The sequence below is a fragment of the Somniosus microcephalus genome, chromosome 8, assembly GCF_052327205.1.
Source record: "Somniosus microcephalus isolate GS21.2 chromosome 8, FLI_Smic_1.0, whole genome shotgun sequence".
Classification (NCBI taxonomy): domain Eukaryota; kingdom Metazoa; phylum Chordata; class Chondrichthyes; order Squaliformes; family Somniosidae; genus Somniosus; species Somniosus microcephalus.
In genome coordinates, this window is record NC_140994.1 from 71,754,155 (window position 1) to 71,898,333 (window position 144,179).

Here is a 144,179-nt window from a genome sequence, read left to right on the forward strand (position 1 = left end):
CTTGAGGGTAAATAAATGAAAGTAAATCTGTGAGCTTTTGAAGTTAATCTTGCGCAGAATCCATAGACAAAATGACCCAGCTTGCTGCATAAATGGACTGAGATTCCAACCTGTACAATAGCACATACGGATTAGATTTTTAAAAAAAAACCTTTTCAGCAGTGGATGTGTGGCATCAGCTCCTGCACAGTAAATAACAGACAAAAAGCAACATCCGCATCATGTCACCACAGGTGGAAAGTTGTGTCCACGGTTTGGGGGAGCAGAACTGACACTCGGTGCACAGCACCAGTTGTGTGCTTTCGGGTAGATGGGCCATTAGCAAAAGCAGACGTAATCACTAAGCAAAAGCTACTAAACATGCATTAAAATGTATTCATCAGGGAGAGTAGTGATTTTCAGCTCCCAGATCTTGCTTCAGCCCAGTCATCAGCTCAGCCTTGACTAACTGCACCAAGGCGAAGCATAAGTGAGTGCAGAAAACTCCTTGCCTGCTCAACCTCCCTTCCCAATCCAACCTGTAGCTCCTTCCCTCCCTGCTTCTGTCGAGTTGCCCTTGAGTCTGAGGAAGTCAAGGAAAAGAAAGGAACAGGAGTCTAGATTCCAAGGGTCACTTCTTGTAACTTGAAGATGTTGCTAAATTTAAGTGATGCTAGCTCCTTTCTTTTCCTTGACTTCCACAGTTTCAGGGACAGCTTTGCAGATAGAAGCAGGGAGGCCAGAGGGGAGATCGGTTAGGTTGGACAGAGAGACCGGGACTGATAGAGAAACTGAGTGGACCAGGAGCTGGCTGTGCTTGGAGGGGTTTCACCGTGGAGGTAAAAAAAATAGAAATTAAAGTGTTAAAAATTGCAACACTGGAAAATTGATGACTTTTCAGAAATCTTCCAGTGATACACAATTTAAGATATCAATGTAGATGTCATCTTGTCTGAAAATGAACTGTGATTTAAATGCTTCCCCCCCCATTTCCTACATTTATACAGCGCCTGCCACGACCTTAGGATGTCCCAAAGTACTTTACAGCCAATGAGGTACTTTTGAAGTGTAGTCACTGTCGCAATGTAGGAAACGAGGTAGCCAATTTACGCACAGCAAGCTCCCACAAACAGCAATGAGATAATGGCCAGATAATTTGATTCAGCAATTTAGTCGGTTGAGGGATAAATATTGGCCAGGACACCAGGGAGCAATCCCTTGCTCTTCTTTGAATATGGTCATGGGATCTTTTACTCCCCTTGGTTTAACTCAGTTTAACGTCTCATATGAAAGATGGCACCTCCGACAATGCAGCACTCTCACAGTACTGCACTGGACTGTCAGCCTAGATTTTGTGCTCAAGTTCTAGGAGTGGGGCTGGGCCTGAAAACAGGTGCGCGGATCGTGATGCACAATCGGCCCGCGCCTATTGAAAGGAATGCAGGCAGCACATAAAATTTGTAAGAACATAAGAAATAAGAGCAGGAGTCAGCCTTCTGGCCCTTCGAGCCTGCTCCGCCATTCAATATGATGATGGCTGATCTTCTACCTCATCTTCACTTTCCTGCACTATCCCCATATCCCTTGATTCCCTACAATATTCAAAAACCTATCGATCTCTGTCTTGAATATACTCAACGACTGAGCCTCCACAACCCTCTGGAGTAGAGAATTCCAAAGATTCACCACCCTCTGAGTGAAGAAATAACTCCTCATCTCAGTCCTATATAGCCGACAGCTTATTCTGAGACTGTGACCCCTAGTTCTAGACTCCCCAGCCAGGGGAAACATCCTCCCTGCATCTACCCTGTCAAGCCCTGTAAGAATTTTGTATGTTTCAATGAGATCACCTCTCATTCTTCTAAACTCTAGAGAATATAGGCCTAGTCGACTCAATCTCTCCTCATAGGACAATCCCCCCATTCCAAGAGTCAGTCCGGTGAACCTTCGTTGCACTCCCTCTGTGGCAAGTGTATCCTTCCTTAGGTAAGGAGACCAAAACTGTACACAATACTCCAGGTGTGGTCTCACCAGGGCCCTATATAATTGCAGTAAGATGTCTTTACTCTTATACTCAAATTCTCTTGTAATAAAGGCCAACATACCATTTGCTTTCCTAATTGCTTGCTGTACCTGCATGTTAACTTTCAGTGATTTGTGCACAAGGACATCCAGGTCCCTCTAAACACCAACATTCCCAATCTCTCTCCATTTTAAAAAATACTCTGCTTTTCTATTTTTCCTACCAAAGTGGATAACTTCAAATTTCTCCATATTATATTCCATTTGCCAAGTTCTTGCCCACTCACTTAACCTGCCTATATTCCCTTGAAGCCTCCTTGCATCCTCCTCACAACTTACATTCCCACCCAGCTTTGTATCATCAGCAAATTTGGATATATTGGGCCAGAAATTCGCGGCCAAAGGCGTGAGTGCGCTTGGGGTACTCACGCATCTGGCCGTTGGAAATGCCGGCGTTCAGCATGAACAGCGCATGCGGGGAACGCCGGCATTTCCAGACCTCGAGCGCGTGCGACTGCACAGGCAGCGCTTGCGCAGTGAACTTCGTAGATTTCATTCATGAAATCCGTGAGGGTAAGTCCTCAGAAGTTACACTTGAAAAAAGCAAGTGTAAAGTGGTTCATTGGTTGCGGAGGAAGAAACATTTTATCGTGGAGCTTCTGAAATGCAATATTTTTGTTTGGGAAAGGGAGGGAAGTTATTTTAAGAAATTTTAAGTAAGTTTTAAAGTTAACATTTTTTTAAAAATTTTTTAAAAGGTTTTTCAGAACGGTAGGTAGAAGGAGCAATTGTGGCTGTGTGAATGGAATGTGAGAATGAGTTATGTATGTATGTCCACATATATTCCTTTACGTATATGTATGTATGTTTTATATTCCTTTACTAATGTGTATGAATGTATGTTTTTAATTATGATTTTCAAATAAGTTACTTTCTCTGAAAGTCATAATTAAATAATACATTCATACACATAAGTAAAGGAATATATACATAACACGCAAAGGAATATATACAGACATACATACTTTCAGAAGCTCCACGATAAGAAATATCTTCCTCCGCAGCCTCTGGAGCAACTGTACCCATGCTTTTTTCATGTGTTAGTTGTAAGGACTTGACCTCACTGAAAGCAGTAATGAAAGCGGCGAATTATACTGCGCACGCGCTGCCTGTGCAGTCGCACGCGTTCTGCCTCTGAACCCCTTCGTTCAGAGGACAGGAAATGCCGGTTTTCCCCAAAAGCACTGTGCATGCTGAAAACCGGCATTTCATCCGGCCAGATGCGTAAGTACCCTGACCGTACTCGCGCAGTTGGAAGGGAATTACTGGGCCAACATTTTACATGTCAATAAAATGAAAAATTTAACAATTGCACGACTTGCCCCCTCGCATCTGCGACTGAGGGTCCAAGGAGGTGCATTGCGCAAGAGGTCATCATCGTACGTATCCTCACACTGTTCCCTTTGGGGAACTGTATGAAGTGGTGGAAGGATTTATGGCCGTGATTAACGCTCATTCCGTGACCGTAACCATCTTTGAACCAGCCATTAGGGCGGTTAGTCCTATGGCGGGAGGGTTTTACGGGCTCCCACAACCCATCTGAGGTGGGGGGGGGCCACCCACACCCACGGACGCAAGTATCCCGCTGGATGTCCACCCAGAATTTAAAGTTGGAACTCCGACTCCACTTGCCGGGACTGTCTGGAGTGGGATTCAAAACCCTACTCCTTCTGGCCCAGCGGCGGGGATGCTTACTGCTACGCAAAAGGCCCACTCCGCACAAAAGGTGACACCCATACGTTTCCTGCGCCTTTTCCCTCCCCGTGACTGGAGCCCTATGCTGCCATTTCACGTTGCTAATCGGATTGGGCCTTTGTCATAGCGGTAGGATCCCCGCCGCTGGGCCAGATCAGGGTAGGGTTTCGAACCCCGCTCCAGACAGTCCCGGCAAGTGGAGTCGGAGCTCCGGCTCTAAATTCTGGGTTGACATCCAGTGGGATATTTGCGTCCGTGGGTGTGGGTGGCCCCCCCTCCTTGTATAGCTTGTGGGAGCCCGTAAAACCCTCCCGCCATAGGACTAACCGCCCTAATGGTTGGTTCAAAGATGGTTACGGTCACGGAATGAGCGTTAATCACGGCCATAAATCCTTCCACCACTTCATACAGTTCCCCAAAGGGAACAGTGTGAAGACACGTATGACGACGACATTGCGAAATAAATAATTGGAATTAAAAAAATTCTTTTAGGGCTTTTAAAAGTCTTTAAATTGCTTTAATTCTCTTTAAAACTACTTCAGATTACTCAAAAAAAGTAAACATTTTAAAAAGTTTATAAAAGTTACCAAAATCTTAAAAAAACTTCCAAAAACCTATTTAAACTGCTGCTTTGCATGTAAAAATGATTAGCAGCTTGACAGAAACATTGGGGGCGTGTCCAGTGAAACTGAGACCTCAAGGGGCGTGTCTCACTTACACTGCACACTCCTGGCTTCGCGCTGGCTGCACTCCTGGGCGGCGTGACGTCATACGCTGCCCGGGATTCTTCTTTTTCATTCACCAAGTCCAGGCGTCCCTGGAGCTGATCGTCAGTAGCGCGGGGTAAGTGTAAATACGGGGCTTGCACGCGCTGCAAGCCCCGTTCTGGAATTTCTGGGCCATTACATTTGGTCCCCTCATTCAAATCATTGATGTAGATTGTGAATAGCTGAGGCCAAAGCACTGATCCTTGCGGTACCTCACTAGTTATAGCCTGCCAACCCGAAAATGACCCATTTATTCCTACTCTTTGTTTTCTGTCCGTTAACCAATCCTCAATCCATGTGAATATATTACCCCCAATCCCATGAGCCCTAATTTTGTTTAATAACCTCTTGTGTGGCATCTTATCGCATGCCTTCTGAAAATCCAAATACACCACATCCACTAGTTCCCCTTATCTATTCTGCTAGTTACACCCTCAAAAAACGCTAACAGATTTGTCAAACACGATTTCCCTTTCATAAATCCGTGTTGACTCTGCCCAATCCTAATATTATTTTCTAAGTGCCCTGTTACCACGTCCTTAATAATAGATTCTAGCATTTTCCTGACTATTGATGTCAAGTTAACTGGTCTGTAGTTCCCCGTTTTCTCTCTCCCTCCTTTCTTAAATAGTGGGGTTACATTTGCTACCTTCCAATCCACGGGAACCGTACTAGAATCTATAGAATTTTGGAAAATGACAACCAGTGCATCCACTATCTCTATAGCCACCTCTTTCAAAACCCTAGGATGTAGGCCATCAGGTCCAGGGGATTTATCGGCTTTCAGTCCCATTAATTTCTCCAGTACTTTTTTTTTACTAATCTGAATTTCTTTCCGTTCCTCATTCTCGCTAGACCCTTGATTCTCCACTATTTCCAGGAGGTTTTTTGCGTCTTCTTCCGCGAAGTCAGACACAAAGGGCAGGATTTTCATTGGGCCGTGGAGGCGGGATTGGAGGCGTGTGGGGTGTTAAAATCCTGAAATCGGGGGGCACGAACCCATCCCGCCTCCATGCCAGTTTCAAAGGAGGCGGGTACCCGACACGCACTGGGAGCCGCCTCCCCGAGATGGGAAGGGGATTAGTGCCAATTAACTACCTGTTAGCAGCCTTTGTGCAGGAGGTGAACACTCAAAGAGAGGTTCTCCACCCACAGGGGCTAGGAGGCCCTCCAGAAACACCGTAAGAAGGATGTGAGACCAGATTGCCGAGGTGGTCACTGCCAGCTGTAGCCCCCAGGATGTGGCTCCAGTGCCAACAAAGTTTAATGACCTCAGACGAGTGGTCAAGGTCAGTGAATGCATCTTCAAAAGCCATCTCCTACCAACTGCACAACTAGCCTCACACAATGCCCAATGCATCACACCCCTATCACTCACCGACCAACAATCTCTACCAAACACGACTCATACTTCACATTCATAGCTTCACCTCACCCGCACACACTTACCACTGCTGCAAGCCTCACACCCACATCTCGCAGTTTGAACACACTGTCAGTTACTTAACCATGACAGGCACATCACCCAAACACGTTACACCACACTCACTGACACAATTCCCCTTCTCTTGTGGGGAAAAGATGGCGCATAACCGGCGCAAGCAGAGCTTAACCAGTGGGGGACAGGCTCACCTGCATGACCTCACCCCCATGGAAGAGACGGTGCCTGCCATTCTTGGCTGGGGCATGGTTGAGCCAGTGGACAACGGCAGGGCTGAAAGAATGCAAGGTGCCGGTATCCTCATATGTTATCCTCCTTCTCACATCTCACTCCCCTTCATCTCACACTCTCTTCTGATTTATAAGCTGCACATGGTGTAAGAAGCACCTCTTGCTTTCCCCCGCTCCTCTCATCACAGCCTTACCTTTGTGTCTTTCTCATTTGAGACACCCAAGAAATCCAGCCTGCCCGGCCAGTGATTGATCTAGAAGAGGGAGAGTGAAGAAGAAGAAGAAACACCATCGCTCAATTTCACACTCCCAGCCACCAGCTCAGATACTGACACTCCATGTACATCAGAGGATAGGTTAGACACTGGACCTGCACGTAGTGAGACACTGGGCATAAATGGGCTGCCGTTTCCCGAAGAGTGAGGTCGCACACGAGTTCTATTGCACAGGGCTCGGATGAAGACTGCGATGGGGCGGCCTACAGAAGAACGCTGATGGGTATGCTCAGTAAAATAATTGGTGTATTGGCAGGCCTGCCAGAAAGCCTGAATGCAATGTCAAGGCGCATGGAGGAGTCCAGCTCCAGCCTTGCACAGGTATCTGGGCAGAGCTTGAAGCCCATCCTTTCCAGCGTGGAAGGGGTGGGCAGATCTATTAACGCACTTGTGGACCCAACCACCATGCAGCGTCTGATGACTGAAGTCTCCGCTACCATTGCATCACGAACAAAAGCCACCCAATAGCTGAGTGATGCAATGGAAGCTTGGACTGAAGCCATGCAAGCTCAGCTTGCTGCCACGCAAGCACAGACTGTTGCCATCATGGCTGGGTTTACCAGTGTTGAAAGGGGCTTGCAAGATGTCACAGCAGTCTGTACGCCATCAGATTACTAGGATTGCTGAGGCGCTGCCCCGAGAGCATGGCAATGGATCCATGGAGTACGAATGCTGTCCTCTCTCAGCCATGCTGCAGCCACTGGGGTAGCACTGCATAGCAGCACTAGGATAGGCAAAGGCACACGCAAGACAGACAACTAAGGAAATGCACAAGGGTGATTAGTTGTTTTTTGGCGTAATATTGGATGGATAGATGTGTAAAGTTGGACTGGAAAGTTTGCTTTATGATGGCTTTTATTTCAGCATTGTGGCCAAGAGGATGCTGTGATGGTCAGTAACAGAGGGAAGTGAAGGTGTGCGACTAAATTAAATGGGAATCAAGGTTGCGTTCACTGGTACTGCAGGTGCATTACACACTGATTGACGTCACAATCTGCCTCACTTGCCTTCTTCTGCTGCACGCAGGCAACGGCCGCGCTATCAATCTGTCCAAAATGGCGTCTGCCGCGGCCTGTGCCAGAAGTCAGTGGAAGCAAGGCGGCCGCTATTTTTTTGCTGTAACCAGCCTCCAATGCCGGCGCGAAGGTGCCGAATTTCGTGGCCATGAAGTTTCTCATATACCAGAATGAATCTTGTTTAAAACCAAAGGGAATTAATAGGTCAGCAAGGCTCAAGAAATGCAAGTATATAGAAACATAGAAACATAGAAGATAGGAGCAGAAGTAGGCCATTCGGCCCCTTGCGCCTGCTCCGCCATTCAATGAGATCATGGCTGATCATCCAAATTCAGTACCTTGTCCCTGCCTTCTCTCCATATCCCTTGATCCCTTTAGCCTTAAAAAATATATCTAACTCCTTCTTGAACATATTTAATGAATTGGCCTCTACTGCCTTCTGTGGTAGAGAATTCCACAGGTTTACCACTCTCTGGGTGAAGAAATTCCTCCTCATCTCTGTCCCAAATGGCTTACCCCTTATCTTTAGATTGTGGCCCCTGGTTCTGGACTCCCCAGCCATCGGGATCATCCTTCCTGCATTTAGTCTGTCTAGTCCTGTTAGAACTTTATAAGTTTCAATGAGATCCCCTCTCATTCTTCTAAACTCCAGCGAGTATAAGCCCAATCGACCCAATCTCTCCTCATACGTCATTCCTGCCATCCCAGGTATCAGCCTGGTGAATCTTCGCTGCACTCCCTCCATGGCAAGAACATCCTTCCTCAGATAAGGCGACCAAAACTGCACACAATACTCAAGGTGTGGTCTCACCAAGGCCCTGTACAACTGCAGCAAGACATCCTTGTTCCTGTACTTGAACCCTCTCGCTACGAAGGCCAACATACCATTTGCCTTCTTAACCGCCTGCTGCACCTGCATGCTTACCTTCAGCGACTGGTGCACAAGGACACCCAGGTCTCATTGCACTTCCCCTTCTCCCAATCTATTGCCATTCAGATAATAATCTGCCTTCCTGTTTTTGACACCAAAGCGGATAACCTCGCATTTATCCACGTTATATTGCATCTGCCATGCTTCTGCCCAATCACCCAACCTGTCCAAATCATACTGGAGTTTCTCGGCATCATCCTCCTCACAGCACACACGCCCACCCAGCTTTGTGTCGTCTGCAAACTTGGAGATATTACATCGAGTTCCCTCGTCTAAATCATTAATATATATTGTGAATAGCTGGGGTCCTAGGACCGATCCCTGCGGTACCCCACTAGTTACTGCCTGCCACCCGGAAAAAGACCCATTTATTCCAACTCTTTGCTTTCTGTCTGCAAACCAGTTCTCTATCCAAGTCAATACCTTGCCCCCAATCCCATGTGCCTTAACTTTACACGCTAATCTCTTTTGCGGGACCTTATCGAAAGCCTTCTGAAAGTCCAAATACACCACATCCACTGGTTCTCCCTTATCTATTTTATATAACCTTCCTTCATGTGTAATTATTACGGCAGATGGCAACCAGGCTGTGAGTGGCATTTGAATGTTCATGAGTACCTCCAATAATAACATAAAAGTCAAAGAATTGGGTTTTCACTTAAACAGAAGGTCTTCTTGCAAATGGTTTAATTTTGTAGTGTATGTACCTTGAAGAAGGAACTATATTCTGCAGCCCCTGTATACTGCAGTACCAGTAATGACCACCCCTGTATATAAGCCTGTGTAGTAACTTTGTATAGTAGTTCCAGTTTTGTCTCCATTCAGTAAACACCTGTTATAACCAACTTCTACAATCCGTGTCTCAATTACACATGGACGTTACATTGGCGACGAACAGATCCGAACTTACCTACAGTTCTGCACCACCTCACGGGGATCCATCCCTGAAGCGAAGTTATTGGAGGTTGAAGCCAGAAGGAAGGAATCCAAAAAGAAAGGAAAAAAAGAGGAAACGGGCGTCGACCGTGGGCAACCGCCCTCTGATTCATCGAATTCGAAGATTTGCAGGAGAGGCTGTCGAGAGCTGGGCTTGGTTCTACAGTCTATGGTGTTCCAGCTAATCGGGCTGGTGGCAGGTAGTAAACTGATCCTTCCTGGGCTGCGGCAGGCTAGAGCTCGATCGGGTGGCTTTTCAACGGGGCCGAGCAGCGTTGTCGGGAAAGAGGAGAGAGGGTGGAGCACACAGGGCGCGGCCGGTGCTACGAAACCGGGCAGCGTACAGACCCGAGAAGAGGGAGGAACGTGTCCCATAGGGTCTGCTCTGAAAACGGGAACAGTAATTAAAATAAAAGAAATTAGAAGCGCAGAAAGCCGCGGGGAGCTGCAGTTTGCCACGGGGACCGCGGAGAGCCGCGTTGGCAGCAGCGCGGGGGGGAAGTGCACAAAGACCATAGGGCGTCACCATCAAGGCATAAAAACGCCAGCAACAGCGCTGGCAGCAGCGGAAAAGACAGAAAGCGCGGGAGGCGCCATCTTAATCCAGTGGGGAAGAAGGCAAAGCGCGGGAGGCGCCATTTTGTTCAATCGGGGAAGAAGGCAAAGTGCGGGAGGTGCCATCTTAGATCTCCAAGATGCCGAAGACTGGCAATATCACTGCCTTCGATAATGCAATAGAAGACTGGACCACGTATGTGGAAAGATTCGAAGTATATTGCAAGGCAAATGAAGTAGCCGATGAGAAAAAGGCATCGGTACTACTAAACTTAATGGGCGCAAGAACGTACGGCCTCTTGCGGAACCTGATCACTCCAGTCAAACCGATGGAGAAGAGTTTTAACGAAATTGTTGATATCCTACAGGAACACCTAAATCCTACACCGCTGCTGATAGCAGAAAGATTTAAATTCCACAAGAGAAATCAACATAAAGATGAGAGCAATGCTGATTACCTTACGGAACTACGCAAGCTATCAAAGCACTGCCAGTTCGGAGCAGGACTGGCAGATACCCTACGGGACAAATTTGTCTGTGGACTCCTGAGTGAAGGAACCCAGAAGAGGTTACTCTCAGAGAAAGAGCTGACGCTAGATAAGGCTTTCAGCGTGGCAGTATCGTACGAAACAGCAGCAAGGGGAGCTGCGGAAATACAGCAAAAGCCACAGGAATACGGCACCCAGGAAATGACACGGGGATTTGAAAAATGTTATCGCTGCAGCAGAACAACCCATGGCCAGAAGGACTGCTGGTTCAAAGACAAAACATGCAGGCAATGCGGAAAGATGGGGCACATTGCACGAGTTTGCAGGTCCGGGAAGAAGACTAACGACAACAAAAAGACGACTAAGGAAAAGTACAGGAAAGTACAAAAGATGACGGACAGTAGTTCCAAAGACCAGAAGAGCGATAGTGAATCCGGGAACAAGAGACTAAGCTGTCTCAAACTACACAACGTAATCACAAAAGAGGATCACCGAACCATTTGGGTCACCCTCACGATAGCAGGGTCCCAAGTCAAAATGGAATTGGATACAGGATCAGCCCTGACCGTCATGAATCAACGAGACTACGAGCGGCTATTCTCACACATACCCTTGAAAGACACATCCATTGTCTTGAAGACATATACGGGGCAGAAAGTATACCCCAGAGGGAAAATAAGGGTGCCTGTCGAATACAACGGCAAGGAAATACAGAAATTGTATCTGTACATACTGCAAGATGGTGGACCACTGTTATTGGGACGTGAATGGATCAGAAAGATAAGTTTAGACTGGCACTCCATTCAGGCACTGACTGTGGCTGGTAAAAAGGATGACGACGTCACACCTGAACAATTGTCAAAAATCTTGGCTAACGCTAAAGAGGTATTTCAACAAGAACTGGGAACTCTTAAAGGTGTAACCGCCTCGATAAAAATAGAAGAGAATGCAATTCCCAAGTTTTTCAAAGCAAGACCGGTACCGTATGCAATTTGCCCAGCCGTCGAGGCAGAGCTGGAGAATGCAGGCGTGTTAACTAAGGTAGACTGGAGTGAGTGGGCGACACCCATCGTTCCTGTCATGAAGAAAACGTTAAACAATAAGTCTGAGGAGCCATGGAAGGTTCGCATCTGTGGGGACTTCAAGGTGACTGTGAACCCAGTCCTTCACACAGTACAGTATCCTCTTCCGAGGATAGAAGATATTTTTGCCTCACTATCTGGAGGGAAACGTTTTACAAAAATTGACCTAGCGCAAGCATATTTGCAGATGGAGGTTGAAGAATCCTCTAGGAAATATCTCACGATAAACACTCACAAAGGTCTTTACCAGTATAATCGACTGGTATTCGGAGTTGCATCAGCTCCGGCTATATGGCAAAGAGCGATGAAACAAGTCCTGCAAGGGATTCCGGGGACTCAGTGTTACTTGGACGACATCCTAGTGACAGGTGAAAATGACAGTGAACACCTTGCCAACCTAGAGCAGGTGCTCACTAGACGAAGAGAACATGGGCTACGAGCCAATCGCCCCAAGTGCGAGTTTTTTAAGAAACAAATATCGTATTGTGGCCACGTGATTGATGAAGAGGGGTTACATAAGTCCCCTGACAAAACTGAAGTGGTAGTTAAGGCTCCAGCGCCTGAAAATGTGTCGCAACTGAGGTCATTCCTCAGATTGGTGAATTACTACCATAAGTTTTTGCCGAATTTGTCCACAATTCTGCACCCACTGAACGCCCTGCTACAAACTGGAGTAGCATGAAAATGGAGTGATGAATGTAAGCGGGCCTTTCAGAAGTGTAAAGGCCTGATCACTTCAAGAGAAGTATTGGCTCACTACAACCCATCACTACCGATAAGACTGGCGTGTGATGCGTCTCCCTACGGCGTTGGAGTGGTACTGTCACATAAATCCCTTGATGGTTCAGAGAGGCCGATAGCTTTTGCGTCACGCTCGTTATCTGCAGCCGAGCGTAACTACGCCCAGATTGACAGAGAGGCCCTCAGCCTGGTGTAGGGGGTGAAGAAGTTCAATCACTACCTGCACGGACAGAAATTTACTCTACTAACTGATCATCAACCTCTTGTCTCCATTTTCACCCCTAAGAAGGGCGTCCCGATAATGACAGCACAACGGCTACAGAGGTGGTCCCTTTTCCTAGGGGCACACCAATATGACATCGAGTACAAAGGAACTAAACAGCATGGGAATGCTGATGGATTGTCGCGCCTACCGTTCCCGATGGTAGAAGAAGCACCTGCAGTGGATCCTGTGGAGATATTCCACTCGACCATAGTCGAATGTCTACCTGTGACGAATGCAAACATAGAAAAGGAAACACGAAATGACGCGACACTCTCCAGGGTCTATGATTTAACGGTGAAGGGATGGCCAGCACATGGCGAACCACTGTTGCCAGCATTCTCGCTGAGAAGAGAACAGCTGTCAGTGTGCCGAGGAACCTTGATGTGTGGATCCAGAGTAGTAATTCCACCCAAATTGAAGGATAGAGTGCTCAATGAGCTTCATGAGGGTCATCTGGGAGGGGTAAAAATGAAGAACTTAGCCAGAGCGTTTGTGTGGTGGCCGGGAATCGACAGAGAAATCGAAGAGATGACCAAGAGCTGTACAGGATGCCAGAAGGTCCAAAACGCCCCACCACAAGCCCCTCTACATCCATGGGAGTGGCCCTCATCTCCATGGCAAAGGGTACACATTGATTTTGCTGGTCCATTTATGGACTCGATGTTTTTAATTGCGGTGGATGCACATTCAAAGTGGCCAGAGGTAATAAAAATGTCCTCAACCACCACAGAAAAAACTATCACAGTCTTACGAACCATATTCGCCAGAAATGGGCTGCCTGAACAGATTTGCTCCGACAATGGACCACAGTTTGTGTCTGAAGAATTCCGGAGGTTCTTAAAGAACAATGGTGTTAAGCATTACACATCCGCCCCATATCATCCAGCCACCAATGGATTGGCTGAGAGGTTCGTTCAAACATTCAAGAAGGCTATCAAGACAATGTGTAATGAAGACATACCCCTACAACACAAGGTGAGTAACTTCTTGTTTGCCTACCGGAATGCGACACATGCGGTTACCAACCAAACTCCAGCCATGATGTTCCTCAATCGAAGACTAAGATGCTGCTTGGATTTGGTTAAGCCAAACATCAGAAGAGATGTGGAGAACAGGCAGTTTCAGAATATGAATGAAAGGCCAACCAGGAGTTTCAAGATAGGTCAACCAGTTTTGGCCCGGGACTACTGCACAGAGAATTGGCAGCCAGGAAGGATCTGCACGCGGCAAGGACCTCTAATGTATACCGTGGACGTTGGAGAGAGCATTGTAAGACGCCATGCTGACCAGATTCTAGAGTCACTGGAAAACGTCAAATCTACACCACGATCCTATACACCTGGGCCTAGAAATTCAGTGCCCTTAGCGCCGATTTTGCGGCGCTAGAGGGCCTAGCGCTGCAATTGGCGCCGGCGCCGAAATTGCCTGGGGCCCTTCCGCCGCGGTAGACCGGTAGCGCTGCGCCGGCACCGATGACGTCATCGGTGTGCGCAGCGTCCCGGTTGCCATGCCGACGGGCCCCAGCGCCGAAATTCAGTTGCGGCCGCCTCGCCCGTGGCAGCCGCAACTAAGACTCTGGCAACAGAGTCTTACATGACTTTGCGCCGGCGCATTAAAGGCCCCGCGGCGGCCGGCCGCTTTCCCGCCGGCCGCCTGGCCGCAGCTCCCTCCCCGGACTTCCCCCCCCCCCCGCCCCCGGAACAGAAGCAAGCCCGGCACTTGTCCGAGGTGCCGGGCTCATTTTTACAATGATTTTCGCGGGCCGCGGCCGGGTGCAGGCAGCTCCTCCTTAAGGGAAGGAGGAGGCCTGCACTTCCCGAACCTGCCGCACCGCAGCGGGCGCCGCAGCGCCGGAATAGCGCCGATATTCAGCGCGTAGCGCCAGTTTTCAGGCGCAAACAGCTCTCAGCAGCGCCGGCAGCCGTTTGGGCGCAGAACTATTGAATTTTTGGCCCGCCCAGCGCGACTTAGCTCCGGCACTAACTTCCGGCGCTAAAGCCGTCGCTGCGCCAAAACCCAATTTCTAGGCCCTGGCGTGGTGTATGTGCCTTTAAGAGCCCCAGGTGTGCTGTAATGCCGGTAATTGCCACTCGGGCTATATAAGCCTGTATATTGTGTATATCCGTTAGAACCCCCCCCAGACTTTGCTTAGTAAATACCTATGAACCAACTCCTGTCTTCAGTGTCTTTATCAACACACGGACACTACAGTGGCGACGAAGTGGAAACGGACTTACCTGCAATTCGGCAGCACCTCAAGGACATCGATTCCTCGGGCGTCCAGAAGACTCAAGGAAGTGAGAGAAGCTGTGGTTTCACCAGCTGGCCAAGCTGGTGGCAGGTACTGCGCTAATCCTTCCTGGGCGTCAGGCTGGGCCTCCAGCGGCTGGCTCTACTGCTGAGACAGGCAGCGAAATCGGAGGCAAGCAATAACGGACTGGGAGGGAGCACTCGGGAGACGGCCGGCGCGGCAAGCAGGTCAGCGTTCAGACCTCCGGCGGGAACGAGTCTCCAACAGTAAATTAAAAAAAAAAAAGAGAACAGAAACCGCAGTAAACAGCGTTGTTATCGGCAGCAGCGGCGGGAAAGCGCGGGAAGCGCCATATCTTTGCTACAGAAAAGGAAAAAAAAGCGCGGGAAGCGCCATATCTTTTCTGAAATGCCTAAATCTGGTAATATTGATGCTTTTGATAACGAAATAGAGGATTGGACCACATACGTGGAAAGAGTAGAGGTATATTGCACTGCAAATGGAATAGAAGATGAAAAAAAAGCTTCAGTACTTCTGAACTTAATGGGTGCAAAGACATACGGGCTGTTACAAAATTTAATCACTCCAGCCAAACCAAAGGACAAGAATTTTAAAGAAATTGTTGATACCCTGCAGGAGCACTTAAACCCAACACCGCTGCTGATAGTGGAACGATTCAAGTTCTTCAAGAGAAATCAACACAAGAATGAAAGTAACGCTGATTACCTAACCGAATTAAGAAAGCTATCAAAGTACTGCCAATTCGGGGCAGGACTATCAGATTATCTTCGAGACAAATTCGTTTGCGGTCTCTTAAGTGAAGGAACACAAAAAAGACTGCTTTCTGAAAAAGATTTAACATTGGACAAAGCTTTCACTATGGCTGTATCATACGAAGCAGCAGCAAAAGGAGCTGCAGAGATACAACAAAAGACACAGGACTTCGGCACCCATGAAATGACACAGGGTTTCGAAAGATGTTATCGCTGCGGCAGATCCACCCATAACCAGAGGGACTGCTGGTTCAAGGACAAAGCATGCAGGCAATGCGGAAAGATTGGACACATTGCACGGGTATGCCGATCTGGACAAAATAAATCCACTGACAGAAAAAAAAAATCAATAAAGAAAAGTACAGGAAGGTACAAATGATGACGGACAGTAGCTCCGAAGACCAGAAGAGCAATAGCGACTTCAAAAACAAGAGACTAAGCTGTCTCAAATTACATAATGTACTTGCCAAAGATGATTACCAAACCATTTGGGTTACCCTCACAATAGCAGGGTCCCCAGTTAAAATGGAGCTAGATACAGGATCAGCTCTAACCATAATAAATCGACGGGATTACGAGAGGCTATTTTCGCATATACCTCTAAAAGACACATCCATTATCTTAAAAACATATACGGGGCAGAAAGTATACCCCAAAGGAAAAATAAGGGTGCCTGTTGTATACAATGGCAAAGAAATACAAAAGTTGTATTTATACATTCTACAAGATGGTGGTCCACCGTTGTTGGGACGTGAATGGATCAGGAAGATACGTTTAGACTGGCACTCCATTCAGGCACTGACGGTGAGCAGTAAGGAAAAAAACAATGACGACATCATACCTGAACGATTAAAAGACATCTTGGCCAACGCCAAAGAAGTGTTTCAAGAGAAACTAGGAACCTTGAAAGGCATCACCGCCTCAATAAAAGTGGAAGATGCAGCAATTCCAAAAATTTTTAAGGCAAGACCGGTGCCATACGCAATACGTCCAGCAGTCGAGGCAGAGCTGGAGAATTTGGAAAGAATGGGCAACACCCATCGTTCCAGTCATGAAAAAAGCATTGAATAAAGATAAATCTGAAGAACAGAGAAAAATTCGCATCTGTGGTGACTTCAAGGTGACTGTAAACCCGGTCCTTCACACAGTACAGTATCCTCTTCCGAGGATAGAAGATATTTTCGCCTCACTATCCGGAGGGAAACGTTTCACCAAAATTGACTTGGCACAGGCATATCTACAGATGGAGGTTGAGGAGGCCTCTAAAAAGTATCTCACGATAAACACACACAAAGGCCTGTACCAGTACAATCGACTGGTTTTTGGAGTAGCATCAGCTCCAGCTATCTGGCAAAGAGCTATGGAGCAAGTCCTGCAAGGGATTCCGGGGACTCAATGCTACCTAGACGACATCCTTATAACAGGAGAAAACAACAACGAGCACCTTGCCAATTTGGAGCAGGTGCTCACTAGGCTGAAAGAACGGGGCCTACGAGCGAATCGTCCCAAGTGCGAATTTTTCCAAAATCAGATATCATATTGTGGCCACATAATTAATAATGAAGGGTTGCATAAGTCACCTGAAAAAATTGAAGCGGTTATAAAAGCCCCAGCACCTGAAAATGTTTCACAATTAAGGTCGTTCCTGGGATTAATAAATTACTATCATAAATTTTTACCGAGCTTATCAACTCTTCTACACCCTCTTAATGAACTTCTACAAACAGGAATGATTTGGAAATGGAACGAAGACTGTAAACGTGCCTTCCATAAATGCAAAGGCTTAATCACATCTGAAGAAGTTTTGGCTCATTACAACCCATCACTGCCAATCAGACTGGCGTGCGATGCATCCCCTTACGGCATAGGAGCAGTATTATCCCATAAATTCCCTGATGGCTCAGAACGGCCGATAGCTTTTGCGTCACGCTCATTAAACTCAGCTGAGCGTAACTATGCCCAAATCGACAGGGAAGCACTCGGCCTGGTATGGGGAGTGAAGAAATTCAACCATTACCTACACGGACAAAAATTTACCTTGTTGACTGACCATCAACCCTGCATCTCCATATTCAACCCTAAAAAAGGTGTTCCCATTATGACAGCGCAAAGGCTACAGAGGTGGTCCCTTTTTCTAGGGGCACACCAATACAACATAGAATACAAAGGGTCAAAACAGCATGGGAATGCTGACGGTTTATCGTGCCTACCGTTGCCAACGGTAGAAGAGGCACCTACAGTAGACCCAGTAGAGATGTTCCACTCTACCATAGTGGAATGTCTACCAGTGACAAATTCTGCCATTGAAAGGGAGACGAGAAATGACCCGACTCTCTCACGGGTCTACGATTTAACAGTGAAGGGATGGCCAGCACATGGCGAACCACTGTTGCCAGCATTCTTGCAAAGAAGAGAACAGCTGTCAGTGTGCCAAGGAACCTTGATGTGTGGATCCAGAGTGGTGATTCCACCCAAACTCCAGGATAAAGTGCTAAAGGAGCTTCACGAGGGTCATCTGGGTGGAGTGAAAATGAAGAACCTAGCTAGGGCGTTTGTATGGTGGCCAGGTATCGATGGAGACATCGAAGAAATGACCAAGAGCTGCCTAGGATGCCAGAAGGTCCAAAACGCTCCACCACAAGCCCCTCTACATCCATGGGAGTGGCCCTCATCTCCCTGGCAAAGGGTGCACATCGACTTTGCTGGTCCATTTATGGACTCAATGTTCTTAATCGCGGTTGATGCACACTCCAAGTGGCGGGAGGTAATAAAGATGTCCTCCACCACCACAGAAAAAACCATCACAATATTAAGGACCATATTTGCCAGGAATCGGCTGCCGGAACAGATATGTTCTGATAATGGACTGCAATTTGTGTCCGAAGAATTCAGAAAGTTCTTAAAAAACAATGGGGTTAAGCACTACACGTCCGCCCCATACCATCCCGCCACCAATGGATTGGCTGAAAGGTTTGTCCAGACCTTCAAGAAGGCCATAAAGGCCATGGGTAATGAAGACATAAAACTTCAGCACAAGGTGGATAACTTCTTATTCGCATACAGGAATGCAACACATATGGTTACCAACCAAACTCCCGCCAACAAACCTAAGATGCCGGCTGGATTTGGTCAAGCCCAACATCAGAAGGGATGTGGAGAACCGGCAGCTTCAAGGCATGAATGAAAGGCCAACTAGAACCTTCCAGATAGGTCAACAAGTTTTGGCCCAGGACTACCGTACCAAGAAATGGCAGCCTGGAACTATCTGCACACGACTAGGACCACTGATTTTTACCGTGGACACCGGAGAAAGCATAATAAGGCGCCATGCTGACCAAATCATAAAGTCATCCGAAAAGGGACAACCTACACCACAACTCTATACATCTAACGATGAAGTAGAGATACCCATATCTACCTCCGATCCGGTGATACTAGAACCCGATGAACCCGACACTGGCATTCAAGCCGAATCAGCCTTGCCAGAAGAACCTACTGCACCACCAGAAACTACTACACCCCCGAGGCGTTATCCGGACCGAGTCAGGAAGCCTCCTGAGAGACTAACTTATAATTAATTAAATACAGCAATGTATATTATTTTGCTTATGACATGTAATTAATAATTACTTAAAATATGATGTACTGGTTAGCTAAAAGGGGAGGAATTGTGGTGTATGTGCCTTTAAGAGCCCCAGGTGTGTTGTAATGCCGGTAATTGCCACTCGGGCTATATAAGCCTGTATATTGTGTATATCCGTTAGAACCCCCCCCAGACTTTGCTTAGTAAATACCTTTTGCTTAGTAAATACCTATGAACCAACTCCTGTCTTCAGTGTCTTTATCAACACACGGACACTACACCTGGTGATGAAACCGAAGTACCAATTGCATCTACCTCAGAATCGGTGATATTGGAAGCAGACGAACCAAACAACGACGTTGATCCCGAATCAACTTTGCCAGAAGAGCCTGATACCCCAAAGAGGCATTATCCGGACAGAATCAGGAAGCCTCCTCAAAGACTGAATTTATAATTGATTAACTTCAGCTAATGTATATAGCAACTGTAATTGTAAATATGTTATTTAATTATTAATCGAATGTTATGTACTGTTTAGCTAAAAGGGGAGGAATTGTAGTGTATGTACCTTGAAGAACGAACTATATTCTGCAGCCCCTGTATACTGCAGTACCAGTAGTGACCACCCCTGTATATAAGCCTGTGCAGTAACTTTGTATAGTAGTTCCAGTTTTGTCTCCATTCAGTAAACACCTGTTATAACCAACTTCTGCAGTCCGTGTCTCAATTACACACGGGCGTTACAAATTTTATGTAGCAATATTGCTTCTTCTGATCAATATTTAAAAGACCTGCTAGTTTGAGTCTAAGTCCCGGTACTAGATCAGAATGGCAGTTGAAGGTACTGTACTCTGGCAATTTTTGTTGAATTTGTGTGTGATTTGCAAATGACAACTCAGCCATGCAGTACACGCTCAGCCACAGAGAGCTAATACATGGAAGCTGCATCCCAACGTCCACACAGAGCAAGTTTCCTACCTCAGCCAAGCTATCTAGGGAAGCAGTAGGGCGATGCATCCCAAAAGGGAGGAAAAATTGGAGAGTGAGTTTATCTCAGCCTGCACCAAGCAAGCCATTAGCAGAGAACCAGGTGTGGGTAGCTGAAGGAGGTATAAAATGACTTCCAAAACAGGACACTAAGTGAGTCTCTTTCTGACCCCATTTTTCCTGGTTTCTCTTCAGTCTTCCAATCTCACCTATTTTCTGATCTCTTCAGGTACTTTTTACTCTCTGATGGGCCTAGGTGCTGTACAGTACAACATTAATCTGATTCAAAGTTGTTGGGGGCTAAATTCGATAGCCCCCGAAAATGAGTGCGGGGATCGCAATGTACGATTAACCACCGCCCATTGCTTCCATGCAGGCAGCATGCTAATTTCGTGTTGCCTGCTGACTAACATGATTACAACGTGCAGCCAGTAATGTTGATTGGCTGCATGCATCAGCAGGGAGCCCAAAATTGTATCTTGCTAGCACTACTTAAAGCTAGCCTGCACTGCTTAAAGCTAACCTGTACCTCTTAAAGGGGAGGTGCATTGTGGATGGAGCAGGTGCTGGGAGTTGTGGTTGAAGAGATTCTGACCTAGGAAAGAGTGAGGAATGGCACAACAGGGGAGAGAGCGGGCGCCAAGGTGTTCCGACGCTGCATTGGAGGCCTTTGTGGAGAAGGTGGAAAGGAGGAGAGATGTGCTGTATCCACAGGAGGCCCTCCAGACACATGCTCAGAAGCTAAATGGCGACAAGCTAAAGACAGTAGACTCTTAAAAAGACTTGGGGGTCCAGGTACATAGATCATTAAAATGTCATGAACAGATACAGAAAATAATCAAAAAGGCTAATGGAATGCTGGCCTTTATATCTAGAGGACTAGAATACAAGGGAGTAGAAGTTATGCTACAGCTATACAAAGCCCTGGTTAGATCACACCTGGAGTACTGTGAGCAGTTCAGGGCACCACACGTTAGGAAGGATATATTGGCCTTGGGGGGGAGTGCAGCCTAGGTTTACCAGAATGATACCCGGACTCCATGGGTTAAATTACGGGGTGGGATTACACAAATTAGGGTTGTATAGTCTGGAATTTAGAAGGTTAAGGGGTGATTTGATCGAAGTATTCAAGATATTAAGGGGAACTATTTCCACTGGTTGGGGATTCTAGGACTAGGGGACATAGTCTAAAAATTACTGCCAGACCTTTCAGGAGTGAAATTAGGAAACACTTCTACACATAAAGGGTGGTAGAAGTTTGAAACTCTCTTCTGCAAATGGCAATTGGTGCTAGATCAATTGTTAATTTTAAATCTGAGATGGATAGTTTTTTGTTAACCGAAGTATTAAGGGTTATGGGGCAAAGGCGGGTATATGGAGTTAGGTCGCAGATCAGCCATGATCTAATTGAATGGCGGAACAGGCTCAGGGGGCTGAATGGCCTACTCCTGTTCCCATGTTCAATGGGAGCAGAAAACCGTGAAGGTCAATGCTTGGAGTCAAGCCCCAAGGACCCGGATGCAGTGCCGTAAGAAGCTCAATGATCTCACACGAGTGCTCATGGTCAGTGAATGCATCTTCAAATGCCATATTCTACCAACTGCACCACTAGCTTCAGCCACTGCTCAATGCACCACACTCCCATCACTCACCTAACAACAATCTTTATCAATCAGGACTTATACCTCACATTCATAGCTTCACCTCACCCTCACACACTTAGCACGACTGCAAGCCTCACACCCACATCTTGCACACACTGCCAGCTATTCAACCATGACAGCCACATCATCCAAACAGATTGCACAACACTCACTGACACACTTCCCGCTCTCTTGCAGGACAAGGTGGCGCACAACCGGAGGCAGCAGGCGCTAACCAGCGGGGGAGAGGCACGCCTGTATCTCCTAACCCCCATGGAGGAGATGGCGCTGGCCATTATTGGGAGGGCCACTGCTGAGGCCATGGCCAGTGGCAGGGCTGAAACCATCGAAGATGACAGTATCCGCATACCTAATCCTCCTTCTCACATCCCATTTCCCCCTCATCCCACAATCTCTTCTGATTTACAAGCTGCAGATGGTGTAAGCATGCACCTCATGCTTTCCCTCACTCCCCTCACCACAACCTTACCCTTGTGCCTTTCTCCTTTCAGATATCCAAGAACTGCAACTTGGCCGGGCAGTGGTGGAAGAATAACAAGACAGTGACAATGAAGACACACTGTCACTCGATTTCACAGTCGCAGCCACCAGCTAAGATACTGACACTGAGCGTAATTTAGAGGATAGCACAGAGGCGGGATCTGCATGTGGTGAGACACCAGACACGAGTGGCCTGCAGCCAGGGCAGGGGGCAAGCATAGCACAGGTGCCAGCTTGCTGGAGGATGAGGTCGCACACGAGTTCTACTGCAGAGGACTCAGATGAGCACTTTGATGGTGCGGGCTACAGAAAAAGGCTGATGGGTATGCACAATGAAATGCTTGGTGCATTGGGAAGCCTGCCAGAAAGCCTGCGTGCAATGTCAAGGAGTATGCAGGAGTCCGGCACCAACTTGGTATCGGGCTTTGCACAGAGCTTGGAGCTCATCCTTTCCAGCATGGAAGTGGTGGTCAACTCCATTAGCACATTTGTGGACCCAACCAGGATGCAGCCTCTGATGGCCGCAGTGGAAGCTCAGACTGCAGTCACGCAGGATCAGCTTCTGTCATGCATGCTTAGAATGCTGCCATCATGGCTCTGGATTCCAGTGTTGAAAGGGGCTTGCAGGGTGTCACAGCAGTCCAGCAATCTGTCCTCCAACAGATTACTAGAATTGCTAAGGCGAGTGGCAGAAGGGTCATCGACCTGAAACATTAACACTGTTTCTCTCTCTACAGATGCTGCCTGACCTGCTGAGTATCTCCAGCATTTTCATTTCAGATTTCCAGCATCCGCAGTATTTTACTTTTGTGTTTTTAATTTTTATTTGTTTCCTTGTGAGCCAGGAGGAGATTAAGTGCTCTTTTGGGCCCCACAAGGAAACCTTGAGCCTTCACGATCCCAGGCTTCCCTCCCTCTCCCCCACCACTGCATTGCCTCTGGACAACCCCCCACCGTCACCACTTATTCTTTGATTCAGGCCATTCCTTCAGGCCATTCCTTCAGGTCTCCCGCCCACCGGCCAGCTAAGGCTTCTCATGGGTTTGGGTGGGAGACTTACGACCAACATTGAGATGAGGCCCGGGAGTTAAAACCTCCTAGGGATCCCCCCACCCACACAACTCCTGCCCTCCTCAGCCTCGTGTTTATATCTCTTCATGCTCTCCCTGTTCCCTATCTCTATAACCTACTGTAGGTCTACATTTCCCACCCCCGAACTCCGATTCTAGATTCTAGTCTCGTGCATCCTCACCCCATCTTTGACCCATCATTAACGGCTGTGCCTTCAGCTGCCTAGGCCCCACACTCTGGATTTCTCTTCACTAAACCCCTCCACCGCTGTCTTTTCCTTTAAGACCCTTAAAACCCACCTCTTTAACCATGCCCTCCTAATATCTCCTTTGACTTGGCGTCAATTTTTTTTTACTTCACCTCTTTGAAGCTGATATGCTTTTGTATGTTAAAGATGATACATAAATGTTGTTGGCATTGCTGGTTGCCATCCTGCAACAGACATATTTGAACTTTGAAACATCACAATCGTCTGCTACAGTGCCAGTGTGTGTCCATTTAAACTTAAATGCCCTGAAACTTCTGTGTTGGCAGAGGGTGCAAATTCGAATTAAGCCCAGGGAGGTCACATAATATGGGTTGGGACTCCGCCCTGTTTAGATCAAACTTTTAAATTCCGGTTAGGGTGCGGTGGGTGAATCTTCAGAACACACATCTTCCCCCGCCCCACCACGTCCATGTTCATGAAGGCCCCAAACCTTCAACAGAATTAGGTAACTGATCTCACAATGGGATTGGTTACCTTCTCTAGCCACAGAACATTTGTCTGATTAAGCTCCTGTGAAGTGCCTTGGTAAGTATTCCGATGATAAAGGTGCTATATAAATGCATGTTGTGTTGCAGTTGTTGGTTGCGTGATCTCATCCACAGCATGCTATAGATTGGTGCAGGACTGTTTAATCAGAATTGTTATGGTTATCATTATACACAGCAGCAAAAAATGTCTGGCACACAGTGGATATAATTTATCTTCATGATTCGTGAAGGAATAATCTACCAACCTTCAGCAGTCATGACAATTACAATTCTTCCTCTTGGTAACTCGTGAGTTTGCACTCATGCTTCTGAGGCGCTTTGACTAGCATTTCTTCTTTAAATTCAGGCAGCTTGAAAAAGGGAATCATGTTCCAATCTTTGTCACATGCTGCTTATTGTACTCCCTTCAGACTTGGGCTTCTTGCTGTTTCAGAAGTTGAGTGTTCGTCACTACTCCAGTTGTTGGAAGTGAGGCAGCAGTTTTCTTTTTCTCCTCCTTTTAATCTTACTCCTCTTCTTCTCAATTGCTTTGTTTTTACACCTCCCCCACCCTACCCTCGGGTTTTAGTACCAATGTTGAATGGGATTGGTCCTGCCAAATCTGAAAGGCTGAAAAAAAAATCTTCAGGCCTGCTCTAACTCACCCAATGGGCTAGTTGAATTTACATGGCAATTGAGGCTGCAATTAAAGCCTAAAGTATGGAGTGCATTGCTCTACTGCTAGCGAAATCAGGCCCTAACCTTGTTTTCACCTCCATCCTGCCATGAGAAAAGAACCAGGGGGGAGATGAGGAGAAATTTATTTACGCAGTGAGTTGTTATGATCTGGAATGCACGGCCTGAAAGGGCAGTGGAAGCAAATTCACTAGTAACTTTCAAAAGGGAATTGGATAAATACTTGAAAAGGAAAAAGTTACAGTGCTATGGGGAAAGAGGAGGGGAGTGGGACTAACTGGGCAACTCTTTCCAATAAGTCGGCACAGGCACGACGAGCCAAATGGCGGTCTCCTCCTGTGCGGTATCATTCTATGATACGAGATTACAAATTATGAATATATTGAATAAACATTATACAAAGATGAAGAATTCCAAATTGATGACAACTTTAATAATAAACTATAAACAATAAAAGGAGAAAGAGAAAGACAATAAAATGGAAGCAGCTGCTGTCATCACACACCTGTGGAAGAGAGAAAGCAGATTTTTAGTGTACAGGAAGAAACTTCATTTTAAAATTACCTCAAAGTATCTGTACCAACATTTCAGTTCTGTGTACTAAACTGTTTGAACTAAAACCAAAATTAACCCTAAATATGACTCTATGACTACATCTTGCCAATAAGGAAAGTAATAATACCCACACTAAACCACTGGACTCTTTCTATAAACGACACTGGTCAGATATATATTGGTAAGGCCCATGATGATGTTACAGGTAGGTTATGTTACATAGTGCTACTATTTAAGAGGGAATTGTATTCATTTTACAGCAGACATCAAGATATGTTGGGAAGACCTAGCGTGTTAACCAATGAAACTTAAGTTTTCCAATTAATACATGAAACATAATACAACATAATTAAAACTTTTCTGTGGTTAAAAATGTAAATACTTGTGATAGTATAAATTTTCCACCCAAAGTACACAGAGTGACAGGTGACTACTAGTCTAGGCAGCATCTGCGGAGAGAGAAACAGAGTTAATGTTTCAGGTCAATGATCTTTTGCCAGTTCTGACGAAGGGTCACAGACCTGAAACATTTAACTCTGTTTCTCTCTCCGCAGATGCTGCCTGACCTGCTGAGTATTTCCAGCATTTTCTGTTTTTATTTCATATTTCCAGCATCCGCAGGATTTTGCTTTTGACTACTAGTCTACTTCCCTCTATCAAATAAGTCCTCTTATCTCACTTAGATTACACTTTCCCATTAAAAGAGTTCTACCCCTCTCTCTCTAAATAAACCAGTAAAGTTTTAAGATCAAATGCACCTGTAGGTCTTTATTTTGGTCTGGTTTAGAATGTCATTAATATGACCTAAAGTATGAAAGTATTTGGATCCATAATATTAATAATTTAAAAACAGAACGAATACATCCTTTATATCTAACGAGGCCGCTGGGGATGGAATCATTCTCTGTTCTATTCATTTAATATTATCGCCATGTGAGGTATAGCACGGTCGCTGCACAGTAAAGCTTCCATTATTCTGCCGCAAACCATACCTGAGCCCTATCTCAGAAAGGTGCCCTCTACTGCTCTCGCCTTATGGCCTGTTTAAATGAGACGGCCAGTTAGGGACAGGTTTGTGTTGTGAGGCCATGTCCACTGGCAACAGGGTTAAGATGGCCTAACCTCATTTCACGTTGATGTCTATAGGCAGCAGAGTAAGGACACTTTCATCCCATCAGTCAGAGGCAGATGCAAACTTAGGACCCAGTACTTAAGCACATTTGAATGATTTTAGAAAAAACATTCAAACCCCTTGTATAATGCCATCTGTTAGCTGGTAACAACATATAATCTACTTGTCATCTGGTTAGTTTATACTTAGAAATTGGACACTCCATAGTGGGACCCTCCCTTCATAAGAAACTGTTGGTACTTTCTGCTGAGTTGTGTCCCTTGCCAATAGAGATGAGTACTCTCCATTGAACAGTGTAGTAGGATTTGCACTCTCACCTCTGACCTATGACACAGCAAAGCTAGAATAATGATCTTGTGTGGCAATTCAAAAGACACATTGGGGACATACAGAGGAGGAGACTGTACACCACATTATCTGTGGAAGTATGGAGAAAAGCAGAGATTACCACAATACAGTATAATTTTCAGATTCTCTTAATTGAAGCCAGTCTATTGCCTTCCAGATCACATACAGTTCTGCGCTTAAAATCTGTAAGAGCTTCCATTGAAAAACTAAGCCCTTAAGAGAAGATTTAATGTCCAGGATTGTTTCATGGACAATAATAACCAATCCCTTCCCATATTGAATATCTAGTACTGTAGGCTAAGCATACGTCCTATTTTCCAGGGACAGTCCCCGGATCACATATCATGGGGTCTCGGAGACCAGGTATAAAGTTCCAATCCATATTCCATTAATTGGCTTAGATCGCAAGTTGCTGATGCTAACAGACCTTGGGTTAGGATTTATTCACCAATGAGGCAGGAGCCTTGCGAACAGCCCCTTTCCAAACCTCCACATTCAAACAGGACAAACTGGTGAATAAGGAATCTGAGCACATATATAACTGAGGTGCCTGGGCTTTAATATCCAGCTCGCCAGGGTTCCGGGTTACACGTCATCCATCAGAACCACAGAGTGGACAGCACTGTTCTATAACTCAGTGCATCAGAGCTTCCAATCACGACACCACCATGCCAGCCATCTAAGTGATGCCCCAGTCAATGGCCTGCCTGCTCCAGGTGAGCCATCCTTCCAGCTTTTTCCTCTCTGCCACGTTTATACACACACATGAATAAGTAACAGATATGAGTGAAGAATTATCTTTGATCGCTGCATATTCTGTATGTGCAGGAGTCAACAGTGAGAAATGAGGAGAATGAAAGGGGAGAAGAGAGACAGAAAGGGTGAGAAGAAAGTGAGATTAGGCTGGATATCTCTTTTTTGGCCGCCACAGACACGATGGGCCGAATGGCCACCTTCTGCGCCATAAATTTCTATGATTTATGATTAGGTACAGTGTCCCTAGGCAAACAACGTCCCCGGTTCGGGAATCTCGTCCCCGAAAGGAGCCATATTAATTGGTCCGTTGGTCAGCAGGAGTTGGATTTTAACTTTATTTTGGATAAACTGGAAAAATTCAATCTTTGTTTTTTTTTTTAAAAACACGAATGTACAGAAATCCTGGGGGAGCTTCTCATCTTGTTTACGCCTGGCTTGTGCTCAGGAACAGATTCCAGGAGCCGGTTGAACGTAGGCGACGATGGCGACCCCGCCTTTCCTCAATGCAGCGCAGCGGAGAAAAGGCCCCATCGATAGCTCGGGCTGCACTGCACTCTGGGGGATTGAGCCACCTGAGCCAGTGTTTCGGCCAATAGTGACTGGCCAGAGGGCGAGACCGTTAAAATGCACGGGAGAAGCCGAGGGCGCAGTGAGAGCTGCTGGGCGAGTGGATTTACTTTACTTTACCTCAGAGCTCAGTATGGTGCATCGTGAATGAATTCGGCAAGCTCTAAATTCTCCCACCAGAAAGAGGGTTTTTGAAACTTTGAGACAGAAGGTGTTTTACATCTTATATGGAAAATCTCAGTCTGTTTGGAACAGATTTAAAATTGAGAAATTAAAGGTTATGGTATTCGGAGACGGGTTACTTTGCTGTGCTCCCACCCTGTGTGTCCCCGGATTCGGTTTAGAAAATATGGTCACCCTATAGCACTGAGACCTAGAAAGATGAATAGCTAGCACACCTGGTTTAACAGAACTGCTCCATGATGGGTTTGTCACTTTTGCGTTCCACCAATATGTTGGTTCCTAAGGTGAATTCTTGTGGATATGGCGCTGCCTCCTCTGGTGGGAATTACTGGTGTTGGTGTACTTACCACATGTGTATTCACCATATCTCTACTAATGGGGTTAATTCACTCAGAGTTAGCAGTAATCCATGGGTTAAATGTGGGTTACCAAGGAGTAAATTTGCAGTAAAGTACTAGGAATTAACATTAGTCCATTACTCTCCTGAGTACAATCTTATAATTGTTAGTTAAGTAGCCAGCTTGATTTGTTTACTTTCATTTCAAAAAAATGTCAAAGCAGCTGAAGGAGCAGGCAAACATCACATGGTCAGTGGAGGTGCACATAGCTTATGGTTACTGGCAACAGGTGGCCTACAGCAGCACAGGTACAGCATCATTTGCTGGATGTGTTGGGAGAATGAGGAGCACGAACAGAGTAGACACAGCCTGGGGGTGGTCTGAAGGCCTGGGAGGCAGACCTTCAGGACTTGGTACTACCCAAGGCTCTGCGAGAAGCACATGCCTGTCCGAGAGCTTGCCTTCACCAAAGACCAACGGTGAGGAAGCTGCACCTGAGCAAGGGAACCATCTCTGACCTGCAAACAGATCTGCAGCTAATGAGCAACAAACACATGTTGCCCTCTGTGGAGGAAGTGAAAGCTTAGCCTTGCATTAAACCTCTACAGGTACCAGTTGGAGACATCGGTAGAAGTTCAGAGGTAACAGAAGCCCTATTTCAGTACAACTCTTCACGCATACATTTCAGCACCCACCTGCACCAATAGTTAGAAAGGCGGACAAATATATTGTAGGTGAGTGCCACTGAGCTCAGTGCAAGACAGCCCTAACTGTACAATATTTATTCATGCACGCTGCCACAATAATGTGTCTTTTGTAAGCTAAAAGGGCTACTCCTCATTAAACGTGCAGATGGCATGCGACCACAGTTGTAAAATTATGTAAGTGTTTGTTTTGCTGGCGGTGTCCAGAACACACACACCTTGAAGGGATCAGGTGTTCCAACATTATTAGAGTTAATACAGATTGCAAAGGTAAGCTCCTGGCAGAGATGGTCTACCTACTCAAACCTTGTCTGCTAACAGCCTTGGAGAGCGGTGACGGTGGCATAGTGGCTAAGTTACAGAACTAATAATCCAGAGGCCTAGACTAATGATCCAGGGACGTGAGTTCAAATCCCCCCATGATAGTGGGGGAATTTAAATAAATCTGGAATAAAAAGCAAATATCAGTAATAGTGACCATGAAATTACTGGATTGTTATAAAAACCCAACTGGTTCACTAATGTCCTTTAGTGAAAGGAAACCTACTGTCCTTACCTGGTCTGGCCTATATGTGATTCCAGACCCACAGCAATGGGTCTGAAATGGCCTAGCAAGCCACTCAGTTGTCAAGAAGGTGGCTCACCACCACCTTCTCAAGTGGCAATTAGGGATGGGCAATAAATACTGGCCTTGCCAGTGATGCCCACATCCTGTGAATGAATAAAAAGAGAACCCCGGTTGTTTTCAGGAAAAAAACACTTTTAATGAGGCATGTGAGAGAAATATAAGAGAGCATACTTTTTGGATTATTAAAGCGGCATTTCAGAGCTCATTGGCGATGCTTTGCAGTGTGAGCCTGAATGAGCAAGCAGAATAATGGTGGTAAGTTGCAGGCTGCATAATACCGCCACTCCAAGCATGCTCGGAGAAGATAAGTAGCTGTTAGATAGGCTCCACAAAGAAGATGAGAAGGACACTGAGCCTCCTACAGGGGCCAGGTTTCAGCAGAAACCTCAGCTGAAAAGGATGAGGGGGGGATTCTCCTCTTTGATGTAGATGTTATGTTTATTATAATTTGTTCTCAGGATGTGCATGACCCTGACAAGGCTGCATTTAGTGACCATCCATAAAGGTGTAGTGAGCCACTTTTGTGTCTTGATTGTTTTTACAGTTGAGTAGTTGCACATCAACCACATAGTTTGGACTAGAGTCACACATAATCCAGACCAGGCTGGGATTCCCTGAGGGACATTAGTGAAACAATTGGGTTTTTATGGAAATCTGACATCTTTCATGGTCATTTTGTTCTGGTGGTAGCCCACAGATTTATTGAACTCAGTTTCATAATTTACCATGGGGAGGATTTGAACTCATAACCTTTGGATTGCTAATCATAAGAACATAAATGTAACCCTGCTATTCGAGAAAGGAGGGAGAGAGAAAACAGGGAGCTATAGACCAGTTAGCCTGACATCAGCAGTAGGGAAAATGCTAGAATCTATTATTAGGGACATGGTAACAGGGCACTTAGAAAATCATAATATGATTGGGCAGAGTCAACATGGATTTATGAAAGGGAAATCGTGTTTGGCAAATCTGTTAGACTTTTTTGAAGTTGTAACTAGCAGGGTAGATAAGGGGGAACCAGTGGATGTGGTGTATTTGGATTTTCAGAAGGCATTCGATAAGGTACCACACAAGAGGTTATTACACAAAACTAGAACTCATGGGATTGGTGGTAATACATTAGCATGGATTGAGGATTGGGTAATGGACAGAAAACAGAGTAGGAATAAATGGGTCATTTTTGGGTTAGCAGGCTGTTACTAGTGGGGTACCGCCAGGATCAGTGCTTGGGCCTCAGCTATTTACGTTCTATATCAATGACTTAGATGAGGGGACCGAGTGTAATGTATCCACGTTTGCTGATGATACAAAGCTCAATGAGAAAGTAAGTTGTAAGGAGGGGCTGCAAAGGGGATATAGACAGGTTAGGTGAGTGGGCAAGAACATGGCAGATGGATTATAATGTGGAGAAATGTGAAGTTATCCACTTGGGTAGGAAAAATAGAAAAGCAAAATATTTTTAAAATGGTAAGAGATTGGTAAATGTTGGTATTCAGAGGGACCTGGGTGTCCTTGTACATGAATCACAGAAATTTAACATGTAGGTACAGCAAGCAATTATGAAAGCAAATGGTGTGTTAGTCTTGATTACAAAAGGATTGGAGTATAAGAGTGAAGAAGTCTTACTGCAATTATATAGGGCCTTGGTGAGACCACACCTGGAGTACTGTATACAGCTTTGGTCTCCTTACCCAATGAAGGATAGACTTGCCTTAGAGGGAGTGCAACAAAGGTCTACTACATTGATTCCTGAATTGGGGGATTGTCCTATGAGGAGAGGTTGAGTAGACTAGGCCTATATTCCCTAGAGTTTAGAAGAATGAGAGGTGATCTCATTGAAACGTTTAAAATTCTTAAGGGGCTTGACAGGGTAGATGCAGGGAGGATGTTTCCCCTGACTGGGGAGTCTAGAACTAGGGGTCACAGTCTCAGAATAAGGGATCGGCCATTTAGGACTGAGATGAGGAGAAATTTCTTCACTCAAAGGGTTGTAAATCTTTGGAATGTTCTACCCCAGAGGGCTGTGGATGAATGCTCAGTTGTTGAGTATATTCAAGATAGAGATGGATAGATTTTTGGATACTAAGGTAACCAAGGGATATGGGGATAGTGTGGGAAGGTGGAGTTGAGGTAGAAGATCAGTTCTGATCTTACTGAATGGCGGAGCAGGCTCGAAGGGCCGAATGGCCTACTCCTATTTCTTACGTTTTTATGTTTTAAACACTGCGAGAGGTCAAAGTCAGAGTCAGAACTTGAGTTGAATGCAGGAAACTGAGAAATAAATTCAAAAGTGACATCACTGCCGTGGAGGGAGCGGATTGGTGAGTAACAGGTAAGTGTTAGTTTGTTTTATTAAATGGTTCATTTTTTCCACTGTTGAAATTCACTTGATGGTAGTTTCCATTGTGTTTTAGATTTATAGATATAATTTCCAGTGTTTTTAGTTATTATTTTAGTACCTCAGTCTTTCAGACGTCAGTTTCTTAGAGTTTTATAGGTCAATATCTCGGGCGATTTTCAGCAAAGCTTTCAAATGCTAAAGCAGTGACCAAGATGGGGTCTTAAGCTGAAATGCTGGTTTAGCCCGTGTTTAGCGCAAGGTGCCATTTTGGTAAAGAGGTTGAAGCCAGCGCTAGGAACGGTCGCCTGGAGGCTCGTTAAGAGGCTGACTGCCACTTAAAATGCCTGCTGGAGCTCTTTAAGGAGGCTGCATGGCATTTTGGTGGCTAGTGTTTGTTCTAACGCCCTCTCCTAACAGCCACCAGCTGTTTGGGAGTAAACAAGGTATTGATGTAGATTTCAAGCGCTACTTAAAGGGATGCTCACCATATTATGTTCTCGGGCCCAATGTGGATGACCTCACATTGAACTCTATTTGCCATAGTTTTGCCCACTCACTTAATCTGTCTATGTCCCTTTGCAACTTCCTGCACCCATCTGCACGACTGATTGTCCCTCCTAATATAGTGTCATCTGCAAACTTGGATATACAACTCTCCATTCATCCATCATTAATAAATATGGTGAAAAGTTGAGGCCCCAGAATAGATCCCTGGGAAATATCCCACCAATCAGAGTACCTACACTTCATCCCCACTCTCTGTCTATTGCCTCCAATTCTGTGGGCTCTCATTTTTACTAATAATCTCTCATGAAACCTTATTGAATGCCTTTTGGAAGTCCATATAGACAACATCCATAGACACTCCGCTATCTACCTTATTAAAAAAATTCCTCAAAAAATTCAACTAGATTAATCAGACATGACTTACCCTTAACAAGGCCTTCTGCTGGCTCTCTCTGATCAGCTCATATTTGTTCAAGTGCTCAGCCACTCTATCACTGATGACAGATTCTACTAGCTTCCTCACAACTGACGTTAAACTGACAGGCCTGTAGTTAACTGGTTTCTTTCTCCCATCCTTCTTAAATAATGGAGTGTCATTAGCAAATTTCCAATCTAATGGCATAATTCCTGAATCAAGGAAGCTTTGACAGATTATGACTAACAGTTCTGTAATTCCTTCACCTACTTATTATAATAGCCTGGGGTGGAAACCATCAGGTTCTGGAGATTTATCTGTTTTAATCCCATTATTTTCTCCATTACAATTTTGTTACATAACATAAGAACATAAAATGCAGGTCATTCGGCCCCTTGAGCCTGCTCCGCCATTCAATAAGATCATGGCTGATCTGATCTTGGCCTCAACTCCACTTCCCTGCCCGCTCCCCATAACCCTTGACTCCCAATTTTGTTACTTATATTAAATCGAAGACGTTTTTTCCCTTGATTAATTTTCCTTCTATCACTGGTGTTTTATCCTCTTCCTGTACTGTGAAAACAGATATAAAATACTTGTTTAATAAATCTTCCATTAACTTGTTGTCTATTACAACAACAACATGTATTTATATAACACCTTTAATGTAGTAAAACATCCCAAGGCACTTCACAGGAGTGTTATATGACAAAAAAATTGACACTGAGCCATATAAGAAATTAAGACAGATGACCAAAAGCTTGGTCAAAGAGGTAGGTTTTAAGGAGTGTCTTAAAGGAGGAAAGAGAGGTAGAGAGGGGGAGGGCTTAGGGCCTAGGCTGCTGAAGGCACGGCCACTGATGGTTGAGCGATTATAATCAGGGATGCTCAAGAGGGAAGAATTTGAAGAGTGCAGATATGACGGGGGGGAGGGGGGTGCGGTGGGGGGCTGAAGGAGTTTACAGAGATAGGGAGGGGCGAGGCCATGGAGGGATTTGAAAACAAGGATGATAATTTTGAAATCGAGGCGTTGCTTAACCGGGAGCCAATGTAGGTCAGCGAGCACAGGGGTGATGGGTGAACGGGACTTGGTGCCAGTTAGGACACGGGCAGCCGAGTTTTGGATGATCTCAAGTTTAGGTAGGGTAAAATGTAGGAGGCCAGCCACGAGTGCGTTGGAATAGTCAAGTCTAGAGGTAACAAAGACATGGACGAGGGTTTCAGCAGCAGATGAACTGAGGCAGGGCGGAGACGGGCAATGCTAGAGGTGGAAATAGGCGGTCTTTGTTATGCCATGGATATGTGGTCGGAAGGTCATTTCAGGGTCAAATATGACACCAAGGTTACGAACAGTCTGGTTCAGCCTCAGACAAATCCTATGGAGAGGAATGGGATCGGTGGCTAGGGAATGGAGTTTGTGGCGGGGCCTGAAGACAATGGCTTTGGTCTTCCCAATATTTAAATTGGAGAAAATTTCTGCTCATCCAATACTGGATGTCGGACAAGCAGTGTGACAATTTAGAGACCATGGAGGGGTCAAGAGAAGAGGTAGTGAGGTAGAGCTGGGTGTCATCAGTATACATGTGGAAACTGATGCTGTGTTTTCAGATGATTTCACCAAGGGGCAGCATGTAGATGAGAAATAGGAGGGGGCCAAGGATAGATCCTTGGGGGACCCCAGACGTAACAATGCGGGAGCGGGAAGAGAAGCCATTGTAGGTGATTTTCTGGCTATGATTAGATAGATACGAATGGAACCAGGCGAGTGCAGTCCCACCCAGTTGGATGATGGTGGAGAGGCGTTACAGGAGGATGGATTGATCACTTGGTCAAAGGCTGCAGACAGGTCGAGAAGGACAGACAAGAGAAGGACCCGATAATGCTTTATGTGGTCCAGCCAGATCTAGCGGTGAATGGTTAAACCAGTTTTGCTATATCCGTTCAAGTCTGCGTCCCTTGGACTTGAGGGAGCAAAGATGTGGGCCATACTAGGGAGACCGGCCAGAGTGAGAGAGGGTTGTGGCTTTAATAGGTTTTAATTACAGCATCACCTGTGTCTGTCTTTAATGGGCCCACAGCTCTTAATATTGTATTTGCACACATTTGTTGCTTTCTATAATTCTCCCGGTCCGCTGGATTACCACTTTTCTTGGCATTTGTGTAAGCCACTTCCTTTAGTTTTATGCTCCATCTTACCTTACATGTTGACCCATATTCTTGACTATACAAGCAATATATTTACTGTTTAGGCATATCTATCGATCTTGTATTGTACTAAATACTTATTTGAATGCCTCCCACTGTTTTCTTGTAGTTTTACCTGTTTAACATGTTCAGCTTGTGTCTCATTCCTCGCAGTCAGCCTTACTTAGGTTTCAAACTTCGCTTTGTGTGTGATCTTGCTCCTTCTCGAACTTAATGTCAAACTCTATAATGTTATGGTCACTGTTTGCAAGATGCTCCCTTACTGTCAAATTATGGATTAATTCTGGCTTGTTTCTCATTACTAAATCTAGTACGGCCTGTTCTCTGGATGGTTCTAAAACAAATTCTAAAACAAATTCTAAAACAAACTGTCCTGGACACACTCTAGAAATTCACTGCTTTTATCAGTTGAGCTGCTTTGCATCTCCCAGTCTATATGAAAATGAACATCTCCCATTATAACCACTTTGCCATTGCTACATACTTCTCTGATCTCTGTATTTGTGCATTCTGCTACTACTGTACATCACTGCTGTCAGGAGGTCTGTAGATAACTCCCACCAGAGTCTTGTATCCTTTACTGCTTCTTAATGCTAACCAAAGTGTTTCCACTGCTTGCTCACCCATACCGATCCTTTCTTTCAATTGCTGTAATATTGTCCTGTAGAAATACTGCTATTCCTCATCCATTCCTTATTTTTCTGTCCTTTTTAAAGATCTTATAGCCTGGAATATTTAGCTCTCATTCATACCTAGCTTATAGCCAGGTGTCTGTAATGGCTACTGCATCGCATCCTTGGAGCTGAATTCATGCTTCTAATTTGCTTGTTTTATTCCTTATGCTACGTGTATTTGTGTAGAGACTCTAACTTGGTTAACATTCCCCACTCTGCCCATATGCGCCGATGGGGTTTTTCCTCACAGTTTTTAACTTATCACATGTTTTCTCATTTTTCAGCATTCCTGTTTTATTTATTAATTCTTATACTAATATCAGAACTTGGATTATTTATACCTCCATTTGCACTCTGAGCTTTGCTCTCATCCTTACTCTTTTCTCATCTTTAGGTTGTTAGCAGTCTTACCCACCACAGGGTCCCTTTGTGTGATCTCATTAAATGGACTCTGGTAATGTGCTGTTTCCCCAATTGTCATCCTCAGTGTCCTCTATAGCTTTAGCCACCGATCACTCAGTACCACGCACTGCTGTCAACTTCAGCATGTTGCTTTTGTGCTTCATCTTCCTCCCCATGAGCACTGGGCTTAGTGCGCCCTGTCTGATTTGCTTTCTGATCCTGTAAACTTATGTTATGAGGGACTGAAACACTTTGGATGGTGTGATCAGCTAAATTTATACAGTATGCATTCAATAACTTAAGGCTGTAGTGAGATTATGTAAGCGACAATAAGAAAGAAGTCTACCTCACTTCCTCAGATGCTATTCTAACATATTAATGTGAAGGAACTGCAACCCTTCCCATTCAAACTTCAGCAATCTTTGGGGCCAAACCCTCGTGAAAATTGATCAAAACAAGGTTTGTCACGCTGGTCCAGGAGAAATTTTATCCTGTGCGTAACACATTGGTCTCAACAGTACAGCTCAAACTAAACTTCTGCAGTTCTTGGGAACCAACGATTACAATAAGTTATTATGCAAAAAACACCAATAAACAGAAAATGTTGCTTTTGTGTTTCATCTTCCTCCCCATAAGCACTGAGCTTAGTGCGTCCTGTCTGATTTGCATAAAAACATTAAAATGCTTGGGAAATGTATTTGGGCAGACCATTTTGTGAAACTTGACCAATGGAAACATTAATCCTTAATAAACAAGCTCACCAGAACCAACTTAAAGAAAAGCAAGATACTGCAGATGTGGGAACTCTTTCATCAATGACCTTTCATCAAATGTTCATCTCCAGCATCTTCCAGTTCTGACGAAAGGTCATCAACCTGAAATGTTGACTCCGTTCCTCTCTCCACAGATGCTGCCTGACCTGCTGACTGTTTCCCGCAATTTCTGTTTTTATTTCACTAGAACCAACTGTTAGATTGATTCATTGCCAAAGTTTCTTAGCAACCCAATTAAACTTTCTGTCTTTGGAGGCTCAGCAGTTTCAGTCCTTAAAACTTCCAATAACAACTGAAGTACTTTCTTATGGATTCATGAAATGTAACAATACACAGGATGCTCCTTACAGAGAATTTCAGCTGACTACTACTGAAATGCTTGTGACATTCAAAGAACATAAGTACAAATTCCTGTTTCAACATGAATTTGTCCCAAGCCTTGTCAAAGCACATTCATCAACATCTACACAGTACGTAAAAGAAAATATACTTGAACAAATCTTTCAATTAGAGAAAAAAATCCGAATTCCAGTGACTTGGAGCAATCACCAACCTGCGCCCATCAGATAAAGACACGCAGCTAGCTCATAATTCATCGCGGTCTAGAATAATTAAGTCCTCTCTTGTGGCAAACTCACATACATTGCTGAATTTCAGCGCTTCAATGAGATGCTGATAGCAGTTCTTTACTTCCTCGTAGTTGGCGACAAGATTTCCACCGTGAGGAAACGGCAGTGGCTTTTCATTCAGAAACAACTGGAGCTTGTACTTTTCTCCTAGGCTCTGCGTGTCATTGCACTGGTACAGCACAAGAATGAGGTTGGCGGCAAAGGGCGAAATCTGTCCGCTTCTGAATTTGCGATCTTTTTGTTCTTCAAAATTATTTGCTAACAAGGGGTACTCGTCCTTAAAATACCCCATGAGAGTCAGGATTGGCAGGAGAGTCTCTGCATGCCCAAAGCGCAAGACAGCAGTATGAGATATGGGCTGGTTCCTGTGTGCAGAAGAAACAGAAAATATTAATAAAAGTCCTAAAAATAGCTAATATATATGTACAAATGTATGTTGAAATGTTTAAGTGTCCTAATCCAAATTGTACACTCTCGGGAGCCGCAAGCCTACATTTCGTTGTACTGCACTTGTGCACTAACAATGACAATAAAAGTTGATTTGATTGATTTGATTGATTGATTTTTCAGAGAATTTGGCACTGAACAGCATTCTACAGAGTGTGCTTCCATGCTGTTCTACAAATCAATTAATTAGTGGTGAATTTACATTCAACAGCGACTCCAGGCTCCAGGAATTCTAGAGTGAATGTGCCCTGCGGTATTTTGTGCTTATTTCTCACATTACCTTTTTAAAAAATATCTCCTACTTTTTAAACATGATCCAACCCCTATTCTGTAGATTGTGTTGCTTTTGCTTTGTGTCACTGAAGTATGTTTTGAGAAAATTAACAATTTTTTTTCTTCACTCAAATTTTAAAATCCTCATAATTTTTCTTTAGTAAAAAAAAATTAAATCGTTCTGGTCAATAACCAACCACCTGTAATATTCAACAGAGTAAAACAGCTTTCTACAGAAGCGCAGATACCTACAAAACTGCAGTATCCTATATATTTTATTCATTGAGTACTAATCAAATTAATGAATCCTGGAATTAAATCATGAAGGAATGAGTGTTGCTCAGAAGATTTTTCAAAGAAAAATAAGATGCATTATTTTTTTTAAATTCTCAGGATGTGGGCATCTTATGCGTGGCTGCCAACCGTCCACATTTTATGTGAAGGTTCAGTGTTTCCAGCGCCTGCTCGCGCTGTTCACTTGGTGGATACCGAAAGAGCCAATTTTGGGGCTGGCTAGATCTCCTCATAATCCACCGCGATCCAATGCTTCTGTGCGTGCGCAGTTTCTCCCACCGAAATCATTTGTTTCTGCAGGCCCCAGTACCCGCGGGAGCTGCCTATCCAGCCAGGTGCAGAGATCTTCCGCAACCAGTTGTACTTCAACTGTGTCCAAGAGAGCAATTGTTTTACAAAGTGTCGCAAATGTCACAGGAGAAATCATCAATAACGGAACCTCACTGAAGATGAGGTGGGCTTCTTTAATAATTAAATTATATTTAGATCTAATGATTCAAAAAATTACCCTGGGTTACATGAGCTGGTACCATCATTGCTCTACCCAAACTAGGAACAGGAGAGACGGGTGACTATGTGCTGCAGTACTCTGCAATCCTGGTACGATAACAGTACCGATTCTCGGCTCAACATTAATTTTATTTATATGTGTTTTTGGGTACTTTTGCTTTGTGTTCCTCAAGATGAGCAGGGATATTAACGCGCTGCATGGGAAGACTTTTCTCATTTTGAGCAGGCAGCCTCCTTGCATCCTCCTCACAACTTACATTCCCACCCAACTTTGTATCACCAGAAAACTTGGATATATTACATTTGGTCCCTTCATCCAAATCATTGATGTAGATTGTGAATAGCTGAGGGCCAAGCACTGATCCTTATGGTACCCCATTAATTTCTCCAGTACTTTTTTTTTTACTAATACTAATTTCTTTCAGTTCCTCATTGTCGCTAGACCCTTGGTTCTCCACTATTTCCGGGAAGTTTTTTGCGTCTTCTTCCGTGAAGACAGACACAATGGGCTCGAATTTATCAATGGAGACGTGATGGAGGCGGGACTCCTACTTTTTGGGTTGTAGTCCCGCCTCCATCGACTTGTGGCCAACCCACGCTACTTTCCCTTGATTGGCCTTGTTAAGCCCGCCCAGCGGGCTCAGCAGGCCAATTAAGGGACACCTGGTTACTGGTGACGTCAGCGATTGACATTTCATCTGTCAAGAGCTTTTGACAGATGAAAAATCAGCATTTGACAGCTCTGTGAAGCTGTTAATCACCGACAATCTGTCTTCTAACTTGAGTCCTTCTATTCAGACTTAGTTAGAGAGCTCTCCAGACCAGAAAGCAGAATGCTGCAGCTTTTGACAGTTCAGTGGCCATTCTGCTTTCTGTGCCGGTGAACTGAGGGGCTCCCGAGAACTGAAGGAAGGAAGCCTGCAGGAGAAAGTAAAGGTAAGTAAAACTTATTAAAACACTTTACACTTACCTCACACACTTACCTCTGCACACATGCACCCATCATTCACCTGCACAACGGACATTTCGACCCCTCCAACCCCTTCAGACCGACGGCGTGGTTCATGGCCATCGGGAAGCCCACACTTCAGGGCTAAAAATAGGGATTAGGCAAAATACTGCCTGTTAACTACCTGTTAACAGGCAGTTAATTGGCACTAATCCCCTTCCCGCCTCGGGGAGGCGGCTCCCAGCACAGGTCGGATACCAGCCTCCTGGGACATTGGCACGGAGGCGGGTTAGTGGCGGGATGGGTTCCTGTCCCCCGATTCTGCAATTTTCCCACCACTCCCGCCTCCACGGGGCTTGGAAATCCGAGCCCAAAGTATTTGTTTAATTTCTCTGCCATTTCCTTATTCCCCATTATAATCTCTCCTGTCTCAGCCTGTAAGGGACCCACATTTACTTTTGCTAATCTTTCCCTTTTTACATACCTATTGAAGCTTTTACAGTCTGTTTTGATGTCTCTCGCTAGTTTACTCTCATATTCTATTTTCCCTTTCTTTATCAATTTTTTGGTCCTCTTTTGCTGAATTCTAAAATCCTCCCAGAGTCACCAGGCTTGGATATTACATAATAGCAGCTTGCAGTTAGATAGTACCTTTAATGTAGAAAAAGTCTCAAGTTGCTTACTGAGGAGAAAAGAAGCAGACAGCCTTTGTGTGAGAGGGTTAGGAGAAAACTGAAAACTTGGTCAAAGAGATGAGTTTTGAGAAAGCTTGTAAAGGCATAAAGAGAAGTAGATAGGCAGAAAAGTTGGGGGAACAGGTTTGAGAAAGTGGAGCCAAGACAGCTGAAGGCTCTGCCACCAAGCGTGGAGAGGGAGGACGATGTTAGAGGATTGGAGGGCATGGAGTCACAGTTGGAGCAGGAAGCAAGGACATTTGAAACTTGAATTCATGCACAGCAACTGGTAAACAATCCTGAGACTCTGGCATCTTACAACGCAAGGAAGGCAGAAATGTCCTGCCAGATTTGGGAAGGGATAAGAAGGGTCCTTGGAGCACAAGGCTAAGGAACTGGACTTCTGTCCTGAGCTCGGAGAACATTAGGGAGCTATGATGATGAATACTGGGATGGTGCAAAGCACCTGGCTTTTTTTTCCTTTTTCTCTTATTCTGTTTTCCCTCTTTTTCTGTTTTCTACTGGGAGGGCTAATGAAAAAGGGGGGTATTATAAGGCTTCATTGCAATATCTGTACCTTATGATGTTGATGTTTACATGCTGGGCTGGATGTCGGCTTATGTTCCTACTGTTGAATTGTTTCTTATTGTAGTATGCGATTCCTTATATCCATTGTTTATTAAAAGCAGCAAGTGGGCACAACATTCAGCAGGTATTGCTCCCACAGGTGGTCCTGTAAAGGGTCATGTTAAGTAACTCATTAAATGCAGTGGGACTCAACTGACGTTACTGTGGCAACCTCACTATACTCAGCTTGTACGTTCACATTATCCAACTTGGAAATCTAAGTTAATCAACCTGAAGCTTTGCCAAATTCCTTCCCCTCAAAATCATGACCAGTCTCCAAGCAATGAAGCAATAAAGCACTCAATTGAAAGAATACTACTGGTTAAAAGTCACTTTGTGATAAGATGTTGCCATTCAGAGGAAACACTCTGATTGCCCAATTAAGCAATAAACAACCCCTGAATACAGGAACGGTAGCATAGTGGTAATGTTACTGGTGTGGTGACACGCCACCATTGGACATAATCCGCTCACGGCGGCACGGACAGTTTACGCAGGCGCACTGCCGGCAGCAGCCGCCCCCAGCCGGGGGCCCTTTCCTCCGGCAACTTGTTTCCCGCAGGGACAGGCTGCCGGGAGCACTTCCTGTCTGGGGAGTATTTAAGTGGACAACCGCTGCGCGTACCAGGCGAATTCCTCCCGGAGGCTGCCACGCCTTGGTCGGCCGAACAGCAGCGGCTCAACTCTTTCTCTTCCGCTCAACAGTTCGCCCCACTTCCGGTCAACCGACACGGCGAACTCGCACCTCACGTCCCGACAAACTTACAGCAGGCACGCTTCGTCTTCGTGCGACACGACGCGCACCGCGGACCCCTGCGACCCCCGTACGACGGACCGTATGAGGTACTACAAACCGGGGACAAGGTCTTCAAGCTGCGACTCGGCGACAGGGTCGAAACAGTCTCCATCGACCGACTCAAACCAGCACACACAGAACCAGGGGAACAGGTCCCCGTGGCCCGACCTCCAACTAGAGGCCGTCCCGCCAGCAAGCCAGCACAGCCGGCGGCGAGCTGCCCGGCCCCACCAACTAGACCGGCGGCCACTCAGAGCCGCTCCGGCAGAACCATAAGACCACCGTCACGACTCGTCCACTCCTCCTAAGCGGATTCTGGGGGGAGCTCTGTGGCGACACGCCACCATTGGACATAATCCGCTCACGGCGGCACGGACAGTTTACGCAGGCGCACTGCTGGCAGCAGCCGCCCCCAGCCGGGGGCCCTTTCCTCCGGCAACTTGTTTCCCGCAGGGACAGGCTGCTGGGAGCACTTCCTGTCTGGGGAGTATTTAAGTGGTTGCGCGGGCTTTTCAAGCTCTCTTTTTGCCATGATGTAAATTAAAGCAGTTGTGTTCCATCAACTCTGGTCTCGACTCCCGCGTTTGCCGCGGTATCTCAACAGTGGACTAGTAATCCAGAGGCCTGGACTAATGATCCAGAGATGTGAATTCAAATCCCACCACAGCAGCTGGGGAATTTAAATTCAGCTAATTAAATAAATCTGGAATAAAAAGCTAGTATCAGTAATGGTAACCATGAAACTATCGGATTGTCGTAAAAACCCATCTGGTTCACTGATGCCCTTTAAGGAAGGAAATCTGCCGTCCTTACCTGGTCTGGCCTATATGTGATTCCAGACCCACAACAATGTGGTTGACTCTTAACTGCCCTCTGAAATGGCCTAGCAAGACACATAGTTGTAATAAACCGCTACGAAACACAATAATAAGAATAAAACCGGACGGACCACCCGGCATCAACCTCAGCACCGGCTACGGACAGGGCAACGGCACACCCAGCCCAGTCGACCCTGCAAAGTCCTCCTCACCAACATCTGGGGACTTGTGCCAAAATTGGGAGAGCTGTCCCACAGACTAGTCAAGCAACAGCCTGACATCGTCATACTCACAGAATCATACCTTTCAGCCAATGTCCCAAACTCCTCCATCACCATCCCTGGGTATGTCCTGTTCCACCGGCAGGACAGGCCCATCAGGGGTGGTGGCACAGTGGTATACAGTCGGGAAGGAGTGGTCCTGGGAGACCTCAATATTGACTCCAGACCCCATGAAGTCTCATGGCTTCAGGTCTAGCATGGGCAAGGAAACCTCCTGCTGATTACCACCTACCGTCCTCCATCAACTGATGAATCAGTACTCCTCCATGTTGAACACCAATTGGAAGAAGCACAGAGGGTAGCAAGGGCACAGCATGTACTCTGGGTGGGGGACTTCAATGTCCATCACCAAGAGTGGCTCGGTAGCACCACTACTGACTGAGCAGGCCAAAACCTGAAGGACATAGCTGCCAGTCTGGGCCTGTGACAGGTGGTGAGAGAACCAACACAAGGGAAAAACCTACTTGACCTCATCCCCAACAGTCTACCTGTCGTAGATGCATCTGTCCATGAAAGTATTGGTAGCAGTAACCACTGCACAGTCATTGTGGAGACGAAGTCCCGTCTTCACACTGAAGACACTCTCCATCGTGTTGTGTGGCACTATCACTGTGCTAAATGGGATAGATTCAGAACAGATCTAGCAGCTCAAAACTGGGCATCCATGAGGCGCTGTGGGCCAACAGCAGCAGCAGAATTGTATTCCACCACTCTACCATTACCAGCAAGCCAGGGGACCAACCCTGGTTCAATAAGGAGTGTAGAAGAGCATGCCAGGAACAGCACCAGGCGTACCTAAAAATGAGGTGCCAACTTTAGGAAGCTGCAACGCAGGACTACATGCATGCTAAAAAGCGTGCTATAGTCAGGGCTAAGAGAGCCCACAACCAACGGATCAGAGCAAAGCTCTGCAGTCCTGCCACATCCAGTTGTGAATGGTGGTGGACCATTAAACAACTAACTGGAGGAGGAGGCTCCATGAATATCCCCATCCTCAATGATGGTGGAGCCCAGCACGTGAGTGCAAAAAGCAAGGCTGAAGCGTTTGCAACTATCTTCAGCCAGAAGTGGCGAGTGGATGATCCATATCGGCCTCCTCCTGAGGTCACTACCATCACAGAAGCCAGTCTTCAGCCAATTCGATTCACTCCACGTGATGTCAAGAAACGGCTGAGCGCACTGGGTACAGCAAAGGCTATGGGCCCCAACAACATCCCGGCTGTCGTGCTGAAGACTTGTGCTCCAGAACTAGCTGCACCTCTAGCCAAGCTGTTCCGGTGCAGCTACAATACAGGCATCTATCCGACAATGTGGAAAACTGCCCAGGTATGTCCTGTCCACAAAAAGCAGGACAAATCCAATCCGGCCAATTATCGCCCCATCAGTCTACTCTCAATCATCAGCAAAGTGATGGAAGGTGTCATTGACAGTGCTATCAAGTGGCACTTACTCACCAATAACCTGCTCACTAATGCCCAGTTTGGGTTCTGCCAAGACCACTCGGCTCCCGACCTCATTACATCTTTGGTCCAAACATGGACAAAAGAGCTGAATTCCACAGGTGAGGTGAGAGTGACTGCTCCTGACATCAAGGCAGCATTTGACCGAGTGCGGCATCAAGGAGCCCTAGTAAAACTGAAGTCAATGAGAATTAGGGGGAAAATTCTCCACTGGTTGGAGTCATACCTAGCACAAAGGAAGATGGATGTGGTGGTTGAAGGTCAATCAACACAGCCCCAGGACATCGCTGCAGAAGTTCCTCAGGGCGCTGTCCTAGGCCCAACCATTTTCAGCTGCTTCATCAATGACCTTCCCTCCAACATAAGGTCAGAAATGGGGATGTTCACTGATGACTGCACAGCATTCAGTGCCATTCACAACTCCTCGGCTAATGAAGCAGTCCATGCCCGCATGTAACAAGACCTGGACGACGTTCAGGCTTGGGCTGATAAGTGGCAGGTAACATTCGTGCTGCACAAGTGCCAGGCAATGACCATCTCCAACAAGCGAGAGTCTAACCACCGCCCCTTGACATTCAACAGCATTACCATCGCTGAATCCCCCACCATCAACATCCTGGGGGGTCACCATTGACCAGTAACTTAACTGGACCAGCCACATAAATACTGTGGCAACAAGAGCAGGTCAGAGGCTAGTTATTCTGCGATGAGTGTCTCACCTCCTGACTCCCCAAAGCCTTTCCACCATCTAGGCACAAGTAAGGAGTGTGATGGAATACTCTCCACTTGCCTGGATGAGTGCAGCACCAACAACACTCAAGAAGCTCGACACCATCCAGGACAAAGCAGCCCGTTTGATTGGCATCCCATCCACCACCTTAAACATTCACTCCCTCCACCACCAGCGTACCGTGGCTGTAGTGTGTACCACCTACAAGATGCATTGCAGCAACTTGCCAAGGCTTCTTTGGCAGCACCTCCCAAACACGCAACCTCTTCCACCTAAAAGAACAAGGGCAGCAGGCGCAGGGGAACACCATCACCTGCAAGTTCCCCTCCAAGTCGACCACCAACCTGACTTAGAAGTATATCGCCGATTCTTCATCGTCACTGGATCAAAATCCTGGAACTCCCTCCCTAACAGCACTGTGGGAGTACCTTCACCACACGGACTGCAGCGGTTCAAGAAGGCGGCTCACCACCACCTTCTCAAGGGTAACTAGGGATGGGCAATAAATGCTGGCCTTGCCAGCGATGCCAACATCCCATGAACTAATTAAAAAAAGGTATTCATTGATTACTAGCTCTAACTTGTGTCCAAAGGTGAGGGTAGTAGCATTCCTACTTCACAGAGCTGTAGATGCACTGGGTTATTGATTTCTACCAACTAAAATACCTAAAATAATCAACAAGACAAAAGGGACATTCTCCTTCTCTGAGTTCAGCACCATTTTGAGCTTGTGTTACTCACCTTTTCGTTATTATGGGCTGGCCTCTAATTTGGTGAAACCCACTAATGAAAGAGCACAGGAGTTCTATGTAAGGCACAATGCTCAGATGGCCAGTGTGTGAGTGCTCACTTTCAGAGACAGACTTTATAATAGCCTTCAAGGTCACTGGGTATTCTAGAAACCCAAGGTTAGGTGCAGTTTATAAACTCTCAGTTGACAGGATAAAGGGATATTACTTGTTGGTTATATCGGCCGTGGAACACATAATACGTTAATATGACATTCCTCTGGTCTGTTATTTTGATGCAGGTATCAACCTGTTTATTTTACATGGGCTAATTGTAGTGTATGTACCTTTAAGAGAGAACTACTTTTACAGCTCCTGTATACTGTAGTACTGGCAGTGACCACACCTGTATATAAGCCCTGAGCAGGCATCTGTACTGTTAGTTATTAGACTACCCTCATCCAATAAACACCTGTTTATTGTTGATCTGCAGTCTCCGTCTATTTATTGAAGAACACCATACCTTAAGATTCACAGATTTAATAGTGGCGACGAGGTCAATTCGAACCTACCTGCAACTCTGCATTTCCTCCCAAGGATTCGCTCCTGGAGGACAGTGGAAGAAAGTCGAGGCCAGAAGCACGGGCGTCGACCACGAGCAACTGCCCAGTCATCCGGCAGAGAGTGAGCATCGCAGGGGAGGCTGTTGAGAGCTGGGCTTGGTTCTCCAGCCATGACGATCCAGCAACAGGCTGGCAACAGGTACAGCGCAGACCCTTCCCGGACAGCGGCGGCTGGAGCCGACCGATGGCACAGAAAAGGCCGAGCAGCGTCGCCGGGGTAAGAGAGAGGGTAAAGCGCACAGGGCGCAGCCGGGGGTTGAAGACCGAGCGGCGCTGACAGAAAACAAGAGAGAGAGGGTAAAGCACAGCCGGGGTTCAGGACCGAGCGGCGGCAACGAGAGAGGCGCACAGGAAAACGCGCAGAGTGCAGCCAGGGCTCAAGGGCTGAGCAGCGTCTGCGGGGGAAGAAAGGAAGCGCGGGAGACGCTAGTTTGAGCGACGGAGAAGAAGGGAGAGCGCGGGACACGCCATTTTTGAAGCCGCAGCGGAGAAGAAGGGCAAGCGCGGGAAGAAAGGGAAGCGCGGGAGACGCCATTTTGAGCCAGCGGAGAAGAAGGGAGAGCGCAGGAGACGCCATTTTAGCCAGTCTAACCACACCCAGGGATGCCGAAGAGTGGCAGTGTCACAGCGTTCGACAATGAAGTCGAAGATTGGGCGACATATGTGGAATGCATTGAGGTGTACTGCAAGGCGAATGAAGTGCCAGGTGCCAGGAAAGCACTGGTTTTGCTGAATTCCATGGGTGCAAAAACATATGGCTTACTGCGAAACCTAATAACCCCAGAGAAGCCAGTGGATAAGGATTTCGAAAACATAGTGGAAATTCTACGGGACCACTTAAACCCCACACCGCTGCTGATAGCAGAAAGATTTAAATTTCACAAAAGGAACCAGCATAAAGACGAAAGTAATGCTGAGTATTTAACGGAACTGCGCAAGCTATCGAAACACTGCCAGTTTGGAATGGGACCAGCAGATACATTAAGGGACAAGTTTGTGTGTGGGCTTCAAAGTGAAGGAACCCAGAAACGGCTTCTATCAGAAAAGGATCTTACGCTGGACAAGGCTTCCAGCATGGCAGTATCACACGAAGCAGCCGCACGGGGTGCTGCAGAGATACAACGGAGACCGCAAGAATATGGCACCAATGAAATGTCATATGGAGCAGGGAAGTGTTATCGCTGAGGCAGAACAACACACGACCAGAAGGATTGTTGGTTCAAGGACCAAGTGTGCAGACAGTGTGGAAAAGCAGGACACATAGCAAGAGTCTGCAGGTCAGGGAAGAAAACCAGCAGCAAGAAATCTCCACAAGAGAAGTACAAAAAGGTACATAAGGTGACGGAGAGTAGTTCAGACGAACAGAAAAGTGATACAGACTCCGGAAGCAAGGAGCTGGGTTGTCTGAAACTACATAATGTAATCAAAATGGAGGATCACCAGACTGTCTGGGTCACGCTCAAGATAGACGGAGTCCAAGTGAAAATGGAATTGGACACAGGATCAGCCCTAACAGTCATAAACCGAAGGGACTACAAGCAGCAATTCTCACATACACCCTTGAGAGCTACAGAGATTGTCTGGAAGTCGTCCACGGGGCAAAAAGTCTACCCCAAAGGAAAAATAAGGGTGAACGTGATATACAACGGCCAGGAAATACCAAAAATGGACCTATATGTATTGCCAGATGGAGGACCACCACAACTAGGACGTGAATGGATCCGGAAGATACAATTAGATTGGCATTCCATACAGGCACTGACGGTAGAGGCCAAAAAGGATGACAAAGTCACACCTGGACGACTGTCAAAAATGCTAACTGACGCACAAGAAGTGTTCCAGGAGGGACTCGGAACACTAAAAGGCATAACAGCGACGATTAAAATAGAGGAAAATGCAAGCCCAAAGTTTTTTATGGCCAGACCGGTGCCTTATGCGATCCGCCCAGCCGTCGAAGCAGAGCTGGAAGGTTTGGAACGTTCAGGAGTACTGTCCAAAGTGGACTGGAGCGAGTGGGCTACACCCATTGTTCCTGTAATGAAGAGGTCATTGAGTAATACGCCTGGGGAACCAAAGAAGGTTCGCATCTGTGGGGACTTTAAGGTGACAGTGAACCCAGTCCTTCACACGGTACAATATCTGCTTCCGCGGATTGAAGATATTTTCGCCTCGCTATCTGGAGGAAAACGCTTCACTAAGATTGATCTGGCCCAGGCGTACCTGCAAATGGAGGTAGAAGAAGCCTCGAAACAATACCTCACGATCAACACTCACAAAGGTCTCTACCAATACAACCGGCTGGCGTTCGGGGTAGCATCGGCTCCGGCTATTTGGCAAAGGGCAATGGATCAAGTCCTGCAAGGGATTCCAGGGACCCAGTGTTATTTGGACGACATCCTGGTCACGGGCAAAAATGACAGTGATCACCTCGCCAACCTGGAGCAGGTGCTAGATTGAAGGAATATGGGCTACGAGCTAATCGCCACAAATGCGAGTTTTTCCAGAAGCAGATCTCGTATTGTGGCCACGTTATTGATGAAGAGGGGTTACATAAGTCCCCTGAGAAGATTGAGGCAGTAGTCAAGGCTCCAGCACCGGAAAATGTGTCACAACTGAGGTCGTTCCTCGGACTGGTGAACTACTACCATAAGTTCTTACCAAATTTGTCTACAGTATTACACCCACTGAACACCCTACTGCAAACTGGAGTGCCATGGAAGTGGAGTGACGAATGTAAACGAGCTTTCCAGAAGTGCAAAGAATTGATCACATCAAAAGAGGTGTTGGCCCATTTCAACCCAGCACTACCAATTCGGTTGGCGTGTGATGCATCACCCTATGGCATTGGAGCGGTGCTGTCGCACAAATTCCCAGACGGGTTGGAGAGGCCAGTAGCCTTTGCGTCTCGGTCACTAACCTCAGCTGAGCGCAACTATGCCCAGATTGACAGGGAGGCCCTCAGCCTAGTATGGGGAGTAAAAAAGTTCAACCACTATCTGCACGGGCAGAAGTTCACCTTGCTGACTGACCACCAACCACTTGTCTCCATCTTTAATCCAAAGAAGGGCGTTCCGGTGATGACTGCGCAATGGCTACAAAGATGGTCCCTTTTTCTAGGGGCGAACCAATATGAAATGGAGTATAAGGGCACGAAACAGCATGGAAACGCTGATGGGCTATCACGCCTGCCACTGCCTACTGCGGAGGAAGCACCAGCAGTGGACCCTGTCGAAATATTTTATTCGTCGATAATTGAACGTTTGCCAGTAACTAACGCGGATATAGAGAAGGAGACCCGAAATGATCCGACACTGTCTCGGGTATATGATTTGACAGTGAAGGGATGGCCAACACATGGTGACTCACTGTTGCCAGCATTCTCATCCAGAAGAGAACAGCTGTCAGTATGCCAGGGGACAGTGATGTGTGGATCCCGAGTGGTAATTCCACCCAAGTTAAGGGAGAGAGTGCTCAATGAGCTTCACGAAGGCCATCTGGGAGGGGTGAAAATGAAAAGCCTTGCTAGGGTTATGTGTGGTGGCCGGGAATCGATCAACAAATCGAGGACCTAACAAAGAGCTGCTCAGGATGCCAGAAGGTCCAAAATGCACCACCACATGCCCCTCTACACCCATGGGAGTGGCCCTCCTCTCCATGGCAACGGGTGCATATTGATTTTGCTGGTCCATTCATGGACTCAATGTTCTTAATAGCAGTGGATGCGCACTCGAAATGGCCTGAGGTGATCAAAATGCCCTCCACCACGACAGAGAAAACGATTGCAGTCCTACGGACCATATTTGCCAGGAACGGCTTGCCAGAGCAGATTTGCTCTGATAACGGACCACAGTTTGTGTCCGAAGAGTTTTGGAAATTTATGAGAAGGAATGGGGTAAGGCATTACACATCCGCCCCGTATCATCCAGCCACAAATGGATTGGCTGAGAGGTTCGTACAAACCTTTAAAAAGGCAGTAAGGGCCATGTGCGATTACGACATTCCACTGCAGCATAATGTGGACAATTTCCTGTTAGCCTACAGAAATGCAACACATGCAGTTACCAACCAGACCCCGGCCATGATGTTCTTTAACCGAAGGTTGAGATCTCGTCTGGATTTGCTCAGACCAAATGTGCAAAGAAATGTTGAGAATAAGCAATTCCAGCACATCAATGAGAAGCCGACAAGGAGCTTCAATGTAGGACAACCAGTCTTGGCCCGCGACTACCGAACAGAGAAATGGCAACCCGGAACGATATGCACACGGCAGGGGCCACTAATGTACACAGTGGATGTCGGGGAGAACATTGTGAGACGCCATGTCGACCAGATCCTAGCGTCACAGGAACGAGTCAACCCCATGTCTAACGTACCTGGTGATGAACCCGACATACAGGTAGCATCTACCCCAGAAACAGTAGCATCGGAAACTGATGAACTAACCGACGACAGAGGGCCAGAATCGCCTCCGCACCAAGAACAAGACACTCAGGAAAGGCGCTATCCAGAAAGGATGAGGAAGCCGCCCCAAAGACTGAATCTATAAATGGACTATTTCAGTTACTGTGCATGTTAAAAGTGTTAACTGTTATTTGAATGTTATGGTACTGTTAATCTAAAAGGGGAGGAATTGTAGTGTATGTACCTTTAAGAGAGAACTACTTTTACAGCTCCTGTATACTGTAGTGCTGGCAGTGACCACACCTGTATATAAGCCCTGAGCAGGCATCTGTACTGTTAGTTATTAGACTACCCTCATCCAGTAAACACCTGTTGATGGAGACTGCAGATCAACAGTCTATTTATTGAAGAACACCATACCTTAAGATTCACGGATTTAATACTAATGGCCCCACTAAAAAGCAGGCAGTGAATGTCATGATAATGAATGAGTTAAGCATTCACCCACTAAGATTACCAATGCTAATTTCTAGGCGTTAATGCCTTTGTTGTAGACTTAATGTAACACTGTAACAGAGTGCAGCCACCTGGAAAATATTTTCAACAGCAAAGTCATATCTTCTGGAATAAGTGGCCTAGGTACTTTGGCTTACCAGTTGCCTAATAACCTTAGTCAGGGTACTGAAGCCCTTGGCCAGAAAGTCTGGCAATGCACCACTTTCATGACAGCTATGAAGAGAGCTGCCAACACTGACCAAGCTCTACTGGTGAAACTGATTGGGATGGATGTGAATTATGTACTGCCCAAGGAAGGCCAGAATGCTCGAGTCGTTCAACCGCTTAACACAGAAGGATGTTGAATGGTTTAACAATTTGCATATGCTTTGGAAGAAAGCCAAGAGGCACTGACCCAGATATGTATAAACCACTGAGAATTCCAGAAGGTGAAGCAGTCGGCAAGCCTAGGTTTAATCACTCTGCACATACGGAGTAGCCTGCTTACTAGGGACCTTAGAGAGAGACAGGGTGGTAGGAACCCTGCTTCTCAAGTTGTTTGAGTTACCAGGATACTCAGCACTGCGGCCAATGAGAATGATGACTGTCTTCCTGCTTGTGATTAAAGTTAACAAATAATGACTCCTGCTTCTGGTTCTTGGTTGAATTCTTGTTATAGGACTGAAAGCAGCAATGGGAACAGGACTTGTGCTTTTTGGATTTAACCATTTTGGTATCAGGCATCCCAACTTTCATAATCATCTCAAGATGCTAGAGTCTTCTTTTGACACCATACTAATTTGTCTGGGAGACAATAACAAAATTTGAATGCAGCAAAGTCATGGTCTGGAGGAAGGCATAGGATACATTGAACAATGGCCTAATGGGGATTCCTATCTTGTTCTTTCCTCCCCTCCCCCCTTTTCCCGACACTGTACTTGCTTATAAACTGTTAAATCTCTAACTTATTCCAGTTCTGATGAAAGGTCGTCGACCTGAAATGTTAACTGTGTTTCTCTCTCCGCAGATGCTGCCTGACCTGCTGAGCACTTGCAGCATTTTCTGTTTTTCTTTCCTCCAAGTAATATCAATCTTGAAGCCAGAACGTGACATATAACTGGAATAGTGTTTTATTTATTCGGGGCTAGGAGTTTAACATCACCAAAGAAATCTGGCATCATTGGTTGACAATGAACATAGTACTGTAGACCATTGGTTTTCAAACTGTTTTCGTGTGTTAAACCCCCTGACAGAATCCCAGGGACCCACATCCTAACTTCCAAAAGATAATGCAAGTTAACCAAAGAAAAGAGGAGAATGTGCTTTATTCGGATAGAGCAGCACAAATAACCTGCTGGTCAGTCAAGCGATACAGAAATTTGGTGAAAGAGTGACAGAAATGTAATGACTTCGGGGGCATCCTGGTTTTAAATCCTATGTTGTGGAGAAAAGGTTTCTCTTACTTATTGGGAGGAATGTTTACTGAACTCGTGCAGGCAGTGGGAGGAGAAAAAATTGCAACAAGCCATTAAAGTTGTTGGAAAGGAATGCTCCAGGGTTCCAACAAAAGTTGTGTAACAAATACAGATGTTTCTGTGATTTTTCTAGTTGATTGATTAACTTGCGCATGCTTTACAGATGATAAAAGATTAAAGACTGAAAATGTACAACCCAAAACAGCCTCAACAGAACCGAGATTAAGTAAATCTTTAAAATATATATATTCAACAGCCAAACTATTTTTGCTGCAATTCAGAGTAATCATCTACATAAATCGCTGCAGCAAAGGTAACATCATCAACCCATTTAGAAAGTTTAATGAATTAAATTTAATGCAATCACTTTCTTATTATGTATCCCAGGCTGCTGTGTGAGGCAAGGGAGGAGATTGCAGGGGCTCTGACACAAATTTTCAGAACCTCTCTGGCCACAGCAGAGGTGCCAGAGGACTGGAGGACCATTATTCAAGAAGGGTAGTAGGGATAAACCAGGGAATTACAGGCCAGTGAGCCTAACATCATTATTATTGGACAGAATTAGTCTCCACTTGGAGAGGCAAGGATTAATCAAGGATAGTCAGCATGGCTTTATCAGGGGGAGATCATGTCTAACCAATTTGATTGAATTTTTCGAGGGGTGACTAGGTGTGTGGAAGAGGGTAGTGCAGTTGATGTAGTCTACATGGACTTCAGTAAGGCTTTTGACAAAGTCCTGCATGGGAGACTGGTCAAGAAGCTGAGAGCCCATGGGATCCAGAGCAATTTGGCACATTGGATCCAAAATTGGCTTAGTGGCAGGAGGCAGAGGGTGATGGTCGAAGGTTGTTTTTGTGACTGGAAGCTTATGTCTAGTGATGTACCGCAAGGATCGGTGCTGGGTCCTTTGCTGTTTGTAGTGTACATTAATGATTTAGATATGAATGTAGGAGGTATGATCAGTAAGTTCGCAGATGACACAAAAATTGGTGGAGTGGTAAATAGCGAGGAGGGAAGCTTCAGGCTACAGGACGATATAGATGGGTTGGGTAGATGGGCAGAACAGTGGCAAATGGAATTTAACCCTGAAAAGTGTGAGGTGATGCATTTTGGGAGGACTAACATGGCAAGGGAATACAGAATGAATGGTAGGACCCTAGGAAGGACAGAGGATCAGAGGGACCTTGGTGTGCATGTACATAGATCCCTGAAGGTAGCAGGACAGGTAGATAAGGTGGTTAAAAAGGCATATGGGATACTTGCCTTCATTAGCCGAGGCATAGAATATAAGAGCAGGGAGGTTATGATGGAGCTGTACAAAATGCTAGTTAGGCCACAGCTGGGATACTGTGTGCAGTTCTGGTCGCCACACTATAGGAAGGATGTGATTGCATTGGAGAGGGTGCAGAGGAGATTCACCAGGATGTTACCTGGGCTGGAGCACTTCAGCTATGAAGAGAGACTGGACAGGCTCAGGTTGTTTTCCTTAGAGCAGAGAAGGCTGAGGGGGGACCTGATTGAGGTGTACAAAATTATGAGGGGCATAGATAGGGTAGATAGAAAGGAACTTTTCCCCTTAGTAGAGGGGTCAATAACCAGGGGGCATAGTTTCAAGATAAGGGGCAGGAGGTTTAGAGGGGATTTGAGGAAAAACTTTTTCACCCAGAGGGTGGTTGGAATCTGGAACTCACTGCCTGAAAGGGTGATGGAGGCAGGAACCCTCACAACATTCAAGAAGCATTTAGATGAGCACTTGAAATGCCATAGCATACAAGGCTACGGACCAAGTGCTGGAAAATGGGATTAGAATAGACGGGGCTTGATGGCCAGCGCAGACATGATGGGCAGAAGGGCCTCTTTCTGTGCTGTATAACTCTATGGGGGAAAAATTCAGTTGGTTTGCGCCTCCTGTTAGCGCCTTAAGAGGGCACTAATGGGGCGCAAAGCAACTAGTGCCCGAGTGTGGCGATGTTTGCGCCGCTCACGAAATTAACTAGACATTTTGCGGTGGCGCTAAACACTACCGCCATGATCTCCTGCGCCGGCAGATCATGATGTCAGGCGAGTGTGCAACGCCCCGGTAGCGCCCCAGACCGGATATTGAGTGGCGCCCCCTGCATTACCGCCTGCCGCTAACAACAACATGTTGAGGGGAGCGTTTTGCAGTCAGGAAGGGACTGGGGGAGCACTATTTAAAGGCGACCGCGTCCTACCTTTTTTTGTTGGTGACATTTTTGCACCACGCATTCTGAGAGAGAGAGAGAGAGAGAGAGAGAGAGAGAGAGAGAGAGGAGAGAGAGAGAGAGAGAGACTTCTGGAGAGATTCAACGCTGTGTGAAGGAGTTTTGGGTACCTTGCAGTTTCATTTTGATTTGCCTTTCCTTCTATCGATTTGCCTTTCCTTCTATCGATTTAGAAGAGATTGTGGGGGCTGCACTCTGAGCTCTTTCCCTGGGTCTCTCCATTGTTCTTTCCAGCAGATTTGATGTACAGGTCTCTCCAGGCCGAGATTCAAGGCTGCAATGAGCAGGATGTGGATGGAGAACAAGATCAACCCTCCCCTCTAAGAACTGGCCGGCGCCATTGTGTCTGTGTTCCATTGCTGACTGACATTACATGAGCTTCACCAGCGCTCTGCGTTAGCGCCTCGCTCCTCGGCCTTTGCGCCTTAAGAGAGGTGTGTAGCGCCTAATTTAGTGCTCCAATCAACTCCAGGGGCGATAAAAGCCAAGTTTGCAGTCGGAGGCGATAATTAGCGCCAGGCGCTAAACTTTGCGCACGGCCGATAATCGCGCCTCAAACGGGGCGATACTGAATTTTTCCCCCATGATTCTATTATTCTATGCTCCTTGCAAGCCATCCGATCCATCATGATTCTACTGTACTGCATATTAAGTATCAAAAAGAATACATGGATGTTGCTCTCTGGTATTTTAAAGGTGGGGGTGGGGGAGAAGAAAGTACAGGAAAGATTTGAGATAGTTGGCCTGGACAACACCATCATGCTTTTAGGTGGGGAACCATAGGGAATCTCTCTCAGATCAGGTAACAAACAAATTGCAGTTAAAAGGTAGGACATTAGCATCCCGTGGATGGTGGAGATATCAGGCCCCAACTAAAGCCTGTCCCTTTCTTGTTAACGTATTATTTTGCCTTAAATAAAAACAGAGAAATACTGGAATGTTTCAGGTCGACGACCTTTCATCAGAACATAGTTTGCCTCCTGTGGTGTATTTACAGGAAACTTTGGTTTATCCGGAGGTTGTATGGCCGGAAACCTCGATCTAACGGCAGAAATCAGCAGCCGTTTTGTTAGGTTTTTTTTCTTCTCCTCGCATTTTTTTAAACAGTCAGTCTCTGGAAAGCCTCCCTGAAACTGTTGCTAAGCTACAGAGACGCTTCCAAGGTACGGGCCGACTGTTTACAAGCTGTTGCTAAGCAACAGTGTTTGTTGTCAGGTACGGAGATGAAAACCTCCGTATCCTTCAACATTAGCGCTGGTCTGTCCGGAAGTTTTCATAGATCGGCATCACGCTGGTCCCGTCGGTGCCGGATATCGCGAAGTTTCCTGTATAATACAATATTCCTGCCAGTGGCAGCGCCGTAAAATAAATGAGGTGGCATTATTGCCAAGACCCTTATGAATTGGTGCTTTCCTGATGCCCCCAGGGCCAGTGTCACCAGCGCAGCAGCATAATCGCCCCCTCCAGTGGTGGCAGCCATCCTTTACTGTGCAGTTGTCTGAGTACTCAGTTTGCTACAAAGGGCAGTGACACAGTTTTGCTGTAACAGGCCTGTGCGTAGGAACCCTCTCCAACTATTGAGGTAGGTCAGGCAGCCAAAACAGTAAAGCTCAGAATCAGAAGATTCCAAGAACTGGTCGTGTGTCGTTTTTGTTCCTGCAGGTACAGTGGACTCTGTTCTCCATGGATAACCTTCTATATTCTATTAAGGGAATAGAAGGTTGTGCTGATAGGGTTAGATGAAGAAAGATGGGAGGAGGCTCGAGTGGAGCATAAACACCGGCATAGACTGGTTGGGCTGAATGGCCTGTTTCTGTGCCGTATCTATCTATATATATATAACTAGCTGGAGTGCCCGGCGGTGCCGAGGCTTTTTCGAGGGCATGTTGTTGTTGGGAGAGAGAGAGCGACTGGGGAGAGAGAGAGCGACTGGGGGGGAAGAGAGAGAGCGACTGGGGGGGGGGGAAGAGAGAGAGCGACTGGGGGGGGAAGAGAGAGAGCGACTGGGGGGGGGGGGAAGAGAGAGAGCGACTGGGGGGGAAGAGAGAGAGCGACTGGGGGGGGGAAGAGAGAGAGCGACTGGGGGGGGAAAGAGAGAGAGCGACGGGGGGGGGAAAGAGAGAGAGCGACTGGGGGGGGGGAAGAGAGAGAGCGACTGGGGGGGGAAGAGAGCGCGCGACTGGGGGGGGGAAGTGAGAGAGCGATGGGGGGGGAAGAGAGAGAGCGACGGGGGGGGGAAGAGAGAGAGCGACTGGGGGGGGGAAAGAGAGAGAGCGACTGGGGGGGGGGGAAGAGAGAGAGCGACTGGGGGGGAAGAGAGAGAGCGACTGGGGGGGGGAAGTGAGAGAGCGACTGGGGGGGGAAGTGAGAGAGCGATGGGGGGGGAAGAGAGAGAGCGACTGGGGGGGGGGGAAGAGAGAGAGCGACTGGGGGGGGGAAGAGAGAGAGCGACTGGGGGGGGAAGAGAGAGAGCGACTGGGGGGGGAAGAGAGAGAGCGACTGGGGGGGGAAGAGAGAGAGCGACTGGGGGGGGGGAAGAGAGAGAGCGACTGGGGGGGAAGAGAGAGAGCGACTGGGGGGGGAAGAGAGAGAGCGACTGGGGGGGAAGAGAGAGAGCGACTGGGGGGGGAAGAGAGCGCGCGACTGGGGGGGGGAAGTGAGAGAGCGATGGGGGGGGAAGAGAGAGAGCGACGGGGGGGGGAAGAGAGAGAGCGACTGGGGGGGGGAAAGAGAGAGAGCGACTGGGGGGGGGGGAAGAGAGAGAGCGACTGGGGGGGAAGAGAGAGAGCGACTGGGGGGGGGAAGTGAGAGAGCGATGGGGGGGGAAGAGAGAGAGCGACTGGGGGGGGGGGGGAAGAGAGAGAGCGACTGGGGGGGGGGGAAGAGAGAGAGCGACTGGGGGGGGAAGAGAGAGAGCGACTGGGGGGGGGGAAGAGAGAGAGCGACTGGGGGGGAAGAGAGAGAGCGACTGGGGGGGGAAGAGAGAGAGCGACTGGGGGGGAAGAGAGAGAGCGACTGGGGGGGAAGAGAGAGAGCGACTGGGGGGGAAGAGAGAGAGCGACTGGGGGGGGGAAGAGAGAGAGCGACTGGGGGGGGAAAGAGAGAGAGCGACGGGGGGGGGGGAAAGAGAGAGAGCGACTGGGGGGGGGGAAGAGAGAGAGCGACTGGGGGGGGGAAGAGAGCGCGCGACTGGGGGGGGGAAGTGAGAGAGCGATGGGGGGGGAAGAGAGAGAGCGACGGGGGGGGGAAGAGAGAGAGCGACTGGGGGGGGGAAAGAGAGAGAGCGACTGGGGGGGGGGGAAGAGAGAGAGCGACTGGGGGGGAAGAGAGAGAGCGACTGGGGGGGGGAAGTGAGAGAGCGACTGGGGGGGGGAAGTGAGAGAGCGATGGGGGGGGAAGAGAGAGAGCGACTGGGGGGGGGGGAAGAGAGAGAGCGACTGGGGGGGGGAAGAGAGAGAGCGACTGGGGGGGGAAGAGAGAGAGCGACTGGGGGGGGAAGAGAGAGAGCGACTGGGGGGGGAAGAGAGAGAGCGACTGGGGGGGGGGAAGAGAGAGAGCGACTGGGGGGGAAGAGAGAGAGCGACTGGGGGGGGAAGAGAGAGAGCGACTGGGGGGGAAGAGAGAGAGCGACTGGGGGGGAAGAGAGCGCGCGACTGGGGGGGGGAAGTGAGAGAGCGATGGGGGGGGAAGAGAGAGAGCGACGGGGGGGGGGAAGAGAGAGAGCGACTGGGGGGGGGAAAGAGAGAGAGCGACTGGGGGGGGGGGAAGAGAGAGAGCGACTGGGGGGGAAGAGAGAGAGCGACTGGGGGGGGGAAGTGAGAGAGCGATGGGGGGGGAAGAGAGAGAGCGACTGGGGGGGGGGGGGAAGAGAGAGAGCGACTGGGGGGGGGGGAAGAGAGAGAGCGACTGGGGGGGGAAGAGAGAGAGCGACTGGGGGGGGGGAAGAGAGAGAGCGACTGGGGGGGAAGAGAGAGAGCGACTGGGGGGGGAAGAGAGAGAGCGACTGGGGGGGAAGAGAGAGAGCGACTGGGGGGGAAGAGAGAGAGCGACTGGGGGGGAAGAGAGAGAGCGACTGGGGGGGGGGGAAGAGAGAGAGCGACTGGGGGGGAAGAGAGAGAGCGACTGGGGGGGAAGAGAGAGAGCGACTGGGGGGGAAGAGAGAGAGCGACTGGGGGGGAAGAGAGAGAGCGACTGGGGGGGAAGAGAGAGAGCGACTGGGGGGGAAGAGAGAGAGCGACTGGGGGGGAAGAGAGAGAGCGACTGGGGGGGGAAGAGAGAGAGCGACTGGGGGGGGGAAGAGAGAGAGCGACTGGGGGGGAAGAGAGAGAGCGACTGGGGGGGAAGAGAGAGCGACTGGGAGGGAAGAGAGAGCGACTGGGAGGGAAGAGAGAGCGACTGGGGGGGAAGAGAGAGAGCGACTGGGGGGGAAGAGAGAGAGCGACTGGGGGGAAGAGAGCGAGCGACTGGGGGGGGAAGAGAGAGAGCGACTGGGGGGGGAAGAGAGAGAGCGACTGGGGGGGAAGAGAGAGAGCGACTGGGGGGGAAGAGAGAGAGCGACTGGGGGGGAAGAGAGAGAGCGACTGGGGGGGAAGAGAGAGAGCGACTGGGGGGGAAGAGAGAGAGCGACTGGGGGGGAAGAGAGAGAGCGACTGGGGGGGAAGAGAGAGAGCGACTGGGGGGGAAGAGAGAGAGCGACTGGGGGGGAAGAGAGAGAGCGACTGGGGGGGAAGAGAGAGAGCGACTGGGGGGGAAGAGAGAGAGCGACTGGGGGGGAAGAGAGAGAGCGACTGGGGGGAAGAGAGAGAGCGACTGGGGGGGGGAAGAGAGAGAGCGACTGGGGGGGGAAGAGAGAGAGCGACTGGGGGGGGGGGGAAGAGAGAGAGCGACTGGGGGGGGGGGAAGAGAGAGAGCGACTGGGGGGGGAAGAGAGAGAGCGACTGGGGGGGGGAAGAGAGAGAGCGACTGGGGGGGAAGAGAGAGAGCGACTGGGGGGGAAGAGCGAGAGCGACTGGGGGGAAGAGAGAGCGCGACTGGGGGGGGGGAAGAGAGAGAGCGACTGGGGGGGAAGAGAGAGAGCGACTGGGGGGGAAGAGAGAGAGCGACTGGGGGGGAAGAGAGAGAGAGAGCGACTGGGGGGGGGGGGAAGAGAGAGAGAGAGCGACTGGGGGGAAGAGAGAGAGCGACTGGGGTGGAAGAGAGAGAGAGAGCGACTGGGGGGGAGAGAGAGAGCGACTGGGGGGGAAGAGAGAGAGAGAGAGCGACTGGGGGGGGGGAAGAGAGAGAGTGACGGGGGGGAAGAGAGAGAGAGAGAGAGCGACTGGGGCGAAGAGAGAGAGAGAGCGGGACGGGGGAGGGGGCTGAGGGGGGAGTGGAGGGGGGCTGAGGGGGGAGTGAAGGGGGGGAGGAGGAGGGGAGGGGGAGAGGGAGTGGGGGAAGGGAAAGGGGGAGGAGAGGGGGAGGGGAGGGGGGGAGTGGGGGAAGGGGTGAGGAGTGGGGGAAGGGGGAGGAGGGGGGAGGAGTGGGGGAAGGGGAAGGGGGGCGATGAGGGGGAGGGAGGAGGGGAAGGGGGGGAAGGGGGAGGGAGGAGGGGGAAGGGGGAGGGAGGAGGGGGAAGGGGGATGGAGGCGGGGAGGGAGGGGGCGGAACGGGAGGGAAGGGAGGAGGGGGGAGGGGGAAGGGGAGGGGAGGGGGAGGGGGGAATGTGGGGAGGGGGAGGGGAGGGGAGGAGGGGAGGGGAGGGGAGGGGGGATGGAGGGAAGGGGAGGGAGGGAAGGGGAGGGAGGGAAGGGGAGGGGGAGGAAGGGGGAGAGAAGGGGAAGGGGAGGGCGGGAAGGGGGCAGGGGGAGGGGAAAGGGGGGAAGGGGGGGAAGGGTGTGGGGGAGGGGGAAGGGGGTGGGGAGGGGGGAAGGGGTGTGGTGGGGAGGGGTGTGGAAGGGGGGAAGGTGGGTGGGGGTGTGGGGGGGGAAGTGAGGTTGGGGGGGGGGTGGAAAGGGAGGCGGGGAGATAAACTTAAAGTACAGGAAACTTTGTGCTATCCAGCACCCACGTCTCCAGAGTTAATGTTGAGAGTGTATTTGACAACAAACACTGTTGCTTAGCAACAGCTTCTAAACACTGGGGCCTAGAAATTCAGTATAGCCCTTTTGGGGCGGTAAAGTCGGGCGGCCGCTAAAGTTTGCGCCTGGCGCAAAGTCGCGCCACCTTCGCCGATATTCAGTCGCATCGCCCCAAGAGGTTGCTGCTGCGCTAAAACAGGCGATGCACGACTATCTTTAGGCGCTAAGCTGGCGGTGCTGAGCGATACCCCCGAGGCCGGGCACAGCGCCGGTGCGGCGAGTTGTTGATTGACGGCAGACACTCTGGCGCCGGTCAGCTCTTAAAAGGTGGAGGGTGGAGTTGTTTGCCTGCCACGCCCTGCACACTGCAGCCCTCAACCTAGGCCTGACCACTTCAGCTTCATCTGCACAACGCCCAGGGCTATGGAGAAGGCCAGGGAGAGAGCGCAGCGCTTCAGCGACGGTGACCTGAGGGTGCTGGTTGGCGGAGTGGAGCGCAGGCGCCATGTTCAGTTCCCAGAAGGTGGCAAGAGGCCGCTGCCCAGCGCCTACCGGAAAGCCTGGAGGGAGGTCTCAAACAGGGTGTCTTCCAACAGCGTGGTTGCCAGGACTCCTGTGCAATGCCGGAAGAAGTTCAACGACCTCACTCGGGTTGTCAGGGTGAGTACCCTTTCCAGTATCCTCCTCATCCCTGCATGTGCACCTCACTTTATGGGCAAAGGGACCTGATAGCCCTAATGGCCAGCCCTCATCCAGGAGCTATGGGACTGGCATGAAAATCACTTGCACATTCAGCACTTTACACACTGTACAAGCTATTCGACATGGGAGGCATTGCAGACAAGATCAGGGCTTCACACTGTACAAGCTATTCGACCATGGGAGGCAGTGCAGACCAGATCAGGGCTTCACACTGTACAAGCTATTCAACCATGGGAGGCAGTGCAGACAAGATCAGGGCTTCACACTGTACTTAGAGGCCGTCCTTTCTCTTGCAGGCCAAGGTGGCGCACAACCAGCGGAAACGAACTGACACCGGGGGAGGCCGTCCTGACGTCAAAGAGCTCTCCGACCTCGACCAGCGTGTGGAGCGCATTATGGCAGGCCGGCTGATTGGCCCCGTCGCCACTGGAGATGCCGACCCTGTTCTGGGCACCAATGGTAAGGGCATCACCTTTTTGACCTCTCTCATTCCACTTGCGCCTCAGATCAGCATCCTTTGCCACTGTCCGACCAATGCAGTGCATGGCAGCACTCATGCCTCCCTCGCTGCCGCCCTGTCCTCACTCTAAAGCAACTCTTGTGCCTTCCTGCTTTCAGATGGTGAATCGCCAGGTGAGGAGGCGGGCCCTCAAGCTGCCACTGTCAGCGCTTCCAAATTCGAGGAGGAGGAAGAGGAAGCCGGCCCATCAGTGCCACCCTCAGCCGCGCCAGCCCATGGCGACGATGGGGACACGTCTTCCCTGGAGGGGAGCCGGGGGGGGAAGGGTCGGAGGAGAGTGAAGCTCCGGGGCCCAGCGGGCTGCAGCAACGCGGGAGGGGTGGGGAAGCTCGGCGGACTTCTCCCCAGAGGGGGAGTGCGGCCTCCAGTCCTGCGACGGTCAGCGCAGAGGAGGTGCGGCTCCTGGAGGAAATGACCGTACAGGCTGAGCGCAGGCACAATGAGCTCATGGCTGCAGTGGCAAGGATGCCTGACTCCATTGAGTCTTTGTCAAGGAGTGTGCAGCAATTTGGAGCAGCACAGGCCAGGAGTCTACAGGACTTCGCGGCAGCACAGGCGGCTTCGAGCCAAGTGCTCAGTCGTGCCGTCCATTCACTGGCTGTTGTCATGCGGACACAGACCAGGGCCACACGGGCACTAACTGCTGCCACCCTCGCTGGATCAGCCAGGCATCGCCAGGGCACTCGCCGCGCAGCAGCAGCCCAGCAGTCTGTTCTTCAGCTGTTTGCTGCGCATGCTGCAGTGCTGGCCCGTGCAAGTGCCAATGTCTCAGGCGACCAGCGAGCACCTGCGATCTGCCAGGTTGGCACCATTCCTGCAGCCGACACTGCCACTCCGCCATTGCAGCTGCCACGAGCCACTGGACAGACTGCTGCCGCCCAGAGCTGGTGCAGGCCGACCCCCAAGGGCATCTGCCGTCTTGCCATCTGACCCTCAGCAGCCTTCCCCCAGCCTTGCTGCAGCCACTGGGCTCCCATTGAGGAGGAGCTGCAGGGCGGGCAGGGGCCAGGCAAGGATGCGAAAGGCATCGCCCTCGCAGGGCAAAAAGTAGAAGGTCTGTACAAATGCCTGGTGCTTTTTGTAAGGCCGAGATTGGTGTAGTTGTGTTTTTGTAAGGCCGAGACTGGTGTCTTTCTTTCTTTTTGTAAGGCTGAGACTGGTGTAGTTGTGTTTTTGTAAGGCCGAGACTGGTGTCTTTCTTTCTTTTTGTAAGGCCGAGACTGGTGTAGTTGTGTTTTTGTAAGGCCGAGACTGGTGTCTTTCTTTCTTTTTGTAAGGCCGAGACTGGTAGTTTTGTGTTTTTGGAGGGGGCTTCACCACATGAGGTTGTAATGTGGGAAGGGCAGAGATTTGCAATAAATTAATGTTCTTAAATTGCAATGTGCATGTTTTTTTTGACAAGTCCTGGTTGCCCTGCTCGGCTGAGGGCTTGTGGAGCGGCTACATTCATCTGCTGACATTGGCACAAGCCATTCCCTGAGAGGGGGCCTAGAACCGACGTTCAATAAGCCGGCGACGGGCGGCCCTTGCACTTTCTGCCTCCCTCCTGTGCTGGTCCTCCTCCTCCTCCTCCTCCTCCTCAGGTGGTCCTCCAATCTCTGGTGGCAGTGGCTGAGTCCTGCGGATAGCCAGGTTGTGCAGCATGCAGCAAACGACAACGAAATGGGAGACTCGCTCTGGCGAATATTGTAGGGCTCCACCGGAACGATCCAGACAGCGGAACCGTTGCTTCAGGACGCCGATTGTTTGTTCGATGATGTTCCTGGTCGCTTGATGGCTATCGTTGTATCCCTCTTCAGCAGGGGTGCTGGGTGCACGGAGCGGGGTCATCAGCCAGGTACACAAAGGATAGCCTTTGTCCCCGATAAGCCATCCTCGTGGGTGAGGCTGGGCCTGGGACATGTCTGCCACAGAAGTCTGTCGCAGGATGAAGGCATCGTGGCTGCTGCCTGGAAAGCGGGCATTGACAGCTAGGATGAGCTGCCTGTGGTCACACACCAGCTGGCCGTTCAGCGAATGGTAGCCCCTCCGGTTGCGGTAATCCTCGGCATTCTCCAGAGGTGCCCGCAAAGCCACATGCATGCAGTCAATGGCGCCCTGCACCATGGGAAAGCCCGCGAATGCTGCAAAGCCCATTGCACGCTGTTGCTGCTTGGCAAGGGCCATGGAGAAGGAGATGAACTGACGTCTCCTTTTGAAAAGGGCATTGGTCACGGCGAACTGGGAGGATGTTGGAAATGTCCCCAGTAGCGGATTGGAAGGAGCCGGTGGCATAGAAGTTGAGAGCCACCGTCATCTTCACTGCCACCGACAGAGACATCCTGCTCCTCAGCTGTGGCTGCAGATCACCGCCAAGCAGGTGGCAGATCTCTGTGACCACCTCCCTTCTGAATCGCAGCCTCCGAACACACTGCTCGTCAGACATGTTGAGATAGGAGAACTGCTGGCGGTATACCCTGGGTGGGTAAGGCCTCCTTTCCCAACGCCTGTTGCCCCCTCTCCGTCTAGCCAGGGCTGCCACTCTCTCACGGCGTCTGTGAGCCCTTTGGATGCAATGGAGAAAGCCAGCGTTTGCACCCATTGCAGCCCCCATAATATGCTGGCAAACAATGATATGTCAATGAAGGCAAAGACAAGTGGAAAGCTGTGGCCTGAAGCCACAAGTACCTGTCCGAGTGTTGAGCCAAAGCAGAAAGCTCTCTACCTTGGTCTCTCTGCAAAGATCCGTCTCTCAAGAAGGAGTGCTGCGAAATGGCAGCCTTTTATAGTGCAGGAGGAGTGCCCTTTAATTTGCGCCCCCCGCGCCCTGCATCGACTCAGCACCGTTCCACTCTACCAATCGCTAGGGGCGCCAGGCGCACAATGGGGCGTCGCGACTGAATTTCCGGTTGGGGGCGCACAAAGGGCGTTGCACGAGGAAATGACGTCATGATATGCGCGCGCAGCTGAGCGCGCGCAAAGACTTTGCGCCGCCGCTAAATCGTGAGTGAAGTTGGGGAGAGGCGCAGATCGCGCTGCGCCCGGCCGCTAGCCGCCTAGTGCCCGACATCTACTCCTCCTAAGGCGCTACCGGCTGGCGCAACCAACTGAATTTCTAGGCCTGGGTGTGGCCCTAAAGCTCTGCAGCTAAAGCTGTTGCTATAGCTACAGACCTTGCACAGCTTGACTGTTCAAACAAAGGAAAATAAACAAACAAAGAATAAAAAACGGCTGCTGATTTTTGTGGTGGCTCCAGATTGCCGGATAGCTCACCTCCGGATAGCACAAAGTTTCCTGTACTTATAAAACATTTTTGGTAAATCTTTCTATAACATACACTTTACAACCTCACCAATCTTTTTATTAAAAAAGGGGTCCTCACCTCTCAGTGTTGTACCACAAACAATGGCTGCCGCTTGCTTTTCAGTTGGAAAGATTAGGCCCCGCCCACACAGCCGATTGTCTGTCTCGGTCACCAGGACCCGATTTGGAGCACAGAAGCCCCACCCACTCTATGTTCCTGTACTAAGATGGCCGCGCAGGCACTCTGTTACACACTGAATCAAAATGGCGTCGCACTGAAACTTTTCGCCCTCCTTGACAAAGATGGCTGCCGTTAACCTGGGGCTGTCTGCAGAAGAAATTTCCTCAGCTGCAAACACAGGATCTTCAGATTATTATTCGGGGCTTGCGACCTACCCCAGTTGCTTATGAAGCCTCCCCACCTACTGACCCTGGGAATGGAGCTGAGGCAGCACACCCTCTGCCCTCTGCCAGTGTTTGTCTCTGCCTAGGCCGGGAGCCTGGGTCTAGAGTTGCACTGCTGGCAGTTGGAGAAGCCTAGGCCCCGGGCCTGGAAAAACGGTGAAAGGTAGGAGAATTATAGAGGTTGGAGAAAAGATTTACAAATTAATTAACTTTTTTTAAAAACAATTTGAAAAACAATTTGTGTTTTAAAAGCAACTTTTTTTTTGCTGGAAATGTAGATTTGAAAAGAAACACGCAGAAAGCGGGAAAAAGAAATGAAAAGTTTAGAATCAAGATGGCGGCGACTCACCTCGGTTCAGAACGATAAGGCCCGCCCACAACATGCACCGATTGGTCGACCGTCAGGTGACCGAAGCGTAGGATTGGTCAATCGTCCCATCACTCGACCGTAGGAGGGCCCGGCCGCACGCGCCAGCAACCCGGCGTACGATTGGTCGACCTCGAGGTCACTCTGTCGCTAATGAGCGGATAATGAGATGCTAATGAGCGGAATGTTGAACGTTTTTCGGATACCGCGGGTGCGATTTTCGTCCGGCCGAAACGTAAATACGCTTACGACCGTTTCGGGAACGGTAAGCTTTCTTTTGACGTAATGCACGCGTAGGTACACCCTATAACTTTCAAGCGCATAGCCGGACAGACGCACATGTGAGGACAGACAGACAGACAGAAAGAAGTATCCGTTTATATATATCTATATATATCTATATTCTATATCTATATCTATATCTATATCTAAATCGGTACTTCTGTCATTCTGTCTGTCATCGCCTGTGCGTCTGGCGGGGCTATGCGCTCGAAAGTTACAGGGCGTACCTACACGCGCGTTACCTCCAAAGAAAGCTTACGCTTCTGAGACGGTTTTAAGCGTATTTACGTTTCGGCCGGGCTAAAATCGCACCCGCGGTATCCCAAAAACCTTCAACATTCCGCTCATTAGCATCTCATTATCCGCTCATTAGCGACAGAGTGACCCTCGAGGTCGACCAATCGTACGGCGGCTTGCTGCCGCGTGCCGGCCGGGCCCTCCTACGGTCGAGTGACGGGACGATTGACCAATCCTACGCTTTGGTGACCTGACGGTCGACCAATCGGTGCGTGTGTAGGCGGGCCTTATCGTTCTGAACCGATTGTGAGTTGCCGCCATCTTGCTTCCATTCTTTTTGCCTGCTTTCTGCGTCTTTCTTTTCAAATATACATTTCCACCAAAATAAAATTGAATTTATTAAATTGTTTTAAAAAAAATCACTCATTTGTAAACCTAACCTGAACATTCTTTTTCCTACCTTTCCCCGTTTTTTTCTTAGGCCTCAAAGCCTGCGCCTTTCTTGCCCAGCCAGGCCCGAGCTAGGTGATTGCGCTTCTGCCTAAGCTCCTCACTCCCCCATCCGCCGTGTCCACGTTACCCAGGGCAACGGCGTCAGCCACGGAGGGTCAGGGGTGCTGCGCGCAGGAGCAGGTGAGACGCGGCGTCTCTGTTCCGCGCTCGGCGGTTGGGGGGGGCGCGGGGCTCGGCCGCCGGCCGTCTCTCGGAGCCGCAATCGGGCTCGGCGGGGGGTGGGGGGAGGCGGGGGCTCGGCCGCTCGGCCGTCTCTCAGAGCCGCAATCGGGCTCTGGCCGGGGGGGGGCGGGGCTCGGCCGCCGGCCGTCTCTCAGAGCCGCAATCGGGCTCGGCCGGAGGGGGGGGGGCGGGGCTCGGAGAGCGGGGCTCTCGGCCGGAGGGGGCGGGGCTCGGGAGAGCGGGGCTCTCGGCCTGGGCCCCCCCCCACCTTCCCCTCCCGCCCCCCCCTTCTCCCCCCGCCCCTTCCCCGCCCCTTCCTTTCCCCCCCTTCCCCCCCCGCCCCTTCCCCCCCGCCCTCCCTTGCCCCCCCGCCCTCCCCTTCCCCCCAGTCGCTCTCTCTCTTCCCCCCAGTCGCTCTCTCTCTTCCCCCCAGTCGCTCTCTCTCTTCCCCCCAGTCGCTCTCTCTCTTCCCCCCAGTCGCTCTCTCTCTTCCCCCCAGTCGCTCTCTCTCTTCCCCCCAGTCGCTCTCTCTCTCTTCCCCCAGTCGCTCTCTCTCTTCCCCCCAGTCGCTCTCTCTCTTCCCCCCCCAGTCGCGCTCTCTCTTCCCCCCCCAGTCGCGCTCTCTCTCTCTCTTCTCCCCCCCCCCACCCCCCCCAGTCGCTCTCTCTCTCTTCTCTTCCAACAACAACATGCCCCTCGAAAAAGCCTCGGCACCGCCGGGCACTTTAGCTAGTAGATATATAGATAAAGCGGTTTGTCTCTCTGTTTGTCTGTCTGTCTGTCCGCTATACCAATCAAAAGTACAGAGCGTACCTACACGCATGTTATATCAAAAGAAAGCTTATCATTAGGGGAGTCTAATAGGCGTATTTACTTATTGGTCAGACAAAAATTGTTCGGACAGTATACGAAAAAGGTTCATAAAACCGCAAACATTTCCGCTCATTAGCGTTGATTGACGTGATGGTTGACCAATCGTACAGGGGATTAACCTGATGGTTGACCAATCGGTGCGTCACGGGGGGCATTTCATTGCGTGTGTGGGCGGGCCTAATCCTTCTGAGCTGAGGTGAGTGGCCGCCATCTTGATTCCTAACGATTGATTTATTTTTCCCACTTTCTGTGTGTTTATTTTTCCCACTTTCTGTGTGTACCCCGTTAGGTTCTTTTCTGCAGTTGTCTTCTTAGCTATGGGGTGCTTAAAAACCTGAACTTTAATCTCTCTTTATTGTTGTGGATGCGCAGAAGCCGCGGCCTAGCAGCGCAGGAAGCCTGGGCCTCGAGTTCAGCGGATTCCTGGCGCGCCCGGAACCTGTCGAACCTTCTCAAAGGCCGTTCATTTCCGCGACCACGTCACCGTCTTTGCCTCGGCCAACGGCATCGGGGTGATGGCCGAGGCCGCCAAAAGCGTCCAGGGGAACGCGTTCATCCAGGTGCCGAGGCCCAGGCCACGGGGCGGAAAGCCGACCAGGTCACCATCTTCGCCTCGGCCAACAGCATCAAGGTGACGGCCGAGGCCGCCAAAAACATCCAGGGGAACGCGTTCATCCAGGTGCCGAGGCCCGGGCCCCGGGGCGGAAAGAGGGGGGGGGAAGAGGGAGGAGGGGGGAGGGGGGGTGAAGAGGAAGGAGGGGGAGGGGGGAGGAGGGGGGGGAACGGAGAGGAGGGGAGGGGGGGAGGGAGGGAGAGGAGAGGGGGAGGGAGGGGGAGGAGAGGGGCAGGGAGGGAGAGGGGAGGGAGGGACAGAGAGTAAAGCAGGGAGAGACAGGGGGAGGGAAAGAGAGAGGGTGAGGGAGGGAAAGAGTGAGGGGGTGGGAGAGGTCGCCTTCTTCCTTCCTTCCTTCCTTCGCAGGGGTCCATCGGGCCAGGCCTGAGGCGCTCCTTCCCCCCCCTCTCTCTCCAGGCTAATCCCGAACTAAATCCAGCAGTCTCTCTCTCTCCCCCCCCCCGTCTCTCTCTCTCTCCCCCCCCAGTCTCTCTCTCTTCCACCAACAACATCCCCTCAAAAAACCCTCGGCACCGCCGGGCACTCCAGCTAGTATCCTATGTATATAATCCTATCCTATGTTGTAGGGCTGGAGGAGGTTAAAGAGATGGGGGGGGCAGAGGCCATGGAGGGATTTGAAAAACAAGGATGAGAATTTTATGATCTACTAGATAAAGGTAAGGGCACAAAGCTATATAGACCCGAAGGTCCTACAGTTCATTGTCTTTGATGCACTCCCTCTATGGCAAGTATATCCTTCCTTAGGTAAGGAGACCAAAACTGTACACAATACTCCAGTGTGGTCTCACCTATGCCCTATATAATTGCAGTAAGACATCTTTACTCTTACACTCAAATTCTTTTGTAATGAAGGCCAACATACCATTTGATTTCCTAATTGCTTGCTGTACCTGCATATTAACTTTTAATGATTCGTGTACAAGGACACCCAGGTCCCTCTGAACACCAATATTATCAATCTCTCACCATTTAAAAAATACTCTGCTTTTCTACATTTCCTACCAAAGTGGGTAACTTCACATTTCTCCACATTATATTCCATTTGCCATGTTCTTGCCTTTTTAACCACCTTAACCTGTCTATATCCCCCTGCAGCCTCTTTGCATCCCGTTTATTCCTACTCTCCGTTTTCTGTCCATTAACCAATCCTCAATCCATGCTAGTATATTACCCCCAATCCCATGAGCCCTAATTTAGTTTAATAACCTCTTGTGTGGCACCTTATCGAATACCTTCTGAAAATCCAAATAAACCACATCTATTGGTTCCCCTTTATCCATCCTGCTAGTTACAACCTCAAAAAACTCTAACAGATTTGTCAAACACGATTTCCCTTTCATAAATTTGTGTTGACCCTGCCCAATCCTATTATTACTTACTAAACGCCCTGTTAGCACGTCCTTGATAATCGATGCTAGCATTTTCACTACTACTGATGTCAGGCTAATGGGTCTATAGTTCCATGTTTTCTCTCTCCCTCCTTTCTCAAATAATGGGGTTACATTTGGTACCTTCCAATCTGCGGGAACCGTTCTAGAATCCATGGAATTTTGGAAGATGACAACCAATGCATCCACTATCTCTATAGCCACCTCTTTAAAAGCCCTAGGATGTAGGCCATCAGGTCCAGGGGATTTATCGGCTTTCAGTCCCATTAATTTCTCCAGTACTGTTTCCTTACTAATACTAATATCTTTCAGTTCCTCATTCTCGCTAGACCCTTGGTTCTCCACTATTTCCGGAATTTTTTTGCGTCTCCTTCCGTGAAAACTGACATAAAAAGTATTTGTTTAATTTCTCTGCCATTTCTTTATTCCCCATTATAATTTCTCCTGTCTCAGCCTGTAAGGGACCCGCGTTTACTTCAGTTAATCTTTTCCTTTTTACATACCTATAGAAGCTTTTACAGTCTGCTTTTATGTATGTTGCTAGTTTACTCTCATATTCTATTTTCCTTTTCTTTATCAATTTCCTGGTCCTCCTTTGCTGAATTCTAAAATCCTCCCAATCCTCAGGCTTACTACTCTTTTTGGCAACATTATAGGCTTCTTCCTTTAATCTAATACTACCTTTAATATCTCGTTAGCCACAGGAGGACCATTTTTTCACGTGGTGCTTTTATTCCTTAAGGGAGTGTGTATTTGTTGCGAACTATGAATTATTTCTTTAAATGTTTGCCATTGCTTTTCTACTGTCATAACTTTTAATCCAGTTTCCCAACCTACATTAGCCAACTCGCCTCTCATACCTACGTAGTTTGCTTTGTTCAGGTTTAGGACCCTAGTTTCGGAGTTGACGAAATCACTTTCAAACGCAACATAAAATTCTATCATATTATGATCACTGCTCCCCAGAGGCTCCTTTACTACAAGGTTATTAATTAACGCTTTCTCATTGCACAATACTAGATCTAAAACAGCCAATTCCCTAGTAGGTTCCTCAACGTTCTGATCGAGAAAACTGTCTTGAATGCATTCCATGAATTCGTCCTCCGCACTATTACTGCAAATTTGGTTTGCACAATCTATATGAAAGTTAATGTCCCTCATGATTACTGTATTGCCCCTGTTACATGCATCTCTAATTTCCTGATTTATACTCTGCCCGACACTACAACTACTGTTAGGGGGCCTATAAACTACTCCCATGAGTGTATTCTGCTCCTTGTTATTTCCAAGCTCCACCCAAACTGATTCTACATTTTGTTTTTCTGAGCCAAGATTCTTTCTCTCTACTGCCTTTATCCCCTCCTTTATTATCAGGGCTACCCCCCACCGCCACCCCCCATCCTTTTTCATTCTGCCTGTCTCTTCTAAAAGTCAAATATCCTGAAATATTTACTTCCCAACCTTGATCACTCTGCAACCACGTCTCTGTAATAGCTATTAAATCAAACCCATGTATTTCTATCTGTGCTATTAATTCATCTATTTTGTTGCCATTGCTTCATGCATTTAGATATAGCACCTTTAGCTTTTTTCTATTTTTCCCTGATGTCACTTTAGTCACTGGTGCCCTATTACCTTTATTAATCTCTCTGTCCCTTAATGACCCACTCTGCTTATCTTTACCCAGATCACTACTCTGCTCTATAACCTTGACATTTCTCTTACTGCTTTTGAATTTACTCTTTTTTGAATCCTCTCACCCCTAAAAATAAAGTATTTCTAAGAGTTCAGTAGAACAGGAAGATCATGAAAGAGAACAGCTTTCACTGCAACTAAGCAAGTGCAGGATATTGAACTGCAAAGTACACAGCCCAGTGTACCCAGCAGTGTAGGACACGAATGTGAAGTTATGTGGAAAATGGCCCAATAGCAGTGTTTCATCATATTTTAAAGTGATACGAGATGAAGGGAACATTTGTTGGCACCTTATTATGTGTTAATAGAAAGAAACTCTGAAAAAAGTGGTAACAAAGTAAACCTAATTAATTGCTCTCCTAGTACTTTCACCCTCGGTGTTAGTATATGTTATATCTATCTACATGTTAGGTAAGGGTATTAAGGGGTAGGCAACCAAGGCGTGTAAATGGAGCTGAGATACGGATCAATCATGATCTAACTGAATGGCGAAACAGGCTCAATGGCCTACTCCTGTTCGTATACTCCTATCCTAATCTTTTCGGTGCTTATCCAGTGGCAAGAGTAAGTGAGGTGTTTGGCTGCGGGAGCCTCTTGGAATTGAAATAGCCATTTAACCTCCTTGTACTGAGACATGAGATGGCTCTGCAACTGATGCTATCATATCCAATGCCGTGCTGGCTGCCTCAGCCGGTTTGTTTTCTGGCAGATCTTTCACCATTTGAGGGGAGGCTGGATGGGCTTTAGTGACTTCATCCGTGCCTATTACACCCATGCTCCTGCTGCCCTAGAATGTCAAACATCTCTTCCCCGACATTCCCACACCAGTAAGCTTTCAGTCCACCAAAATGCACGTCCATTTAAAGGGCTGCTGCTGGAGTTTTTTTTAATTCATTGATGGGATGTGGGCGTCACTGGCTAGGCCTGCATTTAGTGCCCATCCCTAATTGCCCTTGAGAAGATGGTGGTGAGCCGCCTTCTTGAACCGCTGCAGTCCATATGGTGCAGGTACACCCACAATGCTGTTAGGAAGGGAGTTCCAGGATTTTGGCCCAGCGACAGTGAAGGAACGGCGATACAGGTCCAAGTCAGGATGGTGTGTGGCTTGGAGGGGAACTTGTGATGTTCCCATGCGTCTGCTGCCCTTGTCCTTCTAAGTGGTAGAGGTCGCGGGTTTGGAAGGTGCTGTTGAAGGAGCTTTGGCGAGTTGCTGCAGTGCATCTTGTAGATGGTACACACTGCAGCCACAGTGCGCCGGTGGTGGAGGGAGTGAATGTTGAAGGTGGTGGATGGAGTGCCAATCAAGCGGGCTGCTTTATCCTGAATGGTGTCGAGCTTCTTGAGTGTTGTTGGAGCTGCACTCATCCAGGCAAGTGGAGAGTATTCCATCACACTCCTGACTTGTGCCTTGTAGATGGTGGAAAGGGCTTTGGGGAGTCAGGAGGTGAGACACTCGCCGCAGAATTCCCAGCCTCTGGCCTGCTCTTGTAGCCACAGTATTTATATGGCTGGTCCAGTTCAGTTTCTGATCAATGGCACCAGATATCCTGCCCTGAGGCAGCGAGTTTCCCATCATTGCCAGGTCACAGACCGCAAAAGCGCTCTGGATATGCAAGGCCAGACGATTTGTGGGAGGCGAACGTGCACAACGTGGGCTGGTGTTACTTCTGTTCTACAGTGTTCCCGCCCCCTCCCTGCTCTAAATGGAAAACCAACCATTCGGTCTCTTGGTTACATTTTTTTTTTAAATCGCACAAGCTTCAGCCACAGAGCCCAACTTATTAGCTGTGACTTACACTCATTCAACTTACCTCTGAAGAAATGGATGAGACAGCACATTCTTTGTACTCGAGGTTTCTTGAGACAATATTGCAAAAGTAGTGATTTCAAGTTAAGATGGCCGTTCACTGTAACTAAACGTGACAATGATGTTCTCTCAGTTTCAGTGGCCCTCTTTCTATTGGGATGCCCATTTGTCATACAAAGATTTTATGGCAAAATGATGGTCAGTGCAGCCTCTTCAAATGTACTCAACAGTTTGAGGTCACCCAGCCCTCCTCCTGTGAGTGTTTGTTGCCTTGTGTTATGTGCCGACTTGCTGGAAGTGTCAGGAATGCAGTGAGGCATAAGTGTCCATTGTGCAGTCTGACCTCCAGCCAGCAATTCCATCACATAAAACAGAGGAAACATAACTGAGTATTTTCCAAGAACCTCAGATACCGAAGTTCCAATCTCCAACATATGACATATACAACAACTCCAACAACATGTAGGGCTGCACATATAATGTCATACCCTATTATCACACTGCAGTTGCCAACTACTTGACCAGTAAGTCTCAATTAAAATAAATTTGAATGTATAAATGTATCAATCTTTTGGTAATATATTAAAAATGGTTCATCAGTGTGCACAGACATCACAGGTGCAAAACAATTTAAAATACAGGAACATTAATGCATATCTTGCAATTTGCAATTGATATCCTGCTGACCTCACCTCCATGTTTACTTAACATTAGACTTGGTGATCTTCAATGATCAGCAGAATTGTGAATCGTGAACTTGTAATAAAAGAGCACACTGCCCAAATTGCCATGAGCAAAGCCACAGCAGAGAGATATTTTTTCTGCATGTAATTATTATATATATAGTATATATAATCAGGTCACTAGCACTGCAAGAAAAATCACACAATGTAATGCACAAGTTATCAATCTACATGAACAACAGTTACACAAAAAGCAATCGGTTTACACTTCTCAAAAATATATTTATGCAGGGATTGAAATGGTTGTGCAACATTACCTCGGTAAAAGTTTAACGTGGATATTGATTACAAAATAGTTCAAATACATCAAAATCTCTCACTTATACTTGAATATCACAAAAACACTCTTTTGCCAACTGCCCCTTCCAGCTTAGTTTTAATTTACTGTTCAAGATAATGTGTATTACATTCAGAAAATAAAGCCTCGATGTATCCCAATTCCCCAAAATAACCACCGTCCCATTATAATGCTTCAGTGGCAAATGGAACACCAATTCAAGGCGGAAGGTTAGTCAGTCTCTTGAACCACAGAAACCAATTACCACCCATGAGAAAGCATTCTGCTGAAAAGGCGTTGCCTGGTAAAACACCCTTCTAGTCAGGATTCCAAAACCTCCCTAAAGATGATGATTTTGTGTATTTGTAATATTCCTGTTCAACAAAAATAATGGCTGGAATTTTCCTACCTGGGCAGTGGCCATGGTGGGTCGTGATCCCGCTGCTGGCACCATCCCGCTCCTGAAAATGACTTTCCCTTAATAGGGCCGCTATCAATCATTTTAAATTTCACAGCTGACCCGCTACCCATCTCGTCGGTTGAGCGCCGGCAAAATCGCGGCCATTAAGTCTGGTCTAGACTGAAACCCTGGTTGGTGACTCCATCACTTCATTCCCCCATACTGCTTCAGATGAATAAAACAACGAGATACACCATGTACAACAAGTGTTACAGAATGCCCTATTTGCATTCTCAAGAAGTAATTCCTATTGTCTTTATGGATGTAGCGATGATATACAATTCAATCTTCCGAAAGTAGGATAAATTTGTGTGTCCTGGGCGTTTCCTACATTACAACAGTGACTACACTTCAAAGCACTTTGGGAAATCTGGCGGTCATGAAAGGCGCTATAAAAATGCAAATCTTTCTTTCTTTGAACATACCATGAAGATGCTGTTCTGTTTTCTGTGGAAGATTTAAGAACTGTTGTACAACATCAGCAAGAGACTCATGATCTCAGGCTATTGAGCCTATTGGGGTTAGAAACATCAGGGATATATGATTGCACTTTTAGCTTCGTGATGGTTACAAGTTGATGAAATCTACACATTTCTGAAGTGATTAATCTTATCTTTAAAATAAGTACTGCTGCAATCCAGTTATGAATCCAACTGCACAATTTTTATTGTACCTGTATGGCTCATCGAACAGACATCATAGATGTACAGCACAGCACAGGAGGCCGCCATTTGGATCACCGCACCTGTGCTCATGCTAACTCATTCACTATAGCTATCTACTTTAATCCTGTTTCCCTGTCCTTTCTCTGTACCCTTTAATTTCTTGTTTTTCAACTATTTATCTCATTCCTTTATGTTGTACAGTCTCTGCCTCAATAGTCACTTGTGGTAAAGCATTCCCTGTTCTAATAACCTTGAAATGGTTTCTTCCAACTTCCCCCTTTATTCTTCTAGTGATAATCCTCAATCTGTGCCCCCTTGTTACTGTTTCATCAACCCACAGAAACAATATTTGTCTTCTCCAAACTATTTGTAATTCTGTAAATCTTTATTTGCTTCTCCCTTAGCTTTCCCTGTTCAGTGAAAAAGCCATAATTTCTCATTCCTGACATAATTCTAGTGAATCTTTGCTGTACCCTTTCCATAGCTCGAATATCCTTCCATTAATGGGGCTTCCAGTGCTGCAAACAATAAACTGTTTGCAATACTCCAACTATGGCCTTGCCAGTGTCTTATACAAATTCATCATCACTTCTGTGCTTTTATATTGAATGATCATTGTACAAAATCCAGATTCCATTTGCCTGTTTGAGTTGCACGCCCACCTTCAAAGATCTATATGTGTCTGCAAACTCTGTGATGCACACACAGCACTCACTGGTTTCCGCACCTCTAACGCCAGTATGATGAAAGCCGAGCTTTCGCCCTGCATTAAATAGGGACAAATTTATGTATGTTATGCTACACAATTTTTAAATAACTTTAGCTTAGATAGAAGCTGATGTTCCTGGACTAAATTTCAAAATGGAGACCGGGACCTGGCTGTCTGCAAGATGCGCACAGGTTATTTGATGTGCAGAGGGTGTAGAAGCATAGTTCTATGCACTGATCAGGGCTGTCAAGCGCTGTCAGTCCTCTGAGCACCAAAGGGTATTTGATTTGTAAACTCCAGCTCCTGCTCATCATTCTCAGGTATGTTTTCAATTGCTGGAAAGTGCCAAGGACCATACACATTCATTTATTACCTCTTAAATGGCTGAACCATCAAGACACCTCTGTTCTAAGAGGACTAAATGTTATGCATTGCTTAAAAGCATTGACAGGTGTCAAGGAATGGGACAAGATGCTATTTCAATGGCTAGCAGGTGTCAACAACAAATGGACATTGAGGGGGCCTGTCCTTTCATCAAAGGAGGCACCCAATATGATTAAGGTCTGTCCTGTGGCTTTTAGTTCTCTACTTTGATCGTATGAAGGGGCGAACAGTGACTCTGTAGGAGGTCAGTTCCACGTGACATCGCATCAAAAATCTAGTAGCTATTGAAAAGAACTACAAGGACTTTTGACTGTCTCTTTTCTTACATTGAAACAGTTTATATAGTGGATAAATCATATTGTACTTTTAGTATCTGTGCTTTTGTGTAACATCTTACTACCTTCCAGAGTAGAGAGGAAAATGTGTGACGAGCATTCTACACGGTCTCTGGTGTTATACAGACACAGTAATTGGTAGCCCCAGAGCAAGGTATCTCCAGGTACTGCCATGGTGACAAGCTGGCTTGATTAGGCTTGTTTAGTGTGTATTACACCTGCCAAAAAGATCACCAGTTGCCACTGAAGTACAGACTTCAGACAAACCTTGGAAAGTCTTGGATTGCTAAACAGATTGTCCACATGCCAAAATAAGAGGCTAGTAAGAAATACTTAAGCAATTTTGTAAATCCACTGTGGATTTTTTCATCTGGTGTACAGTGTTACAGCCATTAATGGTTCAGAGCTGCATTAAAATGGCTACCCACTAACACAAAGACTAATACAGTAGTAGGTCTGTGCAATCAGCAGTGTAAACTTTCGTGGTTCATTCAGTGTCAAAGTGACGGATATTTGTTGCATGCTGTTACAGACGTTAACTAAGAAATGTTTAGAAAGTTCAAATTTGTTAAATTCAACTACAGTTACTGTCATCTGACGGCATTAAATCAATGCATCATGCTAGCGCTACAGTGACTTCTTAGTATGCTTAAGACTGAACTTGCGCTCAAGTGTAACATCGGGGCAAGGGGGTTTCAAGGGGAAGTCTCACTCTGCTTGTGTCCGGGGGGTCAGACCAGGCTCTGACTTGCTTCCCACTGCAGCTATAGTTTGAGTACAGCCTCACATCTCCTCTCCTTACCCCAAGCAGGCTCCGAAACACTCCCTCAAACGCTACAGAGTAACTGCGCAAATGCTTAACCGAGGTTAGCCTTTCTGGACAAATTGTGCTATTGACGTGGACGACACTTATTACTTTAACCCCTAGAATATAATTTAATGAAATTAACATAGTAAAAACAAACTTGGACCCAGTCAGAATGTACTGCACGAAAATAATCTGAAAATGCGCCAGCAATGAAAACAAGGGAGAAAGGTCGCAAGTACAGTATTATGAAAACAAAATGTTTCAAGCAGTAAAAGCAAAGCTGAGTGAGCAAGGTGCTCCTACACAGTATAACTATATCTATCCCTATAATAAAAATCATATATAGAGTGTGCATTTCCTGTGTCACATTTCTTTGCTACACTTCAAGTGTCGCATTCAAATTTCTCTGCCACGCTTAAACAAAAATATCAACAAAGGCATGCATTTGACACAGGAGCCAGAATCACCGCTACCTCTTAAGTGAACTTAACAAATCACATTTAGAAACAAACAAAGGTTTGCTAACAGAGCAAGAATGTCTGTAAACTTTTTTAAAAGAAAAGAATTGTAGTACTGTGACCCAACAGCAACTGACCTCTGCCCACACGCAGTGTTTATTCAACAGCAACTGGGCTCTATGGCCTTAAGGGAGTACAACTCCACCTGAAGAGCAGAATAATATGCCTTACACAATAGAATGCACATCATCTGACTTACTGTGAACAATGACATGGGAGATCTGCTAGTGTTAGACAAGCACAGTCCAGTCTGCAACGTTCCTTCAACAACCAACAAGTGGGAGTAGTTTTGCATGGCTGCACGTTAGCCAAAAACACATCAGTGGAGATATGGCTAAATATTGTAACCTCAATTTTCCAAATCAGAACTCATCACTACAGGGGTGCAGTGTTGGGAGCAAAGCCGCACAAAACTAACCCTCACTCAGTGACTTCAGGCTGTGTTTATTTGTGGTAATTAGGCTTTATGGCCTTAAAGGGACAAGCCACCTTAAACACAATGCCATCCATCAGCTGTGTTTCAGTGGGTAGCACTCTCGTTTCTGAGTCAGAAGGTAGTGGGTTCAAGTTTCACTGCAGAGACTTGAGTACAAAATCCAGGCTGACACTCCAATGCATTACTGAGGGAGTGCTGCACTGTTGGAGGTGCCGTCTTTTGGATGAGACGTTAGACCAAGGCCTTTCAACTGGACGTAAATGATTCCATAGCACTATTTTGAAGAAGAGCAAGGGAGCTATCCCCAATGTCCTGGTGAATATTTATCCCTCAACCAACATCACTAAAACAGATTATCTGGTCGTTATCACATTATTGTTTGTGGGAGCTTGCTGTGTGCAAATTGGCTGCAGCGTTTCCCACATTACAACAGTGACTACATCAAAAAAAATATTTCATTGGCTGTAAATCACTTTACAAGTTGTGAAAGGCGCTCTATAAATACAAGACTTTCTCTTTATGAAGCACAATAATACATTTCGCTTTACAAGGTTTGATGTGCATTTCATTATAAAATATATCAACTGATTTATCCTTAGCAATACCATGGGAGATTTGCAAATAAATAAAAATATATAAAGTTGGTGCGTCTGGCATATGTTTTCACCCATCACCTGTTGGGGCCACAGAATTGGCTTAAATTTCATATTCATTAAATAGTAACAAATCACAATGTCAAAAGCAGGGATTATATCAGTCAGCAAGTAGTAAACCAGAGCAAGTTCATAAAATGGGCAATCAGCAGGAGAATGTGAACCAATCAAATTGCTAAAAGGAAAATTTGGAAAATCCTTGCAGCCGTTAACGTTGTTTCTCCACCGAGCTGAGAACTTATTATTGGAGACAAAGTTTGTCATATAATAAAGACATAAAAAGTACAAAATTTACAAGAAAATAATGAAACATACTTAATCAATGCCACTTTTGTGCTTGAAATTCTGCAACAATGGCCCAGTAATTCCGGGCCCAACGCGTGAGTAAGGATGGGGTACTCACGCGTGTGCCTAGAGGAATTGCCGGTTTTCAGCATGCACAGCGCATGCGCTGAAAACCGGCATTTCCTGTCCTCTGACCCAAGGGGTTAAGAGGCTGAACGCGTGCACGGTATCGGGCAGCGCGTGCGACTTGGATTTCCTCCATTTTTAGAGAGTTGCGCGTGTGTAAAGGCCTCCGGTATTTACGCATTGAAAAACCACACGTAAGTACTTAGTTTTTCAGGTAAGTGGTCTATTAATACAATTGAGACATTTTTTTTCCACAGGTTTGTTATTTTTAAAGAATTTACAGTAAGGCAAGTTTAGTTTTAGCCCTGATTTTTTATATAAATTTTTTTTTCAAATTTTAAAATTATTGTTTAAAATAGTTTTTCAGAGTTCTTTATGGTTCATTTAAGTAGTGCAATGTTTTTTTTAAATTTTCTTTCAGGTTTAAGTAGTGTTTTGGGGCCAGGAGTTTTCATGAGTTTGACAGCTCTTACTGTCAAACTCATGAATGAACTTTTGCAACCTCCCATTGGTTGCCCTGTGCTCACGGGATCCCAGCCAGCTCATCGCACTAAGTACGCCGCTGGATCACGCACGCACAGCGCAGCAGGACCTCAAGCGGGCCAGTGAGAGGAAATACAATGCGGGCCAGAATTAAAATGTCAGCGCGCCGGGTAAGTGAACATCAGGGCCTAGAAATTCAGTTGCTTGCACCAGCCGGTAGCGCCTTAGGAGGAGGAGGTGTTGGGCGCTAGGCGGCTAGCGGTCGGGCGCAGCGCGATCTGCGCCTCTCCCCAACTTCACTCAAGATTTAGCGGCGGCGCAAAGTCTTTGCGCACGCTCAGCTGCGCGCGCAGATCCGGACGTCATTTCCTCGTGCAACGCCCTTTGTGCGCCCCAAACCGGAAATTCAGTGGCGACGCCCTATTGTGCGCCTGGCGCCCCTAGCGACTGGTAGAGGGGAACGGTTCTCAGTCGATGCGGGGCGCGGGGGGCGCAAATTAAAGGGCACACCTCCTGCAGGAGAAAAGGCTGCCATTTCGCAGCACTCCTTTTTGAGAGACGGATCTTTGCAGAGAGACAAAGGTAGACAGCTTTCTGCTTTGGCTCAACACTCGGACAGGTACTTGTGGCTTCAGGCCACAGCTTTCCACTTGTCTTTGCCTTCAGTGCCATATCATTGTTTGCAAACATATAATGGGGGCTGCAATGGGTGCAAACGCTGGCCTTCTCCATTGCCCTGGGCGTTGCACAGATGAAGCAGAAGTGGTCAGGCCTAGCTTGAGGGCTGCAGTGTGCAGGGCGTGGCAGGCAAACAAATCCACCCTCCCCCTTTAAGAGCTGACCGGCGCCAGAGTGTCTGCCGTCAATCAGCAACTCGCCGCACCTGCGCTGCGCCCGCCCTCGGGGGTATCGCCCCGGACCGCCGGCTTAGCGCCTAATGATAGTCGTGCATCGCCTGTTTTAGCGCAGCAGCAACCTCTTGGGGCGATGCGACTGAATATCGGCGAAGGTGGTGCGAACTTGCGCCGGGCGCAAACTTTAGCGGCCGCCCGACTTTAGCGCCCTGAACGTGGCTATACTGAATTTCTAGGCCCAGGGGCTTACACGCGCGGCAAGCTCCCGATCCTAATTTCAGGGCCAATGTTTTCGGTTCCTGGCCTGTACCTCGGTGAGAAGCCTGCGCCTCAAGTTCATGCGAGTTCCCAGACTCGTCCCCATTGGCTGAAGAGGCTCAAGCTGCCCAGCATGCACTGTTTCTCTAGCCTCTAGAAGATTTATGACTGGCTGCAATGAAAGGCCACTCATAAAACGTGCCTTACCCCCTCCTCATTTTTTCTGAGGTTATTTGCCAGAACAAAATAATGTAGATTATGATATTCGAAGGGTTTGTTTGCTCCAGGTTAAGTGTGTGACAAATTAAACTTTATACTATGCTCATTTTCAAAGGGCGACTTTATACTTTGTACTATACTGTAAATACAGAATTTCCTCTATATGTTTATACTCATAAAATGATTGCTCTTATCAACAGGAGCAAATTCTTGGCAGCGTGCACCATTAAAATTTGGAGGGAAGTTCTGAATAAAGACCTGAATTTACAAGAGGGGAGTTTAACTTGAAGCGAACGCGATGGGTGACGGGTCGATTGTGCCTACTGCCTGTCTGTTGTGACTGTCATGAGGCCCTGGCCATTTTGAGGCTCAGGCCTCATTTACATGCAGCCACTGAGATGCAGGCAGCAAACGGAAACCCCGCGATAGCTCTGAGGGTGGGAAATCAGCCGGCTGGGCACGCTGATGGCAGCAGTGGGCTAGAGATTTGTGTGGGACCAGGAAAAAGCAAAGTTAAGAAGCAGCTTTGGATATTTTCGGAGCGGTTCCAGTGGTCCATTTAAGGACCGCTGGTTAAGCCGCACAATGACTTGTGTAAATGAACAGGGTGCACAAGGCGCCTGCTTTGCCCACTTATACCTCAAAATTGCAATCGGGTTGCTATGTACAACCCAGAACCCCGATTTGCATATTACGAGTGACCCCCTGCCTGAACCTCCCTGGTCGCCAATCTCAAGACCCTACCCAAGATGGCGATGGCCGGAGCACCAGCGGAAACAGGGCATTTAGTGACCCGCGCTATTTTCAGACCACTACCGTTCCGTTTATGCCAGGCCCTTAAAATTGACTAACGTTTTGCCACAAAGTTCTACTTAAATGCACAAATTACTATATTTGATTTAAAAAGTTTGCAAAAAGCTTAATGTTTATATATTTCTTGGCTTTTTCTGTAAAAGCAAGATTCAAAATAAAGGGTGACATCTCCCCCTCCCCCATTACATGCATAGATTTATCTATGTAAGCACGGTGTGTGAGGGAACACATACTTAAACATCTACCTGCAACCATTAAGGAAACAAACTATCTATTTATTGTCCAGGAAACAAGCAACGCTTAAAACACTGACTCTGGGAAGATCTCTCACAAAACTCTTTCTAAATCTCTTTACTGCATTGTTGTCACACTTCCATGCCCCAGAACACTTCCCCTTGGAACAAAATAACCTCCAACTCACCATGAGTTTTTATTTTATTCGTTCATGGGATGTGGGCGTCGTTGGCAAGGCCAGCATTCATTGCCCATCCCTAATTGCCCTCGAGAAGGTGGTGGTGAGCCGCCTTCTTGAACCGCTGCAGTCCGTGTGGTAAAGGTACTCCCACAGTGCTTTTAGGGAGGGAGTTCCAGAATTTTGACCCAGCAACGATGAAGGATCGGCGATATATTTCTAAGTCAGGATGGTGTGTGACTTGGAGGGGAACTCGAGGTGGTGGTGTTCCCATGCGCCTGCTGCCCTTGTTCTTCTAGGTGGTGGAGGTCACGAGTTTAGGAGGTGCTGCCGAAGAAGCCTTGGCGACTTGCTGCAGTGCATCTTGTAGATGGTACACACTGCAGCCACGGTACACCGGTGGTGGAGGAAGTGAATGTTTAAGGTGGTGGATGGGGTGCCAATCAAGTGAACTGCTTTGTCTTGGATGGTGTCGAGCTTCTTGAGTGTTGTTGGAGCGGCACTCATCTAGGCAAGTGGAGAGTATTCCATCACACTCCTGACTTATGCCTTGTAGATGGTGGAAAGGTTTTGGGGAGTCAGGAGGCGAGACACTCGCCGCAGAATACCCAGCCTCTGACCTGCTCTTGTTGCCACAGTATTTAATGGTTGGTCCAGTTAAGTTTCTGGTCAATCGTGACCCCCAGGATATTGATGGTGGGGGATTCAGCGATGGTAATGCTGCTAAATGTCAAGGGCCGGTGGTTAGATGCTCGCTTGTTGGAGGTAATCATTGCCTACCACTTGTGTGGCGCGAATGTTACCTGCCACTTATCAGCACAAGCCTGAACGTCGTCCAGGTCTTACTGCATGCGGACATGGACTGCTTCATTGTCTGAGGAGCTGTGAATGGCACTGAACACTATGCAGTCATCAGCGAACATCCCTAGTTCTGATCTTATGATGGAGGGAAGGTCATTGATGAAGCAGCTGAAGATGGTTGGGCCTAGGACACTGCCCTGAGAAACTCCTGCAGCGATGTCCTGGGGCTGTGATTGATTGACCTCCAACCACCACAGCCATCTTCCTTTTTGCTAGGTATGACTCCAGCCAGTGGAGAGCTTTCCCCCCCAATTTCCACTGACTTCAGTTTTACTTGGGCTCCTCGATGTCACACTCGGTTAAATGCTACCTTGATGTCAAAGGCAGTCACTCTCACCTTGCCTCTGGAATTAAGCTTTTTTGTCCATGTTTGGACCAAGGCTGTAATGAGGTCTGGAGTCGAGTGGTCCTGGCAGAACCCAAACTGGGCATCAGTGAGCAGATTATTGGTGAGTAAGTGCTGCTTGATAGCACTGTCGATGACACCTTCCATTACTTTACTGATGATTGAGAGTAGATTGATGGGGCGGTAATTGGATTTGTCTTGCTTTTTGTGGACAGGACAAACCTGGGCAGTTTTCCACTTTGTCGGAATAATGCCATTGTTATAGCTGTACTGGAACAGCTTGGCTAGAGGCGCGGCTAGTTCTGGAGCACAAGTCTTCAACACGATAGCTGGGATGTTGTCGGAGCCCATAGTCTTTGCTGTATCCAGTACACTCAGCCGTTTCTTGATATCACGTGGAGTGAATCGAATTGGCTGAAGACTGGCTTCTGTGGTGGTGGGGACCTCAGGAGGAGGCCGATATGGATCATCCACTCGGCACTTCTGGCTGAAGATGGTTGCAAATGCTTCAGCTTTGTCTTTTGCACACACACGCTGGGCTTCACCATCAATGAGGATGGGGATATTCATGGAGCCTCCTCCTCCCGTTAGTTTTTTAATGGTTCACCACCGTTCATGACTGGATGTGGCAGGACTGCAGAGCTTTGATCTGATCCGTTGATTGTGGGATCGCTTAGCTCTATCTATAGCATGCTGCTTCCACTTTTCAGCATGCATAAAGTAGGCATGAGGAACGTAACAAGAGATCTGCTGGTGTTAAATAATAACTGAATAGGTGGCCTGCCGAGTTAACTTATGAAAAGACTTCAATGACTGAAAAATGGGAGTGAAGCATCGGCCATTAACAAGCGATTTGTTTGCTTGTGTCTGTTTCTGTTTGTTTTATTTCAGAAGCCCTCGAACCTTTATCTTGCTGTAAATCTAAACATCCAACTGAGCGCACAAAAACAACTTGAGTTTATAGCGCACTGTTAACATAGTAAAACATCACAAGGCGCTCCACAGGAGTTTTATCAAACAAAATTTGACACCGAGCCACATAAGGAGATATTAGGACAAGTGACCAAAAGCTTGGTCAAAGAGATAGGTTTTAAGGAGTGTCATAAAGGAGGAAAGAGATATGTAGCGAGGCTTAGAGGTTTAGGGAAGGAATTCCAGAGCTGAAGGCATGGCCGCTAATAGTGGAGTTATTCAACTTGGGGATGCTCAAGAGGCCAGAATTAGAGGAGCGCAGAGGGGCAAAGCCAGCTAAAGGATAATGGAGGAATATTAATGGGAACATTCAGCTTCTTCCAGCCACATCAGCTAGCCCATCATCTTGACCACTTTCTAAGTCAAGTCTCAAATATCCTGAATTAACCTTTCCGATAGGCACTTTGTGCCTTGGGCTTTCCAGCCTGTTTGGCTGAGTGCTAAATCTGTAGAAAGATGTTGAAGATTATCACCTCAGGTCTACCTTCCAGTTAAACTCGTATTAGTTCCCCAGTATTTTCCACCCTTCCTCCAATCCAGATCACAGTGCACGTGGAGCTCCCCCTCGCATTTGCTGCAACCTCCGTTGTGAACAAGCCTCTCCTACTTATTAATTAGCATGGCAGGAGGGGAGTGGAGGACCATCTTACAGCAGGGGGAGAATGTGGGGCTCAGCTACACAAGGCACTGAGGAACGGCACCTGACATTTAGATAGTAACCGTAGAGTGCCGGGTGTGCCGGATGTTTTTACACCAGCGGAGTAGGCTCGGTGCCACAAAGTACCTTTTTCTGCCAAGTTGCTAGCAGTAGTGCCCGAAGAGCAAGGCTCAATTCCAGGAGACTCCTGGACAATCCAGGAGGGTCAGCAACCCTACTCCCAACTCGCACTACTTGCATTTAACATTATCCTATGACCAGCACAATTTCTAAGTGGAATCTCAAATGTGGAAATGAGCTGCCTTATTAACCATTAAAACTGTTACATAACCTTGTCCTGCACAATATGCTAGTGGTTGGAGGCTACAGATCAAACACTGAACAGGAACTTTGAATGGTGCAGCTTGCACTAGCCAATAAACTAAGGTTGCCAACTCTGGTTGGCCATATTCCAAGAGGTTTCATCACATGACCTCCCACCATCCTGCCCTGCCACTGGTCGCCCGATAGGTCCTCCCTCGCGGTGCATCAGGCCAATTGAAAAGCCTACAGTCTCTTGGTTACCTGATTGGATGGTTCTTGGCAGTCAGTCAAACAGACTTTTTGTCCCCCGCCCCCTCTCCAACATTTTTATAGCTAATAAATGAAAAATGTTCAAAGAAAATACAATTTATTTTTGAATTCCCTGTGATTTTTCTCCTGCGTTGCCCTCAGCAGTGTTCTGGAGATTAATCTTAACATTTCTGGAGACTCCAGGACAATCCTGGAGGGTTGGTTACTCGACAATAAATGGCAAATTGTGCTTGCTGAATCGGCAACGTCTGCAAACAAATGAGCTTCAATAAAACATGGAAAGACTTTTATTTGGAGTGCATTGTATAAACTGAAAAGTCATGTTACTACCCTATGTTCCACAGTACTGACTTCAAAGGAAAAAAAACTAGGTAGAATGTTACAAGATAACATGTTCTTTCTATTTATCTTCCAGTAATGTTTATGCTAGGGTTCAAGAATCCAAACCTGTTGAGCAACTCTTGTTCAATTTAACTTATCCATTATCAGCATTATTATTTTCCTAATATGGACATACACTGCCAGAATAATTTAAATGTCTTAACACATCTGCTGATAGTTCAGCATACTGCCAGGACAACTACATACGTGCCAAGCAAGAAACCTAGCAAAAGCTAACAGCTGAAAAACATCTGTGAACTTAGGCCTAATGACACATGAAGGCAAAAAGTTAAGACTGAAAGTGCAATGGAACCCTCCCTATCTCTGTAACCTCCTCCAGCCCTATGAATCTCCGAGATCTCTGCACTCCTCTAATTCTGTCCTCTTTGCTCATCCCCGATTTTCATCGCTGCACCACTGGCAGCCAGGCCTTCAGCTGCCTAGGCCCGAAGCTCTGGAATTCCCTCCCTAAACCTCTCCGCCTCTCTACCTCGCTCTTCTCCTTTAAGACGCTCCTTAAAACCAACCTCTTTAACCAAGCTTTTGGTCACTTATCCTGATAACTCCTTATGCGGCTCAGTGTCAAATTTTGTTTGGTAACGCTCCTGTGAAGCGCCTTGGGACGTTAAAGTCGCTATATAAATGCAAGTTGTTATTCTTCTTTATGGTACAGAAAGAGAGTACAGGCTACACACTGGAACCTACATTACATCCAAAAATTGCTTGGGCAGGACAAAGATGCATTGGAGATTTCTGTAATAAGATACCATTTCTGGTGGAACCTCTCTAGATTAATATAGGGCCCAAGTACACCAATGTGATTAGTCATTGGCTTTGGCAGGGAATTCACTCACCAGACCTTGAATGCGGTCTTAAGGATAGTTATCTTCTAGGTTAGGAGTTCAATGTCACAGGAAACCCTGAGCTGGAAAGAGATAGGGAGGTGGGATGCTTATACAGAACTAAATTTATCTCCCAGAGACAAACAAGAGCTTCGTAAAAGGGTTTGATTTTTCAATTCCCTTTAGAATACGTTGGCACCAGAGGTGCTTCTTCTGCACAGTGTAAAATGAAAAATAGAATGGCTGACCAGGTGATTATTCATGGTGCCCTATCACCATCTGCTGACAGAAATACTGTACAGCATCAACAACAAAGTCTTGGATTTGACCAAATAAAATTAAAAATAATGTCCCTTCAAGGGGAGTGCAAGTTCAGTTTTGTTTTTAAATCCTCTTCCGAGGACCTTGATAGCTTTCTCAGAAAATATCTCATTTCCTATTCGTTGGAAGTGCCCTTTGGGAAAGGCCAGCTTTTTCACCTCTTGGCTGAGTCTCCTGTTTGGCTATTTCTGTCACCTGTGCACAGATCAAACTCGTAGGATATTACTGCCCCATACCTGAAAGGTGAGCAGGCATCCTGCTGCTGAGGTGTGTGAGAAGACTTCAACTCTGCTTGGCCTCCATTTTTCCCCCTGCCTTCCTAAGGGTGCATTTACATTACAGTTACCAGCCTGACAGCAGTGGCTGCAGTTTGCGTTCCAGCCAAGCAGAACCCGATTTACATTGCTTGGCTCTTGCCTGGCTGGAACTTTTAAATGGACCCCTTGAACACCTTACAGGCTAATTTTCAGACTGCACTGGATTTACAGTCCATGTGATGCTGAACCAAAGTGGGACGAGACTATCCCCGCCAAGGACTCTTGCCCCGCTTTGCTCTGGAATAGGCCAAAGCTCACTGGAAGGGGTGGTCTCATGGGTCAGACACTAATTTACACTGTAAGTTTGCACAGGTTTAAAGTAGAAATTGCTTTGCACCAGCACCAAACATGCATTGTAAATGTATCCTTAATCTCAAGTTATGGATGAGGAGGGCCTTTAGTCCATCCTAGCTCATCCGTGCGGAAAGATCCGAATTACACTCAGCCTTTTGTCTCCACTATCCTACCCAGAGGTCCATTCTGTGTCGATCACTTTTTGTGAAGATGAGCTTTCTGATTTTTATTCTAAATTTGCCTTTTATGCATTTGAATTTACGCTCCCTTGTTCCATGGTCACATTTCAGTTTGAAGTAGTCTTCCATATTTACCTTTTCTATACCATTCCCTATACAATGTGTTTTCATTACATGCTGTCTCATTTGGCCTCCTTTTGTGACCAAAAAGCCCAAATTATTACAGTCTTTCCTTGCAACTCAGCCCTCCGAAGCAATGAATCAGCCTTGTGCTCCTCTGTGCTCTGGGCCTGAATATCTTGCTCATGTCTCGATGACATCTCTCAACTTCACTCAGATGGCCTGATTGATGTTGGAAAATTTACAATGAGGGGACTCGTGGTCACTCCTCCACCTGTCGGCTACATTGGTTCTAGGTGAATGAGTGTGAGCAGCCTTGATCTAGTTCCTGCTGGCCCTGAGGCCACAGCATGAATCTGAAGCCTAATTTGTCATTAATTAGCAATCAGCGAGGCCATAGATATGGGAAATGGAAATAAATTCACAATGCTGCAGTAGTGGATCACTGTTGTGAGTTTGGGACTGAGGCACACTGCTGGGACAGAGCTTTTACTTTGCATCTAATAGTGTGCACCTGACTCGAGAGCACTTGACGCTGCCACTGGGGGCAAGAAGTGATCCATTCCTCAGGACTAACATGCTTTACCTTGATGAGCACAAAATTAAGAAAGAAAGAAAAGTTATGGCCTCGAGGAAAGATGAAATGACTTCATGTAACCAACTGCAACATGGGTTAAAGGGAAGACCAGCGGTAACTGGGGCATCTATTGCCTTCCATTTGCTAAAACTGCAGCATAGATCTCGAATGTTTAAATGACAAACATAGTTACTGTCCTATTGGGTACCACCAACAATGTGATATGCTCAAGGGGCTATTTTCATTTGAACAGAGGAGATTATGGGGTGATTTGATAGAGGAGTTTAAAATTTGAAGGAATGGAACAGATTAGAAATAAACAGATCGTTTCCAGTGGTTTAAGGGGTGGAGAATGAGGGGACATACATACAAGATTAACTGTAAGCGATTCAGGACAGAGAGCAGGAAAAACCTTCCAACACGGAGTGTTAGGATTGGCCAGTGTTTCCGCTCCTGGTACACTATCCATTGCCCCATTCTGGATTAGTCTTTTCTGTGATGCTCCCTCGAGGTTCAACAGCCCACTGACAGTCATTGACTATGATGAAGAATGGTCTATCGGGCGAGATACTGGAGGTAACTGGTTCCTGTTGAATCTAACCCCAGCAAAGAGAAAGAGGGGAGGGAAAGAATGGCCACTTGGCCAAAGTACCAGAGAGCAAGTGCAGTAAGGAGAGTAGAAAGGGAGGGGTTAAACAGCCACTTGGACCAGATACCAGAGGGCAACTGTGGAATTGCACCCCTGCAAGGAGAGGAAGAGGAGAGGCCACTTGGGTGAGGTACGGGAGGGCAACCAGTGCCAATGGAGTTGTGCACCAGCAAGGAGGATGATGGGAGGAGAAGGGGAAAAAAAGAAAAAAAACAGGAAAAACTGAAAAGTATCAAAAAAATTGGAAAGAGACAGATGCACCTTTAAGAGGAAATATGAAGTGAGAAATTGAGGTTTGCAGAAATACAAAAAACAGAACTGAAAGAGAGGGGATAAAGGCCAGGATGTGCTCAGGAGGCTAATAATAGTAGGACTAGATGTGGAAAGGTTAAGACGGTTGCATTTTAATTCAGGTTAACTGGAGCTATTTCCAGGGCTCCAGTCAACTCTTGGATTAAGTGGGATGGACTTCAGGAGTAAACCGCTGCATAGAAATAAATCGCAAAATGAGTGTATCTGAATATAAAAAGCTGCAAGCCTTTGAGCCGTGTTCATTGACTGATAAACGTGCACTAGCACCATGGAACTCTGATTAGGCTGATGCAATGACTGTTAATCCATTATTGTGACATGTTTCAGAGATATGTGACCTTTACCTCTCACTCTCCTCGATGGCCAGGTCCAAATACTGGAATATATCTTGAAACAACTTGCAGCTGGAGAGACTATTAATCTTATATCCATAGCTTCTCTTCCAGTATTGCTTAAGATCACCCAAATATTCCAATACCTGAGAGACAAATGGATAATTGGAATAGTTAATATCAGTTTTTTTTTTTGTATTTCACAATGAAAACATTGCTCTGCACTAATTAATCCTTTTTAGAGTAAAGAATCTAAATATAAATTAACGGGCCTTGCAGTCACAGCCCGCAAATGTGCTGGAGCTAAACAAATATTTCCTCCTTTGTAGTGCCACATCATCTGATTGCCTATTTGGAGTGTGATAAATCATTTGAAGTGTAGTGGACTGTACACGCTCCTTTTTAACAGTGAGAAGTGAAATAACCACTTGACAGACTCACACTGTAAAATGCGGTGTAATCTTGCAGTTGCTGTTCTGTTCGATAAACTGTATTGGTGCTAAAATCACAGCCTTGTATTTGGATGATTCACTGGGCTTAGATGTGGCAGATTCGATAGTAAGTCAGGTTTGTTTCAATCTGAGTTTGCTGATCGCAGCTGGTACAACAGTAGCGGGCACTACTGGAGCCCTGCTGGAGAAACGATCATTATCCAATGATCCCTGCTGGAGATACCATCGTTATCCAATGATCCCTGCTGGAGATAGCATCGTTATCCAATGATCCCTGCTGGAGAAATGATCGTTATCCAATGATCCCTGCTAGCGATACTATCGTTATCCAATGATCCCTGCTGGAGATAGCATCGTTATCCAATGATCCCTGCTGGAGATAGCATCGTTATCCAATGATCCCTGCTGGAGATAGCATCGTTATCCAATGATCCCTGCTGGAGAAACGATCGTTATCCAATGATCCCTGGAGAAACGATCGTTATCCAATGATCCCTGCTGGAGAAACGATCGTTATCCAATGATCCCTGCTGGAGATAGCATCGTTATCCAATGATCCCTGCTGGAGAAACGATCGTTATCCAATGATCCCTGCTGGAGATAGCATCGTTATCCAATGATCCCTGCTGGAGAAACGATCGTTATCCAATGATCCCTGCTGGAGAGACGATCGTTCCAATGATCCCTGCTGGAGATACAGTCATTATCCAATGATTCCTGCTGGAGATAAGGTCATTATCCAATAATCCCTGTTGGAGATACGGTCATTATCCAATAATCCCTGTTGGAGATACGGTCATTATCCAATGATCCCTGTTGGAGATACGGTCATTATCCAATAATCCCTGCTGGAGATACGGTCATTATCCAATAATCCCTGTTGGAGATACGGTCATTATCCAATGATCCCTGCTGGAGATACAGTCGTTATTTAATGATTCCTGCTGGAGATATGATTGTTCCAATGATCCCTGCTGGAGATACAATCGCTATCCAATGATTCCTGTTGGAGATATGATTGTTCCAATGATCCCTGCTGGAGGTGCTGGTGCTTGGATGCCGTGAGAGGTACGGTTTGGCTGTGGTTTTCTTCCTGCCTACCCGACCCTCATTGTCAAGACACACAAATGAACAATGGCCATATGGGAAAAAATACTGGACACTGCCTTCAGGAGGGCAGGGAAGAAAAGTTAGCAAGAAAACTGATGGGAAAAAGACAGCCAGAAACTCATTTGTGGTTTACACACATTAGTGACTCGTGACCTTCACCACACGGACTGCAGCGGTTCAAGAAGGTAGCTCACCACCACCTTCTCAAGGGCAACTAGGGTTGGGCAATAAACGTGGCCTTACCAGCAATGCCCACACCCAGAGAATGAAATTTTAAAAAGTCGTATCCACAAGCGTTCAGCAGGTGAAGTGACAATTTCAGAATGTGGCTATGGAGAAAATGAGACCAAGGAGGACCTCTACTTAACTGACTTCAGGATAAGCATAAGATCCCTGATGAGCCTGGAGGTTTGGTCTACAGTACTGTTCCAGAATAATTGCAAATCAAACTGCAGAAATGTAAACTGCTATTCTTGCTGCAGTACTGGTGAGGTTCTAAAGGTTCTAAGTGCAGCAGGGAGTGTTCAATATTGAGAATGTAAAAGATTCCATGACTCTATTTCAAAGACGCGCAAGAGAGTTATCCCCGGTGTCCTGGCCAATATTTATCCCTCAACCAACACCACAGATTATCTGGTCATTTTCACATTGCTGTTTGTGGGACCTTACTCTGCACAAACTGGCTGCCACATTTCCTACTATACAACAGTGACTACACTTCAAAAATACTTAATTGGCTGTAAAGCGCTTTGGGACGTCCTGAGGTTGTGAAAGGCGCTATATAAATGGAAGTTCCTTCTTTCTTTTCTTCCAGATACGGAAATTAGTAAATAACAAAAAAACAACTTGTTATTTGAAGTTTTAACTCTTCCTCCAGAGACCCATAATTTCAGGCTCTGTGTAGGTGCCCAGTCTTCCAGCTTCAGCAGTGAGTCGAGTCCCTATATAACATTGAATGGATCAGAGGACCACTGCTCATTTTCACCTCGTCTGTTAAGTAGTCCTGAGTCAACAAGGTGCCTGCTTCACTGATAGATGAGGAGTCCGCTGCTTAAATAATGTTATTTTTTGCTAACATTCATTTTGAAGGACATATCTGGAAAGTTTCACTCAGAAATATTGATGAGTTTTACTTTCTATTTTTACCTCCACATCTTCCTTATCCAAAAGGTCACACCAGGGGGAAACTATGCCTTTAAGGATGAACTCATAGGTGCAGAGGTAAAATGCTGCTTCCACCATATCTGCAATACAAAAAGAAAACAAGCATACTTAAACCATGTTCCAATGGTACTGAGACAACAGATTATAATTCAGTCATACTTTATCGAGCATAAGTCAGAGGAGTTGATTTATTTTTATTAAATAATAATCATGTACACACAAAAGCTAAAGCTCAGCAAGGAGAACAATGAACAAGGAATGTTTCTTTACTAATCAATCTGATTGAATATACAGATTAGCTTTAAATTCATTCCAAAGCTTTGCCTATTAAGAAGTCAATTGTTAATTCTAGCCATTCTAAATTTATAGACAGGGCTTACAGCATTAGTTCGGTGAAATGCTTATGCCAGCACACAAGTGGCACTTCTGTCTCACTCTCCCTCTCTAAGCAGTCTGTCACATTGCATGGGCAGAGAAACCAGAATGAGAACCTCAGTTTAGCATCACCTAGTGGTCCGCACTACACATGACAGCAAATCTACAAAATGGACACAAGGGGACGCAATTTTCATCTTCAGTTCTATTCTAGTTGACACTGCTTTAAGACGTGCCAGAAAACCAAGAGCAAACAGTGCATAATTTTCACGTGGAGCCTTATTTGCATAATGACTCACAATTTCAGTTGGAAATTCCGCTGATCCTAGAGACGACGTCACTTGTGGGAGATGAAAACTGCGTGCAAGTCAAATTTAAAGGGATGGGGACAATTAAAGGGGAGTGTCACAAGGAGGGCATTAATAGGCATCTCATCCCTTCAGCAACCTCTGCCATGGCTGAAGGGGAATGGGATTAAGAAGTGGCAGGCCAGGATGAAGGGAAAGCGGCCCTTGGATGTAGGTATGAGTGCAGACACGCAACGGTGGAGCACTTGGCCTCCCCTTTGATGGCTGCTGCACAAGATGCTTGCAAGGAAGGGTTTCCTCGGTGCCACTCTGCTGCACCATCCCATAGCTCAGCACTGCAGCAAGAAGGTGCAGTCCACGTTCAGGCCACAGCTGAGCATTACTGTACCTTCACGTGTTCAAGCTCCGTGCTGCAAGGTAGTCACTGGTGTCCTTGCAGCAGAAGGCAGGTCTCCGCATCAGAGATGGGGGCCGTAGCGAGATATTATATTAGAACGGGTCAGTTACCAATCCTTTCCTTCATCCGTGCAAAGTAACATAGCCTACTTACTTTTCACGAATGCATGTACTCCTGTACAACATAGCCAGAGGCTGAGCTATCTTGCGTCATTCAATAGCTATGCCCTTATACTCCAGGATGGTCTACCTGTAATCAATGGCAACTAGGAATCGGCAACAAATGCCAGCCTCGCTAGTGACACCCACATCCTGAAGAATGATAAATTATTTCCAAAAATGAAACAATTTGCAAAAGGAAAAAAATAAGCTATTTTAAGATTAATGCAAAATTCTCATTGAATAAGGGAGCATTTCACAAGAATAAGTTCAAACCTCACTGACTAAACCCAGTTCATTCAGTAAATATGTCAGTTAATAAGTATCTTTCAGTTTATTTTCTGAAAAATGTCTGTTCATAATCAGTTCTATCAAAATGTACTGTGGTGTAAAATCTGGTGTATAAGTCAGGTCTCCGTGCATGGTCTCATGTTGTGCACTTATAAAGAAGTGACTTGCATGATTTTCAGACAGCAAACTAGATGATCTGTCATAGCCGCGCTGATGGGTAGTCCAGGACTTATGAGCAGGTTTTTTTTTCTACCAGGGTCCTGCTGCAGCCTATACAGCTCACCCATCGTTGAAGTAAAGCAAATTTACTGAAGCAATAACTTGCATGAGGTAATAATATGACAAGTTTTACTGATAAAGAAAGATCCATGGTCTCACAGATCCAAAATGTTGTAGTACTATTTACAAAACCCTTGACAAAGTTTCTTAAGATGGAAGTTCTACTGCACAGAAACAGGCCATTTGACCCAACTGGTATATGCCGTCATTTATGCTGCACATGAGCCTCCTCCCAACCTTCTTCATCTAACCCTATCAGCATAACTTTCTATTCCTTTCTCCCTCATGTACTTATCTAGCTTCCCCTTAAATATATTTATGCTATTTGCCTCAACTATTCCGTGTGGTAACGCATTCCACATTCTGACCACTCTCTGGGTAAAGAAGTTTCTCCTGAATTCCCTATTGGATTTATTAGTGACTATCTTATATTTATGACCTCTCATTTTGGACTCCCCCACAAGTGGAAACATTTTGTCTACATCTGCCCTATCAAACCCTTTCAGAATTTTAAAGACCTCTATCAGGTCACCCCTCAGCCTTCTATTTTTTTTTTTTTTTTATAAAAGAGAAGAGAACCCAGCCTGTTCAGCCTTTCCTGATAAGTATATCCTCTCAGTTCTGGCATCATCCTTGTGAAACTTTTTTGCACCTTCACTTATGTCACTGTATCCTTTTTATAATATGGAGACCAGAACTGTGCACAGTACTCCCAAGTGTGGTCTAACCAAGGTTTGATACAAGTTTAACATAATTTCAGTGCTTTTCAGTTTTATCCCTCTAGAAATGAACCCCAGTGCTTGGTGTGCTTTTTTATAGCCTTATTAACGTGCGTCGCTATTTTTAGTGATTTGTGAATGTGTACCCCTAGATCCCTTTGCTCTTCTACTCCATTTAGCCTCTTATTTTCCAAGGAGTATGTGGTTTCTTTATTCTTCCTACCAAAATGCACCACCTCACGCTTATCTATATTGAAATTCATTTGCCAATTACATGCCCATTCTGCTAATTGACTCATGTCTTCTTGTATTTTGTCACATTCTTCCTTTGTGTTATCTACAACCCCCAATTTGGTATCGCCCACAATTTTTGAAATTGTACTTCTGATTTCCGAGTCCAAATCGTAAATTGTGAACAACAGTGGTCCCAGCACCAATCCCTGTGGAACATCACTTTTGGCAGTCTGAGTAGCTACCCTTAACCCCTATAGACATAGAAACATAGAAGATAGGAGCAGGAGTAGGCCATTCGGCCCCTCGAGCCTGTTCTGCCATTTAATGAGATCTTGGCTGATGATCCAAATTCAGTACCCTGTCCCTGCTTTCTCCCCATGTCCCTTGATCCCTTTAGCCTTAAGAAATATATCTAACACCTTGTTGAATATATTTAATGAATTGGCCTCAACTGCCTTGTGTGGTAGAGAATTCCACAGGTTCACCACTCTCTGGGTGAAGAAAGTCCTCCTCATCTCTGTCCTAAATGGCTTACTCCTTATCCTTAGACTGTGACCCCTGGTTCTGGACTCCCCTGCCATCGGGAACATCCTTCCTGCATCTGGTCTGTCCAGTCCTGTTAGAATTTTATAAATTTCAATGAGATCCCCTCTCATTCTTCTAAACTCTAGTGAATATAAGCCTAATCAACCCAATCTCCTGTACAACAGCAACAAGACATCCTTGCTCCTGTACTCGAATCCTCTCGCTACGAAGGCCAATATACCACTTGCCTTCTTAACCGCCTGCTGCACCTGCATGCTTACCTTCAGCGACTGGTGCACAAGGACACCCAGGTCTCGTTGCACTTCCCCTTTTCCCAATCTATTCCCGTTCAGATAATAATCTGTCTTCCTGTTTTTGCCACTGAAGTGGATAACCTCGCATTTATCCACATTATACTACATTTGCCATGCATCTGCCCAATCACCCAACCTGTCCAAATCATACTGGAGATTCTCTGCATCCTCCTCACAGCACACATGCCCACTCAGCTTTGTGTCATCTGCAAACTTGGAGATATTACATCTAGTTTATCTACAGGAACCTTTGGTTTATCCGGAGGTTGTATGTCCGGAAACCTCGATCTACTGGCAGAAATCAGGAGCCGTTTTGTTAGGTTTTTTTTCTTCTCGTGGCTTTGTTTTCAACAGTCGGGCTCTGGAAAGTCTCTCTGAAGCTGTTGCTAAGCTACAGAGACGCTTCCAAGGTACGGCCGACTGTTTACAAGCTGTTGCTAAGCAACAGTGTTTGTTGTCAGATACGGAGATGAAAACCTCCGTATGCTTCAACATTAACTTTGTATGTCCGGCAGTTTTGATAGATCGGTAACAGCTCGGTCCTGTCGGTGCTGGATATAACAAAGTTTCCTGTACTTTGTTTCCTGTTTTGTAGCCAGCTTGCTATTCATTCTGCTATGGTTGTGGTGATTGAAGGTCATCGCTGCAGGAGTTCCTCAGGGCAGTGTCCTAGGCCCAACCATCTTCAGCTACTTCATCAATGACCTTCCCTCCAAAATAAGGTCAGAAATGGGGATGTTCACTGATGACTGCACAGTGTTCAGTGCCATTCACAACTCCTCAGTGGGGAGACCAAACGCAGATTGGGTGACCACTTTGCGGAACACCTCCATTCAGTCCGTAAGGGTGACCCCAAGCTTCCGGTCACCTGTCATTTTAATTCACCGCCCCATTCCCACTCAGACCTCACCATCCTCGGGCTCTTGCATTGTTCCATGGAAACCCAGCATAAGCTCGAGGAACAGCACCTCATCTTCCGATTAGGCACTTTACAGCCTTCCAGACTCAATATCGAGTTCAACAATTTCAGATCATAACCTCGGCCCCATTACATTTTTATATATTTTTTTTATCCACACCTTTGCTTTGTGCCCTTCCCCCTTTTTTTCTCTCCCACATGGCAGCTGTCTCTCATTCTGCCAGCGCATTTCACACCTCATCTAGAGCTGTCTTTTGTCCCTTTACTAGTCCTATCACCATCTCGTCTCGTTTTGAATACCTCTTAATGTCTCTTCACTTCTCTTTTGTTCTTTTATCTCCATTTTCCAGCCCCAAACTGGCCTTTTAATCTGTTTCATTTCCTGTGTTTTTTCAGTCCTGACGAAGGGTATCGACCTGAAACGTTGACTCTATTTCTCTCTCCATGGACGTTGCCTGGCCTGCTCAGTTTTTCCAGCATTTTCTGTTGTTATATCCTCAGATAATGAAGCAGTCCATGCCTGCAGGCAACAAGACCTGGACGACGTTCAGGCTTGGACTGATAAATGGCAGGTAACATTCGCGCCACAGAAGTGCCAGGCAATGACTAGCTCCAACAAGCGAGAGTCTAAACACCGCCCCTTGACATTCAATGGCATTACCATCACTGAATCCCCCACCATCAACATCCTGGGGGTCACCATTGACCAGAAACTTAACTGGACCAGCCACATAAATACTGTGGCAACAAGAGCAGGTCAGAGGCTAGGTATTTTCACTTTCGCTGGCTTTTTTTTCCCCCAGAGGCCAGTGTCAGGAGGAGCAGAGAGCGGCGGTACAGTGAGTACTTAAACTCACTTTCGCAGGCTTTTTTTACAGAGGCTTACCAATCTCACAGACCGGCGGTGGCACGATTGAAAAAGTGATGTGGGCAAGAGGAAGCAGCTGATTGGGCGAGTATGGCCAGGTGAGTATTTATACTACTCTATAGTTTGACAGTTAAGATTAATAGTTTATAAAATTTAGACGGTCTTAATTTTTGTGGTTATAGTTTCTAAGGTCTCTGTTGTGTATCGGGGAGTGCTAGTAACCAAGGGCCCTTGAGTATATCATTTAATTGTAGTGCAATTAGTGGTATTGAAGGGTAAGTCATGGCAGGACAGTTCGGCCCTGTGGCATGCTCTTCCTGCGCTATGTGGTAAATCAGGGACACTTCCTGTGTCCCTGACAAACATGTGTGCAGGAAGTGTATCCAGCTGCAGCTACTGACAGACCACATTGCGGCACTGGAGCTGCAAATGGATGCATGCTGGAGCATTCACAATGCTGAGGACATCGTGGATAGCACGTTTAGGGAGTTGGTCACACCGCAGGTAAAGGCTGCACAGGCAGGAAGGGAATGGGTGACCACCAGGCAGCGTAGTAGGCGCAGGCAGGTAGTGCAGGGGTCCCCTGTGGCCATCCCCCTCTCAAACAGATATACCACTTTGGATATTGTTGAGGGAGATGGCTTATCAGGGGAAGACAGCAGCAGCCAACTTCCTCGCACCATGGGTGGTTCTGCTGCACAGGACGGGAGGAAAAAGAGTGGGAGAGCTATAGTGATAGGGGATTCTATTGTAAGGGGAATAGATAGGCATTTCTGCGGCCGCAAACAAGACTCCAGGATGGTATGTTGTCTCCCTGGTGCAAGGGTCAAGGATGTCTCGGGGCGGCTGCAGGGCATTCTGGAGGGGGGAGGGTGAACAACCACTTGTCATTTAAAAATTATTATTTTTTAATTCATTGATGGGATGTGGGCGTCGCTGGCTAGGCCTGTATTTAGCGCCCATCCCTAATTGCCCTTGAGAAGATGGTGGTGAGCCGCCTTCTTGAACCGCTGCAGTCCATATGGTGTAGGTACACCCACAATGCTGTTAGGAAGGGAGTTCCAGGATTTTGGCCCAGCGACAGTGAAGGAACGGCGATACAGGTCCAAGTCAGGATGGTGTGTGGCTTGGAGGGGAACTTGTAGGTGGTGATGTTCCCATGCGTCTGCTGCCCTTGTCCTTCTAAGTGGTAGAGGTCGCGGGTTTGGAAGGTGCTGTTGAAGGAGCTTTGGTGAGTTGCTGCAGTGCATCTTGTAGATGGTACACACTGCAGCCACAGTGCGCCGGTGGTGGAGGGAGTGAATGTTGAAGGTGGTGGATGGAGTGCCAATCAAGCGGGCTGCTTTATCCTGAATGGTGTCGAGCTTCTTGAGTGTTGTTGGAGCTGCACTCATCCAGGCAAGTGGAGAGTATTCCATCACACTCCTGACCTCTGCCTTGTAGATGGTGGAAAGGCTTTGGGGAGTCAGGAGGTGAGACACTCGCCGCAGAATTCCCAGTCTCTGGCCTGCTCTTGTAGCCACAGTATTTATATGGCTGGTCCAGTTCAGTTTCTGATCAATGGTAACCCCCAGGATGTTGATAGTGGGGGATTCAGCGATGGTAATGCCATTGAATTTCAAGGGGAGATGGTTAGAGTCTCGCTTGTTGGAGATGGTCATTGCCTGGCACTTGTGTGGTGCGAATGTTACTTGCCACTTGTCAGCCGAAGTCTCAATGTTGTCCAGGTCTTGCTGCATATGGACACGGACTGCGTCAGTATCTGACGAGTCTCGAATGGTGCTGAACAGTGTGCAATCATCAGCGAACATCCCCACTTCTGACCTTATGATGGAGGGAAGGTCATTGATGAAACAGCTGAAGATGGTTGGGCCTAGGACACTGCCCTGAGGAACTCCTGCAGTGATGTCATGTGATTGAGATGAATGACCTCCAACAACCACAGCCAACTTCCTTTGTGCTAGGTATGATTCCAACCAATGGAGAGTTTTCCCCTTGATTCCCATTGACTTCAGTTTTGCTAGGGCTCCTTGGTGTATATAGGTACCAACAATATAGGTAAAAAACAGGATGAGGTCCTAAAAGCTGAATATAGGGAGTTCGGAGGTAAATTTAAAAATAGGCCCTCAAAGGTAGTAATCTCAGGATTGCTACCAGTGCCACGTGCTAGGCAGAGTAGAAATAGAAGGATATTTCAGATGAATACATGGCTAGAGGAATGGTGCAAGGGGGAGGGATTCAAATTCCTGGGACATTGGAACCGGTTCTGGGGGAGGTGGGACCAGTACAAACTGGACGGTTTGCAACTGGGCGGGACCGGGACCGATGTCCTAGGGGGGAGTGTTTGCTAGAGCTATTGGGGAGGGTTTAAACTAAAATGGCAGGTGGTTGGGAACCTGTGCAGGGAGACAGAGGAAAGAGAAGCAAAGATAGAAACAAAAGACAGGAAGGAGAAAAGCAAAAGTGGAAGGCAGAGAAATCAAGGGTGTAAATCAAACAGGGCTACAGTAAATAATAATTCTAAAAGGACTAAGAGTGTTCAAAAAAACAAGCCTGAAGGGTTTGTGTCTTAATGCGAGGAGCATTTGTAATAAGGTGGATGAATTAGCTGCACAAATAGATGTAAACGGATATGATGTAATTGGAATTACGGAGACATAGCTCCAGGGTGACCAAGGCTGGGAATTCAACATCCAGGGGTATTCAATATTCAGGAAGGACAGGCAAAAAGGTAAAGGAGGTCGGTAGCATTGCTGGTTAAAGAGGATATTAACACATTAGTAAGGAAGGATATTAGCTCTGATGATGTGGAAGCTGTATGGGTAGAGCTGAGAAATACCAAGGGGCAGAAAACATTAGTGGGAGTTGTATACAGACCCCCAAACAGTAATGCTGAGGTTGGGGATGGCATTAAACAGGAAATTAGAGAAGCGTACAATAAGTGCAGAGCAGTTATCATGGGTGACTTTAACCTACATATTGATTGGGCTAACCAAATTAGTAACTATACTGTGGAGGAGAAATTCTTGGAGTGTATATGGGATGGTTTCCTGGACCAATATGTCAAGGAACCAACTAGAGATCAGGCCATCTTAGACTGGGTATTATGTAATGAGAAAGGATTCATTAGCAATGTTGTTGTGCGAGGCTCCTTGGGGAGGAGCGATCGTAATATGATAGAATTCTTCAATAAGATGGAGAGTGAAGTAGTTGACTCAGAGACTAGGGTCCTGAATTTAAATAAAGGAAACTACGATGATATGAGGCGCGAGTTGGCTAGGATGGATTGGGGAATGTTACTTATAGAGTTGACGGTGGAAAGGCAATGGCAAACATTTAAAGATCGCATGGATGAACTACAGAATTTGTTCATCCCTGTTTGGCATAACAATAAAACAAAAAAGTGGCTCAACCGTGGTTAACAAGGGAAATTAGGGATAGCATAAGATCCAAGGAGAGGACATATAAATTGGCCAGAAAAAGCAGTAAACCGGAGGATTGCGAGCAGTTTAGGATTCAGCAAAGGAGGCCAAAGGGATTAATTAAGAGGGGGAAAATAGAGTATGAGAGTACTCACTGGAGTTTAGAAGAGTGAGAGGGGATCTCACTGAAACTTATAAAATTCTGGCAGGACTGGACAGACTAGATGCAGGGAGGATGTTCCCAATGGTCGGGGAGTCCAGAACCAGGGGTCACAGTCTAAGGATAAGGGGTAGTCATTTTAGGACAGAAATGAGGAGGATTTTCTTCACCCAAAGAGTGGTGAACCTGTGGAATTCTCTACCACAGAAGGCAGTAGAGGCCAATACATTAAATATATTCAAGAAGGAGTTGGATATATTTCTTAAGGCTAAAGGGATCAAGGGGTATGGGGAGAAAGCAGGGACCGGGTACTGAACTTGGATGATCAGCCATGATCGCATTGAATGGCGGAGCAGGCTCGAGGGGCCGAATGGCCTACTCCTGCTCCTATCTTCTATGTTTCTATGTAAGCTTGCAGGGAACATAAAAACTGACTGTAAAAACTTCTATAGATATGTGAAGAGAAAAAGAGTGGTGAAGTCAAGCGTAGGTCCCTTGCAGTCAGAATCAGGGGAATTTATAATGGGGAACAAAGAAATTGCAGACCAATTAAATACATACTTTGGTTCTGTCTTCACAAAGGAGGACACAAATAACCTCCCAGAGATGTCGGGTCTAATGAGAGGGAGGAATTGAATGAAATCAGTATTTGTAGGGAAATGGTGTTAGGGAAATTGACGGCATTGAAGGACGATAAATCCCCAGGGCCTGATAATCGACATCCTAGGGTACTTAAGGAAGTGGCCTTAGAAATAATAGATGTATTGCTGGTCATCTTCCAAAATTCTATTGACTCTGGAATAGTTCCCATGGATTGGAGGGTAGCTAATGTAACCCCACTATTTAAAAAAGGTGGTAGAGAGAAAACGGGGAATTATAGATCGGTAAGCCTGACATCAGTAGTGGGGAAAATGATAGTGTCCATTATAAAAGATGTAATAGCAGAGCACTTGGAAAACAGTCCTATTTGGACTTTCAGAAGGCTTTCGATAAGGTCCCGCATAAGAGATTGGCGTGCAAAGTTAAAGCACATGGGATTGGGGGTAAGGTACTGACTTGGATAGAGAACTGGCTGGAAGACAGGAAGCAAAGAGTTGGAATAAACGGGTCTTTTTCCAAGTGGCAGGCAGTGACTAGTGGGGTACTGCAGGGATCGGTGCTAGGACCCCAGCTATTCACAATATATATTAATGATCTAGACGGGGGAACTAGATGTAATATCTCCAAGTTTGCAGATGACACAAAGTTGGGTGGGCGTGTGTGCTGTGAGGAGAATGCAGAGAAACTCCAGTATGATTTGAACAGGTTGGGTGATTGGGCAGATGTATGGCAGATGCAGTATAATGTGGATAAATGCGAGGTTATCCACTTTGGTGGCAAAAACAGGAAGACAGATTACTATCTGAATGGCAATAGATTGGGAAAAGGAGAAGTGCAACGAGACCTGGGTGTCCTTGTGCACCAGTCGCTGAAGGTAAGCATGCAGGTGCAGCAGGCGGTTGTAAGAGTTTCGCAAAATTCCCCTGAAAACAAGAAAAACATTGGTCCACATCGTGGATGAAGATTTATGTGTTTTGAATTGCCTCTGGGTCAGATCAATGTTTTGAAGCATGCTCAGAGCCACGAAAGACTGCTGGACTAGACTACAATGGAGTTGAGGAAATTCGTGGAAGTATTCACACACATTGAGAAGGAACATCTTTTAAGGCTTGTGCTTTTGAGCCCGGTCAAACACAGAGGTTTACAGCTTGTAATGTGTTTGTATGAAAGACCTGTCAATCAAACTAGGGAGGTCAGGAGTTGCCTACTTGACCCGAGGTCGATTATGGCTGGCTATGATTCAGCAGCCAATCACAGTCCCTTTTTTGTGTACTGGTCAGACAGAGCGGCAGCAGCAACAGGTATAAAAGATAGCGACTGAGAAGCTATCTGGTCTCTCTTTTTACTTCGCTGGATCACAGGTGAGCAGAGTGTTCTGACTCCTCAAACAAGACAACCTAGCAAGGAGTTTGGGGTGGTGATTTAAGGGAATTGCTAAGATTGTTTAAATAACATTGTAGCCATTGTATCCCTCGTTTTTGCCGTGTGTACCCCCTTGTTATATACTTTTGTTGCATTTACTATGTTCGTGTGGTATAGTTTATATTTGATTATGGTTCTTTAGTTTAATAAATTTTGACTTTGCTCATATCCAAACAAATTGTCCGCTTTAACATCATTAATTGTAAGTCCTCCAGTCAGAACTGAAAGGTGGGGTAGTGATTCGGAACCGCTGTTAAAATTGGTTTACAGTGCAGCAGGCAAAAAGGCTGCTGGCCAGGTATGTTACCATAAACCAGGTAATAGATGCCCCCCCTACACGGTTAAGAAGGCAAATGGTATGTTGGCCTTCATAGCGAGAGGATTCGAGTACAGGAGCAAGGATGTCTTGCTGCAGTTGTACAGGGCCTTGGTGAGACCACACCTTGAATATTGTGTGAAGTTTTGGTCGCCTTATCTGAGGAAGGCTGTTCTTGCCATGGAGGGAGTGCAGCGAAGATTCACCAGACTGATACCTGGGATGGCAGGAATGACGTATTAAGAGAGATTGGGTCGATTCGGCTTATATTCGCTAGAGTTTAGAAGAATGAGAGGTGATCTCATTGAAACGTATAAAATTCTAACAGAACTAGACAGACTAGATGCAGGAAGGATGTTCCCGATGGCGGGGGAGTCCAGAACCAGGGGTCACAGTCTAAGGATAAGGGGTAAGCCATTTAGGACAGAGATGAGGAGGAATTTCATCACCCAGAGAGTGGTGAACCTGTGGAATTCTCTACCACAGAAGGCAGTTGAGGCCAACTTATTAAATATATTCAAGAAGGAGTTAGATATATTTCTTAAGGCTAAAAGGATCAAGGGATATGGGGAGAAAGCAGGGACAGGGTACTGAATTTGGATGCTCAGCCATGATCTCATTAAATGGCGGAATAGGCTCAAGGGGCCGAACGGCCTACTCCTACTTCTATCTTCTATGTTTCTATGTATTCTGTGGTGAGTGTCTCACCTCCTGACTCCCCAAAGCCTTTCTACCATCTACAAGGCATAAGTAAGGAGTGTGATGGAATACTCTCCACTTGCCTGGATGAGTGCAGCTCCAACAACACTCAAGAAGACCAACACAAAGCAGCCCGCTTGATTGGCACCCCCTCTACCACCTTAAACATCCACTCCCTCCACCACCGGCATACCGTGGCTGTAGTGTGTACCATCTACAAGATGCACTGCAACAACTCGCCAAGGCTTCTTCAGCAGCACCTCACAAACATGCAACCTCTTCCACCCAGAAGGACAATGGCAGCAGACGCATGGGAACACCACCACCTCCAAGTTCCCCTCCAAGTCACACATCATCCTGACTTAGAAGTATATCGCAGATCCCTCATCGTCGCTGGGTCAAAATCCTGGAACTCCCTCCCTAACAGCACTGTGGGAGTACCTTCACCACACGGACTGCAGCGGTTCAAGAAGGCGGCTCACCACCACCTTCTTAAGGGCAATTAGGGATGGGCAATAAATGCTGGCCTTGCCAGCGACGTCCACATCCCATAAAATCAAATTTTAAAAAACCTGTCCCCTGACTCCACATGCTGTGACCTTAGTCATGAGTCTGCTATGTGGTACCTTATCGAAGGCCTTTTGGAAATCCAAAGTATTACATCTACTGTATTAACCTGTTATTTGTTACTTTTTCAAAGAATTCGATAAGGTTGGTCAAGCATGAACTTCCCTTTTGGAATCCATGCTGACTACTCTTTGTTATATTTTCAGTTTCTAGATGTTTTTCTATTACATCTTGAGTAAGGACTCCATTATCTTTCCTACCACCAACATTAAACTAACTGAATTTAAATAAAGGGAACTATGATGGTATGAGACACGAGTTGGGTAGGATTGATTGGGTAATGTCACTCAAAGGGTTGACGGTGGATAGGCAATGGCAAACATTCAAAGATCACATGGATGAACTACAGAATTTATTTATCCCAGTTTGGCATAAAAATAAATCAAAAAAGGTGACTCAACCGTGGCTAACAAGGGAAATTAGGGATAACATAAGATCCAATGAGAGGGCATATAAATTTTGCCAAAAAAAGCAGCAAAACTGAGGATTGGGAGCAGTTTAGGATTCAGCAAAGGAGGACAAAGGGATTAATTAAGAGGGGCAAAATAGATTATGAAAGTAAGCTTGCAGGGAACATAAAAACTGACTGTAAAAGCTTTTATAGATATGTGTGAAGAGAAAAAGATTGGTGAAGTCAAGCGTAGGTCCCTTGCAGTCAGAATCAGGGGAATTTATAATGGGGAACAAAGAAATGGCAGGCCAATTAAATACATATTTTGGTTCTGTCTTCACACAGGACACAAATAACCTCCCAGAGATGTCAGGGAACATAGGGACTAATGAGGGGGAGGAACTGAAATAAATCAGTATTTGTAGGGAAATGGTGTTGGGGAAGTTGACGGGATTGAAGGCCGATAAATCCCCAGGGCCTGATAATCTACATCCTAGGGTACTTAAGGAAGTGGCCCTGGAGATAATAGATGCATTGCTGGTCATCTTCCAGAACTTGATAGACTCTGGAACAGTACCCATGGATTGGAGGGTAGCTAATGTTACCCCACTATTCAAAAAAGGTGGTAGAGAAAAAGCAGGGAATTATAGACCGGTAAGCCTGACATCGGTAGTGGGGAAAATGCTAGAGCCCATTATAAACGATGTAATAGCAGAGCACTTGGAAAGCAGTGACAGGATCGGACAAAGTCAACATGGATTTACAAAAGGTAAATCGTGCTTGACTAATCTACTGGAATTTTTTGAGGATGTAACTGGTAAAATAGATAAGGGAGAACCAGTGGATGTGGTGTATTTGGACTTTCAGAAGGCTTTCGATAAGGTCCCGCATAAGAGATTAGTGTGTAAAATTAAGGCACATGGGATTGGGGGCAAGGTATTGACTTGGATAGAGAACTGGTTGGCAGATAGAAAGCAAAGAGTTGGAATAAACGGGTCGTTTTCTGAGTGGCAGGCAGTGACTAGTGGGGTACCGCAAGGATCAGTCCTAGGACCCCAGCTGTTCACAATATATATTAATGATCTGGACGAGGGAATTGGATGTAGTATCTCCAAATTTGCAGACAACACAAAGCTGGGTGGGAGGGTATGGTATGCTGTGAGGAGGATGTTGTGAAACTCCAGTACGATTTGGACAGGTTGGGTGATTGGGCAGATGCATGGCAAATGCACTATAATGTGGATAAATGTGAGGTTATCCACTTTGGTGGCAAAAACAGGAAGCCAGATTATTATTTGAATGGCAATAGATTGGGAGAAGGGGAAGTGCAAAGAGACCTGGGTGTTCTTGTGCACCAGTCGCTGAAGGTAAGCATGCAGGTGCAGCAGGCGGTTAAGAAGGCAAATGGTATGTTGGCCTTCGTAGCAAGAGGGTTCGAGTACAGGAACAAGGATGTCTTGCTGCAGTTGTACAGGGCCTTGGTGAGACCGCACCTTGAGTATTGGTCGCCTTATCTGAGGAAGGACGTTCTTGCCATGGAAGGAGTGCTGCGAAGATTCACCAGGCTAATACCAGGGATGGCAGGAATGACGTACGAGGAGAGATTGGGTCGATTGGGCTTGCACTCACTGGTGTTTAGAAGATTGAGAGGGATCTCATCGAAACCTATAAAATTCTGTCAGGCCTGGACAGACTAGATGCAGGAAGGATGTTCCCGATGGCCGGGGAGTCCAGAACTAGGGGTCATAGTCTAAGGATAAGGGGTAAGCCATTTAGGACTGAGATGAGGAAGAATTTCTTCACCCAGAGTGGTGAACTTGTGGAATGGCCTACTCCTGCTCCTATCTTCTATGTTTCTATGTCTATAGTTCCCTGGACTTGTTCCATCTCCCTTTCTGAATACAGGAATCACATTAGTTGTCCACCAGTCCTCTGGCACTATTCCCTTTTCTATTGAATTTATATATACAGGTGCCTCTGCTATCTCCTCCCTAACTTCTTTTAATATGCATGGCTGCAATCCATCTGGACCAGGGATTTTATCCTCTCTAAGTTTAATTAGTTTATTACCGCCCTTTGTATCTTAAATGTCTTTATATCTTTTTTGTTCTCTTCTTCTAATGTCATGTCCACCGTGTTAGTCTCCCTGGCAAATACTGAGGCAGAGTAACTATTCAATAGTTCTGCCATTTTTCTATCATTAACTGTGAGTTTATCTTGTGCATCCCTTAATGGCCCAATCTCTATCATGATTTTTATTTTGGTATTTATGTGTCTGTAGAATACTTTACTATTTCTTTTCATATTCCTTGATAATTTAATTTTGTAGTTCCTAATTTTTTTTGGCTTCTTTCCTAACCTCTTCATATTCCCTTTTGTCATATTTTCCTTTGTTGTCTGTGTACTTAGTGTAGGCCTTTTTCTGTAGTTTCAACTTTACCCTTACATCTTTATTCATTCATGTTTCATTATTGGCTAGTTTGTTCTTGTCTTTTAGAGGAATATATTTCTCCTGAACTCTATTGATCACCGTTTTAAATATTTCCCACTGCTGTTTTACCTCTTTATCTGTCAACATTTTTGTCCAGTTTACCTTCCATAGTTTCATTCGCATCCGATCAAAATGAGCTTTTTCCCAATCTACTACTTTGGGCTTTGTTGTACTTATGTCTTTCTCAATCATTATTTTAAACTTTATTATGTTATGAACGCTATAGCCTAGATGTTCCCCTATGCTTACTTCTCTTATCTGCTCTGGTTTATTTCCCATTACTATATCCAGCAGTGATTCCTCTCTGGTTGGGCTTGTTACGTACTGGGTAAGAATGGAGTTCTGAACACACTGAGAAAATGTTTCCCCTTTATCTACCTCTTCTTTCCAATTTATCTCCCATGTCTTTTACTCATTCCATAGATTTGTCTACATATTTCTTCCTCTACTTCCCTTCCACTATTAGGTGGTCTATAGAATACCCCTATTAACGTGATCGATCCCTTCTTCTCCTTAATCTCAATCCATATAGATTTTGTTTCTATCTTAATGTTAGTTATGTTCTTTTTTCTACTGCCATTATGTTGTCTCTACTTAGTACAGCTACCCTACAACCCCCTTCTTCCTTCTCTATCCTTTTATAAATATGCTACACCCGGCAATATTTAACTTCCAGTCCTGTTCTTTATGTAGCCATGTTTCAGTTATCCTGACTACATCTGGCTCTTTACTACAAATTATTGACTCCAGTTCTGCCATTTTGTTTCATATGCTGTGTACATTGCTGTAACAGGCAATTTAATTTGTTTTTATTAATTGTTCGCCTCACTTTATTTTTAACAGTCATTTTATACTTAGGTTCTTATAACTGTATTTTTCTCTGACCATTTATGTTACCCTTATTCCTTACCTTGGTCTGACCTTTACTCTCATCTCCTATTTCTATTATCTTCAGACTTACGTTATTTCACCAGATCTCTCCCCCGCCGTCTTACTAGTTTAAAATCCTATCCACAGCCCTATTTATCCTTTCTGCTCGGACACTGGTCCCAATCTGGTTCAGGTGGAGTCCATCCCAACGGTACAGCACCTTCCTGCCCCAGTGCTGGTGCCAGTGTCCCATGGAATGCAAATCATGAGTCAACCACATACTGTATTACTGGAGCCACATGTCAGCCAGACCAGTTATGGCTGGCAGGTTTGCTTCCTTGAAGGACATTATTATTATTAGTTGGGCTTTTAATGATAAATTACCAGGTTTATTCAATTCAAATTCACAACTTACCATAGTGGGATTTAAACTTGTGACCTCTGGGTTGCTAATCCAGTACTAAACCACTGGGCTAACATACCCTATGTAACTTTGTCCTTCCCTATTCAAATTCTCTTAATTTCTTTAATTTACTTTAAACACGTTTCATATTTCTCTACCTCTGATATTGGAATTGCAGAATAAAGAAAGAAAAACTTGAAATTACATAAAGCCTTTCACGACCTCAAGATGTCCCAAAGCGCTTTACAGCCAATGAAGTACTGTTGTAATGTAGGGTATTTAATTTATTTATTTAGTCTTCTCTCCTCCCTTCTTGTTCTCACATTATAAAAGATTTATTTTTTCTTCCTTTTATTTCCCGAGGATCTGTAGTGCCTGCTTTAACTGTTGGTGTGACGCAGTACCAGGGCGACTTTCTTTGCCCTGATACAGCAAATTATTGTGAGGAATGGAACTTGGTGAACCCAACTGCAGGAAGGCAAACTGAGGCAGAGGTTAGGTTGCAAAAACAAAGATAGACTTTACTTGAAATAAACAAAATAACAACAGCACAGATGCAGGCCAGCAAGAGGATCACAAGGCAGTGAAACTCAAGACTGAGCAATGAACATAAACTAAGCACCACTTAAATAGCAGGCATATAACCATGCACAGGTGAGTACAATTAGGAATAAAGAAGGAAACAATTAAGAGTTCATGGTGCCCTCTGGTGGCGAGGCGAGGCAGAACCTGGGTCATTCCTGACAATTATGGCCCAATGTCTGATTGATTGGTTCTGATGTGAACAAGCTGACAACGTAGGTTGAACCACTGACTGCCAGCTCTAAACATTGATGGTTGGCATGTAAAAATGTCAAAAGCTTAAAACCTTTGTGCTTTATTGAAACATCCAAAACATGCCACTCACATTACTTGGGAGGTGCCAGTGTCTTGGGGTTTATGTGCTTATTTACTTGTTCACTCTCATGGAGTCCCTGAAACCTACACTACCTTTAGTGACTCAGTGGTAGCACTCTCACTTCTGAGTTAGAAGGTTATGGGTTCAAATACCGTTCCAGGATCTAAGGGAGTGCTGCACTGTCGGAGGTGCCGTCTTTTAGATGAGCCGTTAAACTGAGGCTCCATCTACCCTCTCAGGTGGACATAAAAATACCACGGCACTATTTCGAAGAAGAGCAGGGAAGTTTTTTCCAGTGTCCTGGCCAATATTTATCCCTCATCCAACACCTAATAACAGATTCTGACGAAGGGTCATCGACCTGAAACGTTAACTCTGTTTCACTCTCCACAGATGCTGCCTGGCCGGCTTTTATTACCTAATAACAGATTATTTAGTCATGTATCTCATTGCTGTGTGTGGGAGATTACTGTGTGTTATTTTGCTGCCGCATTTCCTGCAACAGCGACTACACTTCAAAAGCACTTAATTGACTGTAAAGCACTTTGGGACACCCTGAGGCCGTGAAAGGCACTATATAAATGCAAGTCTTTCTTTCTTTCTCTGGGACAGGTCTCCAAACTCTTCTGAACCTCCTCTAAATTCAAAACAGAAAGGTAAAAGACACCAAGGCTATTACTGCAAGCAATCAATAGGGTGAGCTTGTGACTTGCAGCTTGTCCCCATCTTATTTCTACAGAAGGAAGTGGAACATGATGGAGCCGTGCTACACAGGATGAAGCAACTCACTGAGCTTCCTTTAACTCTGTGCATGAAACACACATTCTTTAGCTCAATACAGCAGAGGAATGCAAACCATCTGAAGAACATTGGATTAATAATCCAAAGAGAACGTGAGTTCAAATCCCACCATAGTGGTTTGAGAATATGAATTCAGCTTAAAGAAAGATCTGGAAATAAGAACCTGGTGTCAATAAAAGTGGCTGTGAAGCTGTCGAATTGTCGTAAAAACCCAGCTGGTTCACTGATGTCCTTTAGGGAAGGAAACATGCTGACCTTTCTGGTCTGGGCCTATATGTGACTCCAGTCCCATTCCAACATGGTCGACTCTTAACTGCCCTCTAAAGTGGCCTAGCAAGCCACTCAGTTGTGTCAAACTGCTACAAAGAATAACAAGATAGCATTTTGGATGCACCTTCACCTCATGGACTACAGAAGAAGGCCCATCACCACCTTCTCAAGGCAACTAGGGAGGGGCAATAAATGCCAGCCTTGAAAGTGACGCCCACATCCCGAGAATTAGAATACAAGTGATCACTGCGGTGCAGTGCACCATTAGCAGGTTTGATATCATTATATAGTGGTGCAAGAGGTATTTGACCTTTGTGCGAAGGAAGCATTCTCCATATTCTCTCCAGTGCCCAACACTCAGCATTTACCAAGCCGGAGGAGATCACTAAAAGGCATTCCAGCACTGGGCTAAATACTTCTGTGCACTTTTAAAACATATTCCCAATTCATCATAAGCACTGAGTGCCTGTAAACAATAGAATTCAAATAAAATAAAAAGTACATATAGGACTAAAAAGTAATGATAAAGAAAGGCAATATATAGATTATATATACAAAATCGCATTACACTCTGGAAGAAGCACTGAAGAATGTACAGGACTAAAAGGTTCTGTGGAAATAGCAGCTATCAGCCTGAGGGTCTCTACTCCTGGTATTCCTCTGCTGGTTCCCTGTCTCTTTTGACTTTGTTAAATGGCACTTTGGATTGGTCCAAACTGTTGATATTGTTCACATTAGAAAATTGGAATGTGCTCCCCTAGGTTTGCACAGAGAGTAACTGAGCCATACAGACCAGGGAAGCATGTACCATCTCTGTTTCTTGCTGACTTAGCTGATCTCACCCAGGGCTATTATTTGGGGGTCGGGGGCAGGCTACAATTGGCCTGCGCTTGGGAGAGAAAAACGTATCAGCTCAGGTTCCTTCTCCTGATTCTGTGACTGTAACCAAGTTTAACCGTAAATGCCAAAACCTGAAACTTTGTCATGCAGTGTTCACATTGCCACCTTGTTTGGGATTAATTACTACAATAAAGCTTCTCTCAGTTGAAGCTTATCCAGTAACAAATGATAGCTTCCGAGGGAACATGATAAAATATGCCTCATCAGATTTCTAAAGCCAGCCACTAGGTTAATGAGAGTGATTTGGCATCACTCAAATGTCAATCATACCCCTTCCCGCTAAGGGAATATCTAACCTCTACTTGACATCTCCCTCTGGTGCCCTGGCCAAGATTGAGTACATACCGTACCAGAACCACAGATACAAACACTGCGTCCTACCTTTCCATGATGTAATGCATTAATCACATCAATCTCTTGAATGATCTAATATATACTCTAAGCTTCACTTTCAATGTAAGCAAGCATGCCTTAAGAAATATAGCGAAGGGAGTCTGCCATGTTCCCCATAATCAGTTCCTTCAACTCCACTGGTTGTCCCATCATTAGATATTGTGAAGGATTGAATTCAGGCAGACTTATGGGGCGTGTTACACTGTGTCGAAAGCTTTAAAAACAGAGGTACGTATTTGGTCGAGATCAACTACTGCATGGGATACAATGCTTCATCCCCTGCTAGGTCTGGGGGAGTGATACTGGAGGGTACTAGGTAAGGAATATTCTGAAATTTGGCTCGATTTTCTTTGAGGGTCAGTATGCATTTATGCAGAATCTTACCTCAGGAGATTAAAAGGGTGGGGCAGATTTCATCATTGGATACACTCTGCATGGTCTGTAGAAGAAGTAGGTCGCCATGGCACTTTTCTCTCCCCCAGGAAACAGCCAAGCCTACACTTGGCACCTCCCCATTGTGCATGGTTCAGAATGAAAACTGAGCAGAGTGGGGTTTCAAACTGTGTTCACCCCTCACTCCACAATTCCGAGCAGTAATGCTTCACATTACCCACCTGCTGTGCAAACAGTTAGCATGAGTGACTTAGAGGTCCTCTTCACTTGTGGAACAAACACAGCACAAAAATGTCACGTGCAGTATTTATTTGTATGTGCACGTTATTTTTTAATTTGCGTTGGTATCTTTTCATAAAGTCACATGGAGTGTTGTGCAGCAGTACCTCACAGCACTGAAGTCATTGTGCAACTGATAACCAGGACTCGGCCTTGATTGGAGGGCTGTTTGGTTCTATTTTATTTAGGTGGCCTTTTGTTCAAGCTTTTGATGAGTCAGTTGTGCAGCACGTGAGTGTTTTTGTACTGCTGATGAATCCATGCAGGCAGCCATGCTGAGGAAGTTGCCATGGTTACAGCTTGCTAGGAGTTAAAATTGTTTGATTTATTTTTAAATTTCAATTTGCTTGTGGAAAAGTAGGCCTGGGTGCTTGTTATACATGCATTTAAGGGTAAGCTAGATGAGTACATGAGGGAGAAAGGAATAGAACGACATGCTGATAGGGTTAGATGAAGAGGGGTGGGAGGAGGCTCGAGTGGAGCATAAATGCCGGCATAAACCAGTTGGGCCAAACGGCCTGTTTCTGTGCTATAGACTCTATGTATTTCGATGTAATACATCACACCAACATGAAATAAACTTCTTAAACTGTGTGAGATAATAAACATTGTCTATATTCATATGCATATTATATATAGTATAGCGTTTATATCTCAGCCAATAGGAGGGGTTCTCTACCCCAGAGGGCTGTGGATGCTCAAGTCGTTAAGTATATTCAAGACGGAGATAGATTTTTTGACTCTAGGGGAAATCAAGGGATATGGGGATCGGGTGGGAAAGTGGAGTTGAGGTCAAAGATCAGCCATCATCTTACTGAATGGCAGAGCAGGCTCAAGGGGCCGTATGGCCTGCTCTTAATTCTTATGTTATGTTCTAATGTTAGTCATTTAGTTATGAATGTGCAGCCAGGAGAAATGGCATAATTAGTAATGTGATTATTTCTGCTTTTCATAACGCTACATTGCAATGTTCTTGATAGCAGCAACAGTCTAAGCTCAAAACACACCATCCAACACTCACTTTATTCTCTGTTCTTCCAAAGTGCTGAAATCAAGACTGCATTCTCTCCTCTTCCAACTCATTCTTTCCCAAGGCTCCGAAAACTGTTGAACTCCATTTCCCTCTCAACCTTTCATTCCTCCAACAAATTAAAAGCTTTTAAAACCTGAGCTTAATGTCACCCAATCACTAGTTCCTGATTTACCTCTTTTATTCTTCTCAACATTCAGTGTTCTACACCTTGGTGTTTTGATTTTTTTTTTTTTTTATAAAAGTGTTTCCCAAACACATAACGTTGAAGGAAAAAATACACACTGTGATTATTCCCACTGCAGGACTGGCAGTTTCAACCCATTATGGATGACTGGTAAACAATAGAACCTGTGCGATGTTCTCTTTATGGATGTAAACAAAAATTAAGAAAGCAAACAAAATCAAGTTATACACTGACATGCGTAATCATACAAGCCGTGGCAGTTGCAACTGCTGCTCAATTGTTTTTCTCCAATTGGTTTTCCTTTCGCATTAACAGGATATTGAGGAGGCTATTGAAAATAGGCCTAAAGCCTGGGACTGGATTTTTAGTGTTCCCAATATAATGTGGCTGGCAGTTGGTGTTGAGATTAAGAAGGTTACCATAGTGTGAGTTGTTTGTTGTAATATGGAAATAGTGCACGTAATATAAATTGGCAATAACATTTTTTTTTAAAGAATTCAGAAGGCACTTAATGCAGATTTAAAACAGTGTAGCTTGTGGGTCGTAGGGAAACCACTTGTCTTCTTTTGGGGTCGATTGTGGTTTGTTAATTTGTTTTCATTATTTGCATTCTTATTTCTTTCACTTTCTGTGAACATTTTGCTTTTTTCCCCCTTAAAATTTGAATAAAGTCTAACAGCATCTTTGTAATACCTGACCCACCACACAGCAGTTGAAAGTGGTCACACGGAAATGTGGTATCACATTAGTGGCACCAATCTGCTCCAGAGACTACCCTCATTGTATCAACTAAAGAACCTGGTACGTTTCGTTAAACCGGGTCAGTTACTAGTACTTACCGGTGGTTATAGTCTCTGGTGAGATGCCAAGCTTCTTTGCCATGTTACTCATCACTCTTTCCATCTCTGGACCCCTCTTGAATATTTCCACTTGATGCATAGCTGTGTCATTGTTTTCCACCAGGTTTATGTACTTTTGGCAGTGGTCAAAGAAACGCAGTAGCCTGTCGTTGACCTCCCATTGCCCTCCTGCCTGGTCACTCAGGTTCAGGTAGCTCTCCAGCCCTTGGATGAAAGACTTGGTGCTGTTGACACACCTGTGTTTGGAGCTGGTCAGAAACTTGACCCTCTTCTCTTTGTAACTCTGCGCGGTGAAGAGGGCGGGGAAACTGGCGGCCAACCGTTTGGCCAGCTTGACCATGTCGGAGACGCCCAGCTGGTGGAGGTTGCCATCCATCTGCTCGTGGTACCACATGTGCCAGCCTGCCAGAGCCCGCACCAGGCTGCTGCCCGGGTCACCTTGCTGCTTGATCAGCTGGTGGATCTCCACCATGCGGGGCACGTTCTTCCTGGTCGGGTACCTGGTGCCGTGCCGGATCAGTGCGTTCACCTGCAAGCTGCTGCAGTTGGCAGGAGCCAGCCAGTCGGTGCCGTGCAGCGGGGCCCCGCTCAGCCCCCCGTATCGGGACTTGGTGCCGTAATGTTCAGCCCAGGCCGAGCTGCCGGCGGAGGCGGCGCACATCCTGATGCAAACCCACAGGATCAGCAGCGAGCCCCGGCTCCCTACTCCTGCTCCCGGCCCCGCTCTCGCTCTGCACACCCGGAGCCACGGAGCCCGCATCATGTCAGCGGAGAGCCCGGTCACAGTGCCGGCTCCCGCACGGCAAGCCAGCTTCCGCATCCTATCCCGGGCCGGCTCGGCCCGCAGCCCCACCCAGCTCGGCTCGGCTCAGCTCAGCCGCAGGGAATGGCCCGGCTCCGCTCCACCACAAACAGCTCGACACCGGGTTACACTGGGAAATACAGTGGAATCGGTTACACTGGGATATACAGAGTCACTGGATTACACTGGGATATACACTGGCACCGGGTTACACTGGGAAATACAGTGGCACCGGGTTACACTGGGATATATAGAGGCACCAGGTTACGCTGGGATATACAGAGACATTGGGTTACACTGGGAAAGACAGTGGCACCAGGAAACATTGGGATAAACAGTGGCATCGGGTTACCCTGGGATATACATTGGCTCTTGGTTACACTGGAAAATACAGATGCACTGTATTACACTGGGAAATACAGTGGCACCAGATTACACTGGGATATACCGAGGCACTGGATTACACTGGGATATACAGAAGCACCGGGAAACTGGGATGTACAGAGTTACCAGGATACATTGGGATATACAGAGGCACTGGATTACACTGGAATATACAGAGGCACCGGGTTACACTGGCAAATACAGTGGCACCGGGTTACACTGGGATATACAGAGGCACCGGGTTACACTGGGATATACATTGGCTCTGGGGTACACTGGGTATACAGAGGCACTGGATTACACTGGGATATACAGTGGCACCGGGTTACACTGGGAAATACAGAGGCACCGGGTTACACTGGGATATACATTGGCTCTGGGGTACACTGGGTATACAGAGGCACTGGATTACACTGGGATATACAGTGGCACCGGGTTACACTGGGAAATACAGAGGCACCGGGTTACACTGGGAAATACAGTTACACTGGGATATACAGAGGCACTGGAATACACTGGGAAATACAGAGGCACTGGGTTACATTGGGAAATACAGAGGCACCGGTTTACACTGGGAAATACAGTGGTACCAGGTTACACTGGGAAATACAGTGGCACCGGGTTACACTGGGAAATACAGTTACACTGGGATATACAGAGGCACTGGATTACGCTGGGAAATACAGTGGCACTGGGTTACACTGGGAAATACAGTTACACTGGGATATACAGAGGCACTAGATTACACTGGGAAATACAGAGGCACCGGGTTACACTGGGAAATACAGAGGCACCGGGTTACACTGGGAAATACAGAGGCACTGGGTTACACTGGGAAATACAGTGGCACTGGATTACACTGGGATATACAGAGGTACTGGATTACACTGGGAAATACAGTGGCACCGAGTTACACTGGGCAATACAGTGGCACGGGGTTACACTGGGATATACAGAGGCACTGGGATATACAGAGGCACTGAGTTACACTGGGAAAGACAGTGGCACTGGGAAACACTGGATATACAATGGCACCTGGTTACACTTGGATATACATTGGCTCTGGGTTACACTGGGATATACAGAGGTACTGGATTACACTGGGAAATACAGTGGCACTGGGTTACACTGGGAAATACAGACGCACTGGGTTACACTGGGAAATACAGATGCACCGGGTTACACTGGGAAATAGAGTGGCACCGGGTTACACTGAGAAATACCATTACACTGGGATATACAGAACCACTGGATTACACTGGGAAATACAGAGGCACTGGGTTACACTGGGAAATATAGAGGCACCGGGTTACACTGGGAAATACAGAGGTACCAGGTTATATGGGAAATACAGTGGCACCGGGTTACACTGGGAAATACAGTGGCACCAGGTTACACTGGGAAATACAGTTACACTGGGAAATACAGAGGCACCGGGTTACACTGGGAAATACAGAGGCACCAGGTTACACTGGGAAATACAGAGACATTGGGTTACACTGGGAAATACAGTTACACTGGGATATACAGAGTCACTGGATTACACTGGGAAATGCAGAGGCACCAGGTTATATGGGAAATACAGTGGCACTGGGTTACACTGGGAAATACTGTTGCACCAGGTTACACTGGGAAATACAGTTACACTGAGATATACAGAGGCACTGGGTTGCACTGGAAAATACAGAGGCACCGCGTTACAGTGAGAAATACAGTGGCACCGAATTACACTGGGAAACACAGTGGCACCAGGTTACACTGGGATATACAGTTACACTGGGATATACAGGGGCACTGGATTATACTAGGAAATACAGAGGCACCGGGTTACACTGGGAAATACAGTGGCATCGGGTTATACTGGGAAATACAGTGTCACCGGGTTACACTGGGATATACAGAGGCACTGGATTACACTGGCAAATACAGAAGCACCGGGTTACACTGGGAAATACAGAGGCACCAGGTTACACTGGGAAATACAGAGGCACCGGGTTACACTGGGAAATACAGAGGCACCAGGTTACACTGGGAAATACAGTGGCACCGTGTTACACTGGGATATACTGACGCACCGGATTATCCTCGGGTATACAGTGGCACCGGGTTACACTGGGAAATACAGAGGCACCAGGTTACACTGGGAAATACAGAGGCATTGGGTTACACTGGGAAATACAGTTACACTGGGATATACAGAGTCACTGGATTGCACTGGGAAATGCAGTGGCACCAGGTTATATGGGAAATACAGTGGCACTGGGTTACACTGGGAAATACTGTTGCACCAGGTTACACTGGGAAATACAGTTACACTGAGATATACAGAGGCACCGGGTTGCACTGGAAAATACAGAGGCACCGCGTTACAGTGAGAAATACAGTGGCACCGCATTACACTGGGAAACACAGTGGCACCAGGTTACACTGGGATATACAGTTACACTGGGATATACAGGGGCACTGGATTATACTAGGAAATACAGAGGCACCGGGTTACACTGGGAAATACAGTGGCATCGGGTTATACTGGGAAATACAGTGTCACCGGGTTACACTGGGATATACAGAGGCACTGGATTACACTGGCAAATACAGAAGCACCGGGTTACACTGGGAAATACAGAGGCACCAGGTTACACTGGGAAATACAGAGGCACCGGGTTACACTGGGAAATACAGAGGCACCAGGTTACACTGGGAAATACAGTGGCACCGGGTTACACTGGGATATACTGAGGCACCGGATTATCCTCGGGTATACAGCGGCAGCGGGATACACTGGGATTTACAGCAGCACTCGATTACACTGGGATATACAGAGGCACTGTGTTTCCTAAGAGTACTCATGAAAGGTCTGGCTCTAATTTGTAGACTATGTCCCCTAGTCCTAGAATCCCCAACCAGTGGAAATAGTTTCTCTCTATCTACCTTATCTGTTTCCCTTAATATCTTGAGTGCCATCAATTACAGTGGTATATATAGATCTACTGGTTACATTGGAATATACAGTTGTAAGAAGTCACACAACACCAGGTTATAGTCCAACAGCTTTATTTGAAATCACAAGCTTTCGGAGCGCTGCTCCTTCTTCAGGTGAAGTGGAGAAATGCATAAAGACACAGCTTATATAGTCAGAGAATCATGTCAGATGTTTACAGGTAACCTTTCCAACTGCCATTTATCGCACCTCGGCAGAGAGATAATCACAGCAGTCAAAGGTGTGAATGGTGTCCAAACAGGTCAGTCAGGGTCACACCTTTGACTGCTGTGATTATCTCTCTGCCGAGGTGCGATAAATGGCAGTTGGAAAGGTTACCTGTAAACATCTGACATGATTCTCTGACTATATAAGCTGTGTCTTTATGCATTTCTCCACTTCACCTGAAGAAGGAGCAGCGCTCCGAAAGCTTGTGATTTCAAATAAAGCTGTTGGACTATAACCTGGTGTTGTGTGACTTCTTACATTTGTCCACCCCAGTCCAACTCCAGCATCTCCACACCATGGAATATACAGTGTTATCAATTGAAGTGTTATATATAGTTGATTGATTACAATGGTATATATAGTTTTTTTTAAATTCATTCATGGGATGTGGGCATTGCTGGCAAGGCCAGCATTTATTGTCCATCCCTAATTGCCCTTGAGAAGGTAGTGGTGAGCCACCTTTTTGAACTGCTGCAGTCCGTGTGGTGAAAGTACTCCCACAGTGCTGTTAGGTAGGAAGTGCCAGGATTTTGACCCAGCGACGATGATATATTTCCAAGCCAGGATGGTGTGTGACTTGGAGGGGAACTTGGAGGTGGTGGTGTTCCCATGTGATTGCTGCCCTTGTCCTTATAGGTGGTAGAGGTCGCGTGTTTGGAAGGTGCTGCTGAAGAAGCCTTGGCGAGTTGCTGCAGTGCATCCTTCAGTTACACTACATTCTAGCTAAAGGAGCAGTATTCTGTTTGGGGCTACATTGGTATTACAAGTTTAGGGCCTTGCCTTCAATGTTCACTCAAGTCCAGTGGTGCTAGTCATTTCCGTAAGCATCTTGGCCTGGAGTTTTCGCTAGGTCCAGCGCAATTCCCCTGAAATCAACAAAACCAGTGCAACGGATCACGGAATTTCAAGCGCAAGTTATGTTCAACATAAATTGAGTTTCCGCAATCCTTTGCGCTGGTTTAAAACACATTGCGCTGGAAGCTGGCCCCACCCACATAACTGGCCATGCCCCCAGATTTAATTAATTACTGTAGCAAGTTTCCACTAATTGCACCTGCTTGTGGGCCTTCAAGGAGCCTCTTACAATTAAGCTTATTTTTAGATGCAAGAGCACTAATAGGTACCTTTTAAAAGGTTTTGAATATTAAAAAATATTTAATTTACTAAGTAACTGACTACTGTACCCCAATATAACTAGCAAATGGTTTTGTATAATTTTTTTAAGACATTTTCAGTTATTTAAAATCGGGTTGCTTACAGTTGGTCGGCTAAACACTTTGATTAAAAATGCTTATATTTGTGATAAACCCATTTTCAGCTGTATTAATAAAACTGTACCAGGTTACCACTCTTAAATACGTCAAGGAATATTTTTTAATGCAAAACAAAATTATGTTCTAAATCGCTGCCCGATTGCGCTGGTTCATGGAAGATTTTATGTTTGGCGATATGCAAATGAGTTTGAGCAGATTGAGCAAAACATTCACTTTGGAAAAATAGCGCAATTTTGAGCACAATTTGTGCCCGGATTGCCGATTGCACCCAAAGCAGAAACTCTCAATGCTTATGTTTAGGGATATGCCCTTACTGCCCAATATCTAAATATATAATTTTGTAACCAAGGAGTGCAACAATAGTACTCCCTTGTGATAAAAGAAAAAGACAGACTTGCATTTATATAGCGCCTTTCACAGCCTCAGTACGTCCCAAAGCGCTTTACAGCTAGTGAGGTACTTTTTGATGTGTAGTCACTGTTGTAATGTAGAAAACGCGCCAGCCAGCATGCATACAGCAGGCTCCCACAAACAGCAATGATGTTGATTGAGGGATAAATATTAGGCAGGACACCGGGGAGAACGCCCCTGCTCTTTTTCGAAATGGTGCCATGGGATCTTTTACATTCACCTGTGAGGGCAGACGGGGCTTCGGTTTAATGTCTCATCCGAAAGACAGCACCTCCGACAGTGCTGCACTCCCGTAGTATTGCACTGGAGTGTCAGCCTAGATTTTGTGCGCAAGTCCCTGGAGTAGGGCTTGAAGATAAGAACATAAGAACGTAAAAAATAGGAGCAGGAGTAGGCCATACGGCCCCTCGAGCCTGCTCCGCCATTCAATAAGATCTTCTACCTCAACTCCACCTTCCCACCCATATCTCCATATCCACAGTCCTCTGGGGTAGGGAATTCCAAAGATTCACCACCCTCTGGGTGAAGAAGCACAACTGATCTAAACTGAATATCCGCATCTTCCGCACACGTGGTTTTTCAATCTCTCCAAAGGTGGATCAAGCAAACGTCTGGTGAGATAAAATCTATATGAATTGGTAAGTTGTTTTGTTCCACAGAAAAGTGAACATACCGAACAGCAGTTATAATTGGACTCAATCAGTACAATTTATCTTCATGTCATGATACAAAATAAAGAACACATCACACTTCCCCACATGATTTGGTCGCTTTACTTGACTTAAACAACATGATTTCAAACTGTCTTCCATCATTTCTAAGTTCTCAGCTCTGTTTTTTAAAGGGTTTGACTGTCTTGCAACTTTCTGTTTCAAAAATCCTGACTTAATGCCTGTGGCCTTACTCTACTGCCAGGGATATCTTCCCTCCCTCCCTATCCACATTCTATTGCCCACCTTCTACCATTTCCCTTTCACTTTCTTCCATATGCCATCATTCCTTTCCTTGTTCAGCAATAAAATTCTAAACAAACTGTGATGAAATATATTCCATTCATCACTGCCTGTTTTCTGTGTCTTTTCCCTTCCCCCAGTCCTCATGTATTATGTATTGGAATGTGCTGGAATTGGTTGTGTGCAGGGCTCCGCCCATACCTGGCTCCTTTGTAATCTAAGTCAGTCGGGCATCAGCCTCCTGAAGGAAGACATCTCTCTAGTTTACGTGTTATGTTCTAAGTTAATAAAAGCCTTACTTTTGTTCTGCTAACTTCGAGTCTCGGAATAATTGAGGCACATCAATTTTATTAACTTAAATTTTCAACACTATGGATCAACTCCTGAAACCCGAACGTTTGGATTTGGATCAACATGCTCCGGACGCATCAGCACGCTTCGGACACTGGTTTGACTGTATGGAATTCTTCCTGGACAATTCCGCAGCCGTCAAAGACGCTACGGACACTGCGAAGATGAGACTCGGAATGCTACGGAATTGGGTAAGCCACCGGGTTTACCCCCTCATCCAAGACGCCGATATGTACCTGGCCGCCTGCAACATCTTAAAGGCGCATTACCAGCAGCCTACGAATGAGGTGTATGCTAGGCATCTACTTGCTACTCGCGCACAGCGACCTGGGGAATCGGTGGAGGAGTTCCTAAGCATCCTGAAAAAGCTTGGCAAGGACTGTAAGTGCCGAGATGTAAAAGCCGCAGTGTACACCGACGAGCTTGTTCGCGATGCCTTTATCACAGGCCTCAGCTCCACTCACATCCGGCAAAGACTGCTGGAAAAAACGGAGTTGGACCTGAAACAGGCTGCGGACACCGCGCGGTCCCTGGAGATGGCCCAGAGAAACTCGGACGCCTACTCTTCAGCCCGCGCCGCCCACACCGCCACGTGTGCGCCGAGGGCGCCGCCATCTTGGAAGGCATCTTCCCCGCCCGGCAGCCCAACACCGGCGGGGCCCAGCTCTCCCCCCAGAAGCCCTACGACAGCCGCGACGCGTCAAGGACCCAACTGCTACTTCTGCGGGCAGCCATAGCACACCAGAAACCTGTGCCCGGCGAAAGGCACCACCTGCTTTAAGTGCGGTAAGAAGGGGCACTTCGGGAAGGTGTGCAGAGGGAACCCCGCCGGAAAACCAACCGCTGGAAAACCCGCCACCGCCGCGTGTGCGCCGTGGGAGCAGCCATCTTGGACGCCATCTTGCCCGACCTCGTGGGGTCCGCCATCTTATGAGCAGACAGCGTGGACGCCATCTTGTCTCGATCAGGGCCCTACAGTGGCATCGGTCACAGTGGACCAGACCAGGCCGCATCCGCTATCCAAATCAATGGTGGACATCGAGGTAAACGGGTGCCGAGTTAAATGCTTAATTGACAGTGGAAGCACGGAGAGTTTTATCCACCCTGAACTGGCACAACAACTCTCCCTAAAGGTGGTCCCTGCTCAGGGTACCATCTCTATGGCCGATAAAACCCAGACATCGACCATTCTGGGTTACTGCACGGTACAATTGTGCGTTAACGGAACTGTGTATGATAATTTTAAAGTATTAATCATGAAGAATCTATGTGCGAGCGTGATCTTGGGTTTGGATTTCCAGTGCAACCACCAAAGCATCACGCTCAAGTACGGTGGGTCCCAGCCGCCCCTCACAGTGTGCGGTCTGGCTACCCTGAAGGTAAAGCCGCCTTCGCTATTCGCGAACCTTACCCCTAACTGCCGGCCAATAGCGACCAAAAGCAGGAGGTACAGCTGGGAGGACAGGCGGTTTATCGCGACCGAAGTAGACAGGCTCCTGAAAGAGCGCATTATTGAACACAGCAACAGCCCGTGGCGCGCCCAAGTGGTAGTGGTAAGGGGTAGCGAGAAGAAACGGATGGTGATCGACTATAGTCAAACGATCAACAGGTACACCCTACTAGACGCCTACCCGCTACCCCGCATATCAGAAATGGTGAACCAAATCGCCCAATACCGGGTGTTCTCCACCATCGACCTCAAGTCAGCGTACCACCAGCTCCCTATCAGACCAGAGGACCGCCCGTACACCGCCTTCGAGGCGAACGGACGCCTCTACCAATTCCTCAGAGTCCCCTTTGGGGTGACGAACGGGGTCTCGGTCTTTCAGAGGGAGATGGATCGCATGGTCGATGACCACCACTTGCAGGCAACCTTCCCCTACCTCGACAACGTCACCATCTGCGGTCACAACCAGCAGGATCACGACTCGAACCTCGAGAGGTTCCTGAAAACCGCACAAAAACTCAACCTCACCTATAACGAGGACAAGTGCGTTTTCAACACCACGCGCCTCTGCATACTGGGCAGCGTGGTGGAGAATGGGGAAATCGGACCAGACCCCGACCGATTGCGCCCCCTACGGGAGCTGCCCCTGCCCAACACTCCCAAAGCCCTGAAAAGGTGCCTGGGGTTATTTTCTTACTATTCCCAATGGGTCCCCAACTACTCCGACAAAGCCCGCCCCCTCTTGAAAGCATCCTCTTTTCCGCTCTCTGCTGAGGCCCACGCCGCCTTCAAAAGCATTAAGCAGGATATTGAGCGGGCCACGCTACAGGCAGTGGACGAGAACACTCCATTTCAAGTGGAAAGTGATGCGTCCGACTTTGCCTTGGCGGCCACCCTCAACCAGGCGGGGCGGCCCGTAGCTTTCTTCTCGAGGACCCTCCAAGGGCCCGAGATCAGACACTCCTCCGTGGAAAAGGAGGCCCAAGCCATCGTGGAGGCAGTGCGCCACTGGCGCCACTACCTAGCCGGCAAACGCTTCACCCTACTTACCGACCAGCGGTCGGTAGCGTTTATGTTCAACAATAAACAGAGGGGGAAGATTAAAAATGATAAGATTCTTAGGTGGCGGATCGAGCTCTCCACTTTCGAGTACGACATCATTTACCGGCCAGGGGCCCTTAACGAATCCCCTGACGCCCTCTCACGAGGGATGTGTGCCAGCGCCACCGAGGATCGGCTACAGACCCTCCACAACGACCTCTGCCACCCAGGGGTCACGCGGCTGTTCCACTTCATAAAGTCCCGTAACTTACCCTACTCGATTGAGGAAGTTCGGTCTCTGACCAGGAACTGTCGCACTTGCGCTGAGTGCAAGCCTCGGTTCTACCGCCCAGATAGAGCCCACTTAATCAAAGCTACACGGCCCTTCGAGCGGCTCAGCTTAGATTTCAAGGGCCCCCTCCCGTCCGTCGACCGCAATGTTTACTTCCTGAACATTGTGGACGAATACTCCCGTTTCCCATTCGCCTTCCCCTGCCCAGACATGACCAGCGCCACGGTCATTAAATGCCTCAACAGCCTGTTCTGCCTGTTCGGTATGCCGAGCTATATCCACACGGATAGGGGGGCGTCCTTCATGAGTGAAGAGCTACGCCAGTACATGCTGTCCAAGGGGATCGCCACGAGCCGTACCACCAGCTACAACCCCCGGGGTAACGGCCAGGTGGAGCGAGAGAACGGGACAGTGTGGAAAGCAGTCACTCTAGCTCTAAGGACCAAGGGCCTCCCTATCTCCCGCTGGCAGGAAGTCCTCTCGGATGTGCTTCATTCGATACGGTCGCTATTGTGTGCGGCCACTAATGCCACGCCTCATGAACGAATGTTTGTCTTTCCTCTGAAATCCACCTCAGGCGTATCCATGCCGTCATGGCTCTCCACCCCAGGTCCGGTACTCGTGCAAAGGCATGTGAGGGGCCACAAGACGGACCCTCTCGTGGAGCCAGTACACCTACTCCACACCAACCCCCAATACGCATATGTCCGGCACGCCGACGGAAGGGAGGACACCGTGTCCATAAAAGACGTCGCCCCAGCCGGCATCGACAACAACCACGGCAATAGCAGCGACGACGATCACAACAACCCTTACCCACCCACTACTCTTTCATCACCCCCGGAAGAACATCGACCAACGGCACCCCCACCAACTACCCCTTCAACAACCCCGGCGGCACCCCCGGCAGAGACCCAGGAGGCTACCGGGGACACCCAGCCGACACCCGCGGCACCACAACAGCCACGTCGGTCGCAGAGGACTATCAAACCCCCGAACAGACTAAATCTATAGAAGGGGTGAATGTGATGAAATATATTCCATTCATCACTGCCTGTTTTCTGTGTCTTTTCCCTTCCCCCAGTCCTCATGTATTATGTATTGGAATGTGCTGGAATTGGTTGTGTGCAGGGCTCCGCCCATACCTGGCTCCTTTGTAATCTAAGTCAGTCGGGCATCAGCCTCCTGAAGGAAGACATCTCTCTAGTTTACGTGTTATGTTCTAAGTTAATAAAAGCCTTACTTTTGTTCTGCTAACTTCGAGTCTCGGAATAATTGAGGCACATCACAAACAACGTGTCCATACTTTCTATAGCACCTCATTTTGATTGAAAGCATCAGTTGGCTGAGTTAGTAGTACTCTTACCTCTGAAGTACAGGGGCCCCGCGCCAGGACTTTGAGCATGTAATCTAAATTAAACACTTCAATGCAATGCTCAGGAAATGTTGCATTGTCAAAAGTACTATCTTTTGGATAAGATATGAAACCTTTCTACTCAGGTGGATGTTAAAGATCTCCTGGCACTATTGGAAGAACAGTGGGTGCTCCTAGCCATTTAATCACCTTGAACAGCACCACCAAAAAACAGATTATCATACTCAGAGTGAGTAGATAAATTGGGAACTGAAATTCGATATAGCAAAGTGTGAAGTGGTTCATTTTCATAGGAGGAATTTCCACTTATGGGTGAGTCCAGAACAAGGGGGAATAAATTGAATTTAGCAACTAACATATCAAATACAGATTTTAGGATTCATTTCTTTACAGAGAGTGGTGAGAATGTGGAACCCGCTGCCACATGGAGTGGTTGGAGCAGAGAGCATTGATGCATTTAAGGGTAGGGTTGTTGCTAAAAGATTAAAAGAAGAGGCTTATAATGTTGCGAAGAATAGTAGTAAGCCTGAGGATTCGGCGAGTTTTAGAAAGCAGCAAAGGATGACCAAAAATGTTATAAAAAGGGAGAAAATAGAATGAGGGTAAACAAGCAAGAAATATAAAAACAGATTGTAAGAGCTTCTACAAGTGTGTAAAAAGGAAGAGAGGATCAAAAGTAAGCATTGGTCCCTTAGAGGCTGAGACAGGTGAAATTATAATGGGGAATAAGGAAATGGTAAAGACTTTAAACAAATATTTTGTATCTGTCTTCACAGTAGAAGACCCAAAAAACATACCAAAAGTAGTGTGGAACCAAGGGGCTAATAAGAGTGAGGAATTTAAAGTAACTAATATCAGTAGAGAAAAAGTATTTGAGAAACTAATGGAACTAAAAGCCAACAAATCCCTTGGATCTGATGGCCTACATACTAGGGTTCTAAAAGAGCTGGCTGCAGAGACAGTGGATGCATTGGTTGTAATCTTCCAAAATTCCCTAGATTCTAGAAATGTCCCAGCGGATTGGAAGGTAGCAAATGTAACCTTGCTATTCAAGAAAGGAGGGAGAGAGAAAACAGGGAACTACAGGCCAGTGAGCCTGACATCAGTTGTCGGGAAAATGCTTCAATCCATTATCAAGGAAGTGGTAACAGGGCACTTAGAAAATTATATGATTAGGCAGTCAACATGGTTTTATGAAAGGGAAATCATGTTTAACAAATTTATTAGAGCTTTTTGAGGATGTAACTAGCAGGGTAGATAAAGGGGAACCAATGGATGTAGTATATTTGGATTTCCAAAAGGCATTCAATAAGGAGCCACATAAAAGGTTGCTTCACAAGATGAGGGCTCATCGGGTTGGGGGTAATATATTAGCATGGATAGAGGATTGGTTAAAGGACAGAAAACAGAGAAGAGGGATAAATGGGTCATTTTCCGGTTGGCAGGCTGTAACTAGTGGGGTGCCGCAAGGATCAGTGCTTGGGCCTCAGCTATATGCAATCTATATTAATGACTTAGATGAAGAGACCGAGTGCAATGTATCCAAGTTTGCTGATGATACAAAGCTAGGTGGGAAAGTAAGCTGTGAGGAGGACACAAAGAGCCTGCAAAGGAATATAGAAAGGTTAAGTGAGTGGACAATAAGGTGGCAGATGGGAAGGAGGGAGGAGAACAGTAGGAGTATGTTTGTGTGTGTGTGCTAGGCCAATGTAGCAGAACCTGGTCTCCAATTGTCTTGGATCCCCTTGCCATTGGACCAAGACCTTGTTCTGTCAAGCCCGTGTGGTAGTTGGTGTGCAACAGCCACCCCACATTAAAAGAATTCACGCACAGGCATCTTCCATCCTTTAAAATGAAGTTTGGGACCTGGAACGTCAGGACGCTCTTGGACAACCCCAACAGCGACAGACCGGAACGCCGTACTGCTATCGTTGCCAGGGAGCTCAGATGTTTCGACATAGACATCGCCGCCCTAAGTGAGACCCGGTGGGCAGGGGAAGGCCAGCTCAAGGAGCAAGGTGGTGGTTACACCTTCTTCTGGAAAGGCAAACCTGAAGAAGAATGCTGCCTCCATGGGGTAGGCTTCGCCATAAAAAATGAGCTAGTTGAACATCTCAGAGACTCTTGTGGAATAAATGAACACCTCATGACTCTACGGCTCACCTGAGCCCGGAACCAGTGTGCTACGGTCATCAGTGTGTACGCCCCAACACTGGAAGCCACAGACGAGACAAAAGAGGAATTCTACTCCAGCCTCGAACAATCCCTGCCCCGAGTCCCAACGGGCGACAAGCTGATCCTCCTTGGTGACTTTAACGCCAGAGTTGGAAAGGACACAGACCTCTGGGGGTAGGGAAAGCCAACTCCAATGGTACCCTCCTCCTGACGAAATGCTTAGAACATGGCCTTGTCATAACCAACACTTTGTTCCATCAGAGAGACAAGTACAAGGCTTCATGGCAACACACTCGCTCCAAGCACTGGCATCTGCTGGACTACGTCATCGTCCAAGTGAGGGACCGCAAGGACGTCCGCATCACCCGCGCCATGACAGGAGCTGACGACTGCTGGACAGAACACCGCCTAATCCACTCTGTCATCTCCATCAACGTAGCCCCAAAACAGCAGCGGCAACAGAAGCAATGCCACTGGAAAATCAACGCTGGAGCACTCAAAGACCCCGCTAAGAAAGCCCTTTTCAGCCTGCACCTCACAACCAACCTGACGACTCCCAGTGATTCAGAGACACAGAGGGTCCACAGCGCCTGGTCTGCACTCAAGGCCTCCGTAATCAGCACCTGTGAAGAGACGCTCGGTCACTCGACCAGGAAACACCAAGACAGGTTCGATGAGACCGACCAGGAGATCCAGGAGCTCATAAGCCGCAAGCGCAAGGCATTCCTGATCTGGAAACAGCAACAATCTCGAGAGCAAGAAAACAGCTCTACAGACGCCTGAAGGCCAAGGCCCCAAAAAAACTCGCAACCTAAAGAACAGATGGTGGGTGGAGAAAGCACAGGAGATAGAAACATAGAAACATAGAAGATAGGAGCAGCAGTAGGCCATTCGGCCCCTCGAGCCTGCTCCGCCATTCAATGAGATCATGGCTGATCATCCAAATTCAGTACCCTGTCCCTGCCTTCTCCCCATATCACTTGATCCCTTTAGCCTTAAGAAATATATCTAACTCCTTCTTGAATATATTTAATGAATTGGCCTCTATGTTGAGATACCGCGGCAAACGTGGGAGTCCAGACCAGAGCTAGCAAAACACAACTGCTTTTATTCTACCTCATGACAAAGAGGAACTGGAAAAGCCCGCGCATCCATTTAAATACTTCCCAGACAGGAAGTGCTCCCGGCAGCCTGTCCCTGCGGGAAACAAGTTGCTGGAGGAAAGGGCCCCCGGCTGGGGGCGTCTGCTTAAACTGTCCGTGCCGCTGTGAGTGGATTATGTCCAGTGGTGGCGTGTCGCCACAGAGCTCCCCCCAGAATCCGCTTAGGAGGAGTGGACGAGTCGTGACGGTGGTCTGATGGTTCTGCCGCAGCGGCTCTGAGTGGTCGCCGGTCTAATTGGTGGGGCCGGGCGGTTCGCCGCCGGCTGTGCTGGCTTGCTGGCGGGACGGCCTCTAGTTGGAGGCCGTGCCACGGGGATCTGTTCCCCTGGTTCTGTGTGTACTGGTTTGAGCCGGTCGATGGAGACTGTCGACCCTGTCGCCGAGTCGCAGCTTGAAGACCTTGTCCCCGGTTTGTAGCACCTCGGACGGTCCGTCGTACGGGGGTCGCAGGGGCCCGTGGTGAGCGTCGTGTCGCACGAAGACGAAGCGCGCCTGCTGTAAATTTGGCGGGACGTGAGGTGCGAGTTCGCCGTGTCGGTTGACCGGAAGTGGGGCGAACTGCTGAGCGGAAGAGAAAGAGTTGAGCCGCTGCTGTTCAGCCGACCAAGGCGTGGTAGTCTCCGGAAGGAATTCGCCTGGGACGCGCAGCGGTTGTCCATAGACTAACTCCGCTGCCGAGGACTGGAGGTCTTCCTTGACCGCGGTGCGTAGGCCTAGTAGCACCCACGGTAGGCGGTCAGTCCAGGTACTGTCCTGCAGGCCGGCGCGGAGTGAGGCCTTGAGTGACCTGTGGAAACGTTCACAAAGCCCGTTGGCCTGCGGGTGGTACACCGTGGTTCGGTGGTGCGTCACCCCGAGGTTGCGTGCTGTGGCCGTCCAGAGTTCGGAGGTGAACTGGGCGCCTCTGTCGGAGGTTATGTCGGCCGGTACGCCGAACCTCGCAACCCAGGTGTTAACGAACGCCCTGGCGATGTCGGCTGTGGTGGTGGAGGTCAGTGGCACTGCCTCAGGCCAGCGTGTGTAGCGGTCGACCATCGTGAGGAGATAAGTTTGGCCTTGCGATGGCGGCAGGGGACTGACGATGTCGACGTGTACGTGGTCAAAGCGGCGGCTGGGTACCTCGAAGTCTCCCAGGGGTGCTTTTGTGTGCAGCTGTACCTTAGCCCGTTGGCAGGCGAGGCAGGAGGTGGCCCAAGTCCGAACATCTCTGCTGAGGCCGCGCCAGACGAAACGCTGGGAGAGGAGTTTGACGGATGCGCGGGAACCCGGGTGGGAGAGCCCGTGGAGCGTGTCGAAGATGCGGCAGCGCCAGGTTGCAGGGATGACCGGCCTGGGTTGGCCGAGTGAGACGTCGCAAGTGACTGCCATGGCTTCGGGCCCGTGCGCGACCTTGACTAGGCGTAGCCCTGGCAGGCTGGTAGCCGCCGAGAGGAGGTCTGGGTCCGTGAGCTGGGCCGCTGCTAGTTGCGCGTAGTCGACCGCGAGGTGATTCGCGCAGATGGCGGAATGGGAAAGGCAGTCGGCGACAACGTTGTCTCTACCGGAGACGTGCTGGATGTCCGTAGTAAACTCGGACACGGCCACGAGCTGGCGTTGCTGCCTAGCGGACCAGGGTTCAGTGTGCTTGGCCATCGCGTATGTGAGCGGCTTGTGGTCCACGTACGCGGTGAAGGGGCGGCCTTCCAGGAGGAACCTGAAATGGCGGACCGACAGGTGGAGCGCGAGAAGCTCGCGGTCGAAAGTGGAGTATTTGACCTCCGGGGGGCGCAGTTGGCGGCTGTAGAAGGCAAGTGGCTGCCATGCGCCATTGACCCACTGCTCGAACACGGCGCCGACCGCGTGGTCGGAGGCGTCGGTGGTGAGCGCGACCCGGGCATTGGCCCTCGGGTGCGCGAGCAGGGTGGCGTCGGCGAGCGCATTTTTGGTGGCGTCGAAGGCGGCTGACTTGTCAGTGGTCCAGGCTACATCCATCTTGCCGGATTTACCTCGGAGGGAGTCGTATAGGGGCTTCATGAGGGCTGCCGCTCTGGGGATGAACCTGTTGTAGAAGTTCACCATCCCGAGGAACTCCTGGAGGCCCTTGATGGTTGTGGGGCGGGGGAATTGCTGGACGGCCTGCACCTTGTTGGGCAGGGGGACGGCCCCAGCAGGGGTGATGTGGTGACCGAGAAAATCGATCTCGGTTAGGCCGAATTGGCGCTTCGCCGGGCTGAGGATGAGCCCGTGTTGGGCTAGGCGCCCGAACAAGATGCGAAGGTGTTCGAGGTGTTCCTGTTTGGAGGAGCTGGCCACGAGAATGTCATCTAGATAGACGAATAGGAAGTTTAGGTCCCGGAGGACTGAGTCCATCAGGCGCTGGAAAGCCTGGGCTGCATTCTTGAGGCCGAAGGGCATCCTCAGGAACTCGAACAGGCTGAATGGGGTGATGACGGCCGTTTTGGGGATGTCCGCGGGGTGTACGGGGACTTGGTGGTAACCGCGCACCAGGTTGACTTTGGAAAAGACGGTTCGTCCGGCCAGTCGGGCCGAGAAGTCCTGGATGTGTGGCACCGGGTATCGGTCGGGGGTGGTGGCATCGTTAAGGCGGCGGTAGTCCCCGCAAGGGCGCCAGCCTCCGCCGGGCTTGGGGGCGATGTGGAGGGGCGAGGCCCAAGGGCTGCTGGAGCGGCGGATGATGCCGAGTTGTTCCATGGTGGTGAACTCGGCCCGCGCGATTTCCAGCTTGGCCGGGTTGAGTCTGCGGGCGTGGGCAGAAACTGGGGGGCCGGTGGTGGGGATATAGTGCTCCACACCGTGTTTGGCGGCTTTTGCCGAAAAGGTCGGGTTAGTGAGGGCGGGAAACTCGGCTAGGAGTGCCGAGTAGTCGTCCGTGGCTCTGGCGAGGCAGTAGGTCGTCAGGCTGGCCGAACGGGCCGGAGTAAATGTGCCGGGGATGGGGGCCATAGTGTTGGTGTCGACGAGGCGGTGCCTCGGAATGTCGACAAGGAGGCCGTAGGCACGTAGGAAGCCTGCGCTGAGGAGTGGGCAGAGGACCTTGGCTGTGAGGAACTCCCAGCGGTAGCGGCGGCCCGCGAGGTCGAGCGTGACCATGCGGGTGCCATATGTGCGGATGTCAGAGCCATTGGCTGCGGCCAGCGTGATACCCCGTGTGCCGCGTTGGATTTCGAGGGCGGAGGCGGGGGTGATGCTGTGCTGGGCCCCTGTGTCGCACAGAAATCGGCGGTTGGTTCTGTCGTCGGTGACGTACAGTAGGGGCCCCTTTTGCCCCGCGGCCATCGCGGGGGCCGGTGCGGGGGGGGTTTGAAAGTACACGGTGGCGTGCAGCGTTGGGCCCTAGCGCCAAAACGGGTGTGGTAGTAGCAGTGACCCGGAGTGGTAGGGCGGGCGGTCCTAGTGGGCCGGGAAGACCGCGTGGTTGTTGCCGTGAGGTCGGGCGCGACGTCGCGAGCGGACTGTGCAGAGAGCAGCCGGTCGACCTTTTCGGCTATGTCATTCAGGTCCGTGGAGCCAGACTCCACAATGAGCGGGCGGATGCTGGCGGGGAGCTGCCGAATGAAAAGCGTGCGAAAGAGGGCGCCGGGGTTTTTGTCGTCCGAGAGGGACAGCATGTGGGAAAGCAGGTCTGATGGTGAAGCATCACCAAGGCCAGGGAGGTCAAGGAGTTGGCAGTGGCGCTGGTAAGAGGACGTTTGAAATTTTTTAAGGAGCGCAGCCTTCAGATGTTCGTACTTGCAGTCCGGTGGTGGATTCTGCAGTGCTGCCCAAACCTTGGGGACTGTGGCGTAGGTGAGAGCGGAGACGAGGTAGTCGTACTTTGTGGCGTCGACTGTAATGTGTTTCAGCCGGGATCTGGACTCAGCTTGAACGAACCAGGCTTCGGCCAGGTTCTCCCAAAAGTCCGGTAATTTAACCGTGACTGCGTTTGTATCCGCCATGCCAGCTTAGGATTCGTCCTGAGCGTCGGGGTCACCAGTGTTGAGATACCGCGGCAAACGTGGGAGTCGAGACCAGAGCTAGCAAAACACAACTGCTTTTATTCTACCTCATGACAAAGAGGAACTGGAAAAGCCCGCGCATCCACTTAAATACTTCCCAGACAGGAAGTGCTCCCGGCAGCCTGTCCCTGCGGGAAACAAGTTGCTGGAGGGAAGGGCCCCCGGCTGGGGGCGTCTGCTTAAACTGTCCGTGCCGCCGTGAGCGGATTATGTCCAGTGGTGGCGTGTCGCCACATCTACTGCACTCTCTGGGTGAAGAAATTCCTCCTCATCTCTGTCCTAAATGGCTTACCCCTTATCCTTAGACTGTGACCCCTGGTTCTGGACTCCCCAGCCACTGGGAACATCCTTCCTGCACCTAGTCTGTCTAGTCCTGTTAGAATTTTATAAGTTTCAATGAGATCCCCTCTCATTCTTCTAAACTCCAGCGAGTATAAGCCCAATCGACCCAATCTCTCCTCATACGTCATTCCTGCCATCCCAGGTATCAGCCTGGTGAATCTTCGCTGCACTCCCTCCATGGCAAGAACATCCTTCCTCAGATAAGGCGACCAAAACTGCACACAGTACTCAAGATGTGGTCTCACCAAGGCCCTGTAAAACTGCAGCAAGACATCCTTGTTCCTGTACTTGAACCCTCTCACCAAGAAGGCCAACATACCATTTGCCTTCTTAACCGCCTGCTGCACCTGCATGCTTACATTCAGCGACTGGTGCACAAGGACACCCAGGTCTCGTTGCACTTCCCCTTCTCCCAATCTATTGCCATTCAGATAATAATCTGCCTTCCTGTTTTTGACACCAAAGTGGATAACCTCGCATTTATCCACGTTATATTGCATCTGCCATGCTTCTGCCCAATCACCCAACCTGTCCAAATCATATTGGAGTTTCTCGGCATCCTCCTCACAGCACACACGCCCACCCAGCCTTGTGTCGTCTGCAGACTTGGAGATATTACATCTAGTTCCCTCGTCTAGATCATTAATATATATTGGCCCAGAAATTCGGGTCTCCACGGGTGAGTACGCACAGGGTACTCATCCGTAAGCCCAATGGAAGTGCCGGTTTCCCGCATGCACTGCGCGGGAAACCGGCACTTCCGTTCCCCTGAAAGAAGGGGTTCAGAGGTCAAACGCGTGCGCAGTAGAGGCTGCGCATGCGCATCGAACTTATGTTTTTTTTGCAGGTTTTCCCGGGAGGGTAAGTCTCCAGAAGTTAGACATGTAAAAAGCAGTTGCAAGGCCTGCTTTTTACAAGGTAAGTGGTGAATTAATTAAAATTAAAACATTTTTTCCACAGGTTTATTATTTTTAAATATTTTAAAGAAAGGTAAGTTTATTTCTAGCTCCGTTAGAAAAAAAAAATTTTCAAAAATTTAAGTTACTGTTTAAAATAGTTATTTCATGTAATTTATAGTTTATTTAAAAAATGTGATTGTTTAAAAAATGTATTTGAAGATTTAGTGATGTTTTGGGGCTTATAGTATTTATAAGTTTGACAGCCCTTCCTGTCAAACTTATGAATGAAACATTCCCTGCTCCGATTGGCTCTCCATGGCCCGCGTGATCCCAGGGGACGCATCGAACTAACTGCGCCCCTGGGATACGCAAGCACTGCGCACCGGCAGTTGGAGGAGGCCCAGGATCGGAATTCCACGGGGGCCCACAGCACAACGGCCAGCGCGCAAGGTAAGTGCAGGTCGGGGGCTTACACATGCGGAAAGCCCCCGACCCGAATTTCTGGGCCATTGTGAATAACTGGGGTCCTAGGACCGATCCCTGCGGTACCCCACTAGTCACTGCCTGCCACTCGGAAAAAGACCCGTTTATTCCAACTCTTTGCTTTCTGTCTGCCAACCAGTTCTCTATCCAAGTCAATACCTTGCCCCCAATCCCATGTGCCTTAACTTTACACGCTAATCTCTTATGTGGGACCTTATCGAAAGCCTTCTGAAAGTCCAAATACACCACATCCACTGGTTCTCCCTTACCTATTTTACCAGTTACATCCTCAAAAAATTCCAGTGGTTTAGTCAAGCACAATTTACCTTTTGTAAATCCATGTTGACTTTGTCCGATCCTGTCACTGTTTTCCAAGTGCTCTGCTATTACATCTTTTATAATGGACTCTAGCATTTTCCCCACTACCAATGTCAGGCTTACCGGTCTATAATTCCCCGTTTTCTCTCTACCACCTTTTTTGAATAGTGGGGTAACATTAGCTACCCTCCAGCAGCTAGCCGACAACCACGACGTGCATGGATTCTTTAGCGCAGTCAAGACCACCTACGGCCCGAGCACCCAAGGTCCTACCCCACTGCGGGCCAAGAACAGAGTGGTACACATCAAGGACAGAGAGGCAGTCAGTGCCCGCTGGAAGGAGCACTTCGACGATCTCCTTAACCGATACTCTATCTTCGACGCGAGTGTCCTCAACTCCATCCCGCAGCAGGATACCCGCCACCACCTCAGCAGAACCCCAGATCGACATGAGGTTGAAAATGCTATCTGACAACTGAAGAACAACAAGGCCTCAGGAGCAGATGGAATCCCCGCTGAGGCACTAAAACATGGCGGAGAAGCACTATTGGCGCGAATACATGGACTCATTTCTCTTATTTGGAAGGAGGAGAGCATGCCAGGGGATCTCAGAGATGCCGCAATTGTGGCCATCTTCAAGAAAGGTGACAAGTCCGATTGTGGTAATTACAGAGGAGTCTCCCTGCTGTCTGCCACAGGGAAAGTCATCGCAAGAATCCTCCTCAATCACCTTCTCCTAGTGGCTGAAGAGCTCCTCCCAGAGTCGCAATGCGGATTCCACCCACTAAGGTGCACAATGGACATGATATTCACCACAAATCAACTACAAGAGAAATGCAGGGAACAGCACCAACCGCTGTATATGGCCTTCTTTGACCTCACAAAGGCCTTCGACACCGTCAGGGATTATGGAGTGTCCTCCTCAAATTCGGCTGCCCTCAAAAGTTTGTCACCATCCTCCGTCTGCTTCACGACAACATGCAAGCTGTGATCCTGACCAATGGATCCACCACAGACCCAATTCACATACGGACTGGGGTCAAGCAAGGCTGTGTCATTGCACCAACGCTCTTCTCGATCTTCCCGGCTGCAATGCTCCATCTCACCCTCATTAAGCTCCACGCTGGAGTGGAGCTAATCTACAGAACAAATGGGAAACTGTTCAACCTCCGTCGCCTCCAATCCAGATCCAATGTCATCCCATCCTCTGTCATCAAATTACAGTATGCAGACGATGCTTGCGTCTGTGCACACACCGAGGTCGAACTCCAAACCATCGTCAACACCTTCACCGAAGCATGGGCATAACACTAAACAGCCGTAAGACAAAGGTCCTCTACCAACTTGCCCCCGCCACACGGTACTGCTCCCCGATTATCAAAATCCATGATGTAGCCTTGGACAACGTGGACTACTTTCCATACCTCTGGAGCCTACTGTCAACAAGGGCAGACGTCGATAATGAAGTCCAACACCACCTTCAGTGTGCCAGTTCAGCCTTTGGTCACCTGAGGAAGAGAGTGTTTGAAGACCAGGACCTCAAACCCAGCACCAAGCTCATGGTCTACAGAGCAGTAGTGATACCCGCCCTCCTGTATGCTTCAGAGACATGGACCATGTACAGCAGGCACCTCAAAGCACTGGAGAGGTATCACCAATGCTGCCTCCGCAAGATCCTGCAAATCCATTGGCAGGATAGGCGCACCAACGTCAGTGTTCTTGCTTAGGCCAACATCCCCAGCATCGAAGCTTTGACCACGCTCGATCAGCTCCGATGGACGGGTCACATTGTCCACATGCCCGATGCGAGATTCCCAAAACAAGCGCTCTACTCGGAGCTCTGACACGGCAAGAGAGCCCCAGGTGGGCAGAGGAAACACTTCAAGGACACCCTCAAAGCCTCCTTGAAAAAGTGCAGCATCCCTACCGACACCTGGGAATCCCTGGCCCAAGACCGTACAATGTGGAGGAGAAGCATCCGGGAAGGCGCTGAATACCTCGAGTCTCTTTGCCGGGAGCAAGCAGAAGCCAAGCGCAAGCAGCACAAGGAGCGCACGTCAGCCCAAGCACCCCACCCACCCGCCCCTTCAACCACCATCTGCCCCATCTGTGACAGAGACTGTAGGTCCCGCATTGGACTCATCAGTCACCTGAGAACTCATTTTTAGTGTGGAAGCAAGTCATCCTCGGTTCCGAGGGACTGCCTAAGAAGAAGAAGGAGATGGAGTATAATGTGGGGAAATGTGAGGTTATTCACTTTGGTAGTAAGAATAGAAAAACAGAATAATTTTTAAATGGTGAGAAACTATGATTTAGGTGTCCTCGTACAGGAAACACAGAAAGTTAGTAAGCAATCAGGAAAGCAAATGGCATGTTGGCCTTTATTGCAAGGGGGTTGGAGTACAAGAGTAAGGAAGTTTTTTACAATTGTACAGAGCCTTGGTGAGACCACACCGGGAGTACTGTGCACAGTTTTGGTCTCCTTATCTGAGGAAGGACATACCTGCCTTAGAGGTGGTGCAATGAAGGTTCACTGGGATGAGAGGGTTGTCCTATGAGGAGAGATTGAGCCTATACTCTCTGGAGTTTAGAAGAATGAGAGGTGATCTCATTGAAACATATAAGATTCTGAGGGGGATTGACAGGGTAGATGCTGAGAGGTTATTTCCCCTGGCTGGAGAGTCTAGACCTAGGGGGCTTAGTCTCATGATAAGGGGTTGGCCATATATGACTGAGATGAGGAGGAATTTCTTCATTCAGAGGGTTGTGAATTTTTGGAATTCTCTACCCCAGAGGGCTGTGAATGCTGAGTCACTGAGTATCTTCAAGGCTGAGAGCGATAGATTTTTGGACTCTAGGGGAATCTAGGGATATGGGAATGGGCAGGAAAGTGGGGTTGAGGTCGAAGATCAGCCATGATCTCATTGAATGGCGGAGCAGGCTCGAAGGGCCGTATGGCCGACTCCTGCTCCGAATTCTTATGTTCTGATGTTGCGTAAATGAGTGTGAAGGAAATAGAAGGATATGGGGGCAGGGTTGGAAGAGGTAATTAGGGTGGGAGGAGCCCCGTGTGCAGTATAAACATCAACATAGACCAGTTGAGCCAAATGGCCTGTTTCTGTGTGCTGGAGTCTATGTAATATGTAATGCATGGCCAGTTATTCATTTGTTATTTATGCAACATTGCTGTTCTGCTGACATAAGTAAATTAGCAAAAAATATAAAAACAGATAGTAAGAGTTTTTATAGTTATATAAAAATAAAAAGGGTGGCTAAAGTAAATGTTGGTCCCTTAGAGGATGAGACCGGGAAATTAATGGTGGGGAATATGGAGATGGCAAAAACACTGAATGAATATTTTGTATCAGCCTTTACAGTAGAGGACACTAAGAATATCCCAACACTGGACAAACAGGGGACTATAGGGGGAGAGGAGCTAAACACGATCAAAATCACTAAGGAAGTGGTACTCAGTAAAATAATGGGACTCAAGGCGAATAAATCATCTGGACCTGATGGCTTACATCCTAGGGTCTTGAGGGAAGTGGCGGTAGGGATTGTGGATGCATTAGTAATAATTTTCCAAAACTCCCTGGACTCAGCAAAGGTCCCGGCAAACTGGAAAACTGCTAATGTAACACCCTTATTTAAAAAGGGCAGTAGACAGAAGGCTGGAAACTATAGATCGGTTAGCCTAACATCTGTGGTAGGTAAAATTTTGGAGTCCATTATTAAGGAGACAGTAACAGGACATTTGGATAATCATAATTTAATAGGACAAAGTCAGCATGGTTTTATGAAGGGGAAGTCATGTTTGACAAATTTGCTGGAGTTCTTTGAGGAAGTAACATATAGGGTGGATAAAGGGGAACCAGTGGACGTAATGTATTTAGACTTCCAAAAGGCATTTGACAAGGTGCCACACTAAAGATTATTGCTTAAGATAAAAAATCACGGGATTGGGGGTAATATTCTGGCATGGATAGAGGATTGGCTATCTAACAGAAGGCAGAGAGTTGAGATAAATGGTTCATTCTCAGACTGGCAATCAGTAACTAGTGGTGTTCCGCAGGAGTCAGTGTTGGGTCCCCAACTCTTTACAATCTATATTAACGATTTGGAGGAGGGGACCGAGTGTAACATATCAAAGTTTGCAGATGATACTAAGATGGGAGGGAAAGTAGTGAGTGAGGAGGACATAAAAAACCTGCAAGGGGACATAGACAGGCTAAGTAAGTGGGCAGAGATTTGGCAGATGGAATACAATACTGGAAAGTGTGAGGTTATGCACTTTGGCAGGAAAAATAGTAGAGCAAGTTATTATCTTAATGGCAAGAAACTGGAAAGTACTGAAGTACAAAGGGATCTGGGGGTCCTGGTGCACGAAACTCAAAAGGTTAGTATGCAGGTGGAGCAAGTGATTAAGAAGGCCAATGGAATGTTGGCTTTCATTGCTAGGGGGATAGAATATAAAAATAGGGAGGTATTGCTTCAGTTGTACAAGGTATTGGTGAGACCGCAGCTGGAATACTGCATACAGTTTTGGTGTTCATACTTAAGAAAAGACATACTTGCTCTCGAGTCAGTACAAAGAAGGTTCACTCGGTTAATCCCAGGGATGAGGGGATGGACATATGAGGAGAGGTTGAGTAGATTGGGACTCTACTCTTTGGAGTTCAGAAGAATGAGAGGCGATCTTATTGAAACATATAAGGTTGTGAAGGGGTTGGATCGGGTGGATGCGGGGAGGATGTTCCCGATGATGGGTGAAACTAGAACTAGGGGGCATAGTCTTAGAATAAGGGGCTGCTCTTTCAAAACTGAGATGAGGAGAAACTGCTTCACTCAGAGGGTGGTAGGTCCATGGAATATGCTGCCCCAAAAAGCTGTAGAAGCTACATCATTACATAAATTTAAAACAGCAATAGACAGTTTCCTAGAAGTAAAGGGAATTAAGGGTTACGGGGAGCGGGCAGGAATTTGGACATGAGTCTAGGTTCGGATCGGACATGGCCCTGTGGGTAGCGGAGCAGGCCCAGGGGCCGTGTAGCCTGATCCTGCTCCTATTTCGTGTGTCTAATTCTGTTAGATTCAGGAGATGGTTCTGTGATAGTAGATTGGCGGTTAGGATCAGATCAGCCATGATCTTATTGAATGGCGGAGCAGGCTCGAGGGGCCGATTGGCCTACTCCTGCTCCTATTTCTTATGTTCTTATGTTCTTATAACAGCACTTCAAACGTAATCCATTGGCTATAAAGCACTTTGGGACATCTTGAGGATGTGAAAGCTGCTTATATAAATGCAAGTTCTTTCTTTCTCACTCACTCACTTACACTCAATCACTCACAGTCACTCACTTACTCACACTCACTCTCTCACAGTCACTCACTCACTCACTAATTCACTCACACTCACTCTCTCACAGTCACTCACTCACTCACTAATTCACTCACACTCACTCACTCACTCACTCACACTCACTCACATAAACAAATCATCCATTCCTTTGGCCATCTGTCTGACTTTCCTGCAGTAACATCAGCATCATTTCACTCGGAGTCTTCCACGCTGCAGTTACCAACGCTGAACTCACTGTTTTCACCAGCAAAAAAATGTCCTGAGAACCTCCTCCATCTTTTTGTATTGCCTTTCCACCATCGAATGCTGCTCTCTTCCACTCTCCTCCCGCCCCAGACAAGCTGACAGCTCCTGTTGTGGATCAGGAAAGCAAAACATCAAAGCTCATTGGCCGTTCCACAGTCTGAAGATGTGAGGTAAGCAACCCTGGCAGTGGCATCTGGAAAACCGGGCAGTGGCTTAAAAACTTTTATTCTCCATTATTATCAATCAACGGAGTAATGCAACAACAGATTGGATTAACTACCTGCAGGCAAGAGACAGCACAATGTTGTGTTTAAACCACAGAACCACAACAACATGG

At 47.3% G+C, this 144,179-nt stretch overlaps 1 protein-coding gene across 2 annotated transcripts; it reads right to left on the reverse strand.

Moving 5' to 3' along the window:
- Nucleotides 1-24,173: 24,173 nt before the first annotated feature.
- Nucleotides 24,174-118,277, reverse strand: minpp1b (multiple inositol-polyphosphate phosphatase 1b). Of its 2 annotated transcripts, none has more exons than XM_085994875.1 (5): nt 117,304-118,277; nt 94,508-94,605; nt 91,812-91,945; nt 37,894-38,245; nt 24,174-25,228 (listed from the first exon to the last, which is right to left on the reverse strand). In XM_085994875.1, exons 1-5 carry the CDS (start codon nt 118,142-118,144, stop codon nt 25,154-25,156), a joined length of 1,500 nt encoding a protein of 499 aa, XP_085851001.1. In that variant the 5' UTR covers nt 118,145-118,277; the 3' UTR covers nt 24,174-25,153. The 2 variants fall into 2 exon arrangements, with proteins under 2 accessions (XP_085851001.1, XP_085851002.1); XM_085994876.1 differs by having other exon boundaries at nt 37,890-38,245; nt 117,304-118,270.
- Between the last annotated feature and the right edge of the window lie 25,902 nt (nt 118,278-144,179).

Bases quoted from the DNA above. Each gene is read 5' to 3' on its own strand.
- minpp1b (XM_085994875.1), bottom strand. From the start codon at position 118,144: ATGCGGAAGCTGGCTTGCCGTGCGGGAGCCGGCACTGTGACCGGGCTC. The intron at 91,946-94,507 runs GTAAAAATAGAA...TTTGTCTCTCAG, and splicing joins TGGATAAGGAAGATGTGGAG to GTATTGGAATATTTGGGTGA. The intron at 38,246-91,811 runs GTAAAGGTCACA...TTCTGCACACAG, and splicing joins GCCATCGAGGAGAGTGAGAG to GAACCAGCCCATATCTCATA.